The sequence below is a fragment of the Cornus florida genome, unplaced genomic scaffold, assembly GCF_030987335.1.
Source record: "Cornus florida cultivar Cherokee Brave unplaced genomic scaffold, ASM3098733v1 CherokeeBrave_3.0.0_Hap2_Chr09, whole genome shotgun sequence".
NCBI classification, from domain to species: Eukaryota; Viridiplantae; Streptophyta; class Magnoliopsida; order Cornales; family Cornaceae; genus Cornus; species Cornus florida.
Window position 1 is genome coordinate 83509241 of NW_026775579.1, and position 121896 is coordinate 83631136.

General features: G+C 37.0%; 6 protein-coding genes, 1 non-coding gene and 2 pseudogenes across 7 annotated transcripts; 7 read left to right on the top strand and 2 right to left on the bottom strand.

Moving 5' to 3' along the window:
• The first annotated feature begins 11569 nt into the window (after positions 1 to 11569).
• Positions 11570 to 13511, top strand: LOC132273394 (uncharacterized). Its single transcript, XM_059774350.1, has one exon. The coding sequence runs from the start codon at positions 12044 to 12046 to the stop codon at positions 12539 to 12541; it is 498 nt and encodes a 165-aa protein (XP_059630333.1). The 5' UTR covers positions 11570 to 12043; the 3' UTR covers positions 12542 to 13511.
• Positions 13512 to 23017: 9506 nt separating this feature from the next.
• LOC132273395 (ABC transporter B family member 11-like) lies at positions 23018 to 42123 on the top strand (annotated as a pseudogene).
• Positions 42124 to 44175: 2052 nt separating this feature from the next.
• Positions 44176 to 44763, top strand: LOC132273007 (uncharacterized). Its single transcript, XM_059774051.1, has one exon. The coding sequence runs from the start codon at positions 44176 to 44178 to the stop codon at positions 44761 to 44763; it is 588 nt and encodes a 195-aa protein (XP_059630034.1).
• A 1650-nt stretch (positions 44764 to 46413) lies between these two features.
• Positions 46414 to 54172, top strand: LOC132274726 (ABC transporter B family member 11-like). Its single transcript, XM_059776066.1, has 12 exons — positions 46414 to 48234; positions 48550 to 48604; positions 48715 to 48890; positions 48991 to 49212; positions 49284 to 49522; positions 49665 to 50190; positions 50437 to 50710; positions 50879 to 51765; positions 51952 to 52218; positions 52375 to 52638; positions 52791 to 53084; positions 53230 to 54172. Exons 1-12 carry the CDS (start codon positions 47893 to 47895, stop codon positions 53584 to 53586), a joined length of 3903 nt encoding a protein of 1300 aa, XP_059632049.1. The 5' UTR covers positions 46414 to 47892; the 3' UTR covers positions 53587 to 54172.
• A 1117-nt stretch (positions 54173 to 55289) lies between these two features.
• Positions 55290 to 69285, top strand: LOC132274727 (ABC transporter B family member 11-like). The gene is made up of 13 exons (XM_059776067.1): positions 55290 to 55825; positions 58488 to 60658; positions 61948 to 62002; positions 62413 to 62588; positions 62687 to 62908; positions 62980 to 63218; positions 63380 to 63905; positions 64191 to 64464; positions 64665 to 65551; positions 65743 to 66009; positions 66164 to 66427; positions 66573 to 66866; positions 67109 to 69285. The coding sequence occupies exons 2-13, from the start codon at positions 60317 to 60319 to the stop codon at positions 67463 to 67465; spliced, it is 3903 nt and encodes a 1300-aa protein (XP_059632050.1). The 5' UTR covers positions 55290 to 55825; positions 58488 to 60316; the 3' UTR covers positions 67466 to 69285.
• A 138-nt stretch (positions 69286 to 69423) lies between these two features.
• Positions 69424 to 78483, top strand: LOC132274728 (ABC transporter B family member 4-like; annotated as a pseudogene).
• A 12315-nt stretch (positions 78484 to 90798) lies between these two features.
• On the top strand, positions 90799 to 93643 carry LOC132274729 (diacylglycerol O-acyltransferase 3-1-like). The gene is made up of 2 exons (XM_059776068.1): positions 90799 to 91363; positions 92788 to 93643. The coding sequence occupies exons 1-2, from the start codon at positions 90917 to 90919 to the stop codon at positions 93523 to 93525; spliced, it is 1185 nt and encodes a 394-aa protein (XP_059632051.1). The 5' UTR covers positions 90799 to 90916; the 3' UTR covers positions 93526 to 93643.
• A 63-nt stretch (positions 93644 to 93706) lies between these two features.
• On the bottom strand, positions 93707 to 115284 carry LOC132274731 (uncharacterized). Its single transcript, XM_059776069.1, has 24 exons — positions 115023 to 115284; positions 114334 to 114394; positions 114092 to 114183; positions 113915 to 113970; positions 113720 to 113795; positions 113399 to 113465; positions 112284 to 112350; positions 111878 to 111944; positions 111273 to 111356; positions 111146 to 111187; positions 110416 to 110571; positions 107983 to 108060; positions 107842 to 107910; positions 107664 to 107729; positions 107430 to 107558; positions 107038 to 107094; positions 105622 to 105711; positions 103389 to 103454; positions 95551 to 95619; positions 95373 to 95477; positions 95124 to 95249; positions 94550 to 94608; positions 94376 to 94412; positions 93707 to 94111 (listed from the first exon to the last, which is right to left on the bottom strand). The coding sequence occupies exons 1-24, from the start codon at positions 115206 to 115208 to the stop codon at positions 93944 to 93946; spliced, it is 2073 nt and encodes a 690-aa protein (XP_059632052.1). The 5' UTR covers positions 115209 to 115284; the 3' UTR covers positions 93707 to 93943.
• An 886-nt stretch (positions 115285 to 116170) lies between these two features.
• TRNAG-GCC (transfer RNA glycine (anticodon GCC)) lies at positions 116171 to 116241 on the bottom strand. The gene has a single exon. It is a non-coding gene; the product is annotated as a tRNA-Gly (tRNA).
• Between the last annotated feature and the right edge of the window lie 5655 nt (positions 116242 to 121896).

A 121896-nucleotide genomic window follows, 5' to 3' on the forward strand; every position in this document is an offset into this window, starting at 1 on the left:
CATTTCTAATACAACTCGGGAATCTATCTAGTGGACCCCTAATAAAAATCCAATACTGAAACAATAACTAAAGAAAATCCAATGCTAAACTATGAAGAAAAACTCCTACGTCGTCGGAAGAATAAGTAGCCGTCTCTGCTCAGCACGAACAAGCTCTAAGACCTGGAACCGTCCATTACTAGAAAAATAATAGTGGGTCAGGCCCACAAACAAGTTCTATCCTAACTACAATCCAAACAGAGACCTAATACGCAGATACATCCTCGATGTCTCAACCATATCTATATAGTCCGTAAATAAATATATATATCCACACTACAGGACTCTCACTGGACTATGATGAGGGTCTCAACCTGAATAGAAGGCAACATGCAAAACGCACCTGAGTGGGCATGACTACCTAAGCCTAACAAGGTATACCTTAACCAACATAGCCAGTTACGCATCCTACTACATATACGCTCCCTAACCGTCGACTATGAGACTCAAGCTCATATTGCGGTACCATAATTATATATATAAATTCCATCCAGATACAATGTTGTGTCGGTCAACTGTTCGTCGTCCAGACACGGCATATAATTAGGATTTAAATGTTTTAATTAAATCTCTATCCTTCCTAATACAGAAATATAAACAACCATCCAATATGTCGTTCAACTGTTTTAGTTGACTGGACATGCAACCATGTAGGATTTAACTGTTTTAGTTGATCCATTCCGTATGTATGAATAGGTAGGAATTAGCGTTTTGATCTAATCCGTCCCTCAATATGCCACCGTCCCATACCGGTGCATATAATGCAAATGATCCGTAAATGATGCAACGCCTCATACAATACATCAAATACAATCCACATAATTCATATAACTGATAAAACAGAATTTAAACAGTTCATCAACCAAAATCCAATATAACATCCCTGTAAATTGTTATAACATTATTTAATAGTTTAGAAAAGAGAATCCAAACATTTAATCCACGTAATTGCATAACAGAGTTTTAATATCTCAGTAATTAAAATTCTAAAACCGTAATCCATGTAATTGCAGATTAAAGTTTAATACCTTAGCAATTTTAATCCAAAGTAAGTATAAAACAAGTCTGATAATTAAATGACTCTATTATGCATCCAGAACAAGATTTATAAATCATTTTACAGTCCATTGAATTGTTAAAATAAAATTAAACAATTTAATCCTGTTTATTCGTTAACAGCATGCAAGATCAGTTAAACTTTCCTACGGTTAAATCCATGAGCACAAAGACATTAATTATTCAATGTGGGCTCTAATATAGCATAATATAATGTTTGGAGTCTACGCTACAGTCCATTAAATTATTAAACCAAAATTTAACAATCTAATCCTTCCTATCCGTTAACCACATGAAAAATTATTTAATTTTCGATATTGTTCAAATTATTAGCATACAACTAAAGACTATGTATCAAAGGGTTTTAATATACTCTGAATTAATATATAAAATCCTCATTAACATTTTAACACAGTTCGAGCAACCCAACTTGTCCAAATAGTGCCCAAAACCACTCCAAAACACACCAAAACCACTTCAGAAAGCACCAAAACGATAGAGCCTGCTCTCAAGAAGATGGAGCAGGCTCCAACCACCTCAGAGCCGGCTCCCTACACCTTGAAGCCGGCTCTATGAAGAGAGGAGCCCGCTCCCAACCTCCTGGAGCCGGCTCTCTCTCCTTCTCTGAGAGTACTGCTCCTCCTCGCTTCGTCTGCTTCATTTCCGGCCGTTACCGACCCCTATGTTCTTTATTTATATTGACCTTAAAAGTCTAACATGCATCCAGTATCATCCCAGTTATTCATTCCAACCAGTTTGCATTAAAAAGAACAACAAAAATAATTACCGATTCAATTATGTTTTAATATCAAACAATAAATTCCAACTTGCAAAAACAATTGCAGACTAAATCAAACACATACAGACGAGCAAATTAACATTTATTAACCATGCAAGAATCAGTTAATATCCGATTAAGATCCAAGAGATCATCTAGGTATGTACAGAACACAGGCCAATGGGAGAGAGACAGAATAGAACTTGCCTCTTAAGGTTTCAGTTTAAAACCTTTAACCGCCTTCTTCCTAGGTTTTCCAGCGACCTTTGTTGGTGTTGAACCTCCTCTGTTGCTCTTGGTTTAACCCACGAGCCAGCCCCTGTTCCTCTTTCTCCTTGGTTCAGCCCTCTGGACTGAACCCTAGATTCTCTTCTTCTCAGTTTCTCTCTATTTATCTCTCTATTCTCACTGTTCGTGAATAGGGTTTGTGCTTTCAACCTTAAGTAGACTTGTAAAGATATATTTATAAGCTCGACGAAAAACCTAATTCTAATCCTAAGAGGAGAATGAAAATGAAAAGAAAATAAAATAAAATAAAAAGAGAAATAGGTATAAGTCGGCTACCCTAACCCATCGTGACAACATATATATATATATATACTAAATTAGTGTAACTATTAATGACAATTAATAAATAACAAAACACTATATACATATATTCCAGATAACACATAGACAATTAAAACAAGAACTATTTAAAATAATTTAAAACACACAGCAATTTAATTAAATAATTAACACCTAATTTAAATCACATAATTAAAATAAACAATTTGCCACATAAGTACATAGACACAAAATCAATTAAAAATGCACATAAGTAAACTTAAATTCCAATTTTATCCTTTTGGAATTTAGGGGTATCATACAGGCCCACAAACAAGTTCTACTCTACTACAGTCCAAGTAAAGACCCGATACGCAGATACATCTTAAATAACCTCAACAATAGCTATATAGTCCATAACTATATATATATATATATATATATATATATCTCCATATTAAAGGACTCTCACTGGACTACAAAGGGAGTCTCAACCTGAATAGAAGACAACATGCAAAATGCATCTGAAGTGTGCATGAGTACCTAAGCCTAACAGGGTATACCTCAACCTATTATAGCCAGTTATGTATCCCACTGCATATACGCTCCCTAATCATCGACTCTGAGACTCAAGTTCTTATCACGATACCATAATTATATATTTAAAATGCATCCAAAATCAAAATAGAGTCGCTCAACTATTCATTGCCATGACACGAAATATAAGTAGGATTTAAATGTTATAATTAATAAATTCCCTTATTCCAGAATAGGTAGGAGTTAGTGTTTTGATCTAATCCATACCTAATATGTCACCGTCCCATACCGGTGCATATAATCCACAAAACAAACCAATAATTGATAAAACAGATAAAGCAGTTCAACAATTAAAATCCATAATAGGTAGGAGTTAGCGTTTTGATCTAATCCGTACCTAATATGCCACCGTCCAATACTGGTGCATATAATCCACAAAATCCATATAATTGATAGAAACAGAATTAAACAGTTCATCAATTATAGTCCAGAACAAGCATAATAAAAATATGATATGTATATAAAATCATATTATGCAACCATTACAAGATTTAAAAAATCATGTCACAGTTCTTTAAATTGCTAAACTAAGATTAAGCAATTAAATCCTCTATATCCATTAACAACATGCTAATTTGTTTAAAATTTCATATTATTCTAACCAATAGCGTATTATGTAATTCAATATAAAAATTAAAATCAGATCATAATTACAGTCATTAGATTGCTAAAATAATTTTTAAGCAATTAAATTTTCCTCATCCAATAACAATATGTAAACTTGTTTAAAATTTCATATTGTTCTAACTATTAGCATACAGATATAAATTATGCATTATGGGACTTTAAGATGTCTTGAAAAATTTCTTAGAATCCCTACAACTAACCCACATCCATTCTGGAACACCAAAAACACCCAAACAGTGCCTAAAACAAACTCCAGTACGTAACAAAGCAAAAGAGCCTGCTCTTTTCGAAAGGAGCCTGCTCTTTTCCAAAAAGAGCCGCCTCTTGACCTGCTATAACCTTCCTTCTTCGTCTCCGGCGACCTTCAACCCCTCTGTTCTCCATTGTTAATGGTCCTAAGGATCTAAACTATGTCCCGAATAATTCCAGATTATTATATAAACCCAGTATGCATCACTTATATGAATCAAAACAAGTTTACATTCAAGGAAAACAAGAATTAAATCAAGAGCGTATGTTAACCATAAAAACACAGAACACAAGTTAAAAAGAAAGAGCAAGAAATAGAACTTGCCTCTAGGTTTCGGATTAAAACCTTAACTTCTTCATCCTAGTTTCTTTCCGGCGATCCTTGGCTGCCGTCCAAGCCTCCTACTACTCTGGTTCTAACCCTCGAATAGCCCTCAACCCTCCTTCTTGATCCAGCCTTCAATCTACGGCCAAAACCCCAACTAATTCTCTTAGTTTCTCTCAAACCTCTCTGTATTTTTCCCTGCCTCCACTAATACATGAACAGGGTTCTAAAACCCTTGGTAGACACAACCTTACATATATATAGGTTTATACAACCCTATTCCCAACTCTATTAAGTCGGCTAACACAAAAGAAAAGGAAAGAAAAAATAACAAATATAATTACAATTACATATATTACCCTATACGTGATCACCAAATATATATATATAATTTATAATTATACATATATATATAATCCCCTAACATAATATTACTATTATTAACATTATAATAAATAATAAATAATACGTTATCCTCTTAAATATATATACACAAGTATATACATATACAACCAACCATAAACGGGTAATTATCCGTACCCATAATCAACCTCTATTCAAGTAGTTCATGAGACCTAACTGTTGGTCTATTACTACTATCAAAATCCCTCCTCTTTAAACTAAAAAATAAAATAAAACACATATTTAAACAAGCAACTAAAATTACATTAAATCAACACATCATCATTAAACAAATAATCTTATACAACAATTAATTTAAAAACACTTAAGCACACACTTAATATTAAACAATTAATTCATTTAAACATATAACATAAAGCCACATAAATACATAGTCACGTAAACACTAAAAATACTCAAGAAATCAAAATTTAAATTCCAATTATATCCTTTTGAAAACTAGGGGTATTACACGTGTCATCCCAAGGTTTTTAAAAAAAATAGTAATAGCAATAATAATAAAATGAGATCATATCTACAAAATATGTCAAACAGTCCACTAACCCATCGAACCTTCTGGAGGAACGTCGTTCGTCATTTCCCTTCCATAGCTGAAAAATGTTAATAATAAAAGGGGTTTATTTTAAGCTCAGTAGGAAGTGTCTAAGACACACTTCTTATGACCCCGTGAATCCAAACAATGAAGGGAAAATAGAATAGTCGGGATCATGCTAGGTTGGGAAGAATATAACCACATAGCAAAACCAACAAATCCAAATCATGAATATAAATGCCGTGAAATGGAATGCAATGTTATGCCATGTCGCTCCCCATTTTCCAAAATCATTTCCGTCATCATTTCCAAACTATTAATATAACCCGTCCTTTGGTGACTCCACAGCGACACGAGAGAAGAATTGGCTACTGTCCCTGACCTTTGGTACCTCCGCAGTGTCATTTGGGGCCCAGATAGCTCAACCACGCTAGGGTGATTTTCCTAGTTCCCTCTAGGTCATATTAACTCCACGAACATTCGGTATCTCATCGGCGTCCGGATTCTCTCAAAAACCTTTTTAATCAAAAGTTTTTTCCAAAAATCCCCCTTTTCATTTCATTTCAAAATAACTTTCCCATTTTTCTTACCCAATGCTTATGTATGAAATGCATCATGCCTTTTGTAATACCCCTAATTTTAAAAGGATAGTCTCGGTATTTTAATTATTGTTTTATTGTATGTTTATGTGCTTAGTTGGTTTATTTATTAATTGTTTAATTGTTTTAGTTGGATATTAAATTTAATTGGTTAATTGACATGTGTTTAAAGTGTTTTATTGGTTTAATTGTTTTTAATTGAGGTCTGGTTTTCAGTAATTGAATTGTTTAATTGGGTTAATTTAGAAATTATTAATTGTAATGTAAAATACGTTAAATAAGTTTTAAATTACGTTAAATAAGTTTTAAATTACGTTAATTAATTAGGGTCTCTAGGAAGTCAGTGTGTGTAACCGACATGGATAAAACTTGGTTGCTCTATGGGCCGACTTCGGTTGACATTAGGGCTCTGTCTCTACTATTACAAGGATTAGGGTTTTAGTATTAAGTCTATAAATACATCATTAGGCTTTAGCCTAGGGTTACGATTATACAACTTAGCACATAAACGTAAGGTTGTTCGGTAAGAACAGAGGGTAGAGGGAACAGAGCATTGTAAGTGTTGGTAAGGAGGAAACCGGAGAGGACCAAAGAAAGGTTGCGGTGGATTATCCCGGAGCACTAGGAGACTTTACAGTAGTTCGTGTTGCCGAAACAGTGGACACGACGCCGGGATTTCATAACTGAAATCACAGGCAAGTTATTTTCTTCCTCATTCCCTTTGGCTTGTGTTCTGTGCACCTAGATAGTCTCTAAGAAATTAATTGGCCATTAACTGAACCATGCATGATCTGTATATGTTTACTTGATCGTCTTTTATCTGTGAAAACTTATCTGCAAAACAATTCTAGCATGTATGTTTTTTTCGTCTCTGTTTTGGCATAAAACGTCCCACTGTTTTAATTTTGTTTTGAATCTTACTACAACAAACCAAGGTCTGATTTAATACTATACATAATTTAAGATCTGTAAGTTCAATTTAGAGGAAGAACAGTAAGGTTGGAGTGGCCGAAGATGGAGCAGATGGGCTGAAACGGAGCAGAAGGAGGCCGGAAGCGCTCAGAAGAGGTGAGAGCCGACTCCCACACTTGTAGAGCAGGCTCCAAGGACCTTGGAGCCGGCTCTAGGCTTAAAAGAGCCTACTCCCCAAGACTTGGAGTAGGCTCTCTCTCAAATTTGCTTCCTGAATGTGTTTTTAACGCACTGTTTGAAGTTATTGAGTGTCTGAACTGTTTTGAAAAATTCTGGGACTTTCCAGAGTGATTAAGAAGTTAATTTTGGGTGTTAATAGGACCTTTAATTGATTAAAGTTTACCTCTAAATTAACGAAACAAACCGTATAAAATTTATGCACATTGTATACGTTTAATGGATAGAAGAAGACTTAATTGCTTAAGCTTAATTTTGGCAATCCAGTGGGATCTAATATGTTTATAAAATTTGTTCTAAATGCATTGTAGGGTCATTGATGTATTGAATTTGATCCATGCATGCTTTGGAGGCTAATTGTTGAAACATTAAATCCTTTCTGCAATTATATGGATTATCGTTTGGATTTTAATTGCTAGAATATTAAATATCTTTTTGCAATTATTTGGATAATGTTTTGGACTGTAAATTACTAAACTATTATTTATATATTGTAATTTACATGGTTATGGAGGATTGTATGCACCGGTATGGGACGGTGGCATACTAAGGATGGTTTAGCTCAAAACGCTAAGACCTAACCTACCGGATTAAAGGAATGGATTATAAAATATTGAATCTTATTTGTGTTTAAGTCAGATCAACTGGCTAAGTTGAATGACTTCTCGATTAGTTGGTTGTAGTTAAGTCATATTAGCTGAATAAGTTGATTGACTATCTGAACTGTGTTTTGTATGTCACCTCAATGAATAATTGAATGACATACTCTAGTTTCGGGCGGACTTTAGATATATGATTATGTCACCACGAGATAAGCTTGAGTCTCAGGCTCGTTGGTTAGGATGCGTATATGCAGTGGATGCGTAGCTGGATATAGTAGGTAGGTGTACCCTGTCAGGTCTAGGTACTCATACCCACATTTGGGTGCGTTTTCGCATGTTGCCTTCTATTCAAGTTGAGACCCCTATTATAGTCCAGTGAATGTCCTTAGTGTGGATATATATATATGTATGGACTAAATAGATATTGTGAGGTATCTAGGGTGTATCTGTGTATCGGGTCACTGTATGGATTGTAGTTAGATTAGAACTTGTTCGTAGGCCTGACCTACTATTTTATTCTTTTCAGGTACAAGACGTTTCCAGCCTTAAAGGTTGATCGTGCCGTTCGAGGACAGTTTCCCACTTATCAGATTACGTAGGTCTTCTCTCAATGTTTTAATTTAATTTACTTTCAATTATTTTAGTTCAGTTGGGATTTTTAAGGGTCCACTAGATGGATTCCCGAGTTGTACTCTTAGAGGTTTTGGAGATTTGGATTCACTTTATTCATGATAGTTTGGAGGATTTGATATTGGATATTTTTGATAGCTTTATTCTGCTTCTTATTTCATTTAATACTCTGTGTTCGTTTTGAAATATTAATTGTTTGATATTCCCTTGGGTTTGGGCCTGGGCCTAATTAACCCGTGTCTCGGATCCGAGGGGTATCACACCTTTTCATACCGTGTAAGTACTCATTTTCATATAATTAATTCAACTTAAACCATATAGCATGCTTTACAAGTAAATAAAAAATATACATGCTTTCATTCAACAATAATCTAGCATGGTAAGCTATAAAACATGAATTTTAGTCCTTACAAGCATGCTCGATCACAACACATCATTCAACACATAATTAAACATTCCATACACAATATTTAAGCAATTTTTGTGAGAATTTATACAAATTGAACATGCTAGGTAACAATTTATACAAGATAATTCATAAATGCACAAGAATATTATGGATTAGAGACCCCCTACCTCCAAAAATGAGAAAACCCCTAATTTGGTGTCCTAATTTCGAAAATCCTAGGATGCACCAAAGAAGAAATTGTTTACACTCATTTAAAGATCTCGCCTTGCTCTTCGTTTTGCCGCAAACAGCACTATCAAATTCCCAATGGTGTGGCTTTAATCTAAGCTTTTATGAAAGGAAAATAAAAAAGAAAAAGAAAAAATGGAGGCCGAAAGGGAAAGAAAGATATTCTGCGTAAGCGACAAGAGAGATGGAAGAACTGATGGTTTGTAATGACCCCTTGGGTCATTACATAATTGAATTAATGATGGGTCCCGCATGAAAAAGAAAATAAATATCTCATTTTCTAAATATATATATATATATATATATATATATACACACGCACACATTATGCAGCAAAGAAACCAAATTAAATTCAAGTGGGGCCCACAATCACAATGCCATCTTTTCTTTCAATTTCGTCCAGAAGCTTCCCTTCCTTCAGATGCAAATTATATATATATATATATATATATATATATATATAATATAAAGATGCAATAAAACCAAATCTCTTTCTCAAGTGGGACCCACAATATCATTTCCATTTTCCTTTTTCCTTCTTTCATCGGCAGCCTACTGCTATTTTCCTTCCATCAGATGCTACAATATATACATATATCTATATATATATATAATGCAAAATAACCAAATCCAATAAACTAAAACATAAATCTTCAATTGGGTAAGTCTCCAATTAAATAATAAATCTAAAAATAAAAAATAAAAAATGACGAAAATAAGAAATATTACAATTTCAATGAAAAAAATTATGTTTATAATTTATTTATTTATTCTGACTACCGCATCTTCACTCACGACTTTTGCCACCACCACCCGACCACCACATCTTCACCCACAACCTTCGTCTCCACCACTGAGATGAATGGGTTGAAAGAGAGAGACGAGAATCTGTGTTTGACAGAAATAGGATTGAAAAGAGAATGATAAGGAGAAGGTAGTTTGGTCATTTTATGAGAGAATTAAAATATATCTTAGGGTATATTAGACATTTCGTGTTAATTAAGGCTGTGTTTGGCAATTTTTTATAAGATGAGGTATCATTGTTCAAGTTTGCAAATCTGGGGGTGTCATTGTCAAAAAATAGTTTAAATTGTATCTACCTGTCTTTTTGACAAACCTAGGGGGTGTCATTGCAATTTATCCTTAAATTTAATTCAGTCCGTCGAAAGGCTTCATCTGATCCAATGTAATCCAATTTTGAATATCGAATTGGATTGGATTAGCTTTACTTAGGGTTGACTTCAGTTACACCCTCTATGATTTGTCCAATCTTCAAGGAGACCTCTCCACGTTTGCAAAAATTCAGTCAGACCACCTGTCAGACATTGTCGGCTGACAAAAACAAATAAATGAATGAAATGACTAAATTGCCTTTTTTGTCATTTTCCAATATATACTTGACCAAACAGTCAATCTCTTAAACCAAACATGTTTTATAACTCTCGGTTAGCTTTATCTCTTGAACTAAACAGTCAATCTCTCTTATCCCTCGTATCTCAATAGCAAAGTTAGGGTTACAAAAAACTGAGTTTGGCTTGCTGAAAAGCTCATCGTTGACGAGCACCTCTATCACAACCGTATCCTTGCGTCACCGGTGCGGTTCATCTTCTCTGTCGAGTTGTAACGGCCGAGACAATCCATCATTAAAGAACACATTTGAGCCCTCTTGAGCCATTGCGTGTTTCTTTCTTTTTTCTTTTTTCTTTTTATTTTTTTGACTAAAACACAAATTGTGAGGCATTTGCTACTGCTATTGATTTATTATTATCGTTTTTTTCCCTGGAAATTGAGTAGGCAATTGTTTTCATACAACAAACAATTCTCTTTTCTTTCTCCAAATCCCTCACTGTACATCAAAGAAGGAAAAGCACGCAAATGCCTTCACGCTATGACAAACTACACCCTAGTAATGTACAATTGTAATTAGCATAAATTAGACATTCAAGGAAAAAGTGACAATTGTGATTTGTACTCTCTTAATAGGGAAAAGATCAAACCTTTGCCAATTCGTACACCACTTCAACGAGACCAAACTTGAGATGTTAAGACAATTTTTTCAATCTAAGTGCATGGAAAAAAAAAAAAAAAAAAAATGAATGCATCAAATATGTGTGGAGATGTTAAGACAATTTTTTCAGACACACACACAAATACGCACACAGAGCATAAGCTTTAAGTCACCAGTTCAAAGAGAAGGAAAGAAAATAATATAATAATGATAACAGATATGCACATCTGTTGCTTGTATTCTTCATCTACGACGTCTTCGATCCGCCGCCGATCAAAATCCTTGAGGGGAGAAGAACTTGCCTTGGGCTGTGGTAATTAGAGTCGCGAATCAATTGCGACTTGGCTTCGGAGAGAGCTGCCCGGAGAGAGGCGATAAGGGTCTGAGAGAGAGTTTAGAAAGAGAAATGGGTTTGCAAAGAGACAAAGTTTACAGAGAGATATGGGTTTGCAGAGAGAGAAATGGAGAGTTTAGAGAGAGAAATGGTTTGCACAGAAAGAGAGTTTTGAGGAAAGTGTTTGGTTAGATAGATAGTATGCAGCCAAACATGATTATTGGAGGGTAATTTGGGTATTAAATTTTTTTTTTTTTTTTTTATGTCGGCAAAAAGTGTCTCTGACCAATTTTGACCGTTGATCAAGAAGGAGACTGATGTGTGTCAAAAAAAATAAAAATTCTGACTAAATTTTCACAAATATGAGAAGGTCTCCTTAAAAATTAGACAAACACATGGAGTGTACTTATTGGACCTTTCTAAACCGATGATTTTTTTTTTTTTTTTTTTCGAGACCATGGCCCAATGTAAATGAAACTGCCCCAATTGACAATCGTATCTTGTACGCTACCAAAAGCAACTCCTTTTATTTTATTTTATTTTAACTTGGGGAACAAAAAAATAAAAATAAAAAAGAGCAACTTTTTTACGCGGCATTGATTTCAAAACTACGCGGTGCTTTATAGCGCCAAATTTCCCGCCCACACTACACCCCCACAACACCGACCTTATTATATAGGAATAAAAGATTCTATATATAGTATAATCGTTTGACAAAGGCAAGAATTCACTCTTCGTCGAAGTTCTCGAAAAAAAAGTTGTAGCCCTAGTTCTCGAAAAACCAGTTGTAGCCTTAGTTCTCGGAAAATTCTACTGTAACAGGCTTAGTTCTCGAATCTACACCGATTTGAAGAACCGCCAGTCCCTGTTCTTGACCAGTTGACGTCGTGGGCAAAAGAAGCTTACTGGTCGATGGGTGGTCTCAGCTTCAAGCGCCATCCCCTCCAAGGGCGGATGGAGGGCCGTATCAGAAAACTCCAAACCGAGCGCGAGACATTCCTCAAGAAAACAAAGCAAACCTCCTCTTCTGCCGATCAGACCAGCACATCCATCAAGTGTTCATCCGATCAAGACGTGAGCTCGTCCCCGCCTCCTGCTCCGATCTCCATGAAGCGGAGACAATTCATGGCTTTGGTTGACAAAGTCGATGATGAGGAGTTGGGTGTTGGGCGGAGATTGGCCAGGAGGCTTGAGGGAGAATTTGAACGGGTGGCGGCGGAGACTGGTTTGGGGGAAACCAAGGGAAGTCCGGCTTCGAATGATAGATCAAAGGTGAATTTGGTTGAGGAAGTGAAACATTCAAAGAGCAAGAAGTTGGAGAAGGGTAGTTCAAAAACTAGAGGGAGTGGTGGTTCGAGTGTGACCCAGTGTTCATCTTTCGAGCGGAGGCAATTCACGGCTAGACGATGACGAGGATGTGGGTGTTGGGAGGAGATTGGCGAGGAAGCTTGAAGATGAATTCAAACAGGTGGTGTGGGAAAAAGCAGAGGAAGTCACTCATGGGTTGAATATGGTGGATTTGGTTGGGGACGTCATAGGGAATCAAAGGATATGAGCAAGAAGGGTAGTGCAACCAGAAGAATTGGAGAGAATGGTGGTTCAAGTGGGACTGGTACTTCTTCGAGTTGGGCAAACCGTGGCTCCATTAGAGGTTTTCGATGAATGGTATTTGTTTTTTTATAGTTTATATATATAGGGTTTCTTTTGTTAATTTCTTCTCCATTTTGATTTTATCTGTAGTTCATGTTTTATGCAATTCGTGACGGAAGTGATTGAAAATTTTTGTTTGAAATTTTGCTTCTATCAGACCCAATATTTTCCTGATTTAAGAATGAGAGATCAATTATGTAGCTTCTTGTTCTAGTGGAAGTCCAGTCGTGACCCATTAGTGTTGAATTGTGATCGTGGCACCTTGTTTGTTGTACGAGGTGGGTCTCACTGTGACTTTCACCATTCATTTTGGTAATGCTATCATCTAATTTTTAGCTTTAATGCTTTATTTGTGAAGAATAAATAAGTAAGATGATAGGCCATGAGAAATAATATAGAGGGTATTAATAAATGATTGATTGTAAAAATCAAAATTGATAATAAATATGAGATTAAAGGAAGGGAGTAAATAAGTTCAAGAAAAAGGCTTTTTTTTTTTTTTTTTTTTTTTTTGGGTATGTAAAAAGGAGACTTCTAATTGCAGAGATGTTGAGCTTATTATGTTGAAGTTGCCTTTGAGGGAATCTGCAGGGGAGGATCAGATTGTTTGGGGGTCCTAATTCGAATGGTTTGTTCTCTGTTAAGATTGTATGTCGATTAGCTTTGACTAGCCTAGATAATAAGCTTTCAGTGAATGATGCTGAAGGTTCCAGTTTGTGGAGAGGAAGGAGAATCAATTGACCATCTCTTTTGCAGATGTCAGTGCTAAAATGGTGTGGAAGATATTGTTGGTAAATGGTGTGGAAGATATTGTTGGTAAATATATGCTTTATGTGACATTTAAGATATAACAAATCTTATACTAATATGTCATGAGATAATTAACAATATGCTAAGCAATTATTAATTAAATATGCAACTCTATATTTAATTAAATATGCAAAATAAAGTAATAAAATAATAATAAATAAATAAATAAAGAACCTGGATCGAGGTTAGTATTGGATACTATGTCCTTAAGACAGATTCGTCCCGCTATGGTGCTTACGGACTCAGTGGCGTCTATCTCACAGGATACAACGGTCTACATCCACCAGTAGCAACACTACTCAAAAATACATCTATATTATATAAATAAATGTTGAATTGAGTGCAATCCGAACCAAATGGTTCGGACCAATCTTAATATGGCTCGATGAAATTGGATTAGGGTCTAAGTGGTTCGGACCACTTAACCTATGGTTTGAACCCACTTGGATTGGGTTCAAGTCTAGAGAGGGAGATAGAAGAAAATGAAAATGAATCATATGCAAATGATCCAAAGGGGGGTATTTATAGGCAACAAGGTGCCTTTTCGGATTGGGTGCAACCCTTTGGAAAAAACTAAAAAATAGTGTTTAATTAATGTGCCTTTTCGGATTGGGTGCAACCCTTTGGAAAAAACTAAAAAGTAGTTTTAAGTAAGGTGCCTTTTCGAATTGGGTATGTCTCTTCATCATTGGACACAACCATTTATATGTGTCTCTTCACACTGGACACATCCACTCCAATTAATTGCAATGGTTCACATGGTGTCTGTTCACCAATAGACACATCCACTCAAATAGGTTGCAATGGTTCACATGGTGTCTGTTCACCAATTGACACATCCATTCTAATAGGTTGCAATGGTTCACATGAATAGTTCTGTCTATTGGTTTTGAGTTGCAACCCTTTAGAAACAGATGCAACTCTTTGAAAAACAGATGCAATCCTTTAGAAATAGATGCAACCCTTTAGAAAAAAAAACTAACTTTTAATTTAAATTCAAAAACTAACCACCCATTTAAATAAGCCCAGCCCAAAATTAAAGGCCCAATCTAAGATTCCATTTAGTAAAAAGAATAATTAGACTTTACAATTAGGCCCAAGCCCAAGCCCAAATTTGGCTTATTTAAATTTCAATTAGTTTCAACATTTTTTTTCATGTGGGACAAACACTTCCCACATTTTGCATACCTATTTAGGCTTATCAAAATACCACACTTTGGAGCTAATTTCTCATTCATCTGGAAACGGATTTGAGAAAGTAAATATACCACGTTCATCTCCTTGCGGAGAAAAACGCGCTCATCTAGAGATCTACAAAAAATTATTAGCGAAATCTATTCCAAACATCATCCAAAGTTTATGTTTTTAACGCCCCCGTTTAACAATCCCCCACATGAATGGAAATTTGCGTAAAATGTAAAAGATGATCGTGCAGACACTAAAGAAAGTATAGTCGAAAAGTTACTGCATTAGGATAGGTAGCTTTTGGTTTTGAACCTTCTCTAGTGTATTGCTATCAGATTTATTGGCTAACCAGTGAACGCGATGTCTTGAACTGTTCAGCCGTTTGTGTAAATCAAGACAATAACAAACACACAGTACCTTTCCTCACAAAGTTGGTTCTCATTGTTGTGTTCATTTTGGCCCTGAACAACTCCTGGTATTCAATGAGTGCTCCAGAAAACTTAGCCTTTATAGTTCTCATAGAAGTGGCCCCACTTCACACTCATATAGGTGACTTCTTATTAAGAGTATCATACCATACCCCACTTGAATTTTCAAGGTGTAAGAGTCATTAAAAGCGAAGCTTATCCTAATCCTCGCTGTAGGTAGCACTGTCTCATCATAGAAATGGGCAGAAGATTTATATCTTCCCAGTGGTTTTGGTGAGTCACTCAGAATTTATGTTGTCCCTTTGAACCTAGATCTTGGGATCTCCAGTCAACTAGGTTGGGTTTCCATTAAGGTGACTCGTTAACTTTCGGCTTTAAATCCCATTCCCCTCGATGATCTGTACAATTGCTCTCTAGTACAACCCTTAATTTTATATGTGGCCACATGGTTGTATATAAAAATATTATACTCTGCAGAGATTTCCCCATTTGAGAGCAAATGTATACTTTGTGCCCTAAAATTGCTTATTATTGGCACAGGTGTAGACTTATTTTGAAATGTCCTCTAAGTTAAGTCTTTTAACTTTTCTATTTGATTTATTTAAAGTTTTTAACTTTGATTCTTTAAAAGAACATACAACTACACCTTTAATATTAAAGACATATCTATTATTGGATTTGGAGTCTTTAATATATCTCATCCAGATTGTATCACTGTTATACCTCCAATTTAGTTAGATACCTGACTTGGGGTGTATCACAACTATCCAATTTATTGCTTTTCAGTGATCCTATCCTGGATTGAAAATGTGTAATTAAACACAGTTATTAAGATGCCTTGTAATCTCAACCAATGATATACTTTGACTAGTATTTATATTTGAGATTTACATCTACAAAAGTTAGCTCTCTATTGAGAATATACTATGTTATCAGATGTTAAATCTTTCATATCAAATATACTAATTAGTATATCATTAATTTTTTAAGACATACAATGACTTATACATCACATTTATGTCATTGTCTTGGTACCAGCTTTAATCCAGTCAAGGACTTATAAGCTTGCACACTTTACTCTTCAACTAGAACAAATAACTCAGCTCTTCTGCTGGAAAAAGAACTCTTCTGGTTGTTCCATAATATTTTCCTCATAGGAAACAATATGCACTATTATTATAATACTATAAATGAATTTTGATTTTATCCAAAATCTTTTAGGATTAAGAACCCTACATTTATAAATATTTCTTATCTGGTGAGGTAACTTATAACAAATTTCATCTATGGACAATATCCTCCCACAACTTTGGGATAATCCTGAAATTTTATATATGATATATTTCTTATGGTTTTCCAACTCTTGAAATATCATATATTAAATATTTCACCTCATCTACCTTTCCAAGGTTCTATATTCGTTTCTCAACAAGCATGCATAACAGTCTCTAGTGCATATGTATTCACTTTATCTCTAGCTTGTTCTTATAATATGTTATAGACATTATTGTGAATTAATACTAGAGATATTAATTACAATGGGCTTTAATTAATATTTGCTTCTACATCTCTTGTATTTATGAATTGAGTTATTCATGTTTAGGTTCATGTTAAGTCAGTCATATTAATATGTCATAACCTTTCATGTGTCACACATCACATAACTCAATCATTTAAGCAAATAACTCACTTATTGTTTAAGCTTTGGATACATCACCACATAATGAGTACTCACTTCTCAACTATCATTTCTAGTTAAAAGTGAGCTTTTATGCTCTCATTACTAGCTTAGATTAAGCACACTCTTCTCATTAATTACTACTAGTTTATAATGAGCACCCACTTCTCTGTTATTACCACTAGCTTGAAATTAAGTTTGCTCAGTTATCAATTCTAGTAACTCTTAACTTTAGTACACACTTATCTAAGTAGTTTACCTTGGTAGTAGAGTAATTTGTTTTGAAGAATATTCTTCAAAAACTACTTCTTTACAAGTAGTATTATTCACTCCTACATGAGCAGATATGATGTATAACTCAAATAGCTTATTGCTAAAATGGCTACTCATCACCCTGTTGTTTTTTACTACCAAGTAGAGAGTAGGAACCAACTAATAGATTTTCATCTTCCTCTTAGGTTCTGTGCACCTCATTAATCATTTTAACTTATAGCTAATCTAACTAGTTTGCAACTCAGTAACACTTTAGCTTTCAGCTAAATTGTACATTATAGCTAACTAGCTTGATTTAGCTTGTCTCAGTATACTTGCTTACTGTATCCATAACATTTTCCATTAAACACTTTAAAGTTGTTGGAAAATCTTATCTTATTCAGCCCATTCACAGCTATACGTGTCTTTAAACACTAGTATAGATCTTTTTCCCTTGACTATCAGGAGAATTGACATAGCTAGACTAGTCAATTTTTGTTTGTTGTATTAAATACACAAACCAGTCATGAACTCATACAAAATTAATAATATCACACATTAAATCAATTATATTGTAAAATTAAATTACTATGCACATTAAGTAATTCTACTACATAGTTCAATATTATAATCTCAATTAAAAGTAAGCACTATATAAATAATATTATACCATATGATTAATTATTTCACATAACTAATCTAAGAAATAATAATATTCAGGAGAAGACTTTGCTTTCTCAAAGCGTTGTGCCTCATTCTCCAATAAACATGCTAGAAAATTAGGACCAAAAGATGTAGATGTTTTAGCCCACAAGAAAATGATATGAACTGATGTTATGAGCATAACCTATCAAAGGTTTTGTGTAACGATCCACTCCACCACATAGTATGATATTGTCCGCTTTGGGATCGAGCCCGCACAATTTTGTTTTTGGGTTTTATCTCAAAAGGTCTCATACCAATTGGAGATAACACCACTACATAAAATCACTTTACCTTTCCCTTACGTAGGTGGTGTGGAATTGTGCACATGTAACTTGCTCAGTGTGATAGCATGTCAGTACTTCTTGCATCCGCCCACGGCACACCCACCCATAAGGTTGCCATATTATAGGTTCCACTTTAACTTTCTTAGGAGTAGGAACTGCAAACTTAGTTAGACACCCCCACACTTCTAAAATTTATAGGAAGGTTTTTTTGACATTTCCATAATTCATATGATGTCACATTAGTTTCTTTTGAGGTATTTTATTGATAACATAATTTGCGGAAAGCAAAACTTTCCCCCCACAAATTCTGAGTTAAACCAGAACTTGTCAACATAGCATTCATCATTTCTTCGTGAATGATACCATGTTCTGAATAAATATCAGTAAATGATGATTCGTATTCACGAACTCTATCATTTCTTAACACCTTATCAAGTTGATTCTCAACCTCATTTTTGTAATGTTTAAACATTTCTAAGACTTTATCTTTGCTTTGAAACAGATATAGATAGCATCATCTTGTGCAATCATTGATAAAAAGAATGAAATACTTTTTTCTATCTCTAGTTGGCACAAATTTAAGATAATATAATATACTACATAATATTATATTTCAAAATTAAAATAATTCAACCAATATTGAATTATATAAATAATTCAATAATTTATTAATATAACATGCTTCAATTTCACATAATATTGAACACATCAATATTTAGCATATTATCATATAATAATGTATATAACATTATTTTATTATATCTCATCTATTAGTATAATCTCTACTTGTTTATATCTTAAATAGAAGCATGTAATAAAACATACGCAATGAACGTTTCTGTCTTAAGATTATTGGTAAATATATGCTTCATGTAACATTTAAGATATAACAAACTTTATACTAATATATCATGAGATAATTAACATTATGCTAAGAAATCATTAATTAAATATGCAACTCTATATTTAATTAAATATGCAAAATAAAGTAATAAAATAATAAAAAATAAATAAATAAAGAACCTGGACCGAGGTTAGTATTGGATACTATGTCCTTAAGACAGATTCGCCCCGCTATGGTACTTACGGACTCAGTGGCGTCTATCTCTCATGATACAACGGTCTACATCCACCAGTAGCAGCACTACAAACTCGTAGAGACGGCGAACCTTCTCCGTGTAATACTTTCTTTGACTCAAAATTGCATCTATACTATATAAATAAATGTTGAATTGAGTGCAATCCGAACCAAATGGTTCGGACCAATCTTAATATGGCTCGATGAAATTGGATTAGGGTCTAAGTGGTTCGGACCACTTAACCTATGGTTTGAACCCACTTGGGTTGGGTTCAAGTCTAGAGAGGGAGATAGAAGAAAATGAAAATGAATCATTTGTAAATGATCCAAAGGGGGGTATTTATAGGCAACAAGGTGCCTTTTCGGATTGGGTGCAACCCTTTGAAAAAAACTAAAAAATAGTTTTTAATTAATGTGCCTTTTCGGATTGGGTGCAACCCTTTGGAAAAAACTAAAAAGTAGTTTTTAAGTAAGGTGCCTTTTCGGATTGGGTGTAACCCTTTGGAAAAAACTAAAAGGTAGTTTTTAAGTAAGGTGCCTTTTCGAATTGGGTGTGTCTCTTCATCATTGGACACAACTATTTATATGTGTTTCTTCACACTGGACACATCCACTCCAATTAATTGTAATGGTTCACATGGTGTCTGTTCACCAATAAACACATCCACTCATATAAGTTGCAATGGTTCACATGGTGTCTATTCACCAATAGACACATCCATTCCAATAGGTTGTAATGGTTCACATGAATAGTTATGTCTATTGGTTATGAGTTGCAACCCTTTAGAAACAGATGCAACTCTTTGAAAAACATATGCAACTCTTTAGAAATAGATGCAACCCTTTGAAAAAAAAAAACTAACTTTTAATTTAAATTCAAAAACTAACCAGCCTTTTAAATAAGCCCAGTTCAAAATTAAAGGCCCAATCCAAGATTCCATTTAGTAAAAAGAATAATTGGACTTTACAATTAGGCTCAAGCCCAAGCCCAAGCCCAAATTTGGCTTATTTAAATTTCAATTAGTTTTAACATTTTTTTCCATGTGGGACAAACACTTCCCACATTTTGCATACCTATTTAGGCTTATCAAAATACCACACTTTGGAGCTAATTTCTCATTCATCTGGAAACGGATTTGAGAAAGTAAATATACTACGTTCATCTTCTTGCGGAGAGAAACGTACTCATCTAGAGATCCGCAAAAAATTATTAGCGGAATCTATTCCAAACATCATCCAAAGTTTATGTTTTTAACGCCCTCGTTTAACAGATATGCCCTTTAAGGTTGAGTTTCGAATCTACTGGTAGGATGTGGTGGAAACAGAGGTTTGCTCAACTTTGTCATATGTGGAAATTGATGGACCTGAGTGGCTAACCTTTTTTCTAAAAATCCAATGTCAGATCATCCCATAAGCTGGAAGCCGATGAAATAGGGAACAGTAAGGACTTCGCTTGGGAACCATGAACAACCATAGCAGACCTTGGCCTGTGGAAAGTGAGACAAAGAATCAATAGAGCGTGTTGCATACAATACAAGAATCCTGTTGCGTCCGAGGCACGCGTTCTTCGTTCTGGGCCACTGGCGCCTAAAAGGCTGGTTTGCCGGGGTGTACGTAAGTAAGGTATGTACTGTGGCAAAGCTAGAGTAGGTTGTTGCTAGGAGCTTTTTCCCAATACATCTTGCATGCATATAGTCTTATAAAATGAAAGATTATGTATGTCCAATTTGAATCGATCTCAATCTGCCTTTATTTGTAGGAGACTATGAAAGTGCAGGAATGAATGGGTGAACAAGATGAAATGGCCTATTGATACAATTGTAGCTAAGACTATGGATGATTTTTTAATTTTATTTTAAATTTAATGATGCTCAGAGGCAACACCAAGGCATTTTGATGTTTCCTCTCCGATGGTGTCGTCTTTATGGGAAGCTCTGGCAATTGGTATGCTGAAGTTTAATTTTGACGCGGCTTATCTTTCTTCTACAAATGAATGTGGTGGGTTAATTGTCAGAAAGTTAAAGATGATGGTAGACCATTGAAGGTTGCTTCCTTCTTTTTCCACCATGTTCTTAATATTGTTGCCATGTGATTAGTGTTAATATTGTGGCAGGGCCTGATTTGATCTCTTCACTCTGTGAATTTGTGGCTATGGCGGTCTCTGGCGTGATTTTCTGGCCTATTACGTGCTTCTTGTGCGGCCGAATCGATACTCACTATCACTCTCCTGGAAAAGAAATAGGTTAAACATTTATTTCGTCATCATCCCTGTGCCATAATCCCATGTGAATGAAGGTTTTTTTTTTTTTTTTTTGGCAAATAAGGGGAGGGAACTTGACACAGAAACACCCGTTTGGAGAGCTGTACCCTCTACCAACTTTTTGAATGCTCCCATATGTATGAATAGGGTTTTAAATCTCTCTCTCTCTCTTTATTTTATTTTTATTCTTTCTTATTATGTTATTTTTTTTTTTCTTATTATGTTAAATTATTTTAAATTAAGTTTTGATCAACCTCTTTGTTCCTTACTTTATGAGAGGAATAAAAGGGGGGGGGGGGGGGGGGGGGGGGGGGGGGGATTGGGATTAGGCTTATATCTGTAGTGACACATTGGTTAGGCATGCCATGCTATATAAAGATCTTTAACTGTTCTAAAAAAATTCCATTTTTGAGCTTGAATTGTTGAGAGAGCAATGCTAATATTGCCACGAGAGAGAGAGAATTTTTGAGCTTGAATTGTTGAGAGAGCAATGCTAATATTGCCACGAGAGAGAGAGGAAAGTGTGTGGGGTCTAGCAACTCACTTTCTATCGGTGTCGCAATGTCGTGAGTTATAGACTTTTCTTTATTGTAGCTGAGTCAAAATCACAATTGAATGGAGGCAAACATGCAATCCAATAATGAAGAGGCCCAACACCAAGATTGTGTATGTATATGCTGCATAAAGGCATATGCCAAAGATTGAAAACTATACACCAGATTTATTATTCAATGATACAAAAGCAAAGCATTCTCATTTGTCCCATTCATATGATTCTAATCCGGTTCTGATTTTGCATATATTTTTCAAGAATTGAAATCACAGGATATGAGTTAACACTTTGTCATCAAGTTTAGCTTAGTACTATTGTAATGATGTTGATTAGTCTGCCAATAAACAAACATAAAGAAGCAGATATTTTACCCCTTTCCATAAGTCAAATTAAAGCCAGAGAGCAAGAAAAAAGTACAAACGCTACAAACAAGGTGGGATTGAGGGTTGTTTTTAGGCTTGACCTGTGGTGTGACCCTTTCAAATTTGGAACCAAATGTAAAACCCACAAGGAAGGCTTTGATCAAGTAAATTAAGATTCAAGTGTACCGAGAATCGGATTTGATGTATTTATGATCGATTTAAAGGAGTCAAATACATTTTTATTTTCAAGACTGCCCAGAAGCTAATTTATACCAAATAGGATTAACCGATATGGAATCATTAGAAGCGAATTTGAAGCCATCTTGAAAAAAACATTTGTTCGTAATAAATTTCATTAAATTCAGTTTCTTCTGGTAATACTTCACAGCTTTCCAGTGTTACGCCTTTCTGGCTTAGTTATAGGTTAATGATTCAAATGTATGCTCTTCTTTTGCAGCTTTGATCCAAGTTCATAGAGGCAGTGATAGTTCACAGTTAGTAAATTAAGTTTTGCATTTGGAAAGATGGCTGAGGAGGCAATTTGGGTGGAGATACGAACACAGAGCAGGCTGCAACATCAACAAGCCATTCGCCAGTGATGGAGACTCAGAAAACAGCTGAGAATTCTTGCAGCCACGATAATTCGGATAATACCCAAAAGAAAAATGAAGTCACTGAAACTGTTCCATATTTCAAACTGTTCTCCTTTGCTGACTCCACTGATCATGTACTAATGCTTGTGGGCACAATCGCAGCGATAGGGAATGGAATCTGCATGCCCCTTATGACCGTGCTAATTGGAAATGTAATCAATTCCTTTGGACAGAATGTGAACTAAAAAAATGTGGTTCATGAAGTTTCCAAGGTATCTTTAGCTTAACCTTGATATTCACTCCACCATAGTAAGACCAGTTCTTGCTTAATTTCTTGATAAATAAGTTTCTTCCTAATCGCAAAGGTAAAAGAAAATTTTCAGAATTCTTATTGAAACTCTGAAATATATGATTCCATCAACAATTTGATGCCTTTTTAACTCAAACAAAATTGTTTTTTCTGGACATTTATGCCTAAATTTCAACACTTTGTGTTCTCCATCCTGTTGCAGTAGAAGTACTAGTTTATTGAAAAAAACAGTTTTTGCTTCAGGCTCCTAACAAACAGTATAATGTTTATTATCAGGTATCTATTGGGTATATTTACTTGGCTCTGGGTCTGGTTTTTCAGCATTTTTTCGTAAGTACATTAGGCTTCCTTCCGATAAAAGAATTTAGTTTTCGAGCTACCTCGTGTAAACAATTGTTTTCAATTAGAAGTTGAGAAAAACATGTTTGCTACATCGCAGAGTTGTTTTGCTGGATGGTCACAGGGGAGCGGCAGGCTGCAAGAATTAGAAGTTTATACTTGAAAACTATATTGAGGCAAGATATTGCATTTTTTGACACGGACGCTAAAGCCGGAGAAATTATTGAAACGATGCCAGGTGACACCTTCCTTATTCAAGATGCCATTGGTGAAAAGGTATTGCTGCTACGAAATGGTAGCCCCAACATTAACAGCAGTACTCTATTCCTATTTTCAGGTTAAATTGGTACTTTTCTTATTGATGCATTTAAAACAGGTTGGGAAGTTTATAACGGTGGTAGCTTCATTCCTAGGAGGCTTTGTTATAGCCTTCATCAAGGGTTGGCTTCTCACCCTCGTCATGATATCTTCAATTCCACCTCTTGTCATCTCTGCTGCTGTCATGGCCCTCATTTTTTCAAAGCTAACATCCCGTGCACAAACTGCTTATTCACAAGTTGCAACTTTGGTCGAACAGACAATTGGCTCAATAAGAACGGTATGCAGAATTGACAAAAAGAGGGCTTAGCATTTCCTTTTTCTTTCATCACCCTTTACTTTGCCATTCAGGTTGCATCATTTACTGGGGAGAGGCAAGCTGTAGCTAATTATAACAAGTCTTTTACTAAAGCTTACAAATCTGGTGTGCAAATGGGCTTGGCTTCCGGGTTGAGTACTGGTGTATTTCTGCTTGTCATATACAGCAGTTATGCTTTGGCTGTGTGGTTTGGTTCAAAAATGATATTAAACAAAGATTATACAGGAGGAGATGTGATCAATGTAGTCATGGCTGTGCTGACTGGCTCCTAGTGAGTTGCCCTCTGTTTTTGTTTTCAGTTCCAACAGTTTGGTTAATATGTTAAAGAATGAATGCATGGGCCCTTGTTTGTTGTAGATGCATTGCTTGAATTTGATATTTGATTCTTTTGAAAAGATCACATAATTTCTATCCCATTTGGACTTTTACAGTGTTTTAAGACGGGCATCTCCATGCATGAGTGCATTTGCAGCTGGACGAGGTGCTGCTTTTAAAATGTTTGAGACAATCAACAGGAAGTCTGAGATAGATCCTTATGACACGAACGGACTGAAATTGGATGATATTCATGGTGATATTGAATTAAAAGATGTTTATTTTAGCTATCCTGCAAGACCAAATGAGCAAATATTTAATGGATTCTCTTTCTCAATACCAAGTGGGACAACAGCAGCTTTGGTTGGACAAAGTGGAAGTGGGAAATCAACAGTAATCAGCTTGATAGAGAGGTTCTATGATCCACAAGCTGGTGAAGTTCTTATAGATGGTATCAATCTTAAAGAGTTCCAGCTTTGGTGGATCAGAGGAAAAATTGGTCTAGTTAGCCAGGAACCTGTGTTGTTCACTTCAAGCATTAAAGATAATATTGCCTCTTGGAAGGATGGTGCAACCATTGAAGAAATTAAAGCTACTACTGAGCTTGCCAATGTTGCCAAGTTCATAGATAAATTGCCTCAGGTGTAGATTTGGAATTGTTTGAATTTTTTAATTTTTTCCGAATATGCCAAACATTATTTGCTAAACGTTAGCAGAACATAAAAAAGACTCTACTTGTTACCTCTCCATCAAAAGAGTTCTTCCTAAACATCTTAATATTTTAATTTAGGTTTTGAAAGGATTTGACTTATAATTAATTTACCAGAATCCATGTTCTTCTCATTTTTCTTTTTAGTCACCTTTCCAGCTTTGTGTTTAATGATTTAGGGACTAGACACAATGGTCGGTGAGCATGGAACTCAGTTGTCTGGGGGCCAAAAGCAGAGAATTGCTATAGCTAGAGCAATTTTGAAAGACCCAAGGATTCTACTTCTGGATGAAGCTACAAGTGCTCTTGATGCAGAATCTGAGAGGGTTGTTCAGGACGCATTGGACAAGGTTATGATCAACAGAACTACCGTAATTGTAGCCCATCGCTTGAGTACAGTGAGGAATGCAGATATGATTGCTGTCATTCATCAAGGAAAAATTGTGGAAAAAGGTTAATTGTAGTAGTTACATTCAAGTGCCAGAAGTTGCCAAAGCCCAATTTCATTGCACATAGTGCTGTAATTTTCTAAAAAATTATATAGCTAATGCAACATTAACTCTCGCCACCTGAGCTCTATGAGGCTTGTTCATCTATATTGATTATTTTTCTGAACTGTTCTTTCTTTCTACTAATCAGGTTTGCACTCTGAACTACTACAAGATTCTGAAGGAGCATACTGCCAGCTTATACAGTTGCAAGAACGTAGCAAAGACTCAAAACAAAATGCAGTAGATGAACTGGACATGCCAGAGGTCACTGTAGATTCTGGAAGACATTCAAGTCAGTAGATGTCCTTCATATGATCCATAAGCCGGGGATCATCTGGAACTGGAAACAGTAGCCGTCACTCATTCTCAGTTTCTTCACGTGTAACCACTGCAGTCAGTGTCCTGGATACAGATGCAGAACCAAAAACTCCAGCATCAGCAACATCACAAAAGGCCCCAGAAGTCCCACTGCGACGATTGGCTTATCTGAACAAGACAGAGATCCCAGTGCTATTACTTGGTTCATTTGGTGCAGTGGTTTCTGGTCTAGTATTGCCAATTTTCGGGGTACTTCTTTCTAGAATAATCAAAACTTTCTATGAGCCAGCTCATGAGCTTCGGAAGGATTCCAAATTCTGGGCATACATGTTTCTTGTTCTTGGCGTAACAGCTTTTATCTCACTTCCGCTAAGAACATACTCTTTTGCTATGGCAGGGTGTAAGTTAATAAAACGGATCAGATTGATGTGTTTTGATAAAGTGGTTCACATGGATATAAGTTGGTTCGATGAAGCAGATCACTCAAGTGGTGCAATTTGAGCAAGGCTTTCATCTGATGCAAATTTTTTGAGAAGTTTGGTTGGAGACACACTTGCTTTGATCGTTCAAAATGTTACAACAGCTACAGCTGGTTTGGTTTTTGCCTTTGCAGCAAGCTGGCAACTGGCTCTTATAATTCTTGTCATGGTACCTCTAATAATGCTAAGTGCATATCTTCACATGAAGTTCCTTAGAGGATTCAGTGCTGATGCAAAGGTTAGATCCAAACCCCGGCCAATAGGATAAAAGGCAATTGGAACTTACAAGTTTATCATTTTTTCCCTTATATGTTTATCCTTTAAAACTGCAAGTGAAACATATTTTCTGTTTTAACTATCTAACATAGGATATGCGTTTAGTGTTTCATTGTAATAATCTGGACCTATGTAAATGCTTACAGAAAATGTACGAGGAGGCAAGTCAAATTGCTAGTGATGCAGTTGGTACTATTAGAACAGTTGCTTCTTTCTGTGCTGAAGAGAAGGTGATGCAGCTGTACCGAAAGAAATGTCAAGGCCTTATGAAAGCTGGAGTAAAACAAGGCCTAATTAGTGGTGCAGGTTTTGGATTGTCCTTTGTTTTCCTATTCTGTGTCTACGCGACTAGTTTTTATGCTGGAGCTCGGTTTGTTGAGGATGGCAAGACAACATTCGCTAAAGTTTTCCAGGTAATCAAGTTATTCACAACCATATATGCGCTAGAAATCGATTGTTACTATCATCTTAATGTTTATTACTAATAGACTACTTTGTTACTTGAACACTAAAATAGTTCTTGGTTCTTCTTGGCATTCTGAATCTTTACCTACTGTCTTAGTTAGCAGGTCTTCTTTGGTCTCAGCATGTCAACCGTTGCTATTTCTCAAACAGGCCCACTCGCTCCTGATTTCAATAAGGCCAAGATTGATGTTGCTTCTATCTTTGCAATTCTTGACCAGAAATCTAAAATAGACTCAAGTGTTGACTCTAGAACAACACTAGAAAATGTGAAGAGAGATATTGAGTTTCATCATGTCATTTTCAAGTATCCCTCTAGACCTGACATTCAAATTTTCAGGGACCTTTGCTTGTATATTCACTCTGGCAAGGTAACATTTCAGTAATTACTGATTCTCAAGGCCTATACTTTTCTTTTACTTGATGAAAAGCCTTACACAAGTTGATACATATGTATATCCTACAGTTTGACATAATAGCATTCCAAAGGACCAAAACTAACTGTTTGAATCTCATTTATCAGACACTAGCTCTGGTTGGAGAAAGTGGGAGTGGGAAATTAACAGTTATTTCTTTGTTTCAAAGATTTTATGACCCTGAATCAGGTCAAATCACCCTAGATGGTGTTGTAATCCAAAAGCTAAAGTTGAAATGGTTAAGGCAGCAGATGGGCTTGGTGAGCCAGGAGCCAGTTTTGTTCAATGACACAGTCCGAGCTAACATAGCGTACGGGAAGGAAGGAGATGCAACAGAGGTAGAAATTTTAGCTATAGCAGAGTCAGCAAATGCTAACAAGTTCGTTAGTGGTCTACAACAGGTTAAAACTCTCTAATCTAATAGACAATAATGAAAAGAAATGGCTCACGTTCATCCTCTTTTTCCACCATTCCCTTGGGTTATGGAAAACATATCGAAAATGCTTTATTTATTTATCCGACCTCCTGAGTTATGGAAATGCAGGGCTATGATACAGCCGTGGGTGAGCGAGGGATTCAATTGTCGGGTGGACAGAAGCAAAGGGTGGAAATTGCACTTGCCGTGGTGAAAGATCCAAAGATACTACTATTAGATGAGGCCACTGTGATACCCCTCGGATCCGAAACACGGGTTGATCAGGCCCAGGTCCAAACCCGAGGGAATATTAAACAATTAAAGTATTTTTAAGCCAACACAGATGACAAAATGAAATAATAAAGTTGGAATAAAACTGGAAAAAACATTAATTATAAAAACCCTCCATGCATAACTGAAAAATAAAACTCCAATCCTCCAAAACTTCAAGGTTACAACTTGGGAATCCACTGGTGGACCCCTAACCAAAAGTTCAACTGAAACTGAAAACTGAAAATAGAAAATGCTAAAAACATCGAGAAAAGTCCTGCGTAAACAGATGAATGTGAGATTGTCCTCGACAAGCATGATCAAGCTCTAAGGCTGGTACCGTCCTGTACCTGAAAAGAATAATAAAGGAGTGGGTCAGACCCACGAGCAAGTTCTAATCTAACTGCAATCCATACAGTGACCCGATACGCAGATACACCGTAGACACCTCACAATATCTATCTAGTCCATACGTATAAATATATCCACACTAAGGGACATTCACTAGTCTATAATAGGGGTTTCAACCTGAATAGAAGGCAACATGCGAATACGCACCCAAAGGTGGGCATGAGTACCTAAACCTAACAGGGTACACCTCAACCTATTATAACCAACTACGCATCCACCGCATATACGCACCCTAACCAACGAGTCTGAGACTCAAGCTCAGCTCGTGCTACCATAAACATATATATAAAATCCATCTAAATCCAGGGTATGTAGTTCAAATATTTAATAAATTGACATACAATAAACCAACTGGTTAGTCACTCAACTTATTCAGTTGATGTGACTTAACCTCCGTCCATTAATCCAGGAAGCCACTCAACTTAGTTGCAGTTGACATGTCTTAACCAAAATTAGGATTCAATATTTATAAATCCATTCCTTAAATCCGTTAGGTTAAGTTTAGGTGTTTGGAGCTAAACCGTCACCAGTATGTCACCGTCCCATACCGGTGCATACAATCCTCCATATCTAGGTAAATTACAATGTATACATAATGAACAAGTAATTTACAGTTCAAAACCACCATCCAAATAATTGTAGAAAAGTATTTAAGATTTCAGCAATTTAAATCCTAGAATAAACCATGTAATTGCAGGAAACAGTTTAATAGTTTACGCAACTTGCATCCAAAGCATGCATAGACCCAATCCAATATATCAATGACTCTATCATACATTTAGAACAAATTCTATAATCCTATTATAGTCCAACAAATTGCTAAATTAACCTAAACAATTTATTTCGTCCCATCCGATAACAGTGTACTAAGTCATACGCTTTTATACTGTTTTATCCTTTATCTTAGAGACTTAAACCATGCATCAACTAGTTTAATCACACTTAGAATCAACTAATTAGATCCTCTGTAAAGTCCCCACAATCCATTAGAAATATCCAAAAGCTCAAACAGTGTCCAGAATACCAAACAGTGCCTTAAAAAACTAAAATAAAATAAAATTAATCGTATATTGAAGAGGGAGCCTGCTGTGATACCCCCGGATTTCCGGATGCGGGTTGGCCAGGCCCATGCCCGATTACCCGAGAATATCAATCAAATTAGCATTTAACGAACACAGAATACAATATAGAAAACAGGAATGAATAAAATTTTACTGAAAAGAAACTAAATGGAAATCCTTTATTAAAAACTTCAGAATAAATCTTATAAATAAGAACTAGTCTGTTACATCCAACTTCTCCAATTATCATACAACTCGGGAATCCATCTGGTGGACCCCTAATCAAAAGCCAATACTGGAAAGCGAACAACTAAAAAGAAGTCCACTACTAAACCATGAAGAACCCCCCTTACATCGTCGGTAGAATGAGTAGTCGTCTCTGCTCAACACGAACAAGCTCTAAGACCTGGAACCGTCCGTTACCTGAAAAATAATAGTGGGTCAGGCCCACAAACAAGTTCTATCCTAACTACAATCCAAACAGAGACCCGATACGCAAATACATCTTAGACGTCTCAAACATATCTATATAGTCCGTAATAGATAACTATATATCCACACTACAGGACTCTTACTAACTATGCTGAGGGTCTCAATCTGAATAGAAGGTAACATGCAATACGCACCTGAGTGGGCATGACTACCTAAGCCTAACAGGGTATACCTCAACCAACATGGCTAGCTACGCATCCTACTGCATATACGCACCCTAACCGTCGACTATGAGACTCAAGCTCAAATCGCGGTACCATAATTTATATATATAAATTCCCATCCAAACCAATGTAGTGCCGCTCAACTGATTCGTTGCCATGACACGACATAAAATCAGGATTTAAATGTTTTAGTTAAAACCCTATCCATCCTAACGCAGAAATATAAACAACCATCCAGTATGTCGTTCAACCGTTTTAGTTGACAGGACATGAAACCATGTAGGATTTAACTGTTTTAGTTAATCCATTCCGTATGTTTGAATGGGTTGGAATTAGTGTTTTGATCTAATTCGTCCCTCCGTATGTCACCGTCCCATACCGGTACATACCATGCATATGATCCGTAAATGATGCAACATTTTATGCAGTACATCAAACACATCCATATAATCCAAATAGATAATAAAATGAACTAAATTAGTTCATCATCTATAACCCAGAATCCATCCATGTAACTAACAAAACAAGATTTAATAGTTCATCAAGTTAATTATCCAGCATCCATCCAAGTAATTGAAAAAAAATATACAGAATTAATTCTTCCATTAATTCCAGGCCAACCTCCAGTTAGGTTAACGAAACCTAAGTACTAATTCAGCAATTTAAGTCTAAACTCTAATCCCAATAATTGTTGTGTAGTGCTTAATATTACAGTAGTTACAATCCCAAGCTTAATTCCATGTATCGCAGTACAGAATTAATATTTCCAACAATTAACATCCAAGGTATGCATAGATCAAACATGATATATAAATGACCCCGCATGCAACCAAAATAAGATTTGTGATAATCCGTTAAATTGCTAAAATTAAATTAGGCCATTAAACCCCTTCCATCCGTTAACAGCCGGCACCGCTGTATACTTTCCTACGGTTAAATCCAAGAGTACCAAACCATTAATTTATTTATTGTGGCTCTAGTATAGCCTAATATCATGTTTAGAGTCCATGCAACAATCCGTTAATTTTTTTAAAACAAGATTTAGCAATTTAGTCTTTCATATCCGTTAGCAGCGTACTAATTTGCTTATTTTTACACGGTTTATTCCATTTGCCCTATGGACCAAATTACACAATTAGAAGAATTAAAATCCATTAAAAGTACTTTAAGAATCTTCATTCCAGTCCCTGAAACCATGTAAAATTCCAAACAACGCCCAAACAGTGTCCATACAGTGCCCCAAACACGTCCAAACACCACACAACCAAAGGAGCCTGCTCTAAAATCTTGGAGCAGGCTCAAAACACTTTAGAGCCGGCTCCTTTATCCCTTGGAGCCGCCTCTATGAAGGGGGGAGCCGGCTCCAACTTCCTGGAGCCGGCTCTCTCCTCCTTTGAGCCTACTGTGCTTCGTTTTGAATCATCTGCTTCATCTCCGGCCTCCTCCTACCCTTTTGTTCTTCTTTAAGACTAATTTTAACAGTCTAATATTTATACAATGACGTCCCAGTACTTAGTTTACAACAGTAAGTACCACAACAATGATTAAAATAAAAACAGTTTCATGCTTTAAAACTAACAACGGAAAACAGAGGTGCGAGGAAAACTTCAGACATATTGTAAACATATACAGATGATTAATTTGGCATATAATAGGCATGCAAAAGCTCAATTAATATTTAATTAACATCCTAGAGACCATCTAAGAGTGCACAGAACACAGGCTAAGGGGAAAGAGACAGAATAGAACTTGCCTTAACCGTCTCTGAATTTTCCGATGAAATCTCCGACGACCATTCCACCTCTGTTGTTCTTGGTTTTACCCACAAGCCAACCTCTGCTCCTCCTCCTCCTTGGTTCAGCCCTAGCCTAAGGCAAAACCCTAGACTTTCTCCCTTTATCTCTCCCTGTAATTCTCTCTGTAACTCTCCGTTACTCTCTCTGTTTTTCTCTCTATCAACACTGTACGTATATAGGGTTCTCAACCCTTTTTGAAGACATACTACAGTATATATATAGGCACTAATCAAAACCCTAAGCCTAATCTTAATCCACCATAGAAAACCTAATTGAGGCCCAGTTTAGTCGGCGTGAGATAGTAAGAGACTAAACCCTATTTTTTCATTACAACTAGGAATATTCCATTAATCCAATTAATTCCATTCAAAAACCAATAAAACATTTACACGACTAAAAACTATTTAATTTAATTAAAGAAAACAAAAATACAAAGAAATAATCAAACAAGTCAATTAAATAACAATTTATCAATTAAATCAATTAAAAATACAAGTAAAGAAAACAATCTATTTAAATCCACAAAATAAAACAAACACTTAATTTAAAATAAAATCAAACACATAAACAATTTGACACATAAGCACCTAGCCACAAAATCAAAAGAAAATTGCACATAGAACAAAATTTAAACTCCAATCTTATCCTTTTGAAACTAGGGGTATTACACCTGCTCCAAATTTTGGGAGCAGGCTCTTTCAACCTAGAGCCGGCTCTAGGAGTCCTTAGAGCCGGCTCTACTTGTTGTGGGAGCCGGATCCCACATCCATGGAGCCGGCTCTCACCTCCTTTGAGAGCCTCTGTCCCCGTTGCTTCGTTTCAATCCGTCTGCTCCCTCTCTGATCAATTCCTACCACTCTGTTGGTTTTTAAAATAGATCTTAAGCATCTTATTAACACCCAGGAGCATCCCAAAGGTTTGATAACAACCATTAGAATCAATTACAGAGATTTAATTTGCTACCGAACTAACATGCGTTAGGAACGAATCTGAAACTATTTTGCCATAACAGTTCTAGTCCAACCCCTCTGTTCCTCTTCACTACTGATCTTAAGAGTCCTATAACACCCCATAATCATCCCCATGATTTATTTACAGAGGTTAAAAACAATTACAGAAACTAAAATTGCTAACAACAAAACATGCTTAAAACAGAAAACTGAAACAAGACTTGCAAGCACTAAACAGAATTGATTTTAACACGCAAAGATCATCAATATATTATATGGTAAGCATTTAAGTTCTGATTTAATAATTAATTAAACCCTAGAGATTATCTAGGTGCACAGAACACAAGCCAGATGGAAGGAGGAAGAGAAGAACTTGCTTTCGAGTTTCAGACTTGAAACTCTAAATTCCCAGTTTCTGTATTGCCCGTTCAATTCCCCATTGTTGTTCCACAAACCCACGTTCCTTCTACCTTGCTCCCACCTATCATTCCTCTCCTATCTCTCTCTATTCTCCCTGTATATCCCACGGTCTCTGCTTTTACAAAAATTACGTTTAATTGTTCTAAAACCCTAAACCACCGTGACACACATACTTATAGGCTTAGTGATTAAACCCTAATCTTATAGGCTTAGTGATTAAACCCTAATCCATGTATAACTTGGCCCATAAAAACCTAGGTTATACTCACTGTCGGCACATAAAGCTATAAGACAGTCATGATGAATACTAATTTAAATTAACTAAACCAGTCACTTAAAATAATTAACTTAAGACAATTAAATTAGTAAATCCCCTAAAATTAACACAATTTAAAAAAATATATTAAATTAAAACAATTAAATCCGCAATTAAGACAACTAATTAAACAAAACAATTAATCAATTAAATAAAACAAAACCCAAATTTAATATAACCATGAAATAAACACACAATAAAAATACCAATTTAAACTAATTAAATCAAATAAAAACCAATTAAACAATTAAATAACTGTCAGGACTATCCTTTTAAAATTAGGGGTATTACATTCTTCCCCCCTAACAAAAGGAATTCCGTCCTCGGAATTTGCTCTTACCTTCTTCCAATATTTCAGGAAACTGTGAGCGAATCACATCCTCCCGTTCCCAAGTAGACTCAGCCTCATTGTGATGACTCCACTGAACACGAACCAATGGAATAACCTTGTTACGAAGAATTTGATCCCGCCGGTTGACAATACGACACGGTGGCTCCAAATAAGTTGCATCTGGCTGCAACTCAATCTCCCCAACATCGATATGTTGATACCGATCCTCATCGCGCAGATATTTTTGTGACATGGAAACATGAAACACATTGTGAACGCGATCCAAGTTATCCGGAAGTGCCAACCTATAAGCCACAGCTCCAACTCGATCCGTAATCATGAATGGACCGACAAACCGCGGAGACAACTTCCCTTTCTTCCCAAAGCGCATAACACCTTTCATAGGAGATACTTTGAGAAGAACCTGATCCCCAACCCGAAATTCCAAAGCACGAGTGCGACGATCCGCATAGCTCTTCTGCCTACTTTGGGCAGTATGCATGCGATCTTGTATAAGAGCTATCTTCTCAGAAGTATCCTTGATGAACTCAGGACCTAAGAATCGGCTCTCACCAACCTCCATCCAACAAACGGGCGATCGGCATGGTCGGCCATATAACGCCTCAAAAGGTGTCATCCCAATAGTCTTCTGGAAACTATTGTTATAAGCAAACTCCACAAGTGGCAAATAATCCTCCCGGGTCCCTTGAAGTCAAGAACACACGACCGTAGCATGTTTTCCATGATCTGATTAACCCTTTCAGTCTGTCCATCAGTCTGAGGATGATAGGCAGTGCTAAGGTGCAATTTCGTACCCAAAGCCAGCTGAAAACTCTTCCAAAAGCCAGACACAAAGCTCGAATCCCTGTCCGATATAATAGACAATGGAATACCGTGCAACTTCACAATATCTGAGATGTAAAGCCTTGCCAACTGCTCCGAAGTGAAATCAGTACAAATAGGCAAGAAATGAGCTGACTTGGTCAACCTATCCACAATGACCCATATGGAATTATGCCCCTTGAAAGAATTTGGCAACCCTTCCACAAAATCCATAGATATGCTCTCCCATTTCCACTCCGGAATTGGTAGAGGCTGTAGAGCTCCTGGCGGCCTCTGATGATCAATCTTAACCATCTGACAAGTACAACACTGAGAAACAAAAAGAGCAATGTCCCTCTTCATACCTGCCCACCAAAACTGCAACTTCATATCCTGATACATCTTATCGCCTCCTGGATGAATAGAGAACTCAGAGTGGTGAGTCTCAGTCATCACATCCTTCCTCAAACCATCAGCAGAAGGTACTACTAAACGTCCCTTGTACCTCAAACCTCCGTCAGCCCCAACATAGTAAAATGGAACCTCTCCAGAAGCTATCTCTGCAACCTTGTCAATGCACTGCTGATTCGTGAGTTGTGCTTGTAAAACCTTGCGAATGATGGAAGGTGTAACCACCATGCAAGCCATAAAAGCATCCGATAACTCATCCACACTCTTCAAAGCATTCCACTCAGTAGTGAATAGAGCAGAAATACTACCAACAAGTCGGCGACTGAGTGCATCCGCCACCACATTCGTTTTCCCTGGATGGTACTGTACAGAAAAATAATAGTCTTTTACAAACTCCAATCATCTACGCTGCCTCATATTCAGCTCCCGCTGAGTGAACAAGTACTGCAGACTCTTGTGATCACTGAATAATTTGAAAGACTCACCCAACAGATAATGCCTCCAAATACGTAAGGCAAAGACTACTGCTGCCAACTCTTCTAAATCATGTGTTGGATAATTAAGCTCATGAGGCTTAAGTTTCCGAGATCCATAAGAAATCGGTCGCTCTTCTTGCATCAAAACACATCCAAAACCCTGCAACGAAGCATCCGTGTAGACAAGATACTCTATCCCGCTCTGTGGAGTAGCCAGAACTGGTGCAGAAGTCAACTTCCTTTTTAGCTCATCAAAAGCTCGCTGACAGTGTTCATCCCACACAAACTGTACACCCTTCTTGGTCAGATGAGTGAGTGGTCCTGCTATCTTGGAGAACCCCTGGATGAACTGACGATAATATCTTGCCAAACCGAGAAAACTCTGAATCTCAGTAGGTGAAGTAGGTTGACCCCACTCTACCACAGCTGAAACCTTGGCTGGATCAACCGCTATCCCCTTTTCTGACACCACGTGACCCAGAAACTTCACTTCTCGCTGCCAAAATTCACACTTCTCGAACTTGGCATATAACTGGTGCTCACGAAGCGTCTGCAAGACTATGCGAAGATGTCGAGCATGATCGTCCTCCGACCGAGAATAGATCAAGATGTCATCAATAAAAACAATAACAAACTGATCCAAATAAGCCCGAAAAACTTTGTTCATTAAGTCCATGAACACTGCAGGTGCATTAGTCGTCCCAAACGGCATAATACGAAACTCATAAGAATCATATCTCGTGAGAAATGCTGTCTTAGGAACATCCTACTCCCTAACCCTCAGCTGATGATACCCAGAACGCAGATCAATCTTGGAGAAATATATGGCTCCCCTTAACTGATCAAACAAGTCATCAATCCTGGGCAAAGGATACTTGTTACGAATCATAACCTTGTTCAACTCCCTGTAATCTATACACAGACGAAGCGAACCATCCTTCTTCTTCACAAACAGAACCGGTGCTCCCCAAGGTGATGTACTCCTACGAATAAAACCATGGCTGAGTAACTGCTGAATCTGATCCCTCAGCTCTCTCATCTCCACCGGTGCCATCCTATAGGGTGCCCTAGCAATAGGCGCAGTGCCTGGAGCTAAGTCTATCACAAAATCGATCTCGCGACTAGGTGGCAACCCTGGAATCTCCTGAAATACATCCGGGAAATCATGTACAATCGGTATGTTATCCAATGACACAGTAATCCCCTCCTCCTTTTCCTCCTCCACATGGAACAAATAGGTGCTACCGCCCCCTTTAGAACGTGGCATAGCTACTGCATACATATCCTGACCAGGTATGATAAATATAATAGATCTATCAAAACAATCAACTTGGGCATGGTAGTGAGACAACCAATCCATCCCAAGTATCACATCATAAGTGTACATGTCCAGGATCAATAGGTTGGTTAGAAATCTGAGTCTGCCAATATCTAGTGTCACAGGCCCATCACTCTTATGTATAATAGCTGTATCGCCCAATGGTGTAGAAATACCCTAAGGTCTAGTGCATACCTTCGTCATAGTGCAACTGCTGTGGTGCCTGTCCCTAAGTCTGCGGCGGTGCCGGTAAAGCCAGATGTGTCTATCCGTGAATTCGTGGAACCTGTGGAGTTGGTAAAGGCACTGGCGCCCTCTGTCCCTGCTGCACATGATGTCCCTGTCCCTGTCTCTGTCCCTGTCTGACTGCAGGACACTGCCGGGAAGTGTGACCATACTCCCCACAAGTATAGCAACTACCCTAGAAAGTACCGAATGGCCTCCTCTGTCGGTTAGCCTGTGGCTGACCCTGTCCTGCCTGTGGTCCCCCATTCTGCTGTTGCTGAACAGGTGCCACATCCCTGGGAGCATCTGATCCACCCTTGTGCTTCTTCCAAGGCTGTTGTCCCTGGAACTTACCCTTGTCATTCTGTCGGTGACTGTTCCCATTCCCTTTCTCAGCTGACTGATTAGCAGAGTCTCTGTCACCCCGCTTCTCACCCTTGGCCTGTCTGATATCCACAGTCAACTGATACTGCTGTAGCGCGGCGTCTACCACCTGAGCATAGGTAGTATAGGCTGGACTACCTGTAATAGCTTTCTTGATAGACCATATTAGTCCCTTAACGAAACTGTTGCGCTTTTTCTCTTCTGTATCCACCTCCTCCGGTGCAAAAAGTGATAAGCGCGTGAACTGCTGCTCATACTCCGCCACTGACATGTTTCCCTGCTACAGATTTAGAAACTCGGTCTTCATAGCTGCCCTGACCGCATAAGGAAAATATTTCTCATCAAAGCGAGCACTGAACTCATCGTAAGACAATGTCATCCTCTCCTCTGGGGTGGTAACTGACTCCCACCACTGTAGTGCATCCCCAACTAGCTTGAAAGAGTAAGCATCTGCTTCTGAACCTCCGTGCACTGAACCAAACGAAGATGACGCTCAATATCCTGTTTTCACTAGTGAGCTGCTCTCACATCGGTGGAGCCTGAGAACACAGGTGGACTCCCCTTTGTGAAAGAGCTCCTAGCCTTTCCCCAAGAATCCTTCTGAACCACTGGTGTTGGTACAGGTGCCTGCTGAACCTGTGGTTGGTTCCGGAGTGCAGCTGTTACCCCAGCTTCTATAGCTCAAGCAATAAGGTCATTGAGGTGTGGAGGAATCTCTGGATCTCTGACCCGACCCTGAGTCTGTTGAACTTCCTCCTGCTCCTCCTGAAACCCTGGCATTTGCTGCTCTTCTTCCATTTACCGACGTTGTAGACGTTCCTGCTGTCTACGTGCCACTCTCCTCTATCGACTATTCATGTTCTGTCATCTTCCAGTGTTAACCATGCTGTTAACATAGAAAGACAGACATCAGTACGAGTTTAAACGAACCGTAAAAGAATTCAACGAATCCTAAACATAAGCTCTATATAATAAAAAAAACGCTACGCGGAAGTCTTAATACGAAACGTCCTAGAGACACTTGAACCTGGAGTGCTCTGATACCAACTGTGATACCCTTCGGATTCGAGACACGGGTTGATCAGGCCCAGGCCCAAACCCGAGGGAATATCAAACAATTAAAGTATTTTAAAGCGAACACAGATAACAAAATGAAATAATAAAGTTAGAATAAAACTGGAAAAAACATTAATTATAAAAACCCTCCATGCATAACTGAAAAATAAAACTCCAATCCTTCAAAACTTCAAGGTTACAACTTGGGAATCCACTGGTGGACCCCTAACCAAAAGTTCAACTGAAACTGAAAATTGAAAATAGAAAATGCTAGAAACATCGAGAAAAGTCCTACGTAATCAGATGAATGTGAGACTGTCCTCGACAAGCATGATCAAGCTCTAAGGCTGGAACCGTCCTGTACCTGAAAAAAATAATAAAGGAGTGGGTCAGACCCACGAGCAAGTTCTAATCTAACTGCAATCCATACAGTGACCCGATACGCAGATATACCGTAGATACCTCACAATATCTATCTAGTCCATACGTATAAATATGTCCACACTAAGGGACATTCACTAGTCTATAATAGGAGTCTCAACCTGAATAGAAGGCAACATGCGAATACGTACCCAAATGTGGGCATGAGTACCTAGACCTAACAGGGTACACCTCAACCTATTATAACCAGCTACGCATCCACCGCATATACGCACCCTAACCAACGAGTCTGAGACTCAAGCTCAGCTCGTGGTACCATAAACATATATATAAAATCCATCCAAATCCAGGGTATGTAGTTCAAATATTTAATAAACTGACATACAACAAACCAACTGGTTAGTTACTCAACTTATTCAGTTGATGTGACTTAACCTCCGTCCATTAATCCAGGAAGCCACTCAACTTAGTTGCAGTCGACATGTCTTAACCAAAATTAGGATTCAATATTTATAAATCCATTCCTTAAATCCGTTAAGTTAGGTTTAAGTGTTTGGAGCTAAACCGTCACCAGTATGTCACCGTCCCATATCGGTGCATACAATCCTCCATATCCAGGTAAATTACAATGTATACATAATGAACAAGTAATTTACAGTTCAAAACCACCATCCAAATAATTGCAGAAAAGTATTTAAGATTTCAGCAATTTAAATCCCATAATTAAACCATGTAATTGCAAGAAACAGTTTAATAGTTTACACAACTAGCATCCAAAGCATGCATAGACCCAATCCAATATATCAATGACTCTATCATACATTTAGAACAAATTCTATAATCCTATTATAGTCCAACAAATTGCTAAATTAACCTAAACAATTTATTTCGTCCCATCCGATAACAGTGTACTAAGTCATACGCTTTTATACTGTTTTATCCTTTATCTTAGAGACTTAAACCATGCATCAACTAGTTTAATCACACTTATAATCAAGTAATTAGATCCTCTGTAAAGTCCCCACAATCCATTAGAAATATCCAAAGGCTCAAACAGTGTCCAGAATACCAAACAGTGCCTTAAAAAACTAAAAAAAAAAAAAAAAATTTAATCGTATATTGAAGAGGGAGCCTGCTCCAAATTTCGGGAGCAGGCTCTTTCAGCCTAGAGCCGGCTCTAGGAGTCCTTAGAGCCGGCTCTACTTGTTGTGGGAGCCGGCTCCCACATCTATGGAGCCGGCTCTCACCTCCTTTGAGAGCCTCTGTCCCCATTGCTTCGTTTCAGTCCGTCTGTTCCCTCTCTGATCAATTCCTACCACTCTGTTGGTTTCTAAAATAGATCTTAAGCATCTTATTAACACCCAGGAGCATCCCAAAGGTTTGATAACAACCATTAGAATCAATTACAGAGATTTAATTTGCTACCGAACTAACATGCGTTAGGAACGAATCTGAAACTATTTTGCTATAACAGTTCTAGTCCAACCCCTCTGTTCCTCTTCACTACTGATCTTAAGAGTCCTATAACACCCCATAATCATCCCCATGATTTATTTACAGAGGTTAAAAACAATTACAGAAACTAAAATTGCTAACAACAAAACATGCTTAAAACAGAAAACTGAAATAAGACTTGCAAGCACTAAACAGAATTGATTTTAACACGCAAAGATCATCAATATATTATATGGTAAGCATTTAAGTTCTGATTTAATAATTAATTAAACCCTAGAGATTATCTAGGTGCACAGAACACAAGCCAGATGGAAGGAGGAAGAGAAGAACTTGCTTTCGAGTTTAAGACTTGAAACTCTAAATTCCCAGTTTCTGTATTGCCCGTTCAATTCCCCACTGCTGTTCCACAAACCCACGTTCCTTCTACCTTGCTCCCACCTATCCTTCCTTTCCTATCTCTCTCTATTCTCCCTCTGTATCCTACGGTCTCTGCTTTTACAAAAATTACGTTTAATTGTTCTAAAACCCTAAACCACCGTGACACACATACTTATAGGCTTAGTGATTAAACCCTAATCTTATAGGCTTAGTGATTAAACCCTAATCCATGTATAACTCGGCCCATAAAAACCTAGGTTATATTCACTGTCGGCACATAAAGCTATAAAACAGTCATGATGAACACTAATTTAAATTAACTAAACCAGTCACTTAAAATAATTAACTTAAGACAATTAAATTAGTAAATCCCCTAAAATTAACACAATTAAAAAAAAATATTAAATTAAAACAATTAAATCCGTAATTAAGACAACTAATTAAACAAAACAATTAATCAATTAAGTAAAACAAAACCCAAATTTAATATAACCATGAAATAAACACACAATTAAAATAACCAATTTAAACTAATTAAATCAAATAAAAACCAATTAAACAATTAAATAAAGGATTAAACAATTAAATAAATGTCAGGACTATCCTTTTAAAATTAGGGGTATTACAGCCACCAATGCCCTCGATGTTGAAATCGAGAAAGTGGTTCAAGATGCACTGGACCGAGTTATGGTCGACAGAACCACGGTGGTGGCGGCTCACAGGCTGTCGACAATTAAGGGTGCAGATTTGATTGCAGTGGTTAAAAATGGAGTCATTGCAGAGAAGGGAAAGCATGAAAGTTTGATAAATATCAAAGATGGTATTTATGCCTCCCTAGTTGCAGTGCACTTTAGTGCTTCATCATCTTAGAGAGCTACTTGTGCTCTTTTTTCACTATATTTAAGAAAGAAGTAAATCCTATGGACCTGTTTGCCCTTGCATTGCTCTTATTTATGTTCCCTTTTATGTATACCAAGTTTTTTGGCGAGTGTTAATGCGACATGAATTGAAGAAATGGCAATAACAAGTTTTAGATGGATAAATTTCAATTGATTAATCAACAGATTATTGTTCAATTATTGACTCACATTATCTCAATCAATCAATTAACTAAGTTTTGAGCAAATTGTTGTAATCATTAAGTCATTCAATCTAGAATCAACCAAAAAAAGAAAATATATTTTGCATGGAAACCCCAACACAAACAATATAACAAAAGGAGAAAAAGGTAAGGGGTAATTAAGGAAGCTTCATCGAATGTGTGGTATCTGACATGCGTGCAACATGGACGTGTTGGGGACATTTCACCAAAGACACTGCTGGATACACAAACAAGTGGCCGAGACATGTCTAAGTCACATAAAGCAGGAGTCATAATGAATTCGAGAACGGAGCGCGAAAACAACAAAATTACATCATTAATTGTGAGAATAAGAACGAGAGTGTAGAGCGTGAGAGCGACACTTATATAACCTATAAAGCACGGACACGGGTACGATACGACACGGATACGGCGATACGACAAATTTTAAAAAAATAGGACACGGACACGGCAAAGATACGGCAATAAAATATATATATATATTATAATATATATTTTTATTTTTACTCAATTTCTAATTTATATTTAATAAACACAAATTTTATGCCCATTATTTAATAAACTTTTTGCCCCAAAATATAGCCAAAGCATCATTAAGCTCAAGCCCATTCACTAATACAAACCCTAATTGTACAAAAAATCAAAAGTCACTAAGTCACTAACACACTTTGTACGCCACTAGAGTGTGGTGTGTGAGAGAGAAAGCGACAGAGCAGATCGATCTGAAGCATCATCCTATCAATCATTTCCTAGAGAGATCCAAGAGCAAAGTGTTCAAGTTGAATAAACTTTGAGAGTAGAATAGACACCATCAAAGTCCGGTGTGCGAAGGGGAACGAAGTAGATTTGATCCGAAACCATCTCGCCGATCAATCAATCCGGTGGCTCCGACAGTGGCCGGATAAATTCAGAAGATCCCAATCGAGCTGCACTCTTCTAGCTTGTGTATATATCTTTTTTTTTATTTTTTTATTTTTTTTTTGACAAAAAATCTGAATCCCGTGTCCTATGTGTGTCGCCGGCGTGTCCTTCGCTGTGTCCGGCATGAAAAATAAGTTAAAAAAATAAGACTCCTCTACAGAGGTGTCGGACACGCGTTGGAGCCTACGATATGCGTGTTCGTGTCGAACACGTGTCCAACACCGATACGATGACCCAATCCCACGTGTCGGTGTTTCATAGTATATAACTTAAATCCTTCCTTACACATTGATAAAAAATTGATAAAAATTTAATTCAATTCGATGGGAAGAAAGGCTTCATCTGATCTAATGTAATTCAATTGGATTGGATTAGTTTTACTTATTGGACTTTTCTAAACAGACCAATAATTTTTTTTTTTTTTTTTTTTTTGCAGACAATGGCCCAACGTAAATGAAACTGCTGTAAGAATTCCTAGCATTAATAAAAAAAAAAAACTTCCAAGGTGGGGTTCAAATATCTGACTAAACTTAGTTTTGGGCTTTCTCAGCCCCAATTGACAATCGTATCTTGTAAATTACGAAAAGCAACTTTGTGACCGCTTGATTTCAAAACACGCGGTCTTTTATAGCGCCAAATTTCCCGCCCACTCTACACGCCCACAACACCCTTATTATATAGGAATATAAGACTCTGTATATGGTATAATCGTTTGACCAAGGCAAGAATTGACTCCTCGTAAAGAGTTAAGTAAATAATAGTAGTAAATTCTAGAACCTAGTTCTCGAAAAGCCAGTTGTAGCCCTAGTTCTCGGAAAAATTTGCGGTAAGAGGCTACCGAGGCCTCGAATATACACCGATTTGAAGACCCGTCGAGGGCAAAAGAAGCTTACTGGTCGATGGGTGCTCTCAATTTCAAGCGCCATCGCCTCCAAGGGCGGACGGAGGGCGGTATCAGGAAACTCCGAGCGGAGCGCGAGACATTCCTCAAGAAAACAAAGCAAACCGAAGTTGATGATGAGGAGTTGGGTGTTGGGCGGAGATTGGCCAGGAGGCTTGAGGGTGAATTTGAACAGGTGGCTGTGGAGAGTGGTTTGGGGGAAAGCAAGGGAAGTCCGGCCTCGAATGATAGATCAAAGGTGAATTTGGTCGTGAGCTCGTCCCCGCCTCCTGCTCCCATCACCATGAAGCGGAGCCAATTCATGGCTTTGGTTGACGGAGACGATGACGAGGATTTGGGTGTTGTTGGGAGTAGATTGGCGAGGAAGCTTGAAGAAGAATTCAATCAGGTGGCTGTGGAGAGTGGTTTGGGAAAAAACAGAGATGGATCGAATATGGTGGATTTGGTCGGGGAAGTCGAAGGATCAAAGTCTATGAGCAAGAAAGGTAGTGCAAAAACCAGAATAATTAGAGAGAACGGTGGTTCAAGTGGGACTGGTACTTCTTCGAGTTGGGCAAACCGTGGCTCCATTAGAGGTTTTCGATGAATTGTATTTGTTTTTTTATAGTTTATATATATAGGGTTTCTTTGTTAATTTCTTATCCAGTTCATGTTTTATGCAATTCATCGAAAATAATATTTTGAATTTTTGTCGGACCCAATATTTTCTTGATTTAAGAATGATAGATCAATTATGTAGCTTCTTGTTCCAGTGGAATTCCAGTAGTGACCCATTAGTGTTGAATTGTGATCGTGGCACCTTGTTTGTTGTACGAGGTGGGTCTCACTGTGACTATCAACATTCATTTTAGTAATGATATAATCTATCAACTTTATTTTGAGATAAGCATCATAGAAGGCTTCTTAAGTTTAGCTTTAATGCTTTTTTTTGTGAAGAATAAATAAGTAAGATGATAGGCCATGAGAAATAATATAGAGGGTATTAATAAATGATTTACTGTAAAAATCAAAATTCATAATAAATACGAGATTAAAGGAATTGAGTAAATAAGTTCAAGACAAAGGCTTAATGTTTAAAAGCATGATTGGTTACCTGAGAAATTGATTTCAAAGATTTCTATCACTTATGCTGGTGGTCTAGTTAAAATGAAATTCTAGAAAACATTCTTCCCACTCATGGAATGAAAATCTAGAAAAGGAGACTTTAATTTTTTTTTTTCCTGGTATGTAAAAAGGAGACTTTTAATTGCAGACATGTTGAGCTTATTATGTTGAAGTTACCTTTGAGAGAATCTGCATGGGAGGATCAGATTGTTTGGGGTCCTAATTCGAATGGTTTGTTCTCTGTTAAGATTGTATGTCGATTAGCTTTGACTGGCTTAGATAATAAGCTTTCAGTGAATGATGCTGAAGGTTCCAGTTTGTGGAGAGGAAGGAGAATCAATTGACCATCTCTTGTGCAGATGTCCTAAGATTATGGATGATTATTTTATTTTATTTTATTTTATTTTTTATTTATTTATATTTTTAAAATTTTAATGATGCTCAGAGGCAACACCAAGCCATTTTGATGTTTCCTCTCCGGTGGTGTTGTCTTCATGGGAAGCTCTGGCAATTGGTATGCTGAAGTTTAATTTTGATGCGGCTTATCTTTCTTCTACAAATGAATGTGGTGGTGGGTTAATTGTCAGAAAGTTAAAGATGATGGTAGACCATTGAAGGTTGCTTCCTTCTTTTTCCACAATGTTCTTAATATTGTTGCCCATGTGATTAGTGTTAATATTGTGGCAGGGCATGATTTGATATCTTTATTCTGTGAATTTGTGGCTATGGCAGTCTCTGGCGTGATTTTCTGGCCTATTCCGTGCTTCTCATGCGGCCGAATCGATACTCACTATCACTCTCCTGGAAAAGAAATAAGTTAGACATTCATTTCGTCATCATCCCTGTGCCATAATCCCATAAAAATGAAGTTTTTTTTTTTTGGCAAATAAAGGGAGGGAACTTAACACGGAAACACCCGTTTGGAGAGCTGGACTCTCTACCAACCAAAGGAATGCCCCCATATGTATGAATAGGGTTTTAATTCTCTTTTTATTTTATTTTTATTCTTTCTTATTATGTTAAATTATATTTAATTAAGTTTTGATCAACCTGTTTGTTCCTTACTTTATGAGAAAAAGAAAAAAAAGGAGGGGGGGGGGGGGGGGGGGGGATTAGGCTTGCATTTGTAGTGACACATTGGTTAGGCATGCCATGCTATATAAAGATCTTTAACTGTTCTTAAAAAATTCCATTTATGAGCTTGAATTGTTGAGAGAGCAATGCTAATATTTCCACAACAGAGAGAGAAGAGTGTGTGGGGTCTAGCAACTCAAACTTTCTATCTCTTAGTCAGTGTCGCAATGTCGTTAGTTATAGACTTTTCTTTATTGTAGCTGAGTCAAAATCACAATTGAATGGAGTCAAACATGCAATCCAATAATGAAGAGGCCCCACACCAAGATTGTGTATGTATATGCTGCATAAAGGCATATGCCAAAGATTGAAAACTATGCACCAGATTTAATATTCAATGATACAAAAGCAAAGCATTCTCATTTGTCCCATTTATATGATTCTAATAAAGTTGTTATCCATCTTTTGGCTTTTTCTTTGCATTTAGTACCTGAAACATTTTCCTCAATCTTGAGCTATCAGATTCCTTTTATTTTGCAAGGTGTCTTACCTACTTGTCCTGTACTACTTGCTTAGGCAAGAATGTCACCTCTTAGTGTGGAAAGTGAACTTGAATGTTATAGCTCTCAATTTTACTCCATTTTAGAATTTGATTATCATATCTTCACTTAGTACTGATATTTTATGACCACTAAACAGTAGATGGTTCTGTAACCCAAAAGAAAAAAGAAAAAAAAAGAAGGAAAAAAAAAAAAGGAAGAACATAATTGTGCTTATTAAATGCTTAAATTGCTTTCCTGAATATTTTGCTACTAAAGGTTTTCTTAAGTCAATTGTTTCTATTAAGAATCTGGTTCTGATTTTGCATATATTTTTCAAGAATTGAAATCACAGGATATGAGTTAACACTCTGTCATCAAGTTTAGCTTAGTACTATTGTAATGATGTTGATTAGCCTGCCAATATACAAACATAAAGAAGCAGATATTTTGCCCCTTTCCATAAGTCAAATTAAAGCCGGAGAGCAAGAAACGAGTACAAACACAACAAACAAGGTGGGATTGAGGGTTGTTTTTAGGCTTGACCTGTGGTGTGACCCTTTCAAACTTGGAACCAAATGTACCATGTCAATATCTAAAAGTAAGATTAAAAATTTAAAACCCACAAGGAAGGCTTTGATAAAGTAAATTAAGATTCAAGTGTACTGAGAATTGGCTTTGGTGTATTTTATGATCTATTTAAAGGATTCTAATACATTTTTATTTTCAAGACTGCCCAGAAGCTAATTTATACCAAATAGGATTGATCGATATGGAATCATTAGAAGCGAATTTGAAGCCATCTTGAAAAAAACATTTGTTCATAATAAATGTCATTTAATTCAGTTTCCTCCAGGTTAATACTTCACAGCTTTCCACCTTTCTGGCTTAGTCATAGGTTAGTGATTCAAATGTATGTTCTTTTTTTGCAGCTTTGATCCAAGTTCACAGAGACAGTGATAGTTCACAGTTATTAATTAAGTTTTGCATTTGGAAAGATGGCTGAGGAGAGCAATTTGGGTGGAGATACGAACACAGAGCAGGCTGCAACATCAACAAGCCATTCGCCAGTGATGGAGACTCAGAAAACAGCTGAGAATTCTTGCAGCCAGGATAATTCGGATAATACCCAGAAGAAAAATGAAGTGACTGAAACTGTTCCATATTTCAAACTGTTCTCCTTTGCTGACTCCACTGATCATGTGCTAATGTTTGTGGGCACAATCGCAGCTATAGGGAATGGAATCTGCATGCCCCTTATGACTGTGCTCATTGGAAATGTAATCAATTCCTTTGGACAGAATGTGAACTCAAAAAATGTGGTTCGTGAAGTTTCCAAGGTATCTTTAGCTTAACCTTGATACTCACTTCACCATAGTAAGACCAGTTCTTGTTTAATTTCTTGAAAAATAAGTTTCTTCCTGATCTGCAACGGTAAAAGAAAATTTTCAGAATTCTTATTGAAACTCTGAAAAATCTGATTCCATCAACAATTTGATGCCTTTTTAACTCAACAAAATTGTTTTTCCTGGACATTTATGCTTATATTTCAACACTTTGTGTGTTCTCCGTCCTGTTGTAGTAGAAGTATTAGTTTATTGAAAAAACAGTTATTGCTTTAGGCTCCTAACAAACAGTATAATATTTATTATCAGGTATCTGTTAGCTATATTTACTTGGCTCTGGGGTCTGGTTTTTCAGCATTTTTCCGTAAGTACATTAGGCTTCCTTCCTATAAAAGAATTTAGTTTTCTAGCTACCTAGTGTAAACAATTGTTTTCATTAAAGAAGTTGAGAAAAACATGTTTGCTACATTGCAGAGTTGTTTTGCTGGATGGTCACAGGGGAGAGGCAGGCTGCAAGAATTAGAAGTTTATACTTGAAAACTATATTGAGGCAAGATATTGGATTTTTTGACACAGACGCAAAAACTGGAGAAATTATTGAAAGGATGTCAGGCGACACATTCCTTATTCAAGATGCCATTGGTGAAAAGGTAATCCTGCTATGACATTGGAGCCCCAACATTATCAGCAATACTCTATTCCTATTTTCAGGTTAAATTGGTATTTTTCTTATTGATGCATTTAAAACAGGTTGGGAAGTTTATAACTGTGGTAGCTTCATTCTCAGGAGGCTTTGTTATAGCCTTCATCAAGGGTTGGCTTCTCACCCTTGTCATGATATCTTCAATTCCACCTCTTGTCCTCTCTGCTGCTGTCATGGCCCTCATTTTTGCAAAGCTAACATGCCGTGCACAAACTGCTTATTCACAAGCTGCAACTTTGGTCGAACAGACAATTGGCTCAATAAGAACGGTATGCAGAATTGACAAAAAGAGGGCTTAGCATTTCCTTTTTCTTTCATCACCCTTTACTTTGCCATTCAGGTTGCATCATTTACAGGGGAGAGGCAAGCTATAGCTAATTACAACAAGTCTCTTACTCAAGCTTACAAATCTGGTGTGCAAGAGGGCTTCGCTTCCGGGTTGAGTGCTGGTGTATTTTTGCTTGCCATATATAGCAGTTATGCTTTGGCTGTGTGGTTTGGGTCAAAATTGATATTAAACAAAGATTATACAGGAGGAGATGTGATCAATGTAGTCATGGCTGTGCTGACTGGTTCCTTGTGAGTTGCCCTCTGTTTTTGTTTTTAATATGTTAAAGAATGAATGCATGAGCCTCTGTTTGTTGTAGATGCATTGCTTGAATTTGATATTTGATTCTTTTGAAAAGATCACATAATTTGTATCCCATTTGGACTTTTACAGTGCTTTAGGACAGGCATCTCCATGCATGAGTGCATTTGCCGCTGGACGAGGTGCAGCTTTTAAAATGTTTGAGACAATCAATAGGAAGTCCGAGATAGATCCTTATGACACAAACGGATTGAAATTGGATGATATTCGTGGTGATATTGAATTAAAAGATGTTTATTTTAGCTATCCTGCAAGACCGAATGAGCAAATATTTAATGGATTCTCTCTCTCAATACCAAGTGGAACAACAGCTGCTTTGGTTGGACAAAGTGGAAGTGGGAAATCAACAGTTATCAGCTTGATAGAGAGGTTTTATGATCCACAAGCTGGTGAAGTTCTTATAGATGGTATCAATCTTAAAGAGTTCCAGCTTTGGTGGATCAGAGGAAAAATCAGTCTAGTTAGCCAGGAACCTGTGTTGTTCACTTCAAGCATTAAAGATAATATTGTCTATGGGAAGGATGGTGCAACCATTGAAGAAATTAAAGCTGCTACTGAGCTTGCCAATGTTGCCAAGTTCATAGATAAATTGCCTCAGGTGTAGATTTGGAATTGTTTGAATTTTTAAATTTTTTCCGAATATGCCAAACATTATTTGCTAAACGTTAGCAGAACATAAAAAAGACTCTACTTGTTACCTCTCCATCAAAAGAGTTCTTCCTAAACATCTTAATATTTTAATTTAGGTTTTGAAAGGATTTGACTTATAATTAATTTACCAGAATCCATGTTCTTCTCATTTTTCTTTTTAGTCACCTTTCCAGCTTTGTGTTTAATGATTTAGGGACTAGACACAATGGTCGGTGAGCATGGAACTCAGTTGTCTGGGGGCCAAAAGCAGAGAATTGCTATAGCTAGAGCAATTTTGAAAGACCCAAGGATTCTACTTCTGGATGAAGCTACAAGTGCTCTTGATGCAGAATCTGAGAGGGTTGTTCAGGAGGCATTGGACAAGGTTATGATCAACAGAACTACTGTAATTGTAGCCCATCGGTTGAGTACAGTGAGGAATGCAGATATGATTGCTGTCATTCATCAAGGAAAAATTGTGGAAAAAGGTTAATTGTAGTAGTTACATTCAAGTACCAGAAGTTGCCAAAGCTCAATTTCATTGCACATAGTGCTGTAATTTTCTAATAAATTAAATAGCCGCCACCTGAGCTATATAAGGCTTGTTCATCTATATTGATTGTTTTTCTGAACTTTTCTTTCTTTCTACTTATCAGGTTTGCACTCTGAACTACTACAAGATCCTGAAGGAGCATACTGCCAACTTATACGGTTGCAAGAACGTAGCGAAGAATCAGAACAAAATGCAGTAAATGATCAGTGTATTCCAGAGATCTCTGCAGATTCTGGAAGACATTCAAGTCAGCAGATGTCCTTCATACGATCCATAAGCCGGGGATCATCTGGAAGTGGAAGCAGTAGCCATCACTCAGTCTCAGTTTCTTCACGTGTAACCACTGCAGTCAGTGTCCTGGATACAGGTGCAGAACCCAAGACTCCAGCCTCAGCAACATCACAAAAGGCCCCAGAAGTCCCACTACGACGATTGGCTTATCTGAACAAGCCAGAGATCCCAGTGCTATTACTTGGTTCATTTGGTGCAGTGGTTTCTGGTCTAGTATTGCCAATTTTCGGGGTACTTCTTTCTAGAATAATCAAAACTTTCTATGAGCCAGCTCATGAGCTTCGGAAGGATTCCAAATTCTGGGCATACATGTTTCTTGTTCTTGGCGTGGCAGCTTTTATCTCACTCCCGCTAAGAACATACTCTTTTGCTGTGGCGGGGTGTAAGTTAATAAAACGGATCAGATTGATGTGTTTTGATAAAGTGGTTCACATGGACATAAGTTGGTTCGATGAAGCAGATCACTCAAGTGGTGCAATTGGAGCAAGGCTTTCATCTGATGCAAATTTTTTGAGAAGTTTGGTTGGAGACACACTTGCTTTGATCGTTCAGAATGTTGCAACAGCTACAGCTGGTTTGGTTTTTGCCTTTGCAGCGAGCTGGCAACTGGCTCTTATAATTCTTGTTATGGTACCTCTAATAGGGCTAAATGCATTTCTTCACATGAAGTTCCTTAGAGGATTCAGTGCTGATGCAAAGGTTAGATCCAAACCTCGGCCAATAGGACAAAAAGGCAATTGGAACTTACAAATTTATCATTTTTTTCCCTATATGTTAATTCTTTAGAACTGCCAGTGAAGTCATATTTTGTGTTTTAACCATCTAACATAGGATATGAGTTTAGTGTTTCATTGTAATAATCTGGACCTATTTAAATGCTTACAGAAAATGTATGAGGAGGCAAGTCAAATTGCTAGTGATGCAGTTGGGAGTATTAGAACAGTTGCTTCTTTCTGTGCTGAAGAGAAGGTGATGCAGCTGTACCGAAAGAAATGTCAAGGCCCTATGAAAGCTGGAGTAAAACAAGGCCTAATTAGTGGTGCAGGTTTTGGATTGTCCTTTTTTTTCCTATTTTGTGTCTACGCGACCAGTTTCTATGCTGGAGCTCGGTTTGTTGAGGATGGCAAGACAACATTCGCTAACGTTTTCCAGGTAATCAAGCTATTCACAACCATATATGCGCTAGAAATCGATTCATACTATCATCTTAATGTTTATTACTAATAGACTACTTTGTTACTTGAACACTAAATTAGTTCTTGGTTCTTCTTTCCATTCTGAATCTTTACCTACTGTCTTGGTTTGCAGGTCTTCTTTGGTCTCAGCATGTCAGCCGTTGCTATTTCTCAAACAGGCCCCCTCGCTCCTGATTTCAGTAAGGCCAAGACTGCTGTTGCTTCTATCTTTGCGATTCTTGACCAGAAATCTAAAATAGACGCAAGTGTCGACTCTGGGACAACACTAGAAAATGTGAAGGGAGATATTAAGTTTCATCACGTCATTTTCAAGTATCCCTCTAGACCTGACATTCAAATTTTCAGGGACCTTTGCTTGTATATTCACTCTGGCAAGGTAACTTTCCAGTAATTACTGATTCTCAAGGCCTATACTTTTCTTTTACTTGATGGAAAGCCTTACACAAGTTGATACATATATATATCCTACAGTTTGACATAATAGCATTCCAAAGGACCAAAACTAACAGTTTGAATCTCATTTATCAGACTGTTGCCCTGGTTGGAGAAAGTGGGAGTGGGAAATCAACAGTTATTTCTATGTTGCAAAGATTTTATGACCCTGAATCAGGTCAAATCACCCTAGATGGTGTTGAAATCCGAAAGCTAAAGCTGAAATGGTTACGGCAGCAGATGGCCTTGGTGAGCCAGGAGCCAGTCTTGTTCAATGACACAGTCCGAGCCAACATAGCATACGGAAAGGAAGGAGATGCAACAGAGGCAGAAATTTTAGCTGTAGCAGAGTCAGCAAATGCTCACAAGTTCATTAGTGGTCTACAACAGGTTAAAACTCTCTAATCTAATAGACAATAATGAAAAGAAATGGCACACATTCATCTTCTTTTTCCACCATTCTCTGATCCTTGGGTTATGGAAAACATATCGAGAATGCTTTATTTATCCAACCTCCTGAGTTATGGAAATGCAGGGCTATGATACAGTGGTGGGTGAGCGAGGGATTCAACTGTCGGGTGGACAGAAGCAAAGGGTGGCAATTGCACGTGCCATGGTGAAGGATCCAAAGATACTACTACTAGATGAGGCCACTAGTGCCCTCGATGCTGAATCCGAGAAAGTGGTTCAAGATGCACTGGACCGAGTTATGGTGGACAGAACCACGGTGGTGGTGGCTCACAGGCTATCGACAATTAAGGGTGCGGATTTGATTGCGGTGGTTAAAAATGGAGTCATTGCAGAGAAGGGAAAGCATGAAACCTTGATCAATGTTAAAGATGGTATTTATGCCTCCCTAGTGACACTGCACATTAGTGCTTCATCATGTTAGAGAGCTACTTGTGCTCTTTTTTCACCATATATTTTTTAGAAAGTAGTAGATGCTATGGACTTGTTTGTTCTTCAACTGCACCTAGTTTATGCTCATTTTCATGTATACCAATGTTTCTTGGCTAGTGTAATGTCTAGTATGGTTTCTTGTAAAGGAACAAAAATACTACATGATTAGAAGAAATTTAAGGCAATACCAAGTTTTACGTAGATAAATCTCAATTGATTAATTGATAGTTTATTGTTCAATTATAGACTCACATAATCTCAATTAATCAATTACAAAAGAGAAAGAAGTGTGATGTTGTCTAGGAAGCATGGATAGGTGTCATGGTAGCGTACACGTGTAACAAGGTTGAATTAGAAATACTTAAAACGCGTTTTTGTTGTTGGGGTCAATTTATATATATATTTTTTAAAATCAGGGGGCTCAACTCAAATTTTAAAATCTAAAAAAAAAAAACAAAAAGAAGCTTAAAAGCCCAACAACATATCTTTTTTTGCGTATCCTTGATTGTGTCCATATTTTATTTTTCAAAATTTATTGTATTGTTGTTGCTGTATGGTGTCGTATGTGTGTTCATGCCTATGCTTATGTGGGTGTAATAAAAGGTTCTAAAAATCTTTAAAACAATATTCGGAAAGATATTTAATTTTGTCTTAGTAGATAAAATATATCGACACTGAAGAGGTCCAATTCTCCTGATTTTTTAAATAAGTAATATGACCAAATTATTCTTCAAAAGTGAAGTCCTGGTAAAGTCTAACATTTTATATTAAAAAATTAATTAAAAATAAACTACTTGACATCACGTGATCAACTTTATACATTCAAAATTTGGACTTGGAATCATTTCTTCATATTCTTTCTTCTTTTATTATTATTATTATTATTATTATTATCAAAATTCAGACTAAAGTTGAAGTCAAGAAAAGTAGAGCATGATTTTTGAAGTAAGCCGATCACTTTTAACACATGTTTATAATTTAAAACTATAATCATGTAAAATAACTCTACTGAATTACAAATTCTTTCTCTAAATAATTAATTTATTGTAATTATGAACAAATTCATTACAAAAGATTATTTTATCATTTTTTATTAAATTATTAAATTATTTTTATTACCTTTTTTCTTATCTAAAAATTAATTATACCATTTACTATGATCCTCCCCCTTAGCCAATACGAGGGAACGGACGAATAAACTGAACATCAGTCCCTCTGAGTTTGAGGTTAAGGCTGGATTTAATTTTATTATTAGTATCAATTTATCATAAAAATGAAGAAAAAAATTTGTAACTACTATTTTCTAAAATAATTAATTTATTATTAAAATTTTACTATTTATAATAAACATATTATACTTAGTTGAAACTTTTTTACCATAAAAATACATTCTTTTCATACTATATAATATATATACACACACACACAAACATGAAAAAAATAATAAATTACTTAATCTTAAAATACCTTATTTTTTATACAATATATTGATGAAAAATTAAAAATTACTTAAATTGTTTTAAAAAAATTTACTAAAGATTTTTATTCAAATAATTAATTTCAAAAAGTAAAGATAAATTTATGCAAATTTATTGAAAAACATATCATCAAATTAGTATTATTTTTTTTAATAATTTATTTTAATAAAAAAAATTGATCAGACATAATTGAGGCATTTTGCAAATAAATGTAATAGTTTAGATACTATTTTGCATAAAATATACTTGGAATTATTTTCAAATTCAGACATAATTTAGGGATTTATTTATTTATTAATTTGTTCACTTAACCCTATTTTTTCACAAGTTTAAAAAATTCTAGTTATAGAATTCCGAAAAACTCCCAAATATGGACCCAAAAAAACCAAAAAAAAAAAAAAAAAAAAAAAAAAGGGGAAAACTCCCAAATATGCAGAGAAGTCTGAAATGTTGCGGTCCATTTAGTGCCTGTCCGGATGCGAAACGAGCGCGTGCGAGTCAAGAAGGATTGTGGCGGCGTAAATACCGACAATGCTTGATTTGATCTCTTCACACTACGAATTAATTCGTGTTTTTTTCAGTGTTCGAATCTCAAAACCAAAAGCAATGGTGGTCTCCGGCGTGATTTCCCGGCCTATTCTGTGCTTCTCATGCGGCGGAATTGGTCCCCACTCTCACTCTCATGCAAAAGGAATAGGATAGGCAGCATTTGTAGCGCAACAAATACTACCTGGACTTATATTTCAATTGGAGGTATGTAGCCGGTAAAAAATTCAATAAAGTTGCACATTTAATTGAGAGTTCATTTAAAATTGACCGAGACTACATGATTCAGGATTATCTAATAATTTCTTAATCGAACGAACCCGGTCTATCCACCGAATCTTATCAGCTAAGCACATCGGTTTAGAAATTAGGTTAGAATATAATTTTTGTGTGTAGTAGTGACATATTGATTAGGCATGCATGCGTGTAAATGAATGATAGACAAAAGTGGAGCGACCTTTAATTGTTTTTAAAAAGAACTCATTTATGAGCTTGAAATGTTGTATGTGAGAGTCAACATCACAATTGAATGGGGCTCAAACATGCAAGCCAATGAAGAGGCCCTTTTATATGATTCTCATTATACATATCACATAAACTAATAGCCCTCTGGGAGTTGTTTGTTATCCATCTTTTGGCTTTTCCTCAATCTTGAACTATGGCCAGATTCCTTTATAATTGTGCTTATTAAATGCTTGAGTAGCTTTCCTAGATATTAATTTTCTGCTAAACTTGTCTTAGCCAATTGTTTCTATTTATAATTTATTTGGTTCTGATTTTTGCATATATTGTTGAAGAAATGAAATCACTGGATATGAATTAATACTTTGTCATCAAGTGTTGTTTAGCACTATTTTAATTAGATACTTAATGATTAGTGTGACCAATAAACATACAAAAAGAAGCAGGTACTCTGCCCCTTTCTATAAGTCAAACTAAAGCTGGAGAGCAAGTGGAGAGCAAGAAACTAAGTATAAACACAACAAACAAGGTGGGATTGAGGATTGTTTTTAGGCTTGACCTGTGGTGTGACTGTTATGACAAATGCAACGAACTCAAGTTGAACCAAGAATCACGAAAGAAAAGTAAACACGCCACACAAAGAATACAAAGATTTATACGCAGTTCGGCAACAACTTACGTTCACGGTTGGGATCCGGCGAAAGTTTTCACTATGTGCAAAATCAGAGATTACAAGTTTTAGCCCCTCATTCTGTTTCTGTACGAATATTAGAGTCTCTCTCATCCCCCACTCCAAACTCGAAGTGCCCTTATATCGGGCCACAAGAGACTAATTAGGGTCCACGACCCATGAGCAAAAAACAGGTCAAATGGGTCGTCGGGTCATAAGCAGGTCGTAATGCGACCTGGCACCAAATTCGGGCCACAATATCACAGTGACTCTTCCAGATTTAGAACCAAATTTACCATGTCAATATTTAAAGGTAAGATTAAAGCCCACAATGCAAGTTTTGATAAAGTAAATTAAGATTCAAGTGTAATAAGAATCAGCTTCGGCGTTTTTTGTATTTGAATTAAAGGATTCAAATACATCTTTTATTTTCAAGACGACTTCGGAATTATCTCTTCTAAATTCCCATAAGCTAATTTATAATTTGGAATCCACTAGGTGTGATTTTGATTCTGTATCTTAATGCAACAATAGTAGTAAAATGTTAGAAATGAAGCTTCTGTATATATAAGAGCCTTACACAGAAGAGAGGATGTGCATTCTAAGATATTAAGTACTTCCAAAATATGCATTCTAAGATATATGCTATATGATATTCTTTAAACAATGATGCATAATTGCCCAAACAAAAACGAAATCATAACATTTATTATTTTAGCCAGCATTGTACATGTATAAATAAGCTAATATTTATATATGTATGTATTTTATATGATTGTTACCAAATAAGACATTGATTGAGTAACAAAACCTGTTATTATCACGACGTGGGTGGAAATGGGCAATCATATTCTAATCAGCTGATAGATGCTTTTCCCCCACCCTTTGAATGCAATTGATGGTGTTAGCAGAATAATTAAAGAAACATAAATGATGAAAATGATTTAAAGTTGAATGTATATTATGTTTATTAATTACTATTGTGGTGTTACCAATATGATGATAGATCATATTGATAACACCACAATAGTATAAAAACAAGCCCAAATATGAACATATTTAGCATAAAAATATGGAAATCAGAAAATAATATATGGTACATTTGATATTTCTTACCATTAGTTTGACTGATCTTTGATCATCTTAATTTTCAGTGGTTTCTGGGGCTTAGCCAAATAGTTACAGGCTATAGTGCTTTAATTGCAAGGGAAATGCAGAGGAAAAGAATTATCATATGATATACCCCCGAAAAATATATATATGTACTATCATTTAGATTCCCCATTAACTAGTAATTAATATAAGTCTAAAAGTAATGACTAACTATTCTTAGTATGAGGAAGAGAAATGGTATCCCTGTATCTTAACATACTATATTTCTCTTATAAAATGTAGAGTTTGTATGTTTCAACTTTCACGTAAAGTACTTTCAGTGATGAGTTTGATTTGTATTAATGGTCAAAGAATGTTCAGATGCAGGGTTTTGGAGCATTATTCTCAGAGATCTGATGCAGAAATTATTCTAGAAAATTCATTTTTTTTCTTGGAAAAATATCTCTCCTCTATGCGCTGGAAAAGACATTTTTTATTAGCAGTGAATCACACCTGTGAACTGTAAAATTGTTTGCATAATTGGGACTCACAATTATTGTGAAGTTGTGGCCCGGATTTTGTTTCTGTCCAGATCATATAGCGACCTGATTTTGACTCGATTATTTGACTCATTTTGTCTTGCAGGTCATGGACTCAGGTTTTAGTCTTTGTTATAACCCATGTACAAGGGTGGAATAGAGAGTGAGAGAGACAAAGGGTTGTGGACATAGGCTATACGCTGAACCACGTAAATCTTTGTATATTGTGTGGTGCATGATTTATTTTCTGTTGTTTTTTGATTGTGTTCTTGGTTTAGCGGTGTTTGTCGTAACAATTATCTTGGTAATTTAGTTGTGTGACCTCGAAAAGTTATATTATGACTGTGACATTGTGGCCCGAATTTGGTGCCGGGGCTTATGATCTGACGACCCATTGGAAGGAAAAAAATTTACCCGTCTTTTGTTCATGGGTCGTGGACCCTAATTAGTCTCTTGTAGCCTGATATATAAGGGCACTTAGGGTTTGGAGTGGTGTAAGAGATATACTTTGAAATTTGTACAAAAACAAAGTGGGGTTGAAAACTTGTAATTTCCGATTTTACACATAGTGAAAACTTTCGCCAGATCTCAACCGTGGACGTAGGCTGTTGTCGAACCACGTATAAATCTTTATGTGGTGTGTTTACTTTTCTGTCGTGATTCTTGATTTTATCTTGGGTTCATTACATTAGTCATAACAATGACTATATTAGAAATACACATTTTATATAGTTCTATTTATTGGCTAAATTTTTTAATTTATATTTTTAATCGATTTATTGAAGAAAACTCAGAGTGTCATTAGCTCGTATCCAGTATGCCACAGTTGTTATTTATCAAGAAATGGTTTCTTGGAAGAATGGAGGAGAAAATATAACAGTGAAAGGTTGGTTAGTGTCTTGAATGATATATGATATCTGAAATACCACGGAAGTAGACTCTACTCTTATACTAGAATCTCATAGTCAAAGGGGAGATTCCTCAAAAGTTGGAATCCATCAGAAGTAAACCTTTCTCAATATTTTGGGGAGTTTGAAGTTGGTGGGATTTCTGATATCAGCTTGTTCTGATTTTGATCAACTCTTCCCTTCCTCCACTCTCTGGTATAGGTCTACTCTGTTTATTACAAAATATATGGGGTGTTTGTGATTTTATTTTCTCACAAAAACTAGCAGTTCATGTAGTGATGTTGCCGATTTTAGTGAACTCAGGCTCTTTGTTTCAAATGATTGCAAGTTGGATTCTTTTCCTTTTCCTTTCTCACCCTTCTCTTATTTGTCATGAAATAGTCTTGTGCCTTTTCTGTTTCCAGCATGTCTTGAAAACGTTTAATTTTCTACGAGTTCTTGTAGTTGTTTAGATATATCATGATGGTTTTGTATAGTGCCTAAAAATAGATGAAACACCACCTTTGCTCTATGTGTTGCATGTCTTCACTTGTTATAAGGTTAATCAAATTGTGAGTCTTTCATAATAGAATCCTTATTTTCCACTTATTATTATTATTATTATTATTTAAAGTGTTATGCTTGTTTTTATTTAACAATTGATCTCTCTTTGTTTTGCTTTGAATGTCAATGCTAGCCTCTCTTTTTGTAAAGATTTCAGTTTTTCTGTGGTTGCTGGTTGCGTGGGATTAAAGCAGTAGCCTGAATTTTGAGGATCAACATGTATATATATATATATATTGGTAACTATTGAGGATCAAAATTCCCCTCATAAAGAAGCCATCTCAGCAAAAACATTCGTTCATAGTTAACGACATTGAATTTCAGTTTGCTCTTGGTAAATACTTAACAGCTTTCCACTATTTTGCTTTTCTGGCCTAGTGATAGGTTTCTGATTCAAAAGTATGTTCTTCTTTTGCATCCGTGATCCAATTCACCAAGTTAGTGATAGTTCACAGTTAGTAAATTAAGTGCTGCATTTGGGAAGATGGCTGAGGAGAGCAATTTGGGTGGAGATGCGAACACAGAGCAAGCTGCAACATCAACAAGCCATTCACCAGTGATGGAGATTCAGAAAACAGCTGAAAATTCTTGCAGCCAAGATAATTCGGATAATACCCGAAAGAAAAATGAAGTCACTGAAACTGTTCCATATTTCAAACTGTTCTCCTTTGCTGACTCTACTGACCATGTACTAATGCTTGTGGGCACAATCGCAGCGATAGGGAATGGAATCTGCATGCCCCTTATGACTCTGTTGATTGGAGATGTAATCAATTCCTTTGGACTGAATGTGAACTCAAAAAATGTGGTCCATGAAGTTTCTAAGGTATTTTTAGCTTAACCTTGATGCTCTTTTTTTTGTTTTTTTTTTTTTTGATAAATAAAATTTTATTAAAAAACGCTCAAAAGGGGAGCGGATCCCAAGAAAAAAACAAAAGACCACAAAGGCCTCAAGCCTTCAAGGAGGTCAAAAAGTCAACAATCTCCTCCAACGATCTATGATCTCTCCCTAAAACCCAACAAAAAAGAGTGGAAAGAATCGAGAATTTAAACACCGAAATCGACATCGCCTTTCCTTCAAATTATCTCCTATTCCTTTCAAGCCAAATACACCACCACACACAAAGCGGCGTAGCCCTCCACGCATCCTGACTGTGAGCCCCCACAGGGCAACCTCTCCACGCCTCAATCAACCCTCTAGCGGATCCTGGCATAACCCAAGAAAACCCAAATAAGCCAATCATCAAATCCCAACACTCTCTAGCCAAAGACCAATGAATGAGAAGGTGATCCACGGATTCCTCATCACGAAGACACATATAACAACGATTGACCACCACCTGGCTTCTCCTTCTCAAATTATCTTGGGTTAAGATCCTACCCAGAACCGAAGTCCACACAAAGAAAGCCACCTTGAGAGGAGCCTTAGAACGCCAAACAAAATTCCAAGGAAAACGAACTCCAGGATCAAACGAGAGACACCTGAAGAAAGACCTCACTTCAAAACGCTCCTGGGAGTTTGCAACCCAAGACCAACAATCCGAATCCTCCTCCACAATTCTGTGGTGATACAACAGCTCCAAGAAACGAATGGCCTCCTTGATCTCCCAATCCTGAAAGAAATGCTTGAATCGAACATCCCAAACCAGTCTTCCATTATCAAGATGATAACAGTTGACCACCATGGCCTGCCTATCCGAAGCAATCCTATAAAGCTGAGGAAAAGCGAGAGCGAGAGGAACATCTCCACACCACATCCTCCCAAAAACAAATCCTCCTCCCATCTCTAAGTCGAAACCGAATGTGTTAACCTTGATGCTCACTAGTCACTACTCATAGCAAGACCAATTATTGCTTAATGTCTTGAAAAATAAGTTTCCTCTTGATCTGCTATGCTAAAAGATAATTATTAGAGTTCTAATTGAAACTTTGAAAAGTCTGATTCCTCATCAATTTGATGCCATTTTGACTCAACAAAATAGTTTTTCCCGGTCATTTATGCCTAAAATCTTCAATTTGTGTGTTCTCCATCCTGTTGTGGTAGAAGTATTAGTGTATTGGTAAAATCAGTTATTGCTTTAGTCTCCTAACAAACTGTATGAAATTTGTTTTCAGGTATCTGTTAGGTATATTTACTTGGCTCTGGGGTCTGGTTTTTCAGCATTTTTCCGTAAGTACATTTGCTTCCTTCTGATAAAAGAATTTAGTTTTCTAGCTACCTCGTATAAATTATTGGTTTTGAGATGTTTTGGCCTGAATTTGTTTCGGCCTGGGTCGCTTTCAACCCAAAAATATGAGGGCATTTAGGGTTTGGAGTGGGATAAGGAGAAATCGCACGAAAGAGAGTGAGAGCGATAGATAGGGTTTGGGGACTGAAACTTAAAATCTCCTGTTTTTCGCATAGTGAAACTTCACCGTGGGCATAGGCTTAGACTTAAGCCGAACCACGTAAATCTTTGTGTTCTTTGTGTATGGCGTGTTTACTTTTCTGTTGTCATTCTTGTTTTCTTCTTGGTTCACTGCGTTTGTTGTAACAATTTTGATTAAAGCAACTGATTAAAAATGTTTGCTACATCACAGAGTTGTTCTGCTGGATGGTCACAGGGGAGAGGCAGGCTGCAAGAATTAGAAGTTTATACTTGAAAACTATATTGAGGCAAGATATTGCATTTTTTGACACAGACGCTAAAACCGGAGAAATTATTGAAAGGATGTCAGGTGACACTTTCCTTATTCAAGATGCCATTGGTGAAAAGGTATTGCTGCCGTGACAAGGGAGCACAAAAATTATCAGCAATATATATTCATATTTTTAGCTTGTATTGGTAACTTTTTAATAATGTATTTACAACAGGTTGGAAAGTTTATAGTGGTGGTAGCTTCATTCTTTGGAGGGTTTGCAATAGCTTTCATCAAGGGTTGGCTTCTCACCCTCGTCATGATATCTTTGATTCCACCTCTTGTCATCTCTGGTGCTGTCATGGCCATTGTTTTAGTGAAGCTAACATCCCGTGGACAAACTGCTTATTCACAAGCTGCAACTGTGGTAGAACAGACAATTGGCTCAATAAGAACGGTATGCAGAATTTCAAAAAAGAGGGCTCAGCATTTCCTTTTTTCTTTCACCGCCCTTTACTTTCCATTCAGGTTGCATCATTTACGGGGGAGAGGCAAGCTATAGCTAATTACAACAAGTCTCTTACTCAAGCTTACAAATCTAGTGTGCAAGAGGGCTTGGCTACCGGGTTGAGTGCTGGTGTATTTATGCTTGTAATATACTGCAGTTATGCTTTGGCTGTATGGTTTGGGTCAAAAATGATATTAAAAAAAGATTATACAGGAGGAGATGTACTGACTGTAGTCATGGCTGTGGTGACTGGCTCCTTGTGAGTTGCCATTTTTTTCTCTTCTCAGTTTTTAACAGTTTGGTTACTATGTTTAAGAATGAATGCATGAGCCTCTGTTTGTTGTATAACAACTGATTGAATTTTATATTTGATTCTTTTGAAAAGATCACATGATTTGTATCCCATTTGGACTTTTACAGTGGTTTAGGACAGGCATCTCCATGCATGAGTGCATTTGCCGCTGGACGAGCTGCAGCATTTAAAATGTTTGAGACAATCAATAGGAAGTCAGAGATCGATCCTTATGACACAAATGGACTGAAATTGGATAATATTCGTGGTGATATTGAACTAAAAGATGTTTATTTTAGCTATCCAGCAAGACCAGATGAGCAAATATTTAATGGATTCTCTCTCTCAATACCAAGTGGAACAACTTCAGCTTTGGTTGGACAAAGTGGAAGTGGGAAATCAACAGTAATAAGCTTGATAGAGAGATTTTATGATCCACAAGCTGGTGAAATTCTTATAGATGGTATTAATCTTAAAGAGTTCCAGCTTTGGTGGATTAGAGGAAAAATTGGTCTAGTCAGCCAGGAACCTGTGTTGTTCACTACAAGCATTAAAGATAATATTGCATATGGGAAGGATGGTGCCACCATTGAAGAAATTAAAGCTGCTACTGAGCTTGCCAATGTTGCCAACTTCATAGATAAATTGCCTCAGGTCTAGATTTGGAATTGATCGAAAAAATTTCTTTTTCCTCTTTCACTTCTTTTGAAGATTTGCCGAATATTGGAAATATCTGCCTCACCCCCAAAAATAAGTAGAAGAAAATGAAAAGATTCTACTTGTTGACTCTCCATCAAAAGAGTTTTGCTAAACAACTTAATTTTTAATTTATATTTTAGAAGGATTTAGCATCTAATTAATTTACCAGAGCCCATTTTCTTATGAGTTTTCATTTAAGTCACCTTTTTAAGTTCTACAGCATTGTGTTTAATGATTTAGGGACTCGACACGATGGTTGGTGAGCATGGAACTCAGTTGTCTGGGGGCCAAAAGCAGAGAATTGCAATAGCTAGAGCAATTTTGAAAGACCCTAGGATTCTACTTCTGGATGAAGCTACAAGTGCTCTTGATGTAGAATCTGAGAGGGTTGTGCAAGAGGCACTGGACAGGGTTATGATCAACAGAACTACCGTAATTGTAGCCCATCGGTTGAGTACAGTGAAGAATGCAGATATGATTGCTGTCATTCATCAAGGAAAAATTGTTGAAAAAGGTTTGTGTTTTGCGTAGTGTCCTAGCAGTTACATTCATGTACCAGAAGTTGCTCAAGCTCAATTTCATTGCACATATTGCTGCAATTGATGAATAAATTAAATAGCTGATACTTTATTCTCTCTCACCAACTGATTTCTTTAAGTCTTGTTCATCTATATTGATGATTTTTCTGAATATTTTTCCCTCTCAACTGATCAGGTTCACATTCTGAACTACTCCAAGATCCTGCAGGAGCATACTGCCAGCTTATACAATTGCAAGAACATAGCAAAGACTCAGAACAAAATGCAGTAGATGATCCGGATATGCTAGAGATCACCGCAGATTCTGGAAGATATTCAAGTCAGAGGATGTCCTTCATAAGATCCATAAGCCAGGGATCATCTGGAAGTGGAAACAGTAGCCGTCACTCATTCTCAGTTTCTTTACGTGTAACCACTGCAGTCAGTGCCCTGGATACAGATGGAGAACCCAAAACTCCAGTCTCAGCAACATCACAAAAGGCCCCAGAAGTCCCACTGCGGCGATTGGCTTATCTGAACAAGCCAGAGATCCCAGTGCTATTACTTGGTTCATTTGGTGCAGTGGTTGCTGGTCTAGTATTGCCAATTTTCGGGGTACTTCTTTCTAGAATAATCAAAACTTTCTATGAGCCAGCTCATGAGCTTCAGAAGGATTCAAAATTCTGGGCATACATGTTTCTTATTCTTGGCATGGCAGCTTTCTTCTCAATCCCACTAAGAATATACTCTTTTGCTGTGGCGGGGTGTAAGTTAATAAAACGGATCAGATTGATGTGCTTTGAGAAAGTGGTTCACATGGATATAAGTTGGTTCGATGAAGCAGATCACTCAAGTGGTGCAATTGGAGCAAGGCTTTCTTCTGATGCAACTTTCGTGCGAAGTTTGGTTGGAGACACACTTTCGTTGATCATTCAGAATGTTGCAACAGCTACTGCTGGTTTGGTTATTGCTTTTGCAGCATGCTGGCAACTGGCTCTTATAATTCTTGTCATGGTACCTCTAATAGGACTAAATGGATATCTTCACATGATGTTCATGAAAGGATTCAGTGCTGATGCAAAGGTTAGATCCAAACCTCGGCCAATAAGAAAAAAAGGGCAATTGGAACTCGCAAGTTTATTAATTTTCCCTATATGTTAATACTTTAGAACTGCAAGTGAATTTATATTTTCTGTTTTAACTATCTATCATAGGCTATTAGTTCAGTGTAATTAGTCCGTTGTAATAAGTTGCAACTATTTAAATGCTTACAGAAAATGTACGAGGAAGCAAGTCAAATTGCTAGTGATGCTGTCGGGAGTATTAGAACAGTTGCTTCTTTCTGTGCTGAAGAGAAGGTGATGCAGCTGTATCAAAAAAAATGTGAAGGCCCTATGAATGCAGGAGTAAGTCAAGGCCTAATTAGTGGTGGAGGTTTTGGATTGTCCTTTTTTTTTCTATTTTGTGTCTATGCGACCAGTTTTTATGCTGGAGCTCAGCTTGTTGAGGATGGCAAGACAACATTCGTTGAAGTTTTTCAGGTAATCAAGCTTGTCAACCATATATGCATTAGAAACTGAGTCATATTATTGTCTTGATATTCATTACACATAGACTACTTTGTTACTTGACCGCTAAAATAGTTCTTGGTTGTTCTTGTCGTTGTTAATCTTAACCTATTGCTTTGGTTTGCAGGTCTTCTTTGGTCTCAGCATGTCAGCCGTTGCTATTTCTCAAACAGCCCCCCTTGCTCCTGATTTTAGTAAGGCCAAGACTGCTGTTGCTTCTATCTTTGCGATTCTTGACCAGAAATCCAAAATAGACGCAAGTTTCGACTCTGGAACAACACTAGAAAATGTGAAGGGAGATATTAAATTTCATCATGTCATTTTCAAGTATCCCACTAGACCTGACATTCAAGTTTTCAGGGACTTCTGCTTGACCATTCACTCTGGCAAGGTAACTTTCGATAATGACTGATTCTCAAAGCCCATACTTTTCTTCTACTTGATGGCAAGCCTTACACAAGTTGATACATACATATATATCCTATAGTTTAACATAACAACATTCCAAAACTAACAGTCTGAATGTCATTTATCAGACTGTTGCTCTGGTTGGAGAAAGTGGGAGTGGGAAATCTACAGTGATTTCTTTGTTGCAAAGATTTTATGACCCTGATTCAGGTCAAATCACCCTAGATGGTATTGAAATCCAAAAGCTAAAGCTGAAATGGTTAAGGCAGCAGATGGGATTGGTAAGCCAGGAGCCAGTCTTGTTCAATGACACAGTCCGAGCCAACATAGCATATGGAAAGGAAGGAAATGCAACAGAGGCAGAAATCTTAGCTGCAGCAGAGTCAGCAAATGCTCACCAGTTCATTAGTGGTCTACAACAGGTTGAAACTCTCTAATTCTAATGCATTTTAAGTTTAGAATCACCTAAGAAAATTTAACAACGACTGGGTATAATCTAATTGCATTGACAACAATCCATTGTTGGGAATGCATTATTGTCATATATGTTCAAAGGTAAATAGCACACCTGTATTTTCTTTTTCCACCATTCTTTAATCCTTGGTTATGTCAAACATATCTAACATGCTTAATTTATCCAACCTCCTGAGTTATGGAAATGCAGGGCTATGATACAGCCGTAGGTGAGCGAGGGATCCAACTGTCGGGTGGACAGAAGCAAAGGGTGGCAATTGCACGGGCCGTGGTGAAGGATCCAAAGATACTACTACTAGATGAGGCCACCAGTGCCCTCGATGCTGAATCCGAGAAAGTGGTTCAAGATGCACTGGACCAAGTTATGGTGGACAGAACCACGTTGGTGTTGGCTCACAGGCTATCGACAATTCAGGGTGCGGATTTAATTGCAGTGGTTAAAAATGGAGTCATTGCAGAGAAGGGAAAGCATGAAACTCTGATCAATATCAAGGATGGTATTTATGCCTCCCTAGTAGCACTGCACATTAGTGCTTCATCATCTTAGAGAGCTACTTGTGCTCTTTTTTCACCATATATTTTTTAGAAAGAAGTAGATGCTATGGACTTGTTTGCTCTTTTGCTGCTCCTAGTCTATGCTCCCTTTTATGTACAGCAAGTTTTTTTTAGCTAAGTGCAATGCATAAGATGGTTTCTTGCAGATGAACAAATATTCCATGCATAGAAGAAAAGGCAATTTCCAATTTTACATAGATAAATTTGAATTGATTAGTTGATAGATTATTGTTCAAGTACAATTCTCCTAATCTCAAACAATCAATTAACTAGTTTGTGAGCAAATAATCTTATTAATCATGAAATAAAGCAATCTACAAAGCTATGATAAAAGACCATAGATTTTACATGGAAAACCTCAACAATGGAAAACCACGGGTATTATCCAAACGCTAACAATCCATAAGAAAATAGCATAACTCTAGGTTATATACTATTTGTTCATAAGAACCAACTGAGCTAATTTACCCAATTTACCCCTGACCCAAAGTTACCCTGTTTTTATCATTACTCTACAGTGAATATTGCCAGTAAACTTGTAATCTACTAAGTCTCCCAAGTCCCATGTAGTAGAGTTGGTCAGTTGAGAGCTGGTGTATTTGTAATCCTGACTATCCTCTTAGTTCTCTTAGTTGGCCTCCTTACTTACCTTCTCACTTGGTGGAATAGACACTAAATCAACAATAAGATTATTATTTTAGCCTGCATTGTGCATATCTAAATGAATATATCTATTTGTATATTTGTTATTTCCAAATATGACATCCATTAAGTAACAAACCTTAAGTTGTCCAGACAAGGATGTTGTTTTCACAGAAGAAGTTATAGTTTCTGGTGATGGGATAATTGCTACATCACAACCTCGTACGGACAACATTAGAATTTTCAATGGGAGTAGTTTAATTGAAGGATCTTCTGAGGCTGAGCTTTCAGCTAGAGGTAGTATTATTTTTCCGAAAAAAAGCTGTTACTATCGTGATGTGGGGACCAATCATATTTTATTCAGCTTATATGATTCATTACCCTTTCCTCTGAATGCAATTGATGGTGTTAGCATGGAATAATTAAAGAAACGTAGAATGACGAAAATGATTTATAGTTGGCTGTATATTATTATGCTTTTTTAATTACTATTGTGTTGTTCTTCATTTGATGATGGATCCATCCAATGTATCAGAGAAATAATGATTATCAAATCAAATGAAAACAAGCCAATGAATATTTTGAAGTTAGATATACGAACATCTTGAGAATAAAAATAGAGAAATCAGATAATGATGATACATTAGATATTTCCTACCGTTAGTTTAATAAAAATGCTTGCATATTATGTGTATTGGAATTTTGTGAATTAGAGGAGTTAAGCATCTGAAATTATCCATTTGTTATAACTTATAAGGCCCTATAAATTAGATCCAAAAGGAAAATTGCGCATTTGATCCTTAGACCACTGATAAAATTTACCCACCATGAAAGATGTCTCACTTACTTACCATATCAGTTGTGGTGAAATAAAAGGGGGAAAAGAAAAAGAAGAAGAAGAGAGATTAAACGAACAAGGCTACTGTTCAAAAGTGTTAACTAATCATTGATCATCTTAATTTTCACTGATGTTCAGGGCTTAACTTTATAGTTGCTAGGCTACAGTCCTTTAATTGCAAAGGACATGCAGAGGAAGTAAAATACTTTTAAGTGATGAATTTGATTTGTATTTACGGTCAAAGAATGATCAGATGCAGGGTTTTGGAGCATAATTCTCAGAAATCTCATGCAGGAACATATTCTAAAAAAATATCTTCTCTTTTTTTTTTTTTTTAAGAATGATGTCTCTCTCCCTCTAGACACTAGAAAGAACTCCTTTTTGTTAATACTGAATCAAACTTGTGAAGTTTGAAATTGTTTGCATGATTGGCATCCACAATTATCTTTGTAATTTTGCTCTCTGACCTCGAAAAACTATTTATGACTCTATATTAGAATTGCTAATTTTATATAGTTATATTTATTGGCTAAAATATTTGACTCTATATTTGTAATCTATTTCTTGAAGAAAACTCAGAATGTCATTAGCCGGTATACAGTAAGCCACAGTTGTTAGTTATCAAGAAATGGTTGCTTGGTTGGTTAGTGAAAGGTTGGTAAGTGAGTGGAATGATATTGGATCATTCATCTCAGAGTCAAAGGGGATATTCCACAAAGGTTGGAATCTAAGTAAAAACCTTATGTTTTCGTGATATCAACTTGTTTTTGTGATTTTATTTTCTCTCAAAAACCAGCAGTTGTAGTGAAGTTGCAGAGTTTTCAAAGTGTGGCACTCAAATTCTTTGTTTCAAATGGTTTCAAGTTGGATTCTTTTCCTTTTTCGCCCTTCTCTTATTTGTCATGAAACAGTCTTGTGCCTTTTCTGTTTCCAGCATGTCTTGAAACCTTTGAATTTCTATGACTTCTTATAGTTGTTTAGATATATCATGATGGCTTTGTGTTTCATTTACAGGAAGAAAAGAAAAGAAAAGAAAAATGATAGTTTTGTGTATTGCCTAAAAATAGATAGAACACCACCTTTGCTTAATGTATTGCATTTCTTTTTTCCTGGGGAGGTTGGGATTCTTAATTATAAGGTTATTCCTTTAACCAAATTGTGGGTATCTCATAATAGAATCCTTATTTTTCACTTTTTTATTTTATTTTATGAAGTTTGATGCTAGTTTTCAATTAACAATTGATATCTCTTTGTTTTTGCTTTGAAAGTCAAAGCTAGCCTCTCTATTTGTAAAAAGTTTCAGTTTTCTATGGTTGGTGGTTGAGTGGGATGGGTCAACATTTTTTCCCCAGTAATTATTGAGGATCAACATTCTCCTCCTTCATTCTGCTTCAGAGCCTATAAATGTCCAAAAGTATTATAACACTCAAGTAAAGAAATAATAATTATGTCTCATAAAGAAGCCATATCGACAAAATAAATAAATAAGAAATATCCTGGTTTGGCTTTGGTTCCGTCTTCTTCTGGTACAACTTTGCTGCTTTGTTTTCTGGTCCCATGCTGAATCCTTCAAGGAGTTATCATATGAAATTTTCTGATTCCTTAGGCTTCTATGCTATGTCTCCCTTTCATGGGGACAAAGTGGATACTTGTATAGCCACTTCTAGTTTTCTAGCTGATATTACTATGTTTTGCTCCCTTCCCATATTTTAGATTGGTGGAACTGGGAATATAGTGACTTTTTATTCTTTTATTTCTTTCCTAAGCCAGCTTTTATTAACAACCAAAACGGCAGAATACAAACAGAAAACACAGAGGCATACCTCCCATATACAAGAAGACTAACCAATGGGTAATTTACACAGACCTCCCCTATGGTTTGCCATAATTAAAAATTAAACTATCCTACATGGACCTCCCTTCCGTTATGGGCAACGCCAGTCAACGACGGATTCTGCTGATGTCATCCACTTAATTAAGATAAATACCCATAATACCCTTATCCCTACCAATGAATGTTTTGTGTAGTCCCTAAAAGTAGATAGAACACCACCTTTGCTCAATGTATTGCATTTCCTTTGTCCGGGTGGATTCTTAATTGTAAGATCGACCCTTTTACCAAATTGCAAGTGTTTAGAATCCTTATTTTTCCCTTATTAATATTTTGTTAAAAAAAAAAAAATTGGTGTTTATTTTCATTTTTGCTTTGACTGTCAAAGCTAGTGATAGTTTACAGTTTGTAAATTAAGTATTGCATTTGGAATGATGGGTGAGGAGAACAATTTGGGTGGAGATATAAATGCAGATTAGGCTGCAACATCAACAAGTCATTCATCAGTGATGGAGACTTGGAAAACAGCTGAAAGGTTTTGCAGCCAAGATAATTCGGATAATACCCAAATGAAAAATGAAGTTACTGAAACAGTTCCATATTTCAAACTGTTCTCCTTCGCTGACTCCACTTAGTATGCACTAATGCTTGTGGGCACAATCGCAGCTATAGGGAATGGGCTCTGCATGCCCTTTATGACTCTGCTAATTGGAGATGTAGCCAATTCCTTTGGACAGAATGTGAACTCAAAAAATGTGCTTCTTGAAGTTTCCAAGGTATCTTTTTCTTAACCTTGATACTCACTCCACCATAGCAAAGACCAGTTCTTTCTTAATTTCTTGAAAATGAAGTTTCTTCCCGATCTGCAACGCCAAAAGAAAATTTTCAGAATTCTTATTGAACTCTGAAAAGTCTGATTCCATCATAATTTGGTGCCATTTAAACACAACAAAAGTGTTTTTTTCCAGTCATTTTTGCCTAAATTTCATCAGTTTGTGTTCTCCATCCTGTTGTAGCCGAATTGTTAGTGCATTGGTAAAATCAGCTATTGCTTTAGGCTACTAACAAACAGTATAACATTCACTTTCAGGTATGTGTTAAATTTGTTTACTTGGCTCTGGGCTCTGGTTTTGCATCATTTTTCCGTAAGTGCATCGGGCTTCTTTCTGATAAGAGAATTTAGTTTTCTGGCTACCTTGTGTATATTATTGTTTGGATTATGAGAAACTGAGAAACAGATGTTTGATACTTCACAGAGATGGTTTCTTGGATGGTCACAGGGGAAAGGCAGGCCGCAAGAATTAGAAGTTTATACTTAAAATCTATATTGAGGAAAGATATTGCATTCTTTGACACAGAGACTAAAACAGGAGAAATTATTGATAGGATGTCAGGTGACACCTTCCTTATTCAAGAAGCCATGGGTGAAAAGGTATTGCTGCTATGACAAGGGAGCACAACATTATTAGCAATACTATATTTCATGTTTTCATCTTAAATTGGTACTTTTTCATTGATGTATTTACAACAGGTTGGAAAGTTTATAATGGTGGTAGCCTCGTTCTTTGGAGGCTTTGCTATAGCTTTCATCAAGGGTTGGCTTCTCACCTTCGTCATGATATCTTCGATTCCACCTCTTGTCATCTCTGTTGCTGTCCTGACTGTCTTTGTAACGAAGCAAACATCTCGTGGACAAACTGCTTATTCACAAGCTGCAGCTGTGGTCGAACAGACAATTGGCTCAATAAGAACGGTATGCAGAATTGACAACAAGAGGACTTAGTTTCCATTTTCTTTCATCACCCTTTACTTTCCCATTCATCATCATCGTCATCCTTGCCTTTATCCCACATAGATTGGGTTGGTCACATGTATTCTCTTTTTCTATTCTTTCCCATTCAGGTTGCATCATTTACAGGGGAGAGGCAAGCTATAGCTAAGTACAACAAGGCTCTTCATAAAGCTTACAAATCTGGTGTGCAAGAGTGCTTGGCTTCTGGGTTGAGTGGTGGTGTGTTAATGCTCGTCCAGTTATGCTTTGGCTGTATGGTTTGGGTCGAAAATGATACTAAACAAAGATTATACAGGAGGACATGTATTGACTGTAGTTATGGCTGTACTGTATGGCTCCTTGTGAATTGCCCTTTGTTTCTCTTCTCAGTTTCCAACAGTTTGGTCCCTATGTTAAAGAATGAACGCATGAGCCTTTGTTTGTTGTATATGCATTGATTAAATTTGATAGTTTTTTTTTTTTTTTTTTGAAAATGATTAAATTTGATAGTTGATTCTTCTGAAAAGATCACATAATTTGTATCCCATTTGAAATTTTACAGTGCTTTAGGACAGGCATCTCCATGCATGAGTGCATTTGCTGCTGGACGAGCTGCAGCTTTTAAAATGTTTGAGACAATCAATAGGAAGTCAGAGATAGATCCTTACGACACAAACGGACGAAAACTGGATGATATTCTTGGTGATATTGAACTAAAATATGTTTATTGTAGCTATCCTGCAAGACCAGATGAGCAAATATTCAATGGATTCTCTCTTGCAATACCAAGTGGAACAACTGCAGCTTTGGTTGGACAAAGTGGAAGTGGGAAATCAACGGTAATCAGCTTGATAGAGAGGTTTTATGATCCACAAACTGGTGAAGTTCTAAAAGATGGTATCAATCTTAAAGAGTTCCAGCTTTGGTGGATCAGAGGAAAAATTGGTCTAGTTAGCCAGGAACCTGTGTTGTTCACTTCAAGCATTAAAGATAATATTGCCTATAGGAAGGATGGTGCAACCATTGAAGAAATTAAAGCTGCTGCTGAGCTTGCCAATGTTGCCAAGTTCATAGATAAACTGCCTCAGGTCTATATTTGGAATTGTTTTAATTTTTCTTTTCCTGTTTCACTTTCAGTTTTTACATCAAAATCACAACTCTTTTTAAAATATTTTCCGAATATGCATACCATTATTTACTAATGTAGGAAATATATCTACCTCACCCCCAAAAATAAGCAGAAGAACCTGAAAAGGTTCTACTAGTTACCTTTCCATCAAGTCACCTTCTTTCATTAACATAATCCATTTTCTTCCCATCTTTCATTTAAGTCCCATTTTTAATCTTTTCCAACTTTGTGTATGATGATTTAGGGACAAGACACGATGGTCGATGAGCATGGAACTCAGTTGTCTGGGGGGCAACAGCAGAGAATTGCTATAGCAAGAGCAATTTTGAAAGACCCAAGGATTCTACTTTTGGATGAAGCTACAAGTTCTCTTGATGCAGAATCTGAAAGGGTTGTGCAAGAGGTACTGGACGGAATTATGATCAACAGAACTACCATAATAGTAGCCCATCGCTTAAGTACAGTGAAGAATGCAGATATGATTGCCGTCATTCATCAAGGAAAAATTGTTGAAAAAGGTTCATGTTTTACATATAGTGTCCTAGTAGTTACATTCAAGTACCAAAAGTTGTCCAAGCTCAATTTCATTGCGTAGTGTCCCCGTAGTTACATTAAATGATAAATTAAATAGCTGATGGCAAATGCTTCATTATATCTTATAACGCTTTTATCCCTTTCTTGATCAGGTTCACACTCTAAACTACTACAAGATCCTGAAGGAGTATACTTCCAGCTTATACGGTTGCAAAATGATCAGAATATGCCAGAGATCACTGCAGATTTTGGAAGACATTCAAGTCAGTGGATGTTCTTCACACAATCCATAAGCCGGGGATCACTTGGAACTGTAAACGGTAGCCGTCACTCATTCTCAGTTTCTTTACATGCAGAAACCAAAACTCCAACCTCAGCACCATCACAAAAGGCCCCAGAAGTTCAATTGCGACGATTGGCTTATCTGAACAAGCCAGAGATCCCAGTGCTATTAGTAGGTTCGGTTAGTGTAGTGGCCATTGGTCTAGTATTACCAATTTTTGGGTTACTGCTACTTTCTATGAGCCAGCTCATGAGCTTCGGAAGGATTCAAAATTCTGGGCATGCATGTTTCTTGTTCTTGGCGTGGTGTCTTTACTCTCAGTCCCACTAAAATCATACTATTTTGCTGTGGCGGGGTGTAAGTTAATAAAACGGATCAGATGATGTGCTTTGACAAAGTGGTTCACATGGATATAAGTTGGTTCGATGAAGAAGATCACTCAAGTGGTGCAATTGGTGCAAGGCTTTCATTTGAAGCAACTTTTGTGCGACATTTGGTTGGAGATACACTTTCTTTGATCATTCATATTGTTGCAATAGTTACTGCTGGTTTGGTTATTGCTTTTGCAGCATGCTGGAAGCTGGCCCTTTTAATTCTTTTCATGGTACCTCTATTAGGACTTAATGGATGTCTTCAAATGAAGTTCATGAGTGGATTCAGTGCTAATGCAAAGGTTAGATCCAATTATCCAAATCTCAGCGAAAATATATATATATATATTGTTGGAACTTACAACTTGTAGGTGTCGTTTAGTGCCAGCGACGTGGCACGTTGAAAAGTCAAAATAGCCCAGATGGCACTCGGTTACTGTACACAATAGCACACACGTGGCTCCTTGAAAAGTCAACAAAGCAAAGCTTGAGACCTTGCCATGTCACTAAAATCCCTGACATCAGAGTCAGGTCATCATAATCTCATGAATAGGATTCTCGAGTACAAAAACAAACCCTGGCACTATACCAGGTCACCTAGCCTCGAGAGCAGAAGCTTCGAGCCCCAATAGAACCCTAGTAGCATTCGAGATCACCAAACCTTGTAAATACAATTCTTGATTGCAAACTAACCCTAGCAACAGGTTTGGTCACCAAACCTCAAAAATACAATTCTTGAGTAGAAACTAAACCCTAGCAACAAGCTAGGTCACCAAAGCCTCGAAATTACAATTCTAGAGTATGAACCAAACCCAAGGAATAGGCTAGGTTCATAAGGAAGATCGTAACTCAAAGTTGGAGAACACAAAGCAAGATGAAAGCAGGGTCATCTCGAGTACTCACAACCTCTTGGGACGTAAAGAAGGATTTTGGATTGGAAGATGAGAAGTTAGAATGTTTCTAGAGCTTAATATAGGCCTAGCCAAAGGGATGGTGAATCATGTGCCTCAGCAGAGAGCCTTAATGCTCTGGGAAGAGTCATTAGTATTTTCAACCACCTAAAGTGTCGAATGCATTTAATGTTTGCACCAAGACTAACACGCCACGCCAAATTAAAGACATGGTTTAAGGAGGGATTGGACCCCTTAGGTATCTAAGCCCGCCATGACCCAGCAGCATAGGTCTCAGTTAAAGTCCAATCTCCTCGAAGGACCAATGGGTAATACCCAATAACTGGAGCTAGAAAGGCAGAGTAACTGATCCTCTTGGCTAGTCTACCACTTCTCCTTCATCTAGAACCCCTCTCTGGTCCCTCACATTTGTGTTTTGGTATCCCTATTGTAATTTTATCTGTGTTACAGTAAAGAACCCCTATATGTTAATCCTTTAAAAATGCAAATGAAGTTTTATTTTCTGCTTTAACTATCTACCCGAGGCTTTGGGTTCAGTGTAATTAATCATTTGTAATAAACTAAAAGTACTTAAATGCTTATAGAAAATGTACGAGAATGCAAGTCAAATTGCCAGTGATGTGTTGGGAGTATTAGAACAGTTGCTTCTTTCTGTGCTGAAGAGAAGGTGATGCAACTGTACCGGAAAAAATGTAAAGTCCCTATGAAAGCAGGAGTAAGACAAGGCCTAATTAGTGGAGCAGGTTTTGGATTGTCCTTTTTTTTTCTATTCTCAGTCTACGCAAGCAGTTTCTATGCTGGAGCTTGGCTTGTTGAGCATGGCAAGACTACATTCACTAAAGTTTTCCAGGTAATATATCAAGCTTTTTCACAACCATACTTGAACGCTAAAATAGTTCTTGGTTCTTCTTGTCATTTTGAATCTCGACCTACTGTCTTGGTTTGCAGGTCTTCTTTGGTCTCAGCATGTCAGCTGTTGGTATTACTCAAACTGGCTCCCTCATTCCTGATTTCAGTAAGGCCAGGAGTGCTGTTGCTTCTATCTTTGAGATTCTTGACCAAAAATCCAAAATAGACGCTAGAGTCGACTCTGGAACAACACTGGAAAATGTCAAGGGAGGTATTGAGTTTCACAATGTCAGTTTCAAGTATCCCACCAGACTTGACATTCAAATTTTCAGGGACCTGTGCTTAGCCATTCACTCTGGCAAGGTAACTTTCCAGTATGACTAATTCTCAAGGACTATACTTTCCTTTTAATTACTTGATGGCAAGCCTTACACAGGTTGATATATATATATATTCCAAAAACTAACAGGCTGAATCTCATTTATCAGACTGTTGCCCTAGTTGGAGAAAGTGGGAGTGGGAAATCAACAGTGATTTCTTTGTTGCAAAGATTTTATGAACCTGAATCAGGTCAAATCACCCTAGATGGTGTTGAAATCCAAAAGCTAAAGCTGAAATGGTTTAGGCAACAGATGGGCTTGGTAAGCCAGTCTTGTTCAATGACACAGTCCGAGCCAACATAGCATACGGAAAGGAAGGAGATGCAACAGAGGCAGAAATTTTAGCTGCAGCAGAGTCAGCAAATGCTCACAAGTTTATTAGTGGTCTACAACAGGTTAAAACTATCTAATTCTAATGCACTTTCAAATTTAGAAACACCTGGAAGTTTAACAACCATTAAATCTAACCTAATTGCATTGACAATAATGAATTTTTAGGAATGCATTATTGTTATATATATGTTCATCCTTGGGTTATATGTCAAACATATCTAACATGCTTTATTTAACCAACCTCCTGAGTTATGGAAATGCAGGGCTATGATACAGTGGTGGGTGAGCGAGGGATCCAATTGTCAGGTGGACAGAAGCAAAGGGTGGCAATTGCACGTGCCGTGGTGAAGGATCCAAAAATACTACTACTAGATGAGGCCACCAGTGCCCTTGATGCTGAATCCGAGAAAGTTGTTCAAGAATTAAGATGCATTGGACCGAGTTATAGTGGACAGAACGACAGTGGTGATGGCTCACAGGCTATCGACAATTAAGGGTGCAGATTTGATTGCAGTGGTTAAAAATGGAGTCATTGCAGAGAGGAGAAAACATGGAAGTTTGATGAATATCAAAATATGCCTCCCTAGTAGCACTACACATTAGTGCTTCATCTTAGATGCTCTTTTCACCATATTAAAGAAAAAAGTATCCTATGGACTTGTTTGCTCTTATACTACCGCTCTTAGTTTATGCTCTTTTTATGTATACCAAGTTTTTCTGCTTAGTGTAATGCATAAGATGCTTTCTTGCTGCATAAGAACAAAATACTACATGTATAGAATATAAGGCAATACCAAATTTTACATAAATAAATTTGAATTTATTAATTCACAGATTATTGCTCAGTAAATCGCCCAACTCTCTATCAATCAATTAGCTAAGGTGTGAGCAAATAATCGAAGTAATTATGAAATCAAGCAAATTAGAAATTACCAAAAAATATAAAATAAATTTTACGGAAAAATCAACAAAGAAGAATCACTCATCGCTAACAATTCAAAAGATAGTAATAAAAATAGAGATCATTTATTAGAAAGGATATCCGGAAATATTATAAACATTATATATTTACCGAAAAAAAAAAAATTGGCTCCATCTTGTGAAGCCATAGTCCATCTGAAAGCTGGCAGCTCTACAAAGATAAATAACACGTTGGCTAGCTTGGGGCTGAACTACGTATCAAAATTGAAGTGGTCCAATTCTCTTTGTTATTTAGATAAATGATATGACCAAATTATCCATCAAAAGTGAAATTGTACCCGTTGCGAAAACTAGTTTTTTATTTTCAAAAGTTAATTAATATAAATAATAGCGTGATGAACTTCTTATATTCAAATTTTAAACAATGAATTGAGCCATTTTCTTTTCTTTTTAAAAAAGAAAATAATAATAAAAAGAATTAGCTAGTCAAAGAAAAGTAGAGCGTGGCGTGATTTTTCAGTCTCTGTATTCTTAACTTCACCTATATTCTCTTATATGAATTAAGAAAGTGGTGATAGAAAGAAAAATGATAGAAGTTCATAACTTTTATTAACGTAACAATTATTAAAATAAAATTAATTTTATAATTACTATTATTCAATACAATTAAAAAAAATTGTCCGACAATGTTATAGAGTTGAACAAAAAAATTCACGATATACGTTTATACATTCTTTTCAAGCGTACCAAATGAGTAACCACACTCTGCTCCATCCTATACTTAAAACTTCTCACTCTCTACAGCATCCCTCATACTAGAAGTATAAATGTGTTTTTTACCAATTAAATGTGCTAAATACAAAACCTTGTACTATATGGGTTAAACAAATTCAAAAATCGTATATACATATAACCACATTGTAACTGCATTTGTAGCGGATTACAACAACAATGTGAGAAATTATTATATGAGAAACTCAATCGGTGATTTGATGAAATTATAGACCGCGATATTATTTACCATAATAATTAATTGTAACATATCTTAACCATCAATTTAAAATGTGGAATGCGGATACGTAGAGCAACATTTATAACAATATTACTACATTTATAACAATATAATTACCTATATATAGACATCCATCCTCCTCAATTGACAGTTAGAATGCCTCACAATCCATGTTTATGACTTAGTTTCGAGAATACTCTAGCTATACATACATATATATTTACAAATTTTATATTATTCTACCATCTCCTTTTAATCTACTAAATTCTACCGATTCTTTAATATCATAGAATCTTCATCTCTCTACTAGCGTCCATGCTTTTTTATTATTTATGGTCTTTATATTATTGAAGTGAATAAAATATATATTATTGAAATGAAATTATATAAGGCATAAGAGAAAGAAAAAAAAAAATAGTACATGTGATGTTGAATTTTTAATAACAAAATTTTAAATTAAAAAATACTATATACAAATATATCTGTATTTTTCCATTTTCATTTTTTATGACAAATTTTTTAACTTCTTTTATAAAAAAAACAAAAATAAATTATATTCTAGTTTACAAGCCAAGTGTTTATTTATTGTTATTTTACTAACTATGATTTGTATCATTACTCAATTAACAAAAAGGGTAAAGTATTATAATTGGCGAATAAAAATATCTGCAATCTGTTAAAATACTTTTTTGGCATAAAATATACACTGTTACGTATGATATGTAAATATTTTTTATCTCTAGTAGTTTGTTAAAGATACAATGTCACGTCACTAATATGTAAAATTATTTTACACAGCTACATTAGAATATTTCTTTTCTCCTCCATCTTTCTCATTTCATTAACAAATCAACCATATATCAAGTAAATTTGTAAAAATTATGTGGGGTCTAGGTATGACAATGATTGGTTGTTATTGGGAAATATAATAACTGTTAGAGTTAAAAATAAATAATCTAAATATTTTATGTAAATCTATTTTAACACATTATATTTATACAAATATATATTGTGGATACCAAAGGCGGCATGGGCCGGATCCAACTCACATGATGAAGAATGGGCCTGGTCATTGACCTGGGCCTGAATCAAGCTTTCATAAGGCAGGCCCAATGCTGAAGAGTGAAGCTGAAAGCCCCTGAAGATGATCAGGCCCATTATTGTAAAAGCCTTCAGGATGAGCCCAATGGAAGAAGTTAGTTAGGGATTTTCTAGGAAACTATAAATAGCTTATAAATAGAAGGAAAAGAGAGTGAAAAAGGGGAGAAAAATTTCTTGAAGTGTAACGAAACTCTGTCAAAATAGAGAGAGAAAATTCTTGCATCTTCAAAGGCGCCGTCTATGGGAACTCGATGAGGATTGATTGATGTTTGATTCAGATGGATTCGATTCAGTGTAGTTCGTGAAGATGAAACTTAATCGCTGAAGGCTGAATCAAGATCGGTGAAATCGTGATTTGTTTGGCCAAATCTCGATTCCAGTTGATTTTGAGAGGTTGGCGTTCGATCTACGCAGTTCTGATTTGTGCTTGTTTTGGTGAGCTGTGCAGTTGAGATTTGTTGAGATTGCTGAATTTGGCGAGTTCGTTGCCGGAGCAATTCAGATCCGGCCAATTACGGTTGAAATTCAGCTAAGCTTGAATCCAGATCTAGTGCATTCGCATTAGCGAAGTTCAGATCTGATCAGAAATTCGCGGTTAATGACTTTGCTACGATCCCGAATGATGATCGGAGAAGAGAGTTTGAATCTAGTAGAGAATGGCCAGCAGATGAAGCTTGATGAACTGATGAGCATGATTGAAGCTCTAAGAAAAGAAAATGCAGAATTGAGAGCTGGAATGGAGTGCCAAGAAGTTCCGGTTGTACCGCGACCGCCTCTGGTGGGTGAAAGAGGCGTGCGGCCTGATGAAGCACATCAAGGTGAGCAAAAAGGAGATAACCACGAGGATCTTCACCGTGAGGAGGTCAGGATGGAGAATTTACCGCCAAATGCTCGTCAAGTTGAAGATCGAGAAGGATTTATACATCCAAATCCACATCGTGAGCAGATCAGGAGGGAAGAAGCTACAGTTTTCAATCTGTACCAGGAAAGGCACAATCTCGAACAGGATATGGAGTTTGATTATCACAAGACTAACTCGCCGTGGCAGAAGGAGTTCACAGAGGAAAGGTCGTTCGATCCACCTTATTGGCCTTCAATGGTCACATATGATTATAGGAGCTCGGAAAGAAAACCTACAGATCAAAGAATCGTCATAAGGTTTCAAAGAGAGAATGAGGCCCTACGTTCGGCAGCACGGACGGTTGATTCACCATTTACTGACGAGATCCTCAATGCTCTAAGCCCGAGGAAGTTTTCCATCCCTGTTTTCATTCTGTTCGATGGAACAACCGATCCGATTGATCATGTATATCACATTCAGTTGAAGATGGCACTGAACACGGAGAATGATCCCTTGATATGCAAGTGTTTTCTTACAAGCTTAGCTGGACCGGCGCTCAACTGGTTCAAGAACCTGCCGAGGGGCTCAGTGGACAGTTTCTATAGTTTGTGTGATCGGTTCATAAACCAGTACTATGGGAATAAGCGACCGGCAAAAGATATCTCTAGTTTGTTCACTATGAAGTAGCATGAGGATGAGCGTCTCCAAGCCTTTCTTACTAGGTTCAACCTAACCAAGAGCATGGTGATAGAGTGCCATCCTTCCACAGCAGTTCAAGCGTTCAAATTAGCAATGACTTGCGGAACACCGTTCCACACAAGCCTGGTGGTGAACACACCACAGACCATGGACGAACTGAACGAGAGAGCTGGCGGTTTTGTGCGTTTGGAAGAAGAAGAAACAGCTAACGCTAGAAAGACATCTATTATCTCCACAGAAGAGAAGTCCAAATCCAAGATTTGGCAAAAACAAGCTCCGTCGCAGCGTAGACCTCCTAGAAGGCAGAGAAGAGGCCTAGAGAGGATAAGTTGATTACTCCACTTAAGGTTACGTTGGCAAGGCTATACCAAGAAAACAAAGATAAGTTTTGCCCCCCCTTGCCAATCAGACAACCTCTCGAACAGAGAGATTAATCTAAACATTGTGCTTTTTATAGTGATTTTGGTCACCAGACTAATGAATGCAGGAACCTAAGAAGGCAAGTGGAGATGCTGATCGCCAGGGGAGAGTTTACAGGATATGTTCAAGGGCCAGCGCAAGAGCAGAATCGACCAATTGAGCAAGTTAAGAGAAATCAAAAGCCAAACCACCATAACGCTCAGCCCGTTCAGATTATAAATACAATTCATGGTCGACCTGAACGGACCAAAGAATCTGAAGAATTGCTTCGAACACGTCTTCGCTAAGCACAAATCAAGAGGAGAATAGGCAGTGTCAACACTCTGCACCAGCAGAGCGCATCAACGCATATAAAATTCGATAAAACAGACTTGATGCGAGTTCAGATTCCTCATGAAGACCCCCTGGTTGTTAGTTTGACAGTGGTAGACTGTTTGGTACAAAGGATGCTAATTGATCCAGGGAGCAGTGCCAATATCATGCCTAGAGTCACCTTCGATCGGCTGGAAATCAAGCCAGAGGAGCTCAAATATACTAGGAATCCGTTGTTGGGATTTGATGGAAAACAGTTTGAACCGATCGACATAGTAGAATTGCTGGTCCGAGCAGCCGATAGGGAGCTTGTCTAAAATTTTGTGGTGGTGGAGATCCATCCCTCTTACAATCTGTTGATGGGGAGAGGGTGGATTCATAGGGTACAGGAGGTCCCATCGACCTTGCACCAAGTGGTGAGATGCCTGAGTCCGGACGGGAGCAAGGTGATTAACATCCATGGGGATCAGGTTACAGCAAAGGAATGTTACTCGGTGACTCTGAAAGCCCAGGGAAGGGAAAAGCTCCCATCCGATCTGTTAGCACACAACAACAATTAAAGAAACCTCCCCCCAGCATGAACGGGGAGGAGAAGCTTTCGGTGCTAATCGAGGAACCCCTAGTTGAAGTTCAAATTGATCATTTGAGGCCAGACCGAACCACAAAGGTAGGTTCAGGGCTTGCCAAGGAAGAAAAACGCCAGTTGATTGATTTCCTTTCCCAGAACGCAGATGTATCCATTTTGACCGATTCAGACATGCCGGGGATCGACCCCTCTGTCTCTTATCATTCCCTTAATGTAGATCCGAGCGTTAAGTTGTGAGGCAGAAGCAGAGAAGGTTCGCCTCGGAGCGCAACCAGATCATTGCAGACGAAGTTAATCGATTGTTAGAGGTTGGGTTCATCAAAGAAGTACAGTACCCGATCTGGTTGTCGAACGTGGTTATAGTGCAAAAGAAGAACGGAAGATGGAGAGTTTGCATTGATTTCACCAATCTGAATAAAGCCTGCCCGAATGATAGTTTTTCACTTCCAAATATTGATCAAATGGTGGACGCAACAACTGGGTATGAGCGACTGACCTTTCTAGATGCTTATTCAGGCTATAATCAAATCCCAATGGACCCAAGCGATGAGGAAAAGACTTCTTTTGTTACTGAACGAGGGATCTATTACTACAAGGTCATGCCGTTCGGACTGAAGAATGCCGGAGTTACGTACCAAAGGTTGGTTAGCAAGATTTTTAAGGATCAAATGGGCAAGACGGTGGAGGCTTACATCGACAACATGGTGATAAAATGCAAACAGAAGGACCATCACTTAAAGCATTTGCAGGAGGTGTTCGGCGTACTACGAAGGTATGGAATGAGGCTTAATCCAACTAAGTGCTCGTTCGGCATGGGATCCGGGCAATTCTTTGGCCACGTGGTCAACAATAGAGGGATTGAGGTCAGCCTAGCCCAAGCGGAAGTTTTGCTAAAAAATGCAGAACCAAGCACTGTCAAGGAAGTCCAAGCTCTCACCGAACGCATAGCGGCACTAAGTCGATTCATCTCTAAGTTATCTGACCGATGCAAGCCATTCTTTGATACAATCAGGAGTCACGGAAAACAGTCCTGGGGGGATGAACAGAGACAAGCGCTGACCAAGTTGAAAGAATATATGCAGAACCCACCAGTCTTGAATGCCCGAGAACCAGGTGAAAAGCTTTTCTTGTACCTTGGAGTTTCTAACATTGCAACCAGTGGTGTACTGATACGATGTGCAGAGGGTAAGTAGTTCTCGGTTTTCTATGTAAGTAAAACGTTGACTGAGCCAGAGAGAAGGTATTCAAAGGCCGAACGAGTAATTTTATCCTTGGTAAATGCAAAGAGGAAGCTCAGGCATTACTTCGAGTCCCATCTTATAGTCGTTATGACCACATTTCCCATAAGGGTGATCTTGCATAAACCAGATTTGTTCGGACGAATGACAAAGTGGGCAATAGAGCTAAGTTCTTTTGACATAACGTATGAACCCCGAACAGCCATCAATGGGCAAGCTGTGGCTGATTTCTTCCTGGAGTGTGATATGGATGAACCAGTGGAATGTCCTGAAGAATCTTCATGGAAGCTCTTCGTTGACGGCTCTACAAATCAAATGGAGGCAGGAATTGGCGTTAAGTTACAAACACCAGAAGGCACTACGTTGAGCCAAGCAATCAGACTTGAGTTCAGGGCAACCAATAATGAAGCAAAGTATGAAGCGCTGTTGGCTGGGTTGAAGCTGGCCAATGAGCTAAAAGTCAAAAGCTTAATCACTTTCAATGATTCACAGTTAATCGTTCGACAAGTAACTGGGGAGAATGGAACCAAGGATGAAGCGATGGAAGCATACCGTTCAGCCGTTATGCGCGAGGCAGGAAGTTTTGATCAGATCAAATTCATTCAATTGCCGATGGAGTATAATGAAAATGCCGATCGGCTGGCCTACAGTGCGTCTAGTTCAGGCGAAATATTGGCAAGGGTGATTCCGGTTGGTGTATTGTGCCAGCCATCTATCCTTAAGGAACCATCAAGCTCGGACCCCTGGCAAGTGAATGTCATACCATATGAGCCGAGCTGGATAGATCCAATTATGGTGTATATACGAGATGGTGTTTTGCCCGAACAAAGGGATGATGTAAGAAGGATCAGATCGAATGCTACAAAATATGCCATAGTGCACAATTAGCTGTACATGAGATCTTATTTAGGACCTACTTAAAATGTGTTACCCCTATAGAGGCTCGGTAAATACTGCGAACTATCCATGAAAGAGTTTGTGGTAATCATTCAGGGGGAAGGTCTCTAGCACACAAAGCGATGACACGGGGGTATTTTTAGCCAAACATGTCGCGAGACGCGGAGGAATTCTCGAGAAGGTGTGATAAGTGCTAAAGGTTCGGACCACTGATCCACCAACCACCAAAAGACTTGCACATAATGGCCAAACCATGGCCTTTCGCGCAATGGGGGATGGATGTGGTTGGTCCGTTACCGACCGCCAGATCACAAAATAAGTACGTTCTGCTTGCAACAGACTACTTTACCAAATGGGTGGAGGTCGAACCACATCCCAGTGTGACTCAGACCCATGTGAGACGTTTCATTTAGAGTAATATCATCTGTCGATTTGGTGTGCTGAGGTCGATCGTTATGGATAATGGGACTAATCTTAATAGCAAGCAGGTGAAGGAGTTGCTGGAGGAGTATGGAATCAATCAAAAGTTAGCAATAGTCAGCCATCTATAGGCAAATGGTCAGGCTGAGATCACGAACAGAACGATATTTGCTTGCATAAAAAAAGAAGCTTGAAGAAGAAAAGGGGAAGTGGTTGGATGAACTCCCGAACGTCCTGTGGGCGTATAGAACAACTCCGAGACGATCGATCGGAGAAAGCCTATTCGCCATGGTATATGGTACTGAGGCAGTAATACTAGTTGAGCACCAAGTTCCCACTGTTCGAAGCTTAGCGTGGAATCAAGAGCAGAATGATCACATGTTAAAATTCAACCTCAACCTGCTTGAAAAGAAGAAGAATGCAGCAGCAATAAGGCTCGCGTCATACCAGCAGACACTTATGAATAGTCACAACAGAAAGGTGAGACATAGGGACTTTGCACCTGGTGATTTGGTTCTGAAAAAAAAGTTGGAATGATCAAGAAAATGGTGTCACCGTTGGAATGACCGTATAGAGTTGCAAAAGTTATAGGAAATGGGGCATATGTACTGGAGACCATGGCTGGAAGGCTGGTAAATAAGCCATGGAACGCCACATCTTTGAAAAGGTATTACCAGTAGGAAATTGAGGAGTGAGTTTTAACCTGGTTAGTGTTTATTTCCAATTGCGTGCTTACAAGTGTATAAAACTTCAAAAGATCTATAAAAAGTGCTATTTTCTTCCAAAAGGATGACCAAGCGTTAAACAATTAAGCAAAGTAAGTGGCAGCTGGCACTATGAGCCGATCGCCAAACATTTGCTAAAAATAAAAAACCAAATGGCAAGTGGCATTCAACCGAGCGCTAGGCACTTAGTGAAGTAAGTGGCAGCTGGCACTATGAGCCGAACGCCAAACACTTACTGAAAATAAAAAGCCAAGTGGCATTCAGCCGAGCGCCAGGCACTTAGTGAAGTAAATGGTAGCTGGAACTATGAACCGAACGCCAAACACTTGCTAAAAATAAAAAAACCAAGTAGCAAGTGGCATTCAGCCAAAAGCCGGGCACTTAGTGAAGTAAGTGGTAGCTGACACTATGAGCCGAACGCCAAACACTTGCTAAAAATAAAAAGCCAAGTAGCAAGTGGCATTCAGCCGAGCGCCAAGCACTTAGTGAAGTAAGTGGCAGCTGGCACTATGAGCCGAACGCCAAACACTTGCTAAAAATAAAAAGCCAAGTGGCATTCAGCCGAGCGCCAGACACTTAGTGAAATAAGTGGCAGCTGGCACTATAAGCCGAACGCCAAACACTTGCTAAAAATAAGGGCAAGTGGCATTCAGCCGAGCGCCAGGCACTTTAACCGAATGCCAAACACTTGTGATAAATGATAAATGATAACTTAGAAGCAACGATGAAGAAAGTAATATGAGACATGAATTAGTCAAAAAATCTTCCATTCCATTAAATTCATACCCCTAAAACATTTACAAAGATAGTTCTGGTGGAATAAGTAGAGTATACAAAGGAAGATGATATATTTGCAGGTAACTATTCAGTCCTGTTTACACCCTCGGTCTCTTGCTCACGCTCGGCGTTCCCCTCACCTTCATTGACTGTACTCTCCTCTTGGGGGGGAGAGTCAAGTTGGATGATCTTTCCATCCAGCTGGGTTCCGCCCTGAGCAATAGGCCCGAGAGGAACCATGGTGGAGAGAGGAGGAATATCCAAGGGTTGAACGGCTGAAGGAACAGGAATAACACCTGAAGAAGCAATCTTCTGGCACTCATCAAAAATACGCTCCGTAGGAGTGGAATCCGGATCAGCATAAATTCTGGGGGGATCGATCTCTAGTTCCTTGTCGATATCATCTGGATTGGCACCTGAATTGGTCTGACCTTTGGCAAGAAGACGGTCACTGTAGCCCTCCCTGTACCCCTCAGCATACCCGAGGGCTCCGATCCTGGATAAGCGACCATGCAGAGCTGTCACTCTGCTGTTAACCTTGCCGATGACGCCGAGCAAGGCATTGCGCTCATCTAGAGCCCTCTTCTCAAAGGCCATGCACTCTGCCTATTCGTCATGAAGCAAGCGCTGAAGGTTGTCTCTTTTAGCCTTACGAGATTCACGTTCGGTCTACCAGACACTCTTCTCAATCCGAAGGGCGTCCCTCTCATCTTGAAGGGAGTCCGCTTCCTTCTTCAGACTATCCCTTTCATTCTCAGCCTTATTCAGCTGCACCATCAATTCAGCATTATTGATGCCAATGATATTATTCTCCTTGGTGGCTGCGTCAAGGTTGTTGGCAAATTTGCACACCTTAGCATTGGTAGCCTCAACATGTTTTTGCATGGCCATCATGCCAAATAGAGTCTGCAAAATAATACATGAGTACTAATTAAGCCGAACGTATGTCAAGAGGAATTGTAATATAAAGACATTTTTGAATGTAATCAGGAGGAGGGTAGGGAATTACCTCCATTGCAGCCAGAGGAAAGCGGCTGAAGACTTCCTTTTTAGACAAAGATTTGGCAACCTCAATGTCTTTGGGAGACCACATGTTCTTGTAATAGGCCATAGCGGTTGGGCCTTCTCTAAACATGGTTTCGCTCGGCCTCATAACCGAGCCATCAACAAGGACGAATCTGGGGTCCACGGAGCCTATCCAGAGGGGGAAGCGGTGGTTGTGCTGGACCCAGAAGGAGCAGTTGGTCTAACCTGAGGAGGGATAGGCAAGCCCGGCCCAGAAGTTCGAATCCTCCTTGCTAGAGGAACATCATTAGGGTTGCCTTCACTCTCAGGCTGAGGCCTCTTTCCTCGCTCCTTATCCTGAACGGATGCAGTGGGGGTAGAGGTATTCTGAACTTGAGGAACAACGTTCGGGTTGGCAGGTGGAACGGTGATGATCGGGCTGACGGTCACCACATTCGGAGTGGTGCTGGAGGTAGTGACAGATGAAGATGTCGAGGCTGGAGAAGAAGAAGTTACGGAAGCAGCAACGACCCTGGGAGGATCCTTCTTCCTGCTGAAGGAAAGAATCCGAAGCTGACTCATAGTGGTGCCAAAGAGTGAAGTATCTCTAAGATTCTCGGACGTGAGGAGTTCCGAACAAGAAGGGATGTCGTTCAGAACGTGGTCCTTTAGATAAGTGAATCTATCCCCGCAAATGTTGAAACTGAGTTCATTATCTTACGGGATACCCAAAGAATTGCAAAGAAACGAACAGAAGCGAGGGATACAAGTTTCACAAGGGCAGTCCGTTTTATGGGTTTTGAATTTCTTGTAAGAGGATACGGAGCATTCGCCAAAGACGTTCGTGATAGGGTAGTCCTTGGCAGCCGGAGCGAACCAAGCCCCCTGAACCCCAACAATGCCCTTCTTCCACCCTTTCTCAAACTTAAGTTTGTCCGTACAGATGGATTTCTTCTCAATAGGATAAAAGTGGTAATATACGTCCTCCAACTTGATCTTACTAACCTTGTAACAAAGGAGAAGGTCAACTAAGTCAAGATCTAGGCCTCTGTCATGGTTCAGAAGCAGCAGAACGGATAGAACCCTAAGAAAATTAGGGTTAACTTGGAGAGGAGAAAGATTTAGCCTATTGAACACATAACAGAAAAAAGGGTGTAGAGGAAATCTAATAATGTTGAGATGGTGAAAGGAAAACAAGGTTTCACCGGGAAGAAGGCCGGCACCAGTTTTAATATTTTCATTTTTGGGGCATTCCCTAAGATGAATATCGGAAGGAAGATGGAGTTTCATGCGAAGAACATCCAAATCTATAGGCATGGTGAAAACGACTACGATCCTTGGGGAAATATGCAAAGATTTAAAGAAAAAGAAAGAAGTGAAACTAACCTTGAGAGGATGGAGAACTGCAAATGATGTTGCAAGGAAATTGAAGATGAAGAACCTTTCACAAGATTCCCCGGAGAAGATTTGGTTTTTTCCATAGAAGATTCGATTTGCCTGCAGAGAATGGATTGTGAATGGATTGGCAGCGAGATATGATAGGTGTGACAAGGAAGGCTGTAAGTGTGAAGGAACAGTATATATAGAGAAAGTGGTCCCATTAACCGAAACGTCAGGAAGTTAAAGAAATTCGAATTTCAAAAACGTTGATTCTGAGGCCGACCGTTCGATGCCCCCACGTGATTGCCTAAAGCCATCAAGTCATCATTAGTTCAGTAAATAATCACACCCTAATTAATGCGGGAGTGATTATCGAGCAGTTGAGGATACCAACAGCGGCATGGGCCGGATCCAACTCGCATGATGAAGAATGGGCCTGGTAATTGACTTGGGCTCGAACCAAGCTTTCATAAGACAGGCCCAATGCTGAAGAGTGAAGCTGAAAGCCCCGGAAGATGATCAGGCCCATTATTGTAAAAGCCTCATGGATGAGCCCAATGGAAGAAGTTAGGTAGGGATCTTCTACGAAACTGTAAATAGCTTATAAATGAAGGGAAAAAGAGTGTAAAAGGGGAGAAAATTTTCTTGAAGTGTAACGAAACTTTGTCAAAATAGAGAGAAAAAATTCTTGCATCTTCATACATACACAGAGGTTGAAGATGGTCCAAAGAGATATCAAGAAAATAACACCTTCCGTCGATTCAAATCCACTGTTTGCTACCATTAAGAAATGGATAGGATTTTCAGATTTTGATTGGCCGGGTATTGCATGTACCGGTATAGTATTAAATATATATATTAGTTGGCAACGAAAAAAAGAAAAGAAAAAGTACCTAGTTGGCAATCCACGTGGCACCAATTTCTTAATCTAAACCGTTCGATACTCTTACTAAAAAACCGCCGGCAGCGATTAATCAAATACTCTTGTTTGGATGCAAAATGAGTGTGGCGACTCGAGAACGCTCGTGGCGGCAAAACGTGAGCTTCCACGTCGGACCCAACTTGTTGGAACCAATGAGAATCACCCACACGGAATGACAGTTAAATCCAAAGCATAAATACACCTACGTTGTACCTACCTTATACACACAAGAAACCTTTGGCAGTGCTAAATTTGATCTATTCACACTACGAATTCGCGTTTGTTTGAAGCATTCAATTCTCGAACCCTAAAGCTATGGCGGTCTCGGGCATGGTTTTCCAGCCTATTCCGAGCTTTTTCGGCGTCAGAATCAGTACCCACTCTCCCTCCTCTTCAAAAGCCTCTTTTTCCGGCGTGTCAGTCAATGCCGGAGCTCGGTTGTCCGGCTGTCTCCGGCTCGTGGGTCGTGAAAACTCTAGGGTTTACACAAAACCCAAAACTTTTTCTGGGTTTTTAGATTCTGGATTCTGGGATTGTAATGATCATGTACAGTACTATTATAACTATGGATCTTGGTCGACGATCAGGTGTCGTTGTGGAAAGAGAGAGAAGGAAAAGAGGATTTCCGGTATGGTGGCCACGAAGAAGATGAAGTTTCTTAAGAGATTGTCAAGTGACTTGTCTATGTTCTCAGAGATGGGTTGTGGGTTGGGTTCAGAGCATGGTTCTATAGATGAAGACAAGGAAAAGAAGATGATATTGGTAAGCATTATATTTTCTTAATTAATTAATTGTATTTTTTCTTTTCTTTATTTATTGATTAACTATGCTAGACATATGATTTATATCAAATATTGGTTAATTGTTTCATCTTACCAAAAAATAATAATAAGATAAATTCATGCACAAGGCTCCCATTATTGCAATGTCTTAAAGGTTAAATATACATGGTCTTACTTCGAGTGTTTTCGAACCAATGAAAAAACTAAATTTTGTAGATATATTGAAAAAATATTTTATAGGGTAAAATGTAAAACTAGTTCCCTTTTGCAAATAACCCTTTAAACTATTGATTTGTTGCAATTAAGGTCAAACCAATCACAAAAGATTATTTTACTTTTTCTCATTAAAATTTTCATTTCTTATTAAATTATTTTTACTGTCATTTCTCTTATATAAATATTAATTATACTATTTACCTTAATTTTATTACAGTTTCAATTTATCATAAATATGAAAAAAAAAAAAAAAAAGATAAATAGATTTGTAACTACCCATTTCTAATTTGATTAACTTATTATTAAAACTTTATTAGTTGCAATAAAACTTATTATAACCAATTTAAACATTTTTATTATTAAAACTTTATTATTTGTAATAAAACTTATTATAACCAATTTAAACATTTTTATTGTAAAAAATTATCTTATTTTTCATACAATATATTGATGAAAAATTAATAAAATACTTTTATAAAAATACCTTCTTTTCATGTAATATATTCATTAAAAATGTAAAAATTAATTTTTTTTAAAAAAAAATTTACAAAAAATTTTTATTTAAATAATTAATTTCAAAAATTAAAGGTCAAGTTATGCAAATTTAATGGAGAATATGTCATCAAATTAATTTTTTTTTTTTCATAATTTATTTAGATAAGAAAAATATATTAAATGTAATTCAATAAGAAGGGGCATTATGGTCATTTAATGACATATAGTATAGACATTGGGATATGTTGCAACAAAATGTGATAGTTTAGAGGGTTTTATGCACAAAATATAATTCAGGGGGGTTATTTGCAAATTCAAACATAGTTCGGAGGGTTTTTTGCACTTTACCCTATTTATATTAGACCTTTTCCAATATCAGGGTAATATTAGTTAAATTTGTTTCATATTTCAATATAATTTAGTTTCTCGCTTGGGAAGAGTTCTTCAATTTACCATGCCAGTTAGTATTGCATTTACTTGATGGAGTACTCAATATATATATATATTGAAATGAAGCCATGTTTATGTCTTTGATCAATTTTCTTCTACTTTTTTGGGTTATCTCCTCAAGTTCTTACTTCCTATTACAGAGACAATTAAAGTTATCCATCAGTTTTTTCTTTAAATAAAACTCTTTGAATTCTTTGATCATTGAGCATTGTATTTATCTCGGCAACATTACATTGTGTGCAGGAAGCGGCAGAGATACTGCTCGAAAAACTGCAGCAGCTAAGGGCAAATGAGAAGGAATTGAAGAGGAAGAAGAAAGAAGAGAAATCCAGGTTGAAAACTGCGAAAATGCAAAACAGGCTACGAGTATCATCTGATTCTTCTTCATCGGATTCTTCTTCCAAATCAAGCGACAGCGAGTGTGATGAAGAGGTGGTTGACATAAGCCGCCTTCAAAATCCATCCCTTGCACAACCAATTCTAAATGAACTACTACAACCAGTCACTCAGGAAGCAACTTCCACGCTTCCAAACACACCGATCCAAGAAGGGAACACCACTGAGGAAAGGGGTTTTGAAGTTCGCGATTCACAGAGTCATGACCAAGAATGCTGCACCGGAACTAGCACCAGTTGTAGCAACGAGGGTAGTACACGAGCATCATCGACGAAAATTGAGGTCTGCATGGGTGGGAAGTGCAGGAAGTCGGGGGCCGCAGCGTTGCTGGAGAAGTTCCAGAGGGCGCTTGGCGTTGAAGGTGCTGTTGCTGGATGCAAGTGCATGGGCAAGTGCAGAAATGGTCCTAATGTAAGGGTTTTGAATCGCGCTGGCAGGGTTCAAGGACAGGGCATAGACGATTCAGTTAGGGCTCAAACTAATCCTCTGTGCACTGGGGTTGCTCTTGAGGATATGGACTCAATTTTGTCCAAATACTTCGGAGAAACGCATAAGGATTATGGTAGTATGGCCACTGCATCTTAGAAGGATTTGCAGTTTACCACTTGAGTGGTGGATTTAGTTTTGACTTTGTAATTGATGCTACTACTAGTATTTACTCTGCAAATGTAAATCACTCGTATTGATAATATAATCATACACAATTTTGTGACAAAAAACGGATAATCACAAGTCGAGTATACAATGTCACACTACAATGGCTACATAGGTTTAAACCACCACATGATATATTCATCCATCAGGAAACAGCAAAATTCAGAATGATTAACAACTCAGCCCCAAAACTGAAGAAAACCCCGAGAGGGTACAATGCCTTTGGCACAGTAAATTTGTGAGATTGAATCTATTAATGCGCTCACATCGTTACAAGGATAACTTTCCAGATACATGTGCCTATACATATCTACATGCGCATACATTACAATTCGGAATATTCAGTGGCTCAATGCCTAGGGTATTTAAGATTGGGCCGATGTTCGGAGTTGTCCAAGTTGTTGCAACGCTTCATGAAAGAGTCGAGTGTTCTCTGTTTTGCGGGGCTCTGTTTTGCGGGGCTGCTTCTTGGCTGGCCAGTTGAAACTTCCAATGTGTTCTCGTGGCCGTCGAGCATCTAGAAATTCATTGACCACTATTTAGTTTAAAACCCACAAGGGAGAGAATGGACCAGGCCCCTAAAAATCAGATGTATGTAACGCCAATGCCACTAACAAGAAATTTCTTAAAAGAATGAGAGGATTCTAAACCAAACCATGTGCCTACATGTGTATGTAAAATGGTAATGAAGATGAAATGATGAGATAAAATGAAACAATTTCAGAGAAGCTCCCACAGAAATTCAAAATGAAGATGAAAATTAGAGAGGGGAGAGAGAAACCTGTCCCAAATTTTCCAACTTGCTTTGAACAACATCCCTGGATAGGGAAATAAGACACAGAAGTTACTGATCATCATCATCAACATGCTAATCAAGCCTTGTTTTGCAATTAATGGTCAACTAGTAAGTATTCTATAAATGAAGACAATATTCCAAATTAGATATGAACAATACCAAATAATGTCATCAACCGTGTCGTTTGCTAGCAGGTAGTATACATTGACTGATGAGACCTGGAAAATATATATATATATTAAATAAATAACTCAGAGAATTTGGAGCACTTAAATATTCATGCGTGAAATTTAGAACAACTACAGGCAATAAATTTTACATTTCAAGCCATTAATAAACAAAGCAAACTGCAATACTTAAAGAATATCTTTAATTTAAGATGGCCTTAATATCCCTCAACATAAGAAGGTAAACGTAATGTCATTACTCATCACATGTAGATAAAATTCACCATAACATTGAGGCATTCAATTAAATAATTAAAAAAGAACACAAATAAGAAGCTAGAACCAAAGTAGAAGAATAATGATACACTTGAGAAGCATCAACGGAAAGCAATGCCAAAAATTCCAGTTCTAGGTATTCAAATGGGAATGTAACTCACAGATGATACGGTGTCAAACAAGAGGTTTTAGTGACCACTATAAGAATTTTAATGTAATTGATAAATTTAAATAAAGAGATAATTTTTTCCTGAATGCCAGAAGCTCATATAATTCTTGCTATAGCTTACCTGGCCAATCCTATGAGCACGATCTTCTGCCTGAATCAAGTCACCAGGAGTCCAAGACAACTCTGCAAAAATGACTGTGCTCGCAGCTGTCAAAGTTAAACCAACACCTCCAGCTTTGATAGAGAGCTGCAAAAAGAAGGCAAAACATAGATCATAGATAAATCCACGCAAATAGTGAAAATTTTTATTTCTAAAAGAACATAGCAAGAATAATGAGGGAGCAAAAATCAATAAAGCAAATTGTATTACCACAGCTGCCTTGATGGCATCTTTTTCCTGAAAATCTGAAACCAAAGCTTGCCTTGATGCTGCTGGTGTACCGCCATCAATTCGGATGCAACCAATTTTTTTCTTCTGAAATTTGGCAGTGCTGATTATGAATCAGTTTTAAAAAATAAAAATAAAAACCCTGAAAATTAAATAGAACCTGCAGAAATTGGTATATCGACTCAATCATGGGTTGATGGTGTGCAAATATTAGAAACTTGCAGCCTGCCTGAAACAAGTAGAATAAAACAAGGTCAGCATTAAATATGCAAACCAAAAAAATTGGAAATACAACTACATAGCCTATAAAAAATCACTGAATGTTAACCTTCAATCCCTCAATTGTTCAAGTCTAGGACATGTTAAATATGCCTCTAGACTCTAGTAGTGTCCGAGAAATTGACAATAAATGGCATATGCAAATAAATCTGAAACGAATATGATATGCAAGAATTCATGTTACTTAAGCAAATAATAAGTGGTCTACTAAAGAACTTGTCGATAATGTGCTCTAAATAAATAAATAAAGGTTTACTGGAGATATAGAGCATAAGTGATCACACTTGTCTAATTTAACGAAGGACTATAACTGACAATTTGAGAAGATTATACCACAACAACAAGGCTTTTCCCAACTACTTGGGGCCGTCCATTCCGCTCTATCTAAGGCCATAGCCTCAGTCAAACCACATGCTATAATATCCTTCTTTACTAACTCTATCTACGTTAACTTCGGTCTCCCTCTTTCCTAAGTATTACCCAATGTAGACTGTCACTCTTCCTAATTGATGTGTTTAAAGGTCTTCTTTACACATGTCCTAACCATTTTAACCGATTTTCTCTCATTTTATCTCCCAATTTGTGCTACTCCAACCATCTCCCAAATGTGGTCATTTCTAATTCTATCGTTTCAAGTCTTACCACAAGTTCATTTCAACATTTGCATTTCCGCCACACTCAATTTTGAGATGGATTTGTTGTAAGACTAGAATTTGAGAACATTATACTCCTTGAAATTTGGCAGCATACAACTTGGTCAAATTTAGAGAGTGAGGCATGCATTCATGACATGTCAAACAAAAATAGCAAAAAATACTTGGTGTAACCTTTAGCATGAATATAATCAGGATAAAATAAGCAGAATGCTATGACCACACAACCACGTATTGTGCCTGTTAGCATATATGATAGCCACGATTTATGGAATGACTTACCGTATTAGTAGTGATTTGATTTAGATTTTATTTTATTTTCTTTCTTGTAATATGAGCATGTACTCTTTTTTATCTATAAGTACTAGAGTTGTGAATGAGTGATTCATCTCATTCAAGCCTTTACACAATTCTCTCATTTTCTTCTTTTATATTTCTTCTTGGTATCAGAGCCAACACCTTTCCACACCTTTCAGCAACCCTGATACTTGTGCAACAGCCATCTTAGGTTATTTGTGGCATCGTGTGACGTTGCCTACACATGTTTTTCTGTGTGGCTGTTTTGTGATCGAAAACAGGTATTTTTAAGTTTTACATTTTATTTTTTATTTTTCTATGATTGGGTAAATTGGGATAGTTAGTCTCCAACACCTAAAAGGGCTTAGGTAAATTTTTTTAAGTCTATAGAGGTTCTGGATATTAATAATGAGGTTGTCTGGCTATATGTAAGTGGGCAACACTCCTTAAAAAAGTTTGTATTTGGACTTTTCGGGAATGATCTAAGGAGACATTGCTATTGGTTATGGTCTGAGGGCACTTTTTAATTTATTAACATAATTTGTGGTGTTTTTGTAATTGTTTATTGTCGTGTGACAGATTTAGGATCCTCGACAGTTAATTCTCTTGGCTCAAGTTCTGTGGGTGGTGGTGCCATTTTTCCCACCAACTCATCAGAAAATCCAGGACTTCAAATCACCACAATGAAGTTGGATGGCTCCAACTATTTGATTTTGGCACAGTCGACCAAGATGTTCATTGGTGGTAAAGGCAAGATTGGCTATATTACTAGTTCTGAGAAAGAACCAGCTGAGTTAGAGAAGGCATATCCACAGTGGTTTGCAAATAATGCTATAGTTATGTTATGTCTTGGCTAGTCAATTCAATGCAACCAAACATAGCCGTTGGCTATATGTTTATGAAAATTGCTAAGCAGATTTGGGATTTAGTTCAACACACTTATTCTCACAGGCAGAATAATGCACGGATTTTCTACTTATGGCGAGACATCACCAAGATTTCTCAGGGTGACTTAACAGTTTCAGGTTACATCGCCAAGCTTCGTGCTATTTGGGAAGAGATGTCATATTATGATTCCTTCAACTCTTGGAAGGATTCAGATGATGCACTTTTATATGCAGGGATTGTGGAGAAGAATCGAGTGTTTCAGTTTCTTGCCAGGTTGAACGACGAGTTCGAGTATGCTTGTGTTCATTTATTGGGCTTATCTTCATTCCCTACTCTTATGGATGCATACTCCTATGTGTTGTCAGATGCAAGCCGTCGGACTCATCCATTAGGTGTTGCTTCTGTTGATCGTTTTGCTATAGCAATTCAGGTTCCCAACCTTTCAGGAACTGCACCATCCCAGTCAGTTCATAGTTCTACCATCGGTCCTCCTCTAGGATGACAACGTGGGAGATGTGACCATTGTGAAAAAATTGGTCACATCAAATCTCATTGTTATGCACTACATGAACGCCCACCGCAACAGAAACAACAGCCTCGATCCTTTGCACATTCTATTACACAACCAATCTCATTTTCAACTCCTGACAAATCTGCCTCTACATCTTCTACCACAGTTAGCTTAACTCAAGCAGATTTAGACAAATTCAAACAATTCTTCAATCAAATGGAGGCATCATCTCAGCCAACCTCCACTTATGCCCATTCGGGTTCTATTGCGTCTGCACATAGGGTATCTACATCTTCAACACCATGGATCATTGATTCTGGTGCTTCAGACAATGTGACTAATATGTCCTCATTCTTCCAATCTTATGGTATCTGTTCTCGCCATCGCAAGGTATGCCTTGCGGATGGCTCTCCATCTTCCATTGTTAGGAAGGGTCACATATCAGTTACTCCTTCATTAACTTTGTCAGATACATTTCATGTTTCACAGTTGACTACAAATCTTATTTCAGTTAGTAGCGTTACTAAACAATTAAATTGCAGTGTAACGTTCTTCCCTCTCACTGTATTTTTCAGCATCTGGTGTCGAAATAGACGATTGGCAGTGGGTGTGAAGTGGATGGCATATATCTGTTGGATGCTCCTTTGTCACCTCAAGCACATTCAGTTTCATTATCTAATTTTGTTTCATCTAATAAAGCTCAGCTTATGCATTGGCATATGCATTTAGGACATATTTAAAACATTTGTTTCCTTCTTTATTTTGTAACGTGGCAGTCTCAGAAACATGTTCGTTCCAATTATCCTGCTAGTAGTAATAAATCTGCTTTAACACCTTTTGATCTTGTTCATTCAAATTTTTGGGGCCCTTTCCCAGTTACTTCTAGCCTTGGATTTTGATATTTTGTGTTGTTCATTGATGATCATAGCCGTGTTACATGGGTTTATTTTATAAAAACAAAAAATGAGGTGTACACCATTTTTAAAAAATTTATGACAATGGTTCAGACTCAATATGGTCATACCATTAAAAAATTCAGATCTGACCAAGGTACGGAGTACACTTATGGGGAGGTACAGCGGTTATGTACAGGATTTGGGATTGAGCATCAAATGTCTAATGTTAAAACCCCTCAACAGAATGGCCGTTCTGAGAGAAAGAATCGCCGCATCCTTGACTTAGCCAGAGCAATCTGCATTGGCATGAATGTTCCCCAGTCATTTTGGGGAGATGCAGTTCTTACAATTGTCTATATCATTAATAGAACTCCTTTTAGGGCCCCACTCTCAATCTTACATCCCAATTCATCTCTTTTTTTTATTCCCCCGCGAGTCTTCCGGTGTGTGTGCTTTCGTTCAGCAGTTAGGGCAAGCTCGTACAAAGCTTGAGCCCAAGGCTTTGACATGTGTGTATTTGGGCTATTTTTACTCCCAAAAAGGTTATAGGTGTTACCATCCTCCCAGTCGTCGGCGGTTTATATCCATGGCTGTTTCTTTCTTTGAGCATACACCATGCTATAGTTGTTCAGTTGGTTCTTAAAGTGAATGGTTCCCATTATTTACAATTGACGATCACCTTCTTCTGTCTTCAACTCTTCTACCTTTGCTTATTTCGTCTTCTATTATTCCCTCTCGTGATAATACCCCTCCAGCAAGGGAAATTGTTCCTTTTCCACAGGTTTATAGTTGGAGACAACAGGTACAAGCTTCTACTCTCACGATCGACTACCTTGTTCCTTTGGCACTAGCTCTGCCTTCTCAAGCTATTGTTCCGCTTGATGATCGCCCCATTGCTCTTCGGAAGAATAAACGTTCTTGTACTTACCCTATTTCTAATTTTTTTTTTTTTTTTTTTGATAAGTAAAATAAGATTGAAGAACCGCTCAAAAGGGGAGCGAAACCCAAGTACAAAAAACAGGCCAAAGTGCCTCAAGCCTTCAAAGAGGCCAAAAAGACAACCAATTCCTCAACAGACTGAAAATCCCTCCCTAAAACCCAACAAAAAAGAGTGGAAAGAATAGAGATCTTAAGCATAGAGATAGGTTTTTCCTTTCTGATTGTTCTCTCTCACTCTTCTATCGGAGTTTTCTTATTTCTGTTGCCTCGATTCCTCTTCCTTCTAGTGTTGTTGATGCACTAGCATAACCTCAATGGTGTGATGCTATAACAGAAGAACTACAAGCACTTGAGAAAAATCATACTTGGGACATGGTTCCGCTTCCTATTGAACGAAAGGATGTGTGTTGTTGTTGGGTGTTTACAGTTAAGCATAATCCAGATGGGTCAGTTACTCGTTACAAGGCCCGGTTGGTTGCCAAGTGTTATGCTCAGACTTAAGGCATAGATTATCAGGAGACTTTTGCCCCTGTTGCCAAAATGAATACCATCCATGTATTATTTGCTATTGCTGCGATTCAATCTTGGCCTTCATTTCAATTAGATGCCAAGAATGTCTTTCTCAATGGTGATTTGCAAGAAGAGGTGTATATGGTTCCCCCTCCAGGCTTTCGTTATCCTGCTCATTCTGGTATGGTCTGTCGTCTTCGTCACTCCCTGTATGGCCTCAAGCAATCTCCTCGAGCTTAGTATGATCGCTTTGGCACTGCCATGCTCAAGTTTGGTTTCCATCAGAGTGCAGCTAATCACACCTTGTTCTTACGTCATTCAGGCGGTAAGACAGTTGTTCTCATTGTGTAGTCGATGATATTGTTCTTACCGGAGATGATACTGCCGGAATTACTAAGGTTAAGAGCTATCTTGGCCGTCAGTTTGAGATTAAGGATCTTGGTTCCCTTCGGTACTTCTTGGTCATTGAGGCGGCACACTCCAAGGCTGGTATTTTCATCTCTCAACGCAAGTATGTTCTTAACTTGTTTTCTGCTTTTGGTCAACTTGGCGCTCGTCCTACTGATACTCCGATTGAGTAAAATCATCAGTTGGCTAATTCTGAGGGGGAGTTGTCGGACGTTGGTCAGTAACAACGACTTGTTGGGAAGCTCATCTATTTATCCATGACTCGACCTAACATTGTTTATGCCGCGAGTGTCGTGATTCATACACGCTCCTAATACCCCTCACCTTGATGCAGCTATTCAGATCCTTCGCTACTTAAAAGGGTCTCCGGGCTGTGGTATTTTGTTTGCCAATCATGGTCACTTACGTGTCGAGGCTTGGACAAATGTTGATTATGCAGGATCCATTTCAGATAGGAAGTAAACTTCGGGCTATTATACCACCATTGGTGGCAACTTGGTTACTTGGCGCAATAAGAAGCAGGATGTTGTCTCTCGATTTAGTGCAGAGGAAGGGTATAGGACTACGGCTCTTGGGGTATGTGAGTTGCTATGGCTGAAAACCTTGATGACAGACTTGTGCCTTCCAGTGTCGCTTCCATTCTCTATTTACTACGACAACAAGTCTGTCATTAGCATAGCAGCAAATCCTGTTCAGCATGACAGGACTAAGCATATAGAGGTGGAACGTCACTTCGACCGACACTTCATTAGAGAGAAGATCATCTCTGATCAAATTTGCACTACATTTGTCACAAGCTCTCAGCAGCTTGCAAACATTCTTACAAAGGGCGTCAGCAAGATTGTATTTGAGAATGCATTGTCCAAGTTGAGCATTTCAGATATCCACGCACCAACTTGAGGGGGAGTGTTAGCAGATATGATAACCACGGTTTATGGAATGACTACTATATTGGTAGAGATTTGATTATGCTATAAAATATGTCATATGCAATAAAATATGCCATAAAATATGATATGATTTGATTTAGATTTTATTTCTTTTCTTTTCTTGTAATATGAGCTTGTGCTCTTTTTTATCTATAAATACTAGAGCTCTGAATGAGTGTTTCATCTCATTCAAGCCTTTACACAATTCTCTCATTTTCTTCTTTTTATATTTCTTCTGTGCCATTGCCAATGAGCAATAATCAGAAGTTCTAGATACCCACAGGGGCGTGGACGCGGAGTCTAAATAGTGATTTTTAGTAAACCGCCCATGCATTAGGTTCATTACCAGGATTTTGGAATTTGGGGTTGTCTCGATTCCACTTTCCTTAAATTTCTCTGTTTTTTGAAGCTATTAGGAAAACTTATGGTGGGTGTCAACTTGTGACAATATAAGTAGCTCAGTCAGTATTCCATGCCCAATAAAAATCTCGATTTCAGTTGTTTGTCATTTTTTATAACCATAAATGTGCGTAATTTTCCAATCTCAGGGAGTAGTTTTTTGGTTTCTTTTCCTTTTTCCTTTATGAGGATGGGATCTCTAGGAGTGAGTGCTCTTGAAATTGTGTTTTCCTTAGACTGCCTCAAAATCGAGAATAAGTCATGTTGGAGTTCTACTCTGGATATGTTTTTAATGGTTTAGGAAATAATCCATATTCTTGTAACCTCTAAAAGTCTAATAAGGTTCTTTGCTCTTCAGATTTTTTTAAGATGTTTTTTATTTATTTACTAAACGCAAATAATGGAGACCAAGGTTCAATCAAGATTTTTTTTTTTTTCCCCTTTTTGGTAAAGAATCAAAACCAAATTCAATAAGTTTAGCCAAGGTAGTGTAAAAATAACCAGTCCATTTCAATGTCAAGATATTTAACGAAAAGGAAAATGAGAAGCTGTGACAGGTCCAGGTGGTTCTCTGTTTCCATAAGCCTGCGTAATGTGTAACAGAAACGATCAACAACAGACTTCAAGGATTACTAAAAAGATTCAAATGGGTATGGTGGGAAAACGAAAGATTATTATCATTCAACAGCTCAACACAATATAATCCAAAGTAGAACTTCCTGAAATTTTGTTTTTTGTTTGTCCTTGTGAAGTTATCCAATTGGAAAACTTCTTTTAAAGTTACTCCTGCAAAACGATGCTTAGCATTTGTTTTTTTTACCTTCCTTGAAATTTTATAGTACCTATATTTGAAAGAGAACTTCCACCTCGCTATTAGAGAGCATGTGTTAGATAAAAGTATGGCTCTGGTTTGAGAATTATTCAGTTACAACTCAAGAATATTAGTGATTCTCTCTGTGTTTTGTTTTGGTATCTTCTTGCAACACCTGCAAATATAGTGAAGTATGATATCTCTCAAATGTAACTCTATCATTGGGTAAACATAGTTCTCAATAATGTGTGTGTGTGTGGTTAATTTCACTGCTTAACCACTTTCTTATTTAACTTGCATTTACTCTCAAAAGGAGCCTAGGATAAGATACTGAAATTCGAGATGTCTTCAAAATTACTATTTATTTCCTCCAACCCCCTTCTTCACTGAACGGTGCCAGTAGTTCCATTTATACAGTCACCGTCGGCAGTTAGAACTAATAGAAGAAAAACAAACCAACATGAGCATAAGGAAGTACCTCAATGATGGTTCCCAGGTAATCCAGGACTGCTGGGATCTTGGCTTCTGCTGAATCAGTATAAATCTGGATTCCAGAATAGCATCAGCAAGAGTAGGAGATAAAAATTTAAAATGAATTAGTAGAATTTAGTTATATTGCCAGCAGAGAGCACATTCAACATGCCTTGAACATTCTATGCACAAATGAATCTAATGAATTGTTGATAAGAGCCATTTTCTTAGAAATCAAACTTCATCAACTAAGTTCAAGCAAATAGCGTATAAGTGGACTTGCAACTTAAAAGTTTGACATTATCCATCTTAGACGTTAAATTAAACCAAAAATCCACATAAAATTTCATGGCCAACGGACAGTTGAAAGAGACATGAAGGAACATGCATGCATCATAAACAAGTAGTACTTCACAAGTACTTGCTTCATGTGGATCCGGGATTTTTTTCATGTGAATATTGACATCAACATTCTCTATCAGTACAGTTCACAGTCACTAGGAAACTTAAAATTTGATTAGATGTCTCTAACAAATTATTCTTCACAATTTTTAAATGCAAATTGAGTTGAAAGGGAACAAAATAGATGGGTTTCAACAAAAAAAAATTCAAATTAAAATATCAGCTATGATTACATTAACACTGCGTAACATCGTTTGGTAGCATGGAATTCACATGATAAAATTGGAAATTTTTTTTTTTTTTTGATAAGTCATGATAAAATTGGAAATTGAAGGGGAAAATGGTTTGAATTAATGTATTCCTTGATTCCAATTAAGTGTGGATTCCTTGCTACCAACGAAACATAAGGAATTTTAGAGCAATGGCTCGTGGCTACTTATTTAGGTTCATACTGACCAACAATCCCTCCATTCCAATCATGTAACAACATGACGTGCAAACTTCATGGAGGTAATGTTCAGTAGAAGTTATTTATTAACAACTTAGAGCGGTAATAATGTATTTTTTTCCTGGGTGCAATAATGGTGTTACTTGTGAACTGACAAGCTTAACACAACCAACTGCCAAAACTTCTTTTCATGATGCAAACCTCACAATAGTAATTACTTTCTGTATGTCGAAGTACGATATATATAGGATATGTTAATAGCTTCATGCACACACATCTAGATAATTTATTTACGTTTTATAAAAAAAAAAAAAAAAAAGGAACCAATATTCCATATAACATATAGGCCCAGCTTAGTAGCCCACGACCCAGATATGGCAAACCATTAAGGTGCTTCTACCACAATAATAAAAAAGATCCAACCAGAAGGGAACTGCTACCTCCATTCTTGCAATACCCTAGATTAGGATTGTGTTTCATTCACATTTTTCTATTATTATAGTTTATGCTCTAATAATGTGGATGATATGAGGCCTCTAAGAAAACATTTGCATTGGTGCCTTCTGAAAGACTCCCTCTGAAGGTTTGTGCAATATTCCAACATGGGGGTAATCCTATTCTATGATTGGTAAAGTCCCCCTCTCAGGCTATTCACAATTGATTACGAGATTCTAAAGCCAAAGAGGTTCATTGTTCTATCCACCACATTTAATATTAAATCAATTCCTTGATGGATTTGCGTATTTCCCATGAAATTAAAGTCGAAACCTACTGAATACAACACAAATCCACCATCTGCAACCAGGTAGGTAGCGAGGAATAGGATGAATAGTAAAGATTGCCCATAGAGTGGCAAAAATATTGAGTAAAGAACATATCCAACGAATATTAGCGGATATAAGACTGCAAACATAATCATTTCATATTGATGCAAAAATAAACCGGAGATGGCATCATGAATTTTTCGAGACATCAATCTAAAAAGTTCATTTATTACCAGAACCACCAACATATTTCAAAAAGCAATATCAGCACCAATCTTATTAGGTGAATGGATTTGCGTAGCAAAGCCCAATCATTTGGAAAGGAACCCTGTTTGAGTCAACCGCCAATCATTCATTTTTTCCCTTACATTTTTTCTAGTTCATTTTGAAAGCAACTCTGATTTCTGCTATAGTTAAATCCTTCCAAGTTTCAACCATATTTCCCAGGCCATTTGCATGTTCTCTGACCAACCATATATGTATCAAAAGGGGATAAGAGTAATGCTACATTAAACAAATCTGAGTCTCTAAGTTGACAAGAAATATCTTTTTCAAGCAAGCACTATTAAAATGCAAAAGTAATATAGTAGATATTTAAAACTTGTGCGTGGAACTTACATGCATACCTTATTAATTAGATTCTTTTCAGAAAACTTGAGCGTTTCAGCTTCCTCCTTTGATTTGCTGGCCTTAATTTTGATTTTCACCACCTCCAACTATAAATAAGACATTACTAAGAAGCGCTTTTTAATCAGAAGAGAAATTGCAGTTTCCACAGTTCTTTAAAAGAAAGCATGCAGTGCAACTTCTAAATACCATGCATATTTTGATCTTGGATAGAATTAGGATTTCGAAACTTAAATAAATAAGATAAAATAAAAACATATAATAAACAAAAGCAGTTGGGACGTGATAAAGTCATATTCATTGGAAGCAAAGGTAGAAAACCAACCAGAACAGCCGAATCCCATCTACGGACAAGGTAGCAAGGAAATTTGGGACCCATCTAAGAATCGCAGACACTAAGAAGATGAAATTCTGTGGGGTCAGACATGTGTGCAGCATTTCTTGGATGTGTTTTAAAAAGAAAATTCTAAATTTTGAGGCATGGCGATAGCTCTTGAACATGTGCTAATAATGCAATCAACGAAGCTTGAATGCTGAAAAAGACTTTCTTTTAACATGAAAACAAAGTATAATTGTTAGAAATATCAAATTAAAGGTTCACTGTTACCATAAAATGTATATAATTTTGACCACATTTAGAATGTTTGACCAAATTAAAAATCGTATTATATACAATAAGAAAAGGAATGTTTGTTTAAGGAGTGGACATGCAAATAGGAGAGGTCATCAAATTGTGTTCATATGTGTATTACATATACAGTCTGCATACAGACACACACACACACACACACACACACATATATATATATTATGTTTATGTCATTGTCTGTGCGACATGTGATTATAATTATATGACAAATGAATTACAAATTTCATGGTACAATCACATAAAAAATTATTGTATATAACACGATTTTTAATTAAAAGAATATATTGTATTGTTGTGACCTACCATTTCAGTGTCCTAATTTTTTTTTTTTAAATCACCACATCATCTGTCAGTGCAATGTCTGTATTCCCTTTTTATATCCATGCTACTTAAGGACCCACTGTAAGAAGTCCAAAACCTCAGTCGGAACAAGTCTAAATTCTCTACCAGGCTGCAAGAAGACCAACTTGATAGTCATTATTGGTAGCCCCGGAAAAAATAATATACATCACAATGTCTACGTAAGTATATTGGGTGGCATGTGATCAGTGCAGATTCTGCTGAACTAATTCCACGATATGATTACCGGTCGTACATATAATAAGGCTTAGAATGTGACCATTCCACTGGAGGTGCTTGCCAAAACCACTATAGATGCATCTCTTAGCACTTCATGGTTATTTAATCTCAGCTTTCCGCCTTTCCCAGATACCATTACAAACATAACCAAAGACAATCAAATGAGAAATAAAGAAACTCAGATCACCTCACGAAACAAAGCATTGATCTGTCTCATGTCCTTTTCCGCCAACTCCAAGAAAACCTATGAATAAGTAAAATAATTATATGGAGCACAAGGACAAATAACAAAGCTTTTATTTTTACAACATTTGTATCAATGTTCAAAATTGATGGAAATTACGACAATATTAGGTCCAAGCCCCTCAGAACTTATCCAAATTATTTTGAAAATGCCAGTCCAGCTGCACTAAGACACTCATTAAACCTTAAAAGTAACCTTTTGCATCGAAAAACACCCAGCAATGTTACTGTTAATTGCTTTTGGAGCAATATGATGCATATATCTACATATGTTACGACGCAGCCAGGCATAATCGGTGGAAGTACTCCTCGCTTAAGCAAAGAACAGCCATGTACCTGTTGCCTGCGCTTCACTGGTAGCTCAGAAAGAACGTCCTTCTTGAGTCTGCGGATCATCATCGTTGCTTTCATCAAGTTGTGAAGCTCTTCGTGATTGCTTGCACCTTGATACATTCCAAATACACCCTGTAACATATCACTGTAAGTAACAAAATCATTCACTATCTGGTGTAATAGCCACAATTCAAGATCTTAAAATAGGCTTTTAATGGAATGGTAATTCAAACTTACACCCTTGCAATATCGGGTACCATATTCATGAACATTCTTATATACACCAGGATACAAAGCTTCCAGCTGTCAAGCAAACACAGTTCGGTAAAAATGAGCATATAATAATATGCACATATATTGAGGCATGCAGAGCCATTACCCAACCCATAGATTCTAAACTCACACCCAGAAGTACCTGTTTGTGTAATTCAATTGGTCGTGATAAAGCAGGAGTTCCACTGAGCAAAATTACATATTGAGCTTTCTGAAAAAGGAAATTTGTAAGCTTGATGTTCCTGGAAGAGAGAGAGAGAGAGAGAGAGAGAGAGAGAGAAACCTGTAATACAGGAAGGGAAGCACTTGTTCGCTTTGCTTGGGCATTCTTCAAGAAATGCGACTCATCTGCAATCACAACCTGAATAAACATATTATCATTTATAAAAGTAAAAAACAAAGTAGCTATAGAAGCCACAATATTCAGATCAAGGTACTGAAATTAATTGGACATGATTTTATGAAGTGTGCGTGTGCACACAGATTTTGTGAAAGTAATTTCTGAATAGCAATTACACGTACTATCAATATATGTACATATTATGTCAAGTAATACTTGATGCCTAATAATATAGGTTGAACAATACTAAAACATGCACATACCACAACAAATGTTAAATAAAATAATACTACTTCGAATAAGTCTTCTAAGTTCCACATCTCCTTCTGGGGTTGATTTATCAATAGCATAAGAGAAGTGATCTTGTGTCAAATGACCCATTGATCCTATAAGTAACTGAAGTAGCAAAAAGATGGCGGAAGGCCTTCAAAACATTTCTAACCAGAGCAAGCAAGACCGTAAGAGAATCATGTAATTTTCTTTGTTTAATGTTACTTTGCAGGTATATTTTTTTGCGATTCTGCACCCAGCTGAAGAAGGCAATCTGGCACCTGTACCCCCTTTTTATTCCCCATCCCAGATCACAGCTGGTATTTCCCATTTTTGTGGAGCATAGAAAATGAGCCATAGAGAATGACTTCATAGGTGCTTTGAATATTAATTATGAGCAATAAACTATAGAGAAAAATATTTGCAACGCAAAGATTTATATAAGCGCATCTTAACCTATACCATTCAAACTTGTGATAAGAATAACACACCGTAGGACCTAATTAACTTCTTCAGGTAATAACATATTAGAGCTGCCGATATAACATGGTAATTGCCCCTGCCAATACTGGAAGTATATAGAAGGTTTGTACCGCAAATTACCAGGGGTCTAGCCACTAGACTAAGCAACTCTTACATGCAAAATTGGCACTACTGCACAAAAATGATCACGTGCTAATTTATCGTCTCCCTCACAATCGGAATTCAGGTTTTGAAATAAAGTAACTAAATGGGAGCTTAACACTGCCCCTGATATTGTCGAAGATGCTGAGTCTGCTGACAGTACCATGCAGGAATGCGGCTCCTCACCTTGACCCACAGTGGCTCAGCCCAAACCTATAGCTAGAGCAGTGGTTCAACCGATGTCAATACCAGATCCTGCTTGTCAACTGCTCAGCCTGGAGCTCATTCTTGATCCAGCTCAGCAGTAATTCAACCAAGATCCCAACCTCACCTGTGATTTTGCCCCACCGTGATTTTGCCCACTATATCTAGTTCTGCAGCAGTCCAGCTTGATCCATCAAAGACAACTCCGGCAAGCATGGTAAGCCTGATTCTCCACTCTCCAAGCACATTTTGGAATAGGTTGGTTTGCAAGGCAAAAGCCCAACTGAAACCAAAACTTCAAAAACACCTAGATATTTCTTCTAAAAGGTTTTTCTCAACGGAGTCAAGACTTAGTAGGGCAAACTCTAAACAAAAATTAACCTTCCATTCTGTAAAAACCTGGTCAGGTAAACTTTGGACGCAACAGCTCACTGAAGTTGCTATTTTAAACAATGTGTTCTTCATTTTCAATTTTATCAAAGGACACTCATTGAAAAAAAAAAAAATTGAACTCATAAGCACTGGAAACCAGTAATACACTTACCTAAATGCAACTCCACTAGTGTCATGGTTTAGGTTAATCTATATAATGCCAGATTGGAATTATGGACCAAAAGTGGCCATGTGTATCATTGATTCATATCAAGCTCCATTTAGAAAATATTAAGACATATGCTTATCAAAACAAAAAATAAAAGAAAATAAAAAAAATACTAAGACACATATTAATAGTGGCTGACATGTTTCTAGGTATTTCAGAGGAACATCGTGTCCAACATCAAATCGGAAAAGGACACAGCTCCTTCCTAAGTTTTGTCAATATGCTCCATAAAGATTTGAGGTTCATTGGTACAATGCAATAGAGACAACACAAGTTGAATGCATTAAAATCCATAGAATTTTCGCACCTAAACCTACTACCAATCCGTCAATAGCCACTTTCTATCACTGAGATACTATGAAACAATGAGAGATTAAATTTAATATAGTCTAATTCTCATTCTCCACCCATGTTCAGTATCCCAACTTCTCTGGAGGATCTCCGTACAAGTTAGAATCTGATGTTAAACAACAAACTAGCACTTAAAACAATCAAATATCGAATATGAACAATATAAATTATATAATGAGTCAGTAAACCCCCATTCAACCACCATCAATGTTTCAAACTCAGCAAAGTCCATTACAAACAGAAATGCTCAGGAAAATATGAAATTCAGAGTACCAAGATAGAAAATATGGCACAAAAATAGATATTCAAACTATTAGCCATTTTACCTTAAATTCTAACGCCATTAGAAGGTCCTGTAACTTAGGGACAAGATCATACGATAAAATGTTGAATGTGCCATCAAGACGGATGGTCCCCTTGGTGTTTGATGGTACAACCTTGAATCCACCCCTGTTTGACCCACCACATTGAGATAAAACCACCTGTTATACAGCCTCATTAGAATCAAAAATTGAAATTGTGAATATCAGAAACATTTCTCTAATAAAAATCTGTATCCATGTATTTACAGTGAAGGCATCTGATTACTGAAGTCCATTAGGTTTGCATGTAGGTAGCACTTTTTATGCTTCAAAGACAACCACCAATATTTTTTTTTTTTTTTTTCCTTCTGAAAGCATGATAAGTAATTCATGAATATTCACCTGATAATCCTTATAACGATTACAACAACATTTGATCCAATAAATAAATAGCAATGCTAATAATATTAGTGGCACCGCAATTATGTGTGCGATTGCCTTCTCTGGCTTGTACTCATGCCTCAAAGCTATTCAGGACTTCAAAAAGTCCATAATGCGACCATTTGCTGAATTATTTCAACCAATCTGATAGAATACTAGGAAATGGTTTGAAGTTTGGAAATTTATAACCAACATAACTATATATTGTTGACTCCCAGGGAAAAAGAAGTATGTAAACAACAATGCCTAATATTCATCACAACTATGAAAGAGAAAAGTTGCAAAACTTGAAGAAGGCCTATAGAAAACATACAAGTATATCTGATGAAGGTATATTCAGCCATTGTTGAATCATCTGTGAACAAAGCAGAAAAAGTGTCTGAATTTTGGGCATAACTCTTCATGTGAGCACAGAGATATTTGTAAAGAATGCGACTTACAGAAGCCCAATGCAACCTCAGGGAAGATGGGGTAAGAATAAGAACTGGCCATGAGTCACGAACACAAGTGGTTACTGCAATAGCCTGCACGTGCAATAAAGAATTCAACAACCATGCTTAAATTGTGCCATCTCTCGCAAATTATAACCAAAGAACGTCCAAAGTAAGTGCTTTACGAACTGTGTTCACAAAAGCTACTGTCACTTTTAACATTAAAGGTTGTAAAATTAAATTGAAACTCAAACCAGGTCAAATTCGTTTAAAAATACATCCTATCCATGGCTGAGCAACCAAGTCACTGAACTCCAGTCTCCATTCTATCAGTACACTACATGTTGCCTATTTCTCTTCCAGAAAAGTCTCAATCCAACTACACTACATACTGATAAAACAAGAATTATTAAATCTTACACATCGAACCAACCACTTCCCACAAATCATCAAACATTTCCGAGAATTTCAGAAACATTATGACCAATTATTGTTATGAAGCAAATTGTAGGAGAACTCAAAAGCCGTAATGCACATGCAAAAAGATTGTTGAGCTTTGCATATTCGTTATTGAAACGAAGATTTAGATTAACTTCAAGTAAAGGATCCATTGCCTGAAGAGTCTTTCCCAGTCCCATTTCATCTGCTAGGAGGACACGCCCACCATGTTGCAAGATAAACCTGAAAGGAACAATACTATCAAAAGAAAAATTTTGAAGTACTTATAAATAATAACACTATCAATAGTTTAACAGCAAGAAGGAATAGAACAACAGTAAGGTTGCTCCATTGCGACCTGGAGGTCACGGGTCCGAAATCGGAAACAGCCTCTCCATGCGGAGGTAAGGCTGTGTACATCTAACCCTTCCCAAACCCCACAATGGCGGGAGCCTCGTGCACTGGGCTAGCCAAGGAATAGAACAACGGTGTTTGAAAAATAAAACAGTGATTGATACGCTTTATTAGACTATAAATACAAGGGAAAATCTCCACATTATTTAAAATTATGTCATTACATACCTAACACCATCACGCTGAAATGAAAGGAGCTTTGATTCAATATTATTTGGGATCCTGTCATATCGATCTAGTAAAAAAAACAAGGAAAAATATGTTTACTTGAGTATAGGAATATAAGAAGACACGTGTCATGCATGTTATGAAAAATGTAACGAACCCAAGTTGAATCAAGAATCGCGACAGAAAAGTAAACACGCCACACAAAGAACACAAAGATTTATGTGTGGTTCGGCAACAGCTTATGTCCACGGTTGGGATTCGGCGAAAGTTTTCACCATGTGTAAAATCGGAGATTACAAGTTTTCAGCCCCTCACTCAGTTTCTGTACAAATTTCAGAGTCGCTCTCTTACCCCACTCCAAACCCTAAGCGCCCTTATATATTGGGCTACAAGAGACAAATTAGGGTCCACGACCCATGAGCAAAAAACGGGTCAAAATCTTTCCTCGTCTACGGGTCATAAGCGGGTCACAACGCGACCCGACACCAAATTCGGGCCACAATATCACAATGCAAATATAGACAGAGAAACTCACATAAAGAAACACACACCAACATGCACATAAATTCTACAAATGCTTCAAATGTAAAGTGAGTGGGTGGGAGGGAAGTATGAAATAGCCATTTGGCACATAATAATATAAAATCCCATAGCTAACATAGGAAAATACATTTACTTGTAAAGTGTTGTTTGACTCAAGTTATAACCCTAGAAATATCAGAATGGTGAAAACGATTCAAATAACTGACTCTAAATAACTGGAACAAGGCTTTGTTGAACTAATTTCAATATGTCAGGGAACAGCCATATTTTTCCGTCATAGGATTAGTGCAAGAATGCAAACCAAAAGAAACACACACAACAAAAGCATGGCAAAGAGAAAAGGCTCCAAACAGAGATACTGATGTTCTTTTTTTGTTCTACATGTCTGCACATCTCTACTTTAAAAAATAAAGCTTTCTGCCACATTGATAAATAGTCAACATGTTCTCACAAAACTGTACATGCTATAAAAAGAAGAATACTTCGCGCAGTCAAAGCAAAATGGTTGGCCAACACATGCATAACAGACCTAAAACTCAAGTAGACTGCAGCAGTGCACATTTGACATTTACCTCGAAGATCTGGAACAGAAGAGGCAGCAGCAATAGCACGACGCACCAAAGGATCTAAATTCTCTACCTAGCAGGTTATGAAAACCAAAGAGAAAAAAAAAAAAAAAAAAGGATGAAACGAAGTTGGAAAAACTTTCCTAGAGACTACAAGCATCAATAATCTATTCCAAGAGAAAATGGACAAGTTCCAACATATCATAATTGCTAGTTTTGCCACAAGAAAAAGGCATGCATAACAAAAAAGCACTTGAAGCCGAACATTGATACATAATTATGACAATAAGTTTGAATATCATAAAGAAAAATAATGCAGCTTTCAACCTCAACATTAGAACCAGATAGTTCACTGAGAAGTTTTTCTGCTGATGACAGAGATGACACAGGGAACATCCACAACCTGCAGATTAATTAAAACAGAATGCTGTACTCTCAGACTGGCTCCAGTAGAAGTAAAAATCAAACAACTAACCCTCGTGTTTCTGAGAAAATAGATACTAGAGAGAGAGAGAGAGAGACCTTTCTTTCGCATTCCAACTAGCTTTAGGAATCTTGCGGAAAGCTCCTAAAACTACCTGGTGGAAGAGAAAGGCATATTAATAAGTAAAACAGTACAAATAAAGTTTTAAAAAGAATAAATGTGTGTGTATATATATATATATATATAAACAGTTTGAAAGCACCTAGAATGAGTACCTGGTCATAAGAAAATTTGGCAGCAATATTCCCACTAGCATGTAGAAAAAATTTGACAGAGAGCTTCGGTTGTTCCTTTGAAGAATCATCTTCTTGTGCAACATATACAGATAGTAAAAATAAGATAAGGTCTAAAGGGTGCGCTCCCCTTTTGAGCGCTTTTTATTCATTTCTTACTTATCAAAAAAAAAAAAAAAATTGATAAGGTCTAAAGGGTGAGTAAAGAATGGGAGGGAACTTACCAGTTATTTTGGGCACCGGAGATGCAGGTAGTGTTCTAGATGCATCCGGCAAAGCATCTACCTGATTTGTTAAATTGAGCATTAAGAAAAAAGTTGGTACCGAGTTGGAAACACACCACATGAATGATAATTTAGCCAATGTTTCTATTGATGTGCAATACTCACTTAGGACCATCACATTCAAAGTAACTATGGGACAGCATTTTCATTCGATGCAATGAGTTACTCATTATGTTTTCAATTTGATAAACATAAAAACCCACATATCTCTCGCAGCAGGAAAAATAGTAAATAAAAAATCCAAGAGCAACAAAAAAACAACTATCTCAAACTAAGGAGCTGTCAATTTCAACTACACATCTCTGAAATGTATAATATAAACAAAATCAGGCAGCATTAGGGTTCAGTGCTAAATTGAATCCCATATGATGGCTGAAGTAGAATTTGAAGTGGTAATTAAAAATTCACAAGCAGCAACAAAAGCTCTCATTTGCATTAGGGTTCAGTGCTAAATAACGCTTGTGTGTGGTTTTGTGTATATACACACACATTTGAATGTTAAAACCCTATGAAATGGAATTTACAGAGTAAGGTTTAACCTATAAACAAAAGAACATAGAGAAACTGAAAAGGCAAAATAAAAGATACATATACATATATATATATATAGAGAGAGAGAGAGAGGTGACCGTGTTGTTATGATGATAGTCGGCGATGGGTTTGGCGGGTGATTGTTGAGGGCGAGGGTTAAGGCGAGTGGAAGAGGAAGACGAAGTAGTAGCAGAAGAGGAATTGCGGAGAGCGATTTGGTTGAGAGCGTCTCTTTCGAGGGAATCGAGTTCTTCTGCACTCAATTCCCAATCATCCAATTCCATTTGTCTCTTTCTTTCACCCTCTTCTGTGCTCTTCTCTTCTCCTAATGTTTGTTTTCCCTCTTCGCCCCTTTCTTTTTTATTTGATTTGAACTAAAACCCCGAGCCAAGAGAAGAATAAAAATAGGTATTGGAGGCAGATTTGCAATTTCATATTTTATACTTTCCCCCCAACAGTTTCTACCAATTACAGTGGTGTACTCTATAGTTCAAAATGACCATTATAATCTATTTCTTAGGTAGTTGTCTAATTCACGCCCTGTTTGACATGCGTTTTGTTTATGTTGTTTTTGTTTTTGGGCTGCGATTTTACCAACAAAAGCATATTTTAGCGCGATCTCGTTTTATTTTACAGAATGCTACAACAATTCGTGAACAGTAGCCCAAAACTAAAAAGTTATTTTTTCTTATTTTGACAACTGTTTATAGCCAAAAACCATAACAGTAGCACGAGCTAAAAACAAAATACCTAAAATATCGTTCCTAAATGTGCTTTCGATTTTTTTTCAAAACAAATAAAACGCATACCAAACAGGCCCTTAGTATAAGGTGCAATTCCTGCAGGTTGGGCAAATTAAGGATATTTATATTATACTCAAGTTATAAAAACAACCTAATTAGTTCAAGCTTGACCTGCTCATATGTATTTCGTCATTACGGGCATTTGGAATATTTTGGCAAATTCCTCTCTATTCAAATGAATGGCAGAACAATAGCCATGCCAATAAGAAGAAGAAGTGGTATGAATTGATCTGTAATAAAGGGAGGCCAACAGCTTGCTGATTGGTTTTTTTTCAAAAGAGAGGTATCACTCTATATGAAGACTCTGTTGACCATTTATTTTTCCAAGTGTGGTTTTGATCAAGAACTATGTGTTTGGATCTTTGAAAGCCATTTAGTTAAAAGGAAAAAAATTTATAAAATATGTTGCAAGCGAGCAATGTTTTTAGGCCCAAAAGAGTATATGCACCAGCCGGGAATCGAACCCGGGTCTGTACCGTGGCAGGGTACTATTCTACCACTAGACCACTGGTGCTTGTGATCCCTTGATCATTATGAATTTATGATCTTTATCAAGCTTTCCTGCAAAACCAAACAAAATAAAAATTGCTTATTCTATGTCCATTCCATATGAAGACAGTATTGAAGATATAAATATATATCACACGTGTATATGCAAAGAGAGAGATATGGTATGACAATAGATACAACAAGATCAGCTAACTTGAGTTGGGTTCTAAGTTAATTTGGGTCCAAGCTAACACATATGTTTCAGGAACATATTATTTATATGTATGTATGCGAGGGAGATGGAGATATTGGATCCCCCTATTGAACACCAGGTATATACATATTTATGTGTGGAGTGTAATATTTAACATTATACATGTGTCAATGTTTAATTCGGCCACGTTAGCTATCAGCAAGAACTTCCTCCTAGTAGCAGGAGCCCGGATGCAAGTACGGTCCTTAACCCAAAATAAAAAAAAATAAAAAAAAATAAGGGAGAACTCAAATAACTACATCATTAATTTTAAGGAGAAAAAAAAAAAGAAGAAGAAGAAGAAGAAGAAGAGAAAACTGCGAAGGTGAACTTGCTTAATAAATAACTGTTGAAGGACTTTCATATATATATATATATATATATATATATTTCTAAATTTGGACTTATGCATTGAAATCTACACAAGCACACACCCACAAAAATATTGGGCCGAGCCTTAGTTAGGATTTACAAAAGGCAGGCCTATGCCAATTCTAAAGGCCCAGGCCCAACAAAACCACATATTTAAGAGACTCTGACCGTTTTTTTTTTTTGTTAAAAGGGTAACTCTCTCTCTCTCTCTCTCTCTCTCTCTCTCTCACTACATCATATGTTTATCTCGAGTTAATGTAGTTTATATAATATGCCCATACTAAGGGATATATTAAGGGTCTTTTTTGGTATGCATTTAGTTTTTATGTTTTTGTCAGGTAAGCAATCAACAGTGAAAAAATACGTGTTTGGTAAAAAATATTTTGTCTGTAGTCATGAATAGTAAAAAATAATTTTTAAAAAAAAAAAAAAAAAAATTCTTAAATGACATTTTTAAACTAACCATTATATTTTTCAAAAATATTGTTTTATTTTTTTTACCAAACATGTTTTTGTTTTAAAAAATCTTACAACAAATGGATGTTACCAAACATGCATTCAATTACTGTTCAAATCATTATACAATAAAACACTTATTTTTGTTTCGAGTTAAAACAAAAAGTCAAAAACAAAACGCGAACCAAACCGGACTATAAACTCCAATGCAATACAGTCCCACAATCGGATGCATCCAACTAATTTTATGTCATCATGACATTAGGGATATTAATGACATTATATTAATACCCCATAAATATTACTAATTTATAAATATTAGTAATATTTAACAATACCTTTTATATTGACCCAAAATAGAGAGTTTGAAAATAAATTTAGTTTGCTTCTCCTTAAAATTTAAGAATTTTTCAACTTAAAGCTCTTTTAACTAAATTTTTAAAAGGTCAAATATTGTGAAACAAAAATTTAAGCTCATTATTATTATAGTCGTTATTGCTTATTTACATGTACAATATATGTAATATTAGAAGAGAGAGGGAAAAAAGAATTAAATCATTAATGTTCCCTCATGTTTAATAAAAATGGGTGAAGCATTTTTTGTCAAATATTTTTGTAAAATGGTGTTTAAAAAAATATATCTAGAATTATATAACAATTTTTATTGGCGAGTCGTAAGAATATTTGAATGAAATATAAACTAAAGTATTGTGAGACTGATAACAACAATAATATCATATATGTTAATATTTAATTTTTAATTGTCACTTGCTAAATGACAAATTTTATAACTATATGTATCTTGTTTAATAACTCAATTTCTGTCATTGGTCCAAGCCATATGGAGCTCTCATGTCCATGGTCACACCATGTTTCAAGTTACAACCAAACTTAAACACCTTAAACAAGCCCTCAAACTGGAATTCTCCAAAAATATCAGCACCATACAAGGAGAGGTCAAGTCAGCTAAAGATGAATTATCCAACTACCAATCTGCCCTTGATAAAGCTCCAAATAATCCTACCCTGGGAGTCCAAGAAAAACAGCTTATTCTCTACTACTCCGGTCTTAGGGAAGCTAAAGAAGCCACCTACAAGCAGAAATCCAGGGTGTTATGGCTAAAAGAGGGTGATTCTAACTCTTCCTTCTTTTATAAATCACTCTCTTTAAGATACAACTGGAACAAGGTGACTTCCATCCTCTCCCCAGCTAGCATCCTCCTTGACACTGAATTGGCAATCAAATAAGAAGTTGTCTCCCACTTCCAGAATCTTCTTGGCATGAACCTTCATCCATACCCAGGTATGTCCTCCCTCATTCCATTCTCACTATCCCAGCTACCATCCCACCTTGTCACTTCACTTTGCTCCATTCCAAGTGATGAGGAAATACAGCAATGTGTTTTCTCCCTCAATAGTGACAAGACACTTGAACCTGATGGTTACAATGCCTTTTTTTTTTAAGAAAACTTGGTCTGTTATTGGGAAGGATGTCACCTTAGCTATCAAAGAATTAATTTTTTGTCAATGGGAAACTACTTAAGGAAGTCAACTCAACATCCATATCATTGGTACCAAAAATTCCCAACCCATCATCCATGAATGACTTCAAGCCAATATCCTGCTGCTCCACCTTATACAAGTGTATATCAAAGTTTCTAGACAACAAAATTAAACCCATTCTCCCCCAAATAATAGACCCTAGCCAATCAGCATTCATTCAAGGCAGAGTTATTGATGATAACATCCTCATGGCCTAAGAACTTTTCACTGGTTACCAAAGACAAATGAACTCACCTAGATGTGCTCTCAAAGTTGACATAAGGAAAGCCTTTGATTCCGTCTCATGGGACTTCCTCTTTGATACCTTAAAACATTTTGGCTTCCCACCATTATTTATTTCATGGATCCAAGCTTGCATCACCACACCATCTTTCACCATTTCTCTTAATGGAGAATTCACTGGTTACTTCAAGAGTATTAAGGGCCTCAGGCAAGGGGACCCTTGTCACCATTTATGTTTGTCTTGGTATAATGCAAGTTTTTCCTTCAATTATTAGCAAGCTCACACAGGAAGGGCCCTTTAAATTCTATTAGAGGTGCAAAGAGCTTTCACTTACCCATCTTATCTTTGCAGATGACTTGTTGCTTTTTTCACATGGTAGCCTTCCCTAAATCAAAACACTCAAGCTTGCTCTAGATACATTTTCAGTGATAGCAGGCTTACATATCAACCAGTCCAAAAGTAACATCTTCTTCTCAAGGGTTAGCACTACTGTTGAGCAAAGCAAAATATCCTTCCTTTATTTTGAGAAATGAGAGCTACCTGTGAAGTATTTGGGTGTCCCTTTCATCACTTCTATGTTGAGAGCTACTGACTGCAGAACCTTAGTTGACAAGGTTACATCAAGAATAACTCATTGGACTAGCAGGTTCTTATCCTTTGCAGGGAGACTACAGCTTATTGGGGCTATTTTGTTTTCTACCCAAATGTATTGGAGTTCAAAATTTATCCTACCATCAGGCATCATCAATGAGCTAATGAGCATCTTTAATACCTTTCTGTGGTCTGGACCATCTCTTAAAAGAACTGGAACCAAAGTTGCTTGGAGGTTCTGTTGCCTCCCTAAAAGAGCTGGTGGTTTAAGGTTGCCAAACTTACATATCTGGGATAGGGTTGCTGTCATGAAGCACCTCTGGCATCTTGCTAGATCAAAGGACATGCTTTAGGTCTAATGGGTACACACCTATCTGCTCAAGGGAAATAATATTTGCACTATAACAAATTAGAGTTCTTGTCACAAGACACTTCGTGGCAAAAACCTTCAAATTTCGTGGCAAAAACCTTTTAGCCACGAGAAATAGCTCGTGGCTCAGTCGTGGGCGTAGCCCCGTCACAGATTGCCAATAATCACGACTAAAATTTTTCGTGCCAAAATATGAAACGTTTGCCACAAAATTTGAACTCGTGGTAAAATATCTCATATCGCCACAAGCTATTTCGTAACTAAATAACAATACTTTCGTGGCAATTAGCAATTTCGATATAGGAATTAATCGTGGCTAATTCAATACTTTTGCAATGAAAATATATATCGTGGCTAATTTAACCCTTTTTCCCACGGAATTTATTCATGGCTATAATTCTAATTGCCCACGAATATATGTCATGGCAAATATACAAAATAGGCCACGGATTTCATTTGTGGCTGTAATTCTAATTGCCCACAAATATATGTCGTGGCAAATATTCAAAATAGGCCACGGAGTTCATTCGTGGTTATAATTCTAATTGCCCACAAATATATGTCATGGCCACTACTTAAAATAGGCCACGGAGTTTATTCGTGGCTATAATTTTAATTGGCCACCAATATATGTTGTAGCAAATATCCAAAATACGCTACAAAATTTATTTGTGGAAAATATTCCCATTTTTTCAATATATTAATTTTTTTTAATTTATATATATATATATATATATATATATATATATATATATATATATATATATATATTCATAACATATTAATATGGCACTAATTATAATTTTTTAACCGATAAATTATTAACTTTATAAACAATATCAAAAATAAAATTTAATCACATCAAAATAATTATGCAAATAAATAAATACTTGATATTATATACCATACCAACCAAAAAGTATTGTTTACAACAAATACATTAAAGCCCATCGAGCAAAAAAAAAAAAAAAAAAAAAGAGTCTTAGCATCTGGATAAAAACAAGCTAGTATCCTTATCCGAGATCTTAGATAAAAATGAGGTATAGAATCCTAAACAAAGGATTCAAAGATCTGGACATAAACAAAAAGAGCTTGAATTCTTATAGCATGAGCCAATCCAACAATATGCAAAACCAACATTGAATAAATACAATCAGTGCCTATGTCAAAAAAAAATGAACCCAAAGCTAAGTTTTCAAAATATACTACATGAAAGAAAAAATATAAATAGAAAATAAAAACACCTATAGAAAAGATTTATCAACTCATTAAAGATAAGGAAAAGTATAAATAAAAAAAAAACATAATATTATTAAGATTTATCATTAACAAGTTAAGCTTTGAAAATTCAATATGTAAGAATATTTACTTTGTGAAACAAAACTAATCATATTACTTTTTATGTTATTCCTCACTATACTACAACAAAATTGATTATTAACATCGTGGCATTTCCAAAATACAAAGTCTAAGTGTTGTTAATTAGTTACCTTTTGTAAGATGCTCATTATTTTAGTCTACAACACTTTTAGACCCTTGTTAATGTTTTATTAAATTTTAGCGCTTAAACTTTCACTTTTCAATATTATATAACAGAAAGAATAAACTTTATTACATGTACTCTCCCATATCTTATGCAAAAATGAATTCTTGTAACATCGATCAATCGAGAATCTAGAAACTAATGATGTACAATTAGTACCTATGTCAATTAGAAAAATGAATCCAAAGATGAACTCTAAAAACAGTTCATCATAAAGAAAAAAGTTCCATTAAGAAGCACTAAAAATTGAATCTTCCATTTAAGCATATATGTGTGATCCCATTATAACACTAATATATTGTGTGTAGGA

What these genes read in the sequence shown, in the direction of transcription:
- LOC132273394 (XM_059774350.1), top strand. Translation starts at nt 12,044, where the DNA reads ATGGGTGGTCTCAGCTTCAAGCGCCATCCCCTCCAAGGGCGGATGGAG.
- LOC132273007 (XM_059774051.1), top strand. Translation starts at nt 44,176, where the DNA reads ATGGGTGCTCTCAATTTCAAGCGCCATCGCCTCCAAGGGCGGACGGAG.
- LOC132274726 (XM_059776066.1), top strand. Translation starts at nt 47,893, where the DNA reads ATGGCTGAGGAGAGCAATTTGGGTGGAGATACGAACACAGAGCAGGCT. An exon ending in AGGAAAAATTGTGGAAAAAG is followed by an intron (nt 50,711 to 50,878) that starts GTTAATTGTAGT and finishes TCTACTTATCAG; the next exon opens with GTTTGCACTCTGAACTACTA. An exon ending in TCATTAGTGGTCTACAACAG is followed by an intron (nt 53,085 to 53,229) that starts GTTAAAACTCTC and finishes ATGGAAATGCAG; the next exon opens with GGCTATGATACAGTGGTGGG.
- LOC132274727 (XM_059776067.1), top strand. Translation starts at nt 60,317, where the DNA reads ATGGCTGAGGAGAGCAATTTGGGTGGAGATGCGAACACAGAGCAAGCT. An exon ending in TGGTTTTTCAGCATTTTTCC is followed by an intron (nt 62,003 to 62,412) that starts GTAAGTACATTT and finishes GCTACATCACAG; the next exon opens with AGTTGTTCTGCTGGATGGTC. An exon ending in GATTCAGTGCTGATGCAAAG is followed by an intron (nt 65,552 to 65,742) that starts GTTAGATCCAAA and finishes AAATGCTTACAG; the next exon opens with AAAATGTACGAGGAAGCAAG.
- LOC132274729 (XM_059776068.1), top strand. Translation starts at nt 90,917, where the DNA reads ATGGCGGTCTCGGGCATGGTTTTCCAGCCTATTCCGAGCTTTTTCGGC. An exon ending in AGGAAAAGAAGATGATATTG is followed by an intron (nt 91,364 to 92,787) that starts GTAAGCATTATA and finishes CATTGTGTGCAG; the next exon opens with GAAGCGGCAGAGATACTGCT.
- LOC132274731 (XM_059776069.1), bottom strand. Translation starts at nt 115,208, where the DNA reads ATGGAATTGGATGATTGGGAATTGAGTGCAGAAGAACTCGATTCCCTC. An exon ending in TTCTGTTCCAGATCTTCGAG is followed by an intron (nt 112,351 to 113,398) that starts GTAAATGTCAAA and finishes TTTTTTTACTAG; the next exon opens with ATCGATATGACAGGATCCCA. An exon ending in CAATTGAATTACACAAACAG is followed by an intron (nt 107,730 to 107,841) that starts GTACTTCTGGGT and finishes TTTGCTTGACAG; the next exon opens with CTGGAAGCTTTGTATCCTGG.